We start from the raw sequence: 144179 nt of genomic DNA, 5'->3' as shown, positions 1-144179 counted from the left end.
CCTCCTGTAGCCATTTGAGAACTTACTTTCCTGTCCCTGGCCATGATTATTAGCTGGTTTTGAAGTACCTCTTGGAGCCCTTGAGTCTGGACTTTTTTTTACGTGTTCACTGTGTAATTACCACCTTGTGGTGTAGTCGCATGCCCTCTCAGGCCCTGGACTCTTCTTTTAAATGGCCCTCACTGTTCTCAAGCATTCAGCTTTGCCACCACAAGAGGTTTGGAGAGGAGGTGCGGTGCGCTTGACACTCGTTTACCTAAGGTTTTCAGAGCGTTTCTGTTAACAGTAGGGTTGTCTGTTTGGCTCTTCCATTCCCATTGCTTTTAAAACTTCATTGTAATCTGAACTAGCAACTGGTCTGTAAAAGTAGTATGTAGAGGTCTTGTTTGGTTAGATCTTTGCAAACAGAGACATCTCAGGTTGTAAAATCTTATTTTAGCACTTAATGCGAGTCTTTGAAGCCATCTTTTCCTAGTTTGTTTCAGGCACAGGTTTTTACAGCCTGAAGCCATGTTCTGTTAAGGACCAATGAAGAAAGCTTTTTTTGAAATTTTTAAAAAAAATTTTTTTTTTTGCATTTTTAGTTTGTCTCATGGTTTTTAAAGATGTTTTGAAATCATAGAATCCTTGAATTTAATTCTGAAAAGAATGTTAGCAAATTTTCTACAATGGAAAATACATGCATTTTCTTCTCCTGTGTTCACTAGTATTTTTCTATTTTGGCAGATTGAATACAAAGGCATTTTAGTGCTTGCCTTCATGGCTCTTTGCGGTTCCTCTAATAAGAGATACTCAAGGCTTTATTATCTGTACCTTCATCTCCCTAGTCTGTTGATTATTATAGTTCTAGTAGTTATAACTATAAATCACTTGCAGATCGAAGTTAGAAAAGACCATTTGCCATTCCATTAGCACAGTTTAGAGGGACCACTTGTTTGAATTTACTAGCTTCCTGAAGCCAGTAAAGGTGTTTATGGCACCAAGATTCCTATTAACGTATTTCAACACTGTAAGATAGTGAATGACACATGTTCAGCTATTACAGATGATGAGAAAGGTTAGCTCCCAGAAGAGATAGTCCAGTACTATAAATGGCACCAAATTGGAAAGTCAGTTGTCATAGTAAACAGCAGTCATGATCTGGTAGTTGGCAGGATTCTTAGTATGTCTGTTTAGCTACCAGCCAACAACAGTTAGCTTTCTTTTCCATAGGGAAGGCAGCAAGTGCCAGTCCACTGTAGGCTGGGAAGGCTTTATTGGCTAACATTCGTTGTGGAGAGACCTCTGGTCTGTTTATCGCCAATCTCTTGTCTATTTCACTGCATGTGCTATGCCATCATGGTACGCTGCAGAGAAAAGCAGTTATGTTCCTGTTCTTTGTCTTAACAGTACTTCACAATCTTAAAAATAGTGAACTTTGCCTTAAAGATTCTAAATTATCTCAGTTAAGGTTGTAATATAAACCAGAAAAATATTTACATGTTACATGCAGTGTAGCATTATTATTTTGAGTGTTTTCTTAATTAAACATCAGAGTCCATAAAATGATTATACCAATGAAAAGTAGTGAAAAGGGGGCATAAGAGATGCCTCAGGGTCAACTTGCAGCACCTGGAGGAAGGACCCATGCACACACCTGACAGCTCACAACTCTGTAGCTGTCCCAGAGGATGGGATGCCCTTTTCTAGCCACCTCAGGCACCAGGCATGCACATGGTGCACCGGCATACAGACAGACACAACACTCATACACATGACACAAACAAATCCATTAATTAGTTAACTTAAAAACGATAAACTATGCAACAGCTAAATGAGTAACTTGGAGTTTTGATTTCCAAAAATTAAGTAAGTTTAGTTCTTGTGGAAAACCTCAGTTCTCACAGAAGTTTTTATTTAAGTTTTTTTCTGATTATAAAAATCATATGTTTATAGAAATTCAGTAAATTTCATAGATACACAGAAAAAAAACAGAAGTAACTCATACTTTTCTTACTCAGATGATATTTTATTAAGATTTGATGTATATCTACTCACCTTCTTGATTCCCAATAAAATAACCGTTAAAATGGTTGCTTAGAGTTAAGGGCACGGACTTATAAAAATGGATACTATAGGGTGAGCATATTCTGTTAATCCTGCTGCCTCTCAGGCTGCCTGCCAGGCCTGACCTCCAAGTCCATGAGAGCAGCTTCTCCTCCAGGATGGAAAGGAAGTTGAATGACTCATTGGCCAGCTTTGGCTCACATGTAGTGTAGTGGCATGCTTTTCCTGCACACTGAAGACTATCTGCCTGCATCTTTATTGAAGCAACTCGGCCAGCCCTGAACCACCTACTGGTTGCAGAGGGAGACATTTGAAGTCATTCTTGGAGGGGCTTTTTGACAAAAGCCTCATCAATTCTTATCAGTTCCATGGAAGAATTCTTTAAATCAGCTCTCCTTCAAAAGAGTGCCTTAATATTCTGACATACAGTAACCTCCAGGTTATTTGTGCGAAGTTACAGCAAGCAGGAGTGTGCAGAGACTCCCAGGTAACTTCAGTTACTATGTAGACCTATACCCAGCTGACGTGGTAAGAGGAAAAGTTCTGAGAAGAGCTCAGAGTAGATTTCTTGTACTTACCCTCTCTTTTGCAAAATGAATGTCCAGATCTGCTCAGAACTGTTGAGGAGACAGGCTGAGCTCAGCACAGCAGGCTTTTCTCAGCCTGCTCATCTGCTTTGGTGCTGGAGAAGATTTGGGGAAGATAAAGCCAAGCAAAAAGGAGTGGCGGTGAGCAGCTGCCTGGCAATACAAGGTAGCTTGCCCTCCTGCCTTCCTTGGCTGGTAGTAAGAGGCTCCTCAGACCTGAGGAACTAGCAAAGGGAAGAGGCACATAGATTAAGCTCCCCAGACAGTGAGACAACTTCTTGGAGCTGTAGCCATAGAGTAGGGTCCTTATATAGGAGGTACAATACTGGTGGAGTTAGCCTGTGCTGGGAAAAGCTGTGCCGGAGCAGAAAAGAGCAGAAGGGCAAACACTCCTGCTGTCTCTTCTTCCCCCTTCCTTCTCCTTCTACTTCCTGTTGGCCAAGTACTCCTGTAGCTCGGCAGCAAGTAACCTAGGGTTAAACTGTAGAAGTCAGTCTCTTGCAGTGCAGAGAACGTCCAGAATGGTAAAAACTGGTCTGGGAGTACAAAGAGGATCAGACATAATCGCTAGGCACATATTCCCTTCTCAGTAATCATTTTCATCATTTTACCTCGTTAGCTTCCTTAAGGAAAAAGGCAAATGAACTTAGAGTATGTGACCTATTGATTATGACTCAATTCCATTTTTGAATATAAATAGTCCAAACTGCTTTTTAAAGTATTACATTTTAATTCTATTTATTTATTTATTTATGTATTTATTTAGAGTGTGTGTGTGTATGTAGTGTCACAGTATACATAGAGAGGTCAGAGAACTTCTGGGGACTGAATTCATGTGGTCGGGCTCAGCAGCAAGTGCCTTCACCTTACCAGCATAATTAGTCAACAAACAAATCTGAATAATTCTCAGAAGAATTGGAAAACCACTGAGAGACATTTGGGGGAATGCATTTTGTTCTTGCTAGAGTTAAACTAAAATTTTTCAAATATTTATATTTGCTAAAAGTGGTGCATACCTGGAGACAAAGGCAGAGGAATCTCTGTGAGCTCAAGGCCAACCTGGTGTAGGTAGTGAGTTTCAGGCCAGTCAGAGCTGCACCATAGTGAAATGCTGCCTCCAATAAATAACTCAATAAAAGAGACTCAATGTATTCACTGTACAAGTGATTTATGTTAAAATATGAAGTACAGAGTACAGAATTTTCATGACACATTGGTGAAGTTGTTTTGCTGTTGTTAAGGTTAAGATGTCAAAGTAGGACTTAAAAATCATTTCATATTATTCCTTCATATGGATTTGAAGTAGAATACATTTGCAAGAAAATTTTACTCTGTTTGTCTAGAAATATAAGAAAAGATTTTTAGCTTATCAAAAAAAGTGTTTTAATCTAAAATTTTGATGAACATTGGACTCTGAGAGATGGGAAGATATTTTTCCACTTTCTGTTCTCCAGAAATTGAAAGCAAATAGTGAGGTCCTTGCCCAGCTGTAAGAGAGATAGGTACTTGAATGAAGCATCAGCTGGGGGTTAGAAAGAAGGAAAACTGTTTTAGTCTTGTCTTCCCTAAAGATGCTCTAAGACAGCTCAAAAGTATTTCCCAGAAGTCTTCAGCTGCTGTGCTCCAGGATAGAAGTGATAAACTAGCATTAAATAGCCCTACAGCAGGTACCTGGGGTCATGAGGTCTTTCACTGTTTCCACTGTGGGCAGCCAGCCTTTTGGTGTCCTCCCCTTGTACTGGGGATGGATGGCATCCAGAGCCTGTCTCCTAGATTGATGTTCCCTGGCCCCTGCTTTCTACTTCATTGCATATCACGCTAAGTCTTTTCTCTTTAGGGTTCTTTTGCCTCATGCGCTTGTTGCTCCAAATCTCTAACAAAGCTTTTGCTTTGTGGTCCCACATTAAATGCAATCTCTTCATACAAGCCTTCCTAACAGACGCTAATGATCTTATTCCTTACTCTGAAACTCAGGTGTCTACAGGCACCCTGCCTGTCTCCTTTGAAGCCCCTTTTCAATGTATTTAAAGGTTTCACGACTGTCTTTTACTAGAGCAGCGGTTCTTAACCATCCTAATGCTGTGACCCCTTAATACAGTTCCTCATGTTGTGATGAGCTCCTTATTTTTGTTGCTACTTCATGACTGTAATTTCGCTACTGTTATGAATTGTAATGTAAGTATCTGTTTTCTGATGGTCTTAGGCAACCCCTGTGAAAGGGTCAGTCCACCCCCAAAGGGGTCATGACCCACAGGTTGAGAACCAGTGTACTAGAGTGTAAACAGCAGAAGAGCAGGATTCACGCCTCTCTGTTTGACATCTGTCTCCTCAGTGCCAACCGTTTGCATAGTGGAGAACTGCAGAGGAGAAAGGCTCCTCAACACTCACCAGTTCCTGCTCATATTTAACGGTTCATATTTAACTTTATGTATTCTGCAGACTGGGATACTGATGAGAGTGGCTGTCACTAATGGACTGCTTAGTATGTGCCAGACGCTGCTTTATTTGCATTATCTAATCAATTACTTGAAATGACTTGGCTTGAAGTCACATAGCTAATTCCAAAACCTGATTATCCTTAGTTATGCCTTTTTATAATTGTCTCAGGAGTAAGAGCTAAAGTAGAAAGTCTTTAAACTGCTATTTTATTTTATTATTTTATGTGTATTAGTGTATAAGACATACCTGCATGTGTGTCTGTGTAACACGTGCCTGCCTGGTGCCTGCAGAGGCTAGAGAGGGTGTTGGATCCCCTGGAACTGCAGTTAAATATGGTTGGGAATCACCACTTTGCTGTTGGGAATTGAACCCTGGTCCTTTATGCTCTTAACCACTGAGCCATCTCTCCCATCCTCCTAAGGGAGAAAGTATTTAAAACATAAGAATCCATGCTGGCTAGTGAGCAGGCTGTAGAGTTTTAGGGAATGGGGTTATGATATTAACTCCATCTGTGTGAAGAGCTAGGCTACCTCTGATTCTTGGGGAAGTTAGCTGGGACTCTGTCAGCATATTATAGTGCAGATGTTCATTGTAAAAGAGTATTCCACAGGACTGAGAGTTACCAGTTAGGGGCTAGCAGTTAGATGTCTTGCCGGCTAAGCTAGGGAGTTGTTCCTTCCCCTAATCTCTTTTAAGACATCCTGCTATTTCTGTCTACTGAAAACATTTTGAAAGCAAGAAGTCTCAAGTACCTTTCAGGACCTGAAGTATACCTAGTCCTGTGGCTTATGTGTCTAGCAACGACACATTTGCTTCAGTCTGCTTAGGCACACAGTGAAAAGGGCTCAGCGTTGGAGGTCAGTCATCAGTTACCTTAAGCTCTTTGTGGTAATTCTGCTCTTACTGTTTTTCTGTGAAAGTAGTTTGCCTGACCTGATGGTCAGCAGCCTTGCACTGGCTACATCTCTCTAGCTTTTCACCTGGAAATACTTACCTTTCAGCTTATGCCACACATAGAATGCCTCTTGCAGGATCAGCTTTCAGGTGGTGCTCATTGCTGCTGTCGGTTCTGGCTCACAGTTCTTAAATTAATTCACATTGTCTGCAGACAACTTGACTGAGGCATAGGAAATGACATTTTTTTTAAAAAGGTAATGTTTTAGGATATACAAAAAGAGTAAAATTGACCATGCAAAAAAGTCAGAGAGGCCTTAGAGGGGCAATATTAGCGTTACTAAGTATGAAATGACAGCATGAAGGTCCTCTGATATTGTATGGGAGGACTTCTTTCACACGTCCTCCCTAAGATGTTATCAGGCTGCTGTAGACCTGACATAAATCCACATGCTTCTCAGAAGCATTTTGTGTACACAGCTTTGTTAAAGGATTGACTTACTCACTCAGCAGCTCTGCTGGGAGAGAGAATGGGGATTAGCTGTTTTCTAGCTATTAGATTAATTGGCAGTATGAGGTCTAATGTGTCAATATATAGCAAAAGCTCAGTAAATGTTTGTTGAACATTAATTATATTCCAGTTAGGTAAGAAAAGGCAGAGAAAAGTGTTAAGGCTGGCCCCAGGCCATTTTCTATTTCAGAAATTAAAAGTGGTGGCATAGGCCGTTTACCACAGACAAGTGGCTGTAATCTGAGGCGAGGAGTTGCCCAGTGTCTGAGAGAAATGCTGATCTGGGCAATCTGCTCATCTCCAGCAATCTAGTTATCTCACACCAGGCCCCCAGAGTCTAAAAAGCTTCAGACTCGGACTTGGGGTGTGTTTGATTAGTTTATTCTCAATAAAGAAAAACCAGTGACATTAAAACATGCGAACCTCAATAGGAAAGTACGCATGTATTTCAAACTATATCTGGTAATATTTGTGTTTTTCTTTAGCTCAAGTCACTGCATGTTGCACAGAGGAATTATCACTTAATAGTAATAAGAAAAAGGACTCCTGCCAGCTCCGCACAGTAAACAGGTAGCGTTTCATGAGAGACTTCTCCTAACAACAGGAGCAGAGAAAGACAAACGACTCTGGAAGAGTTTAATTGTTGCCTTTCCAGTCATTTGAAATCTGAAAGGTGGCCAGTTAATCATAGTCCGGTTCCCAGCATCCACTTGTGGTATGCTCCAGAGAAAAGATGCTCAGAAGGCAATGGTGATTTTTGACTACAGAAGTAGTTTGTGTAAGTTTTACTCCTCTGGTGGTAGGTAACTCACATAGAAACATTTAAGGTCTGTTAAACTTAATGTTTAAATATCAATTTCTTTTTTATAATGGTAAATTACATGTGTGTACCCACTGCCTCCACACAGCCTCCACAGTCACTCATGGGTGTGTGAGAAGGACATAGTGCCAACTGAAAGAGCTCAGTGAATGAAGCTAGAGCTGGCTAGTTTGTTTATTTTGTGGTGCTAGAGAGTTGAATTCTAGGTATTGCTCATGTTGTGCAAGTGTTCTATCCCTGAGACAAAGTAAGCTGGAGCCAGTTGAGCAACTAAAAAACATACTATTTGATTATAACCTAAAATGTAAAACAAATACAAATAAATATATACTGTACATATAAAATAGACTAATATATGTAATAGAAATTTTATAAAGTAACACAAATACCCACAAGTCCATATTGATAGAAAAAAGTGTATGGATAAAGAAATGGGAAAGAATTGACAAATCTCTCTCTCTCTCTCTTAATCTCTCTCTCTAGTTTTAAAAACAGAGTATTTTACTGAGTGGTAATGGCACACACCATTAATCCCAGCATTTGGGAGGCAGAGATAGGCAGATCTCTGAGTTTGAGGCCAGCCTCAACTACAGAACGAGTTCCAGGACAGCCAGGGGTACATGGAGAACTCCTGTCTCAGATAGATAGATAGATAGATGGATAGATAGAAAGATGGAATACATTTTGTTAGTCATTTGACCATTTCATATATGTAAAACAGTGTTGTTTTACTATACACCTTCACCAGCCTCAGTCAATCCCAGTGGGCCGCCTTTCCTCCTTTATACCTTCTGTTTTTGTATTGGGAGCACAGCAAGTCTAATTCTTGCTGTCCATTGGAATGCTGACTGTTGGCTAGTTACAGGGAACCATAGCTGTTGTGAATTCATGATTACAGAGACAGTATGTCACAGTGTTTTGCTCCATCCTCTGCCTCTTTCATTCTTTCAACTCCCTCACTGTTCCTTGAGCCTGCGGTGGAAGGATTGAGATGGATGTCCCCTTAGGGCTAAGTACTCAGTAGTTACTTATTCCCTGCACTGTGACTGGTTATGTCTTCCTGCATTAGTTGCTGACGATTGAAGAAGTGTCTCTGGCCATTGCTGAGGACAACACTAAGCTATGTGTGTGTGTCTTAGGGTTTCTGTTGCTGTGAAGAGACACCATGACCACAGTAACTCTTATAAAGGAAAACATTAAGTGGGGAGGGGGGCTTACAGTTTCAGAGGTTTAGTCCATTATCTTCATGGTGGGATATGGTGGCATGCAGGCAGACATCGTACTGGAGAAAGAGCTGAGAGTCCTAAATCTTGATCCACAGGCAACAGGAAGTGAACTGTCCTCCTAGATTGAGCATTGGAGACCTCAAAGCCCACCCCCACAATGACACACTTCCTCCAACAAGACCACACCTACTTCAGCAAGGCTGCAGCCCCTAACAGTGCCACTCCCTATGAACTTACAGGGGCCAGTTACATTCAAACTACCACAGTGTATAAACATAAACTTTTAGAAGGCAGTTTGATTACATGTTCATTTAAAAAGACAAAAGTAGTAGGTTCCCCCTAGGGCCCATGGCCTTTCTAACCATGGGCTTTTAACCAGGCATGCAGTGATGCATGAATTCTCTCCTATGAGGAGGCCTTAACTCCAATCCAAAAGTGGCCAGCTACCTCTACATTCCCTGTTGCACCAATGGCACATCTTGCCTGGGAGGTTGGTATTGTCTTATGCAGGGTTTATGTCTGGGAAATACCATGATGGTTTCTTCCCCAGCAGTCTGCATAGCATGTTTCAGCACTGTGAAAGCTAGCCAGCAGCGGGGACCTCTTCAAGTCAGTTTCAGTTTGATTTCTTTATGTCCTGCCAGGAAAGTGTATAGTGTCTTTCCTTACCATCTAGTTCTGGTGGGCAACCAAGAACAATGGCAGTAGCTTGTGTTGATTTGGGGGTTCCCTGACTAATGACTAGAGGGAGGTATCCTACTCCTAAAACTGAAATTTCCATTTAATAACCCTTGTCTTCTGGAGGAATCATTGTCCACCTATAGAGGGTGCCTGTGTTCTAGCTCCTTTTAAACTTACAGTTTTTAAATAGCTTACAAAGGAGTGGGTTTCCCTGTCCTGTCACCCCCATATCTGCTTTTAAACCTTTAACCCCTAACATTCCTCCCCACTACCTTCATATCACCTCACCCCTTCAGACCCTCCTCCATTTTCTCATGGGCCCTTTCTGGCTTCCTAAACTGTGTAGATATTACAAATTAAACACACACATCTAAAAATCTAAAGCTAGGATCCATATATGAGAAAGAGCACACTGGACAAATCTTTCATATAAAAGGATTGCAAGAATTTCAAATGATTTATGCAAATCTCCCCTTGAGGAGGGAAACTATAACTACCTGTCCCTTAAGTGTGAGCTGTGTATAGTGACTTCCTTCCAAGGAGCTCAGGATGGAAATGGAGGGAAGACAGTTTTGATATTATCCTAAGCAGGGATTTCTTAAACTATGACTTCAAAAGTGCCCTGTAATAAAAGCAAAAAATAAACAGATGAGCTTGCATCAAAGTAAAATATTTTTTGTACAACTAAGGACACAATTGATAGTGAAGAGACAATCCAAGGAAGAGAAGAAAAACAAACCGAGTATTTGAAAAGGGACTGATAGCCAAAGTTTATAAGGAACTCATTTCAGTCGGAAGAGAACAAAATAGTCCAATTTTAAAAATAGGAAAGAGGCTGGATGTACATTCTCAAAAAAAGACATACAAATGGCTAAGAGGTGAAAAGTGCCCACTGTTGCTAATCAAATACAAATTCAAACTGCATACGTTATTCTTACACATCTGTGAGATGGCTCTCACCAGAAAGAGAAAAAGTAACAACTGTTGACAAGGATGGGGAAAGGAACTTTTTCACACTCTCACCAAGGATGTGAAGTTAGTGCAGCCATGAATGGAAAACAGTACGGAAATCCCCTAATTAAAAATAGTACTACTATACAGTCTGGTAATCTTACTACTGAGTATATAGCCAAAGGAACAACAACAAAAAGGAACATCATGGAATCATCTGCACTCCCATGTTCACTGAAACATTATTCAGAAGAGGTAAATTAGGAATCAACCTAAATATCCATCAGTGGATAAATGATTAAGAGAATGTTTGGTGTGTGTATACAATGGAATACTAGTCTGCCTTTAAAGGGACTCCTTCCCCTCCCAACAACATGGATAAACCTAGAGAATAGTATAATAGTGAAATAATTCAGTGAATGTAATTAATGAATACCACAAATGTAATTAATATCATGAGTGTAATTAAAATAAATAATTAATTGATTAAAAAAGATTGATACCATTCCTCGACTTTTACATTTATTGTTATTTATTTATACGAGGGAACAAATCCAGGACTTGAACCTGTAGGCAAGTGCACGGCCACTGAGCTTGCATCCCTGCCTCTCAGTTCAACAGGGCTATATTACCGAGAAAGAAAAACATGTTAGTATGTTTGAGAGACCGTCAGCTACTGATCACAGGATTCTGGCAATTGATACATATACATATTTTCATCAATTCCTTTAATAACTCACAGCACTATACATGAGATTCATGGTACATGCCATGAATAAAAGAAAACTTACAAAAAAGATGTAAAAGTTATGAGGTTGAGGGACATAAAAGCTTGTTTATCAAAGAAGTGTTTTAACATCAAGAAATGTTTTTAGATTGGTAATACAAGTTAAGATGGAAAATAATTTAGTTATAAAACTTTGAACTTTCCAAGATAGGATAGATAATACAGAAGTTTCTCCAAATTTGCCAAATACAAATGGACTGGACATTGTAAACGTAATCCTTACTTGACAATTGTTCTTTTTTTAAAATGTATTTTTATTTTATGTGCAAATAATAATAATCATAATAATTCAGGCATAGAAAGACAAGTATTATCTAATTTAATTTAATGTTGAATCTAAGAAAACTGGGCACACAGAAACTGTAACATGACAGTTGTCAGGTTCTGAGAGTGATGGAGAGGGAATGGGGAAACTGGTCCAAGCATCTGAAGAGTTCTGTTCTCACAAGTTTCTACTCTAATGGACATATTACGTCCTGAGGGGCTGTGGTTGAAAGGCACAGTGACTGCAATTAGTAACGTGTACGTGACATTACCAAGAAGTGGCGAACAGGGGAGGTGATGGCTATGTTCCTTAGTTCCATTTTAATCATAGCTCATGTACATGAAGTGGAACGTGATCACACGGTAAGTATGTATAGTTTTTATTTGTCACACAGGCCTTAAAAAGATGAAAGAAAATAAATAAAATTTAGCCTGTTGGTATTACATCATTAGCTATGACAAATGTACCACTTAGAGGAGTGGACAGTGAGATGGCTCAGTGGCATGGAGCATGAAGACCTGCCTCAAAATGTCCTCCAGTCGCCAAATGTGGTCCTGATGCTGGCCTCTCCCCAATAAAGAAAGAAAGAAATGTAAAAAAAAATTAGAAGAGAAGTTACCAGGAGAAATTGGATGTGGGGTTTATAAGAACATGCCATAGAATCTTTGTAACTTTTTTTTTTTTTTTTTTGTAAATTTAAAGTTCTAAAATTAAATTTAAAGAAATTTATGTCCAGGATAAGAGTTGATAATTCAAGTTTAATTTCATCTTGCTGAGAGCCTGAAGTAAATAAAATCACTTTGGGTTCTAGGCTGATTCTCATGGAAAGTGGGGCAGTTCTTCCTTGGCTGTTGTCTTATTAAGCCGTGACAGTGAGTTTGCAGAACCCAAGAATACAGCATTCCCAAATGTCCTCCTGTGGAATTTCCTACTGGCATGACTTTTCCCCTTCGCTTCTGCCCAGTAGCAGTCCCTTGAGTGGCATTTGCTGTCCTAGTTAATCAGAGGATAAGAGAAATAAAGAACTCTCTTTTTCCCCCTCCCACGGAGTCTCAATGGGCACTGGGAATGTAGGTCATGTTGCATCACAGTAGAGAGGAGCAAGCAGGAAGGTGCTTAGGAAGTGTTGTTAACCCTGCTTTTCACTTGGAGTCTTTAGGAACAGGGATTGAGCCTGGCTAGGGATGAGAGGCAAGAACCAGGGGTTATATTAGTGTTGTTGTCATAGAGCGTTGTGGTTCCTATCAGTTATAAATTCCAACAAATTTACGCCAAATTTGTTTAAATGGCATCAAACAGCTTCTGCAATAATCCTTGTCTCAATTTTTATTGTCACATTGTAGAAAATTTTTATTAATTTAGTCAGGTTTGAATTAGTGAAGCTATCCTCATGTCTACACAAAAATCATTATATGGTAATTATGTAAATCTAATAATATATCTTGAAAATGACATATAATCATAGGCTTAATGGCATCTTGAGTAGCACACAGAAACCACAAATATGTTCTTATTTTAAACTCATATTTAAAGTATGCTATTCATGGCTCTCTGTTTTTAATGGGAAGATCTTATATAGTTTAAAATACAAAAAAAATCTTTAAACTTTTTATTATTTTTTACACAATGTGTTGCTAGCTCCTTTGTGAGACATCCATATTGGCTGCCAAAGAGTTCTGGATTACTGACATTGTCACTAACAGTAAATCTGACAGCCAGAACCAGGCTTGTGTTCTGTTTCTACTTCTTTCTTATCTCTATCAAGATAATCAGTTCATTTAGGTTCAGAAAGTCAGATAACAAAATTTTTAAATAGGCTTGGGTATTATCTTTGTGTAGCACAGTCTAAAACCTAGAAATTGACAGTGACCTCCCTCTATGCAGTTTTGTGGTTTTATCACTTGAGTATTTTCAAGTAGTCACTTTGACAGTCTAGATGCAGATATTGCCTGTGCTGCCCCTTATGCCCTGCCTGCACCCATTCATTACCCATGCCCCCAAATGCCTGCCTGACACAGCTAATTTCCAACCTTGTCATTTTGTTGTTTTGATAATGTTGCATAACATTGTTTAAAATTGGCTTTTCTTTCAACATTTAAGAAGAATTTCATTTTTAAAAGACCATTTATGATTAACTTTTAAAAGGAAAATTTTAAAAGTTGTAACCCAGCATTTGATTTTTTTTTTTCTAGCTAGAGTACTCCAAACTCTGCAGTGCCACATTTGACCAGCATGTAAAGTCAAGTATGTGGGCCCATTGCAACCATAGCGTTAACTGTCTGGCTTGCTGTTAGAGATGACACCTAAAGTTAAGGGGAAAGGGACTCTAGGGAAAGTTTGCCCTGCTCACAGCGTGTATTAGGATTGACTGAGCAGGAATTAAAAGTCCAAAAGCATATTTAATTAGACATATAGTTTAATTATGTATATAATACATAGAGATAAAGTTTGGCCATTATGTTTTATTTCATCTTGGACAATCTTCAAAGGAGAGAATTTTGTTTATATAATGATACTTAAATGAATGGTGATAAAAATAGTTGCATTAATTGCTTAATGTAACTCTTGTGTCATGGAATTGCTCTGTGTAATTAATGTGAGTGTCACTATGAAATCATGTATGTAAAATTCTTTGAATGTGTTTGTGAATGAGACATGGAATCCCATGATTAGGTGAGCTCTGTGTTCAAACAGCCTCAGAAGGAACAAATCTCCCTCAGATGTCTCTCTGTTGTCTTACAAAATATAGGAAGTATTCTAGGATCTGTAGGAGGGCACATTAGTGTTTGGCTACAAATGATAAGACCATATGGCCAAACTGACATCAGATCTGTACAAGTAGATGGCAGGTCTCTAGAGCCAGCCTGTCTGCAGCTCATTGGCAGTGAAGGAGAGGCTGAGTACTGATTCATCTTGTCCAGAATTCATGATCCCAAAGGCGGTCAGCAATGATTCTTATGAATGGGAAAAACTCTGGCTTCTGACATTTCAGACAGCTTTCTTTCAAGACAGGAAACTACCTTTGTAATGAAGTCATCCTGTGCCCCCTGTTGTTTTCCCCAAGCAGCATGATGTCTGTATTTGAAGAGCTGTTGGATGGGGGAAGGAAACAAACACTTACTGACCATCAACTATATGCCAGTCACTGTGAAATGTTTATGTACATTCATACGTATGATTTTGTGGAAAATTACATTAATGACATTCACTAAGTGACAGATCAAAAATAAATAGCATACATAACAACTTTTTTAAATAATAAATAAGCCAATTTTCTTGGACAGATACTTAGAAGACCTGTTGCCTCCTAAGTGTGTGTAACTGCATATGTGTATATATGCACATATATGTATATGCAGATATATGTGTATATTCATGTATAGATGGAAATTTTAAAGAAAGCTGTGTATATTAAATAATGTATATATTTATGAGGCATGAGTGAATGATAGGGAACATTCAGTTGTAATAACTCATCTCTTTTCCTCTTAGCTTTTTATCAATGTAAGAGAAATTACCCATTTAACAAAAAAAATAACTTATTACATGTTTACCAATAAAAGAAATTACATACTTAAGAAAAAAAAAACCCTCATTTCACGAGTGAAAACTATTTTAACCTATCAGTACAACATGTATACTATGGTATTAAATAATTAATTCTTAAATCTTTCAAGTTATAAATACAACAGATGTTCTGAGGAGGAAAACAATATCTAGATGCTTGTTCTCATCACCTGTAAAGTGCAAATATGTGTGCAAGCCCAGGAGCTGTGTGCATGTGTGAAGATCAATTGGAAAATGGAGAGCAATTGAATTTCGTGTAGCTGTTTAGAAGCTGTCAGAAAATGAGACTCCTTCAATAACAAGTGATCATAATGCCTGTGATGCCAGTACTGGTGAGGACAAGGCAGGAAGATCTCTAAGTCATTCTAGCCTTGTCTGGGCTATAGTGTATGATCCTGTCTCAAAAGGCCTAAAGTCCAAACAAAGTGAGTCAAAATGTGGGTGGAGAAGGCCATAGAACAGACTACAGGAACTGAAACGAACCTGGGGCTAGACCAGAGCTGCTGGCATCCTCCCTTAGAGTTGGCTTTGGCACTCTTTACATGAGTCTGTTTCTACACTTAGTGGCCAGTGGAGTGATTAGAGAAGAGTCCTCAAGGCCCAGTCAGTAATTCATGCTCTCTGCTTGGCTTTTGAAGAGGGGAATCTTTAGGTTGTGCCAAGTATATGTCTCAGTTTTCAACTTTGGTCTTCCAAGAAATAATCCAGTTGGGGTGACAATAATTGCCACTGAAGTCAGAAGGAAGCAAGTTGGGCACTGTGTTAATTCCTAGTTATTGGGATGTACCTGCTTATGGATGTGCCTCAGCTGACATGTAGCCTAATCTTAAAGATGCTTAGAAAAAACATTGCAAGCCCTGGAGGTACAGATCATAGCTTCCTATAGGGAACAGGCTTAAGAAAGAAATGGGCATGACAGCCAGGTAGTGCTTTGCAAAGTGTGTGCCCATTGCACGAGGCAGCCCATGGTACAGTGTCAAGTCAGTTAACCCCTGGAGGAGGGCTGGCTTCTAGAGCCAGATGTTTAGACTTTCCAACATAAATTGTGTGCGAATCTTCCCAGTGTTTAAATGTTAGCAACAAATCTGTACTTTTTTCCCCTCAAGATCACCATGGAAGATACAAAAAAAAAAAAAACCCAAAACCCATCAACATCGACAATAAACCCTGTGGGCTGTGTGTTTGGAGGATCAAAGGGTAGAGAGAAAGTACAAACCTGGCCATTGGGGGGCACACTAGTGTGCCACAGAATACCGTGCTTTCACTAGGGACAGGCACTCTGTGCAGGACAGAGCACACCATCAGCACTTCTGCTTGAATGTGTAGGTCAATCTCAGAAAACCTCTTGGCTTCCACCTTTCCTGTGTGGAAGAGATTGGAGGCAGCTGCCAAGCTTTCACTCTTTCCAGCTCCAGTTTGTGAAAGGATCAGGTCGGAATCCCGGTTGAGCATCGGGGGCCACCTGTACAGCCTGTCTCTGCCACCTCCTTCATGCTTTGCGCGTCTCACTTTGACACTTGGGGCTTTGCTAAGAGGTCAAGAAGCTTTAAGAAACAGGAAGAAAGCTTGTGCTGTTAATGTTTCAAACCAGCACTGTCTTGGTATGGCTTGCTATTTCTTCCTTTGACAGTAGTTGTGTGATTTTTGACAGCCTGTATCACAAAAGGAGAAGTAATCCAGACTGTGTGAGTTAAGTTGCAACAACGCTCTCAGCATCTGGAAGAGGACACACCCATTGTAGTTCCAGAAAATGAGCCATTTTCCCTGTGAGAGTCAATGTAACACTGCCTAGGTAGCAGCATGGGCACTTCTTTCTGTTGAAAGTGAATGAGGGTGTATTTCTGAAGACTTGGGCATTCTGCGGTATCTGTTGGTTTGTAACGTGCTAGTTGTATCTGCCTTATTATTAGTATAAAATCTGTTGCTTTCTTGGGCAAGATTTTGTTGTTGCTGTTGTAGTTACCAAAAACCAAACGTACTTAGGGAGGGAGTCTTGCATGGTTGAGGTGGGAGTGTTGAGAGCTGTGGAATTGAAGGACTTGGGCACTATGCTGTGGACAGGAAAGCCTTACTGCCCCAGGCAGAGACCATATACCTGGCTATTGGGCCAGTGGCCTCTCAGACCAGATTCATTCTGGCCAGCATATTTATTCTTTTGTCCTCTCTTTACTGACCAGCCCCGTTCCTGTAGACTAGTGAGCACATGGGCTATCTCAGCCTAAACTAAACTAGACCCATTTTTCCCAGTTCCTGTTTCTAAGGAGAGTAGGTTGTGTTTCTGAGTTGAGGCCTATGTCTAGTTTGGCCTGTGACAAGGAATTTGGAACCCCGAAAACAAATATGATGGCTGATTAGAGAAGAGGGTCACTGGAGATGAGGAAGCACCATGGGAAGTAATAAATTGAAGCCTGTGTTTCTCAGGATTTTGGGGAAAAAACATGATGTCCATTTTTAGTAGTTTCTCCTCTCCTACGTCTAACAAACCTTTATATAAAATAATCTTTAAAAATTAAGCACTTACTACATAAGTAGGTATTGAGTAAATAAAGGTTTGAAGGTTTTGGTCCTAAGAAAATCTTTTTTAGCCCATTGTTTACACTGTTTCATTTTATTTTCATTTTATTTTGAGACAGGGTTTCACTGTTTAGCTCTGGGTGTCCTGGAACTCCTCTTGTAGACCAGGCTGGCCTCGAACTCACAGAGATCCACCTGCCTCTGCCTCCTGAGTGCTCGGATTAAAGGCATGCACTACCACTGCCTGGCTACACTGTATCTTTTTGCAGAACAAAATTAAGTTGATGCTAAGGCAGTTTGGTATGCTAGAATGGGAATGAACCAACACCCAAGGCCTGGATTTTAGTTCCAACTCTATACCATTGCTGTACTGAACAATCCTGAGCAAATGATGACCTGTCTCCATCTGCCTCCTCTCTAGTAAATGAGATCATAGTGCCAGCACTTTGAGCAGGGCTGTTGTGGGCCAGATGAGAGAACTCAGACAAGTAAAAATGTTTTTCCCACTAAAGATCCCTGACCCTTTTCTAAGCAGGAAGTTACTATTTTAAAATGATTATGTTAGTAAATACCACTACCATTTTTCTGTAAAGATAGGTTTCCTGTAAAACATTTTTAAAAGATACTGACTAATAAATGGTGAATTATTTTAAAGCCAAACTTAGAGAAGATTTCGTCACATCTAAGAGCTGGTGACTTCCTTGGATGCTTTGGAAATAGCTGGAGTATCATACTGGAAAATTGAGAAATGGCTTTGCCTAGTGACTTAAGGTCCTAGTGAGAGTGGATGTACCAACTCTAGTTTGTTCTGAAGGAGAGGAGAGGAGAAGGTCTGCTTCCAACTTAACACCTGTATTGACCATGTCTGTTGTAGTCCTTCGTAGATAACTGTGAGTAAAGATTTTGGCATACCTGTAAAATGCTTACAATGCAAAGAAAACAATTTTGACTCAAGACAGACGTTGAAGGAGGTAGAAGCTTTTACTAAAAGTAAGACAGAGTAGTAACAGTATCAGAAAAGTTTTAAAAGATAGAAGACTGGCAAAGAATTATAAATCTGGGGGAAAAAAATCTGGCCTATAAAGATAGGAAGGTCCTTCAACATTCCTATGTAGCATTTTGTGAGACCGAAGCTAAAGGGAGGGGAAAGGAATATAACTCAAGAATAATTTAAAAGCTATAAAGATAATTAGGAGTAAGTGATCAAAGTATGACATAGCATTTTAGTGATCAGCGTTCTGGGATAGTGTATTATATCTCAAGTCGTGGAAATGTGTAGGTTACCGTTTTGAAGCGTGTGGAAATAAAGCTGATCAAACAGTATTCTAACCACTGCCCTTGTATGTGGCCAGTGGAGGCTGTGGTAAGAGGAAGTGCGTTCATAGTGGATTTTCCGTGAGAAATCAACCTGCGTGTGTCTCACTGTGTAGCTCTGGCTTTCCTGAAACTCACTCTGTGGACCAGGCAGGCCTTCACCTCACAGAGAGTTGAGCCTCTGCCTCTCCAATGCTGGGATTAAAGGCATGCGCCACTATGCCTGGCCTGCCCGTGTTTACGCTAACAGTATGTGTCCCACAGCTGTGCCATTGCCTCTATTTGCTCCTTCTGTCTCCTGCTCTCTTAGGTTGAATACCATCTTAGTTTGTAACTTTAGTTTGTTAATCTTCAATCCTTTGATTCCTCACCTCACTGCTTTCCCCCAAATTAAATAGTACTCCCTCCATTCTTCCTGTAATACATACATACAGGAAGATAATGGAGGGCATAATTTCCTTGTGCCTATGCCTCCCCAAGACAGGGTTTCTCTGTGTATCCCTGGCTGTCCTAGAACTCTCTCTGTAGACGAGGCCGGCCTAGAACTCACAGAGAGTTCTGCCTCTCCTTCCACAGTGCTGGGATTAAAAGTGTGCACCACCATTGCCCAACCCTTGGGCTTTTTAGGAAAGTGAATTGAGTTTTTCTTTCTTGTTTAAAAGCTGCATTGCTCTTATATGCTGTGGAATTGTAAAGGGCAGAGTAAGCATTCCAGATATTTGGTGTGTATTCCTGTTAATTTTAAAGCTATGATTTGACAGGTTTCATAAGAACAGACTTTCAAATAGCAATTTTAAAAATTAAGTGGAAACTCATTAGTGGAAATTTCACACAATGATTTTTAAGCCCAAAGAGGTTTGTCTCTGTGGACATATTGAATAGTCATTTCTTCCTAGTTTACTGTAAATATAGTGAATTAAGTTCATAATAAAAATGAATTGCATTTTTTGATGAATTGATAAGGTGCCTTGAATTTTAGCAGTTTGATACTTCAAAACTAGAACTCGTGGCAACTAATAAGGTTATAGATTTCTGCTGGGCAGTGGTTGTGCACACCTTTAATCTCAGCACTTAGGAAGCAGAGGCAAGTGCATCTCTGTGAGTTTGAGGCTAGCCTGGTCTACAGTATGAGTTCCAGCACAGCCAGGACTACACACAGAGAAACTCTGTCTTAAAAAAGGGGGGGGGCAGTGTTGGGGATTTAGCTCAGTGTTAGAGCGCTTGCTAAGGCCCTGGGTTCGGTCCCTAGCTGCGGGGGGGGGGGGGGGGGGGGAAATATTACAAGAACAAAAAAAAAAGATTTATAGATTTCTGATTAGCTTTGTGTCTCTATTTCATTCCTTATATATTTTTAATTTTTTTAACAGAATTAAGAAGAAAGTACTTTCACAATCCCAGCAGATGAAGATTCACTGGTAAATCGATTAGGATTTTTGGCCTACGCTCCAAAGAAAAGGTAACTGACTATTTTGACATGGCATAGCCGAGTATATTACTTCCAGTTCTCATAGAATTTGAGTGTCACAGGGGGGTGCTGATTCTTATGACTGAAGTATCTGTGAGGGGTCTTTCACTTTAAGCGTAACTTTAAAGACATGAACTTGTTAGTGTTTAGTGACAATGACTAGAAGGAGTACAGTTCTGCTGGGTGTTTGCCTCTACTGCACAGGGCCTCCCCATACATTTGTTAAAGCTTCAGGAATTTGTTTGGTTTTTTGTTTTGAACAAAGTCTCTCAAAGTTTCTCTGGCTGTCCTGGAACCCACAGAGATCTGACTGTCTCTGCCTGCCTCCTGCTGGAATTATAGGCATGCACCACCCCCACCATGCCCTGCTTGTTTCAGGAATTCATTCTTTCTTTCTTTCTTTCTTTCTTTTCTTTCTTTCTTTCTTTCTTTCTTTCTTTCTTTCTTTCTTTCCTTCTTTCTTTCATTTTTTTTTGTTTTTGTTTTGTTTTTGTTTTTGTTTTTCAAGACAGGGTTTCTCTGTGTATCCCTGGTTGTCCTGAAACTCACTCTGTAGACCAGGCTGGCCTTGAACCTGGGGATCCTCCTGCCTTTGCCTCCCTAGTGCTGGGATTAAAGGCATGTGCCACCAACGCCCAGCCTATTTCAGGAATTCGTAGAGACAGGATTCCCAGCTCTCTCCTAAACAATGCCCACTCTTCCCACTCTTCCCATAGGATGTTGTCCAGTATGCTCTTGTGTTTTTTCCCCAATATCCAGCTCCTCCAGTTCATTCTCTCTCTCTCTCTCTCTCTCTCTCTCTCTCTCTCTCTCTCTCTCTCTCTCATCACACAATGTAGACCAGCTGCTGAGATAGGGAAAATCCTGAGCAAAACTGGTAAAGATAGAAGAGTTAGGCACACTTGGAGTGCCTGGTGCCTTTCCAGGCTGACAGGGAACTCTGGAATTCTTAAGCAGTCCTGTAGGCTTGCAGTAATAGTAGTCACAGTTAGAAGAGCTTTGTACTACATTGTGCAAATGTATTTAAGGAAAAGATGGCTAAGTTTCACAGAAGCTGAAAAAAGGTAAGAATTCCTGGAAGAGCTTGTAGTGGGTAAATTTTTTATTATATTTATTTATGGTATGTCTCTTTGCGTGTCTGTCTTGTGTGTGTGTGTGTACACATGGATGGACATGGAGGTCAGAGGACAGCCTGCAGGATTTCTCTTCTATCTTGTGGGTCTAGGAATCTAACGCAGGGCATCAGACTTCGTGGCAAATAACGTTACCTGGTGATTGATCTCTCTGGGACCCCTGGAAGAATTTAGATTAGTGATAAAATAGCACCTTTCCATCTACCCTTGAAGGAAATGGCCTGGGGAGGAGGGGGTTACAAGTTAAAAGTCAGTTTAAGATGAGTCATTGGAGAACAAAACTGAACAGAATTCAAACAGAAAGGTGCTGGGTTTTTTTTTTACTTTTGGGGGGCCCGCCACCCAGCTTCCAAATAAATCACACACAGAGAATTATTCTTAATTATAAGCCACCCAGCTTCCAAATAAATCACACACAGAGAATTATTCTTAATTATAAATGCCTGGCCTTAGCTTGGCTTGTTGCTAGCAAGCTTTTCTTAACTTTAAATTATCCCATCTAACTTTTGCCTCTGAACATTTTCCTTTTCTTACTTCTGTAATCTTACTGTCAATCTTACTCTTTGCCTGGCTGGGTGGCTGGGTCGCTGGGTGGCTCGACCCTAGTGTCCTCCTCCTTCTCTCTATCTAGTTCCTTGATCTTTTCTCCTCCCAGATTTCTTCCTCTATATATTCTCTCTGTCTGCCAGCCCTACCTATCCTTGCCATTGGCCAATCAGTTCTTTATTAGACCATCAGATATTTAAGACCAGCCCAGTAGCACAGCTTCCCAGAGTTAAACAAATGCAACATAAACAAAAGTAACACACCTTAAAGTAATATTCTACAACAGGAAGGACTAAAGAAATTTCAGCCTCAGAAATAGATCAGCATATACTTAGTCAACAAATGCGTGCTTTAATTAGGTCCTAAGCAACTATAGCAAAAATTGGGAACATTTTATACAACATGCACATTCATCTGCAAAGATAACACTTTCACTATTACCAAACTAGTGTGAGCTTCAGGAATGCTGCAGTTCTGTATTTAAAAGAACAAGGATCTTGTCAGTCGTGAAACTCATGCTTTATACAATACACCCTTTAATATGCTAGCTCTATGTTGAAGGAGCAGACATGAGTAGAATCATTCAGTGAGCATCATCAGAGCCATCACAATGTATGATATTCACTGTGAAATATTGGGCAGATACTAAAAAAAGGGGGGGGCAGGGGACAGGGTTTTTCCTGTATGGTGGCCGGCTACTTGGCAGTAGTGGGGTCGGAGATGAAAAAAACATTTGAAAAAATGCCAAAGAAGCTCCTAATGCAGAGATGTTTCCCAATTCTAATGTGTCAGAGAGATTATCTTTTGAGAACGAAGAGGAGGGTAGCAACTAATATCCATGGACTACACTCTGGAATGCTGTACTGATGGAAGCATTATATGACACTGTACCAGGAAATCACTAACGAGCGACAGGAAAGAAGAGTCACACACTCAGAAGTGTACTGAGCAAACAGAAAACAGAGCCACGTGGGCCAGTGGACCTGTGAGGACTGTCAAGTCCAAAGCCAGTCTGAAGTGTCATAACCCCAGTCCCTTTCTCTCGGGCAGTATTTACAGAGGGGCCAGTTGATGTGCTGTGCTCTCTGTCAGGCACTAGAGATGAGTTGATAATCCAAAAGAATACAAGGGCCTCTTAATTGAATTCACATTTTAACCAATAAATAAAAGTTACATGTATTTTTATACACTGTATATTGCTTTGAATTACATACAATGAAATGAGTAAATACATTTCAGGTATATATCAATTATAATCCTTACATTATAGAATCATTTTCTTGAACTTATTCTCATTTAGCCAAGATTTTATATTCTGTTATCTACATTACTACATACTCCTAACTTCAAGTGTCTGAAAATCACCATTGTTTGTTGAGTTCAGCATTCTTTAGGTTCCAGAAATAAGTGAGATATTTACAGTGACTTACTCCCTTCTATCCCCATGTTAATTCACTACATATGTGGTGGTTAACATTCTCATTTTGAGAGGATCCGGAATCAATGAGTAGATAAACCTCTGGGCATGGCTGTGAGGGAGACTCTGTATCTGGGTTAAATGAGTGTGAAGACCCATCCACAGTGTATGCAGCATCATCCCGAGGGCTGGGTCCTAGACTGAGCCTAAAGGAGCAAAGAAGCTAGCTGCAGAGATTCATCTCTCTCTGCTTCTTGGGCACGGATTCTGTGACCAGTGCTTCATGATTCTGCCGCCATCCCTTCCTGGTTGCAGTGGACTATATCCCTGAAACTAGAAGCTGGGAGACAAAACAAAACAAAACCCCGTCCTTTCATCATTCCTAAAATGATGTGGCAGAGATCAATGGGCCACTTTGGTGGAGCTTGGAATACCGGAATGCAGAGAGAAATGCAGACAGTGGCAGTACGGTTTGTGAGGTTTCAGAAAGGAATGAGGACCCGGGTGGATCTGAGTGAGAGACGTTCATTTTATATTATAGCAAAGAATCAGACTTCATTATGCTTGTGTTTTAAACACTTGTATGAGGCTGACTTGAAAAATAATGGAGTAATTTGTTTGACAGAGGAAATTTCAAGATAGGATGACATTCAGGCTGTGTTCAGTACTCAATCTAGATTTACAATGAGGGAGAGCAACAGGTGGAACAGAATGATGAAAACTCTGCAGTTTGGCAAGAAAAACAGTGGGGGCCAGTTTATAGTGAGTGGACCAGGCAGTTTGAAAAGAGTTGTAATCAGTAAAGAGAGTAGTACGATTAAAAACAATGCTGCACTGTAATAATAGGAAAGGTGCCTTGAGGGCAGGACTATTCAATGAAGGATCCATCTTGTGAAAATGCAAATTCATTTGAAGGAGACCGGACTGAGAATGCTGTAGAAAGGGTTTTCATTTGAAAACAACCCGCAGGGGAAGTGTCTTCCTAGGGTTAGCACATGAAAGCTGATGCAATTCTGGTTCAGTGTGGCCAGGCTCCGTCCTAAACTGGCAGCAGAACTTTGCAGCGTTACTCATGTGGTACTGGTTATGCAGGCATGAAAGAGACAAGATTTGAGAGGGTCATGGAGTCCCAGTATCATAGTTTCTGAGAGATGCTGAGGGCTGGCAATATGTGGCCCAATGGAATCTCTTGCAAGAAGACCCTGGGAGTCTACTGCATGAAGCTTTGAAGATAAAGACCACATTTCAGTGGAGACCCCAGGATGTTGGTGATGTCAGGACCATGGGCTGTCTGCTGAGGAAAGCTACAGGCATGGGATGGAGCTGCAGGGGAGGGCTACCCACCTGGTTCCATCACCCCAGATGCTGGGCAGGGAGTGCAAGCTTTGGTGTTTCCCTGCTGGGTTTTAGTCTTGCTGAGGAATGTGGTAATTTTGTTTTTAAATGTTTTTGAGGACCCTCTTATCTTGTTTCTATAATGGCCATACTATACTTTACCTTTCAGTGGAAGGGAAATGATAGCAAACAGCAAACACAAGTAAATACAGTATTTCTTGTATTAAATGATGGCTATTTAGAAAGAATAAAGAATACAGCAGGATTAGGAGGCTGTTGGGCGTTGTAAGAGGTGGGGCCTGACTTCAACTGCAGTGACACTTGCCATTAATGCTGAAAGGGTAAGCTGCTGAGCTCTCTGAGGGGATGATGCAGCTAATGAAGAATGAAGGCAGAAGATGCATAGACAGTGTAGGACGACAGAAGAGGCAGCTCCTCCGAGTGAGTGAGTGCTTGGGAGAGAGTGGGAGTGCAGGAAGGCAGGCAGGTAACAGAAAGAGTCATGCCCTTAGATGGGCTTCAGCTTTTATTCCAAGAGAAGTACAGGACAAATATCAGTTCTCTGTCAATAAAATCACTGGGGCTACTGCAGTATAGTAAGATAGGCTACAAACAGCAAGGTAAAAACAGTGACTCTGGTTATACAGAGGCTACTGTAGTGGCTTAGGTAAAGGACAATGGGGTTGCTAAACCTCCAAAATTGATAAGGGATAAAGTCTAGGCCATAAGGCATTCCTCAGTGATTTGTAAAACAGTAATGACTTATCTAAGAAAAGAAAATTATTGGAGTCAGACTAAATTATGTTGTGAAATTCTGCTGTGCACAATAGCTCGATACCTCAGTTGTAGAACTAGCAGGCAAACAGTATATACAATGTGGATCCATTGAATGAAGGGGTGATTCTCACCCTGGGCATGCTGTTGAGGGATAAGCGGGCATTTCACCACATCCCTCAGAATAGTACACAATTTAAAACTTGTAAGTTGTTTATTTCCATTTATTTTATTTATTTATTTATTTATTTATTTATTTATTTATTTATTTATTTGCAGGCAGAGGTTGTCCACTAGTAATTGAATCCATAGAAAGTGAAACTATGGACCAGAGGGAACTACTGTATTATTTAGTCCCAAGAGGGACAAAATACTGACACATACTCCAACACTGATAGCTTGAAAAGTTGTGCTAGATGAAGAAAGCCAGAACTACAAGCTGTATATTCTTACATGAGCTATCTTAATAGGCACATCGCAGAGACAGGGCAGGAAGCTTGGAGTGTCTTAATGGGCTCAGGGTTTCCTTGTGGGTGCTAAATATTGTGGAACATCATGATGTGGGTTGCACCACACAGTGATATAATACAATGCCTTAAATTATACATTTTAAATTTTTATTTATTTTTATTTTATTGGTGTTTTGCCTGTATGTATGTATGTCTGTGTGAGGGTGTTGGATCCTGGAGTTACAGTTTGGAGCTGCCACGTGGGTGCGGGGAATAGAACCTGAGTCCTCTGGAAGAGCAGTCAGTGCTCTTGACTGCTGAGACATCTCTCCAGCCCCTAAATTATACATTTTAAAATGGTTAAAATGGTGAGTTTTACCACAATCCTAAATAAATAAATAAAGGAACGAATGAATGAATGAATAAAAGATGATAGTAGGATTGGGGAGGTGGGCCAGTTGTAAAGCAAGGACCTCAGTTAGGATCCCCAGCAAACATGCAGAAAGCCAGGTAAAGCACTGTGTGCCTGCACTCTAGTGCTGGGGTATAGACAGGCAGATTCCAGGCTTTGCTGACTAGGAAGTCTTAGCTGAATGGTGAGTCCACGATTAGTGAGAAACCATATCTGAAAACACCAGAGTGGACAGTGATGGAATAAGACACCTAACATCAGCCAGTGGCCTTCAAGGCCACAGACCTGTGTACACCACACATACACATAAAGACACAGGAAAAAAACTAAAAATGTATAAAGAAATAAAAAGACAATGGTATTTACAAAATCTTTCATGGATGAATAGTTTATATCCTGGATATAGTTGGCCCCACTGAATAGAGTTTGTAAAAGGGAATGGGTAAGGAGGTGAGAAAGGCTGAGTTGTGTAGTGAAGGACACTGACCGCTGGGCCGCGGCCTTCAGCCAGTTCCACCGCTGGAAAGCATTGCGGCACAAGGGATGAGAAACTGAAGAAAAAAATGGTCTTTGGGAACAGTACAAGTTAAAAGCTGTGTTTCAGGGCAGAAAAAGGCTTCTCATTTTATGAAACCATGCTATTGCTGTTCCCTCGGCAGAGCTTTGTGGCCATCCCCCAAAGCCTCAAATTTAGTTTCTCCTTTTATAAAGTAGCTCTTGGAAGAGTCTGATTATAAATGTTTATTGTTTAAATATAAATACTATATGAAGTCCCTTTAAGTGTAAGTTTGTTACCCTGTTTCCTAAGTCTAGAGTCACCTGGACTGTTGTCTACACAGGCTGTCTTACTAAGTGCAGAGCTGAGGCTTGCCTCCCCGACCGACCGACCGACCGACCGCCTCCATGCCTAGAGACATCTCCACTGCTCTCTCTGCAAGCGTGTCCTCATTCACTCTCACCTGTGTGGGCAGGTGATATTCTGCACATTGCGTTAAAATTTTTGTCTTGGTTATCTTTTCACTTCTTTCTGTTGGACTTCAGTATCACATGCTGCCCTTTTATTTGTAAAATCAACAACAGAAAGTTGAAAAGTAAATGTTCCAGACCTCTGTTAGAAAGAGGACAAGGAGCTGGGTCATGATGGCCAATGCCTGTAATCCCAGCATGTGTGAAGTGGAAGCAGTGATATCAGAAATGCAAGAGCATTTGACAGCATAGTGAGTTTGAGGCCGCCCTGTGCTTCATGAGGTCCTGTTTGAAAAACAAAAACAAACAAAAAACAGTACGAGGTATCGTAAAAAAAAATCATAAAAATAATAAAATATAAAAATTTCCAACATTTGCTAAGCACTATGTTTCAGCACTTTTCTAAGCCTTTTTAAAAATTATTTTACTATTTTGTGTGTATGGGTGTTTTCCCTGCATGTATGTCTGTGTACCATGTGCATGTAGTACCTATGCAGGCCAGAAGAGGGCGTAAGATCCCTTGGAATTGAGTTACTGATGGTTGTGAAACTCTATGTAGTGCCTATTGAAGAGCAGAAGCCTCTTAATCTCTAAGCAGGAAGGAATTCCGGCCCTTTGTAAGCCTGTTCATGTAACAGGCTCCAGACAGCAATCAGCTGCTGTAGACCATTGCTTCTCAACCTGGGGGTCGAGATCCCTCTGGGGGTCGAACAAACCTATCACAGGGTCACCTAAAACCATTGGAAAACACAGATATTACATTATGATTCGTAACAGTAACACAATTACAGCTATGAAGTAGCAACAGAATAATTTTATGGTTGAGGTCACCTCAACATGAAGAACTGTGTTAAAGGATCATAGCAGCAGCATTAGGAAGGTTGAGAAGCACTGGTGTAGACACTATGTCCCTTCCTGCCCCTGAGGTAGGCAGTGTCAGAGATGAGCTCCAGGACAGGCACTCCCTCCAGCCCTTAGCTGTTGTGACAATTCTGCAGAACTATTTCAATCATATTTTTTTTGTGAAATTTTCCAAATTTAAATGTTGGCTAAAAAAAACCCAAAAACCAAAAACAAAAAAAACCTTGTGGGGTGCAGTTCAAACTATTGAATTCCCCATTTAAAATGCATAGTTCATGTTTTGTTTTGCTTTTTAGTCTAATCACATTCTTGTGCAGCCATCCACTATCTTTAGTTCCACAACACTGTGAGCCTCTCCAAAGGAGACATCTTCCATGTTAACTGTGACTCCTCACGTCCCTTCTTCAGGCCCCTGGAAGCCACTGGCTCTCCTTCTGTCTCCAGGGATTGGTTTGTTCTGAATAATTCACATATGAGTAAATGGAATCTTATAATAATAATGATTATGATTATGTTAGCATTCTGTCGCTGTGACAAATACTCAGAAAAATAACTTCAATGGAGGAAAGATTTTTTTTGGTTCATGATTTTGGAGGTGGTTTTAATTCCATGGCTTTATGGGTCCACGGTTTAGGAGCCTGTGCTGATACAGAACACTGTGTTGGCTGGATAACATTGTAGAGCAAAGTTGCTCCTGATACAGAATCCAGGAAGTGTGACAGAGACAGGTAAATGTTCCCAGAGTGCTACCCACCTCAGGAGCCGCTCACACCAGTTATAGTCTCCATCCTGTCCATTCAGCCATGAAGTGATGGGTGGGATTCGTGAGCTCTGAGGCACCGGAAGCCAAGTCTTTAGCACTTAAGATTCTGAAGGTTCCTACCCAGAACAAAACAGTAACTTTTAGTGTCTGGTGTTTTTCACTAGGTATAATGTTATATTTATTTTTTCTAATTTAAACTTAGAAAAGTACGTGTGTGTGTGTGTGTGTGTGTGTGTGTGTGTGTGTTTGTACAAGAGTACTTGCCATGACACATGTTGGAGATGACAGGGCAACTAGCAAGAGCTGGTGTCTGCTTTCACCACGCAGGGATCTAGGGGAACTAACTAGGCTGTCAGCTGTGTGTTGTGAACTGTATGGAGAGAATACAATTTGTTGAGCTGCTTATTAACCATTAAGGACAGCTTGGTTGTTCCCATATCTTGGCTATTACAAATAGTGCTGATAGTAAACATTGGGTTTTAAATGCCTGTTTGAGTCTGTGCTTTAAATTCTTTTGTTACACACCTGGAAGCAGAATTGCTGGGTCGTGGTAATTTTGTTTAGCCTTTTGAGTAACTTTCATATTATTTCCCAAAGTGTCTGTAAGATTTTATATTCCTACCCCCATGCATGGAATTCTTTTGTGAGTGGTTATCTTTTTTTCTTTAAGTATAGCTGTCCTAATGGGTACAGACTCTGTTTATATTTTTTTATTTTTTTAAATTGTGTGTGTGTGTGTATGTGTGTGGAGTGCAGGTGTATTTTAATTTTAAAATGTGTGTGTATTTGTGTATGTGTGTGGAGGCAGGTGTACTTTAATTTTAAAATGTGTGTGTATTTGTGTATGTGTGTGGAGGCAGGTGTACTTTAATTTTAAAATGTGTGTGTATTTGTGTATGTGTGTGGAGGCAGGTGTACTTTGATTTTAAATTGTGTGTGTGTGTGTGTGTATTTGTGTATGTGTGTGGAGGCAGGTGTACTTGCACCTCTGCCATTTTATAATTGTTACATATTTTAGATACAAGTCACTTAGCAGATAAACTATTGATAAAAAGAAAAACAAAAATAAAAAACACTGCTGGGCAGTGGTGGCACACATCTTTAATCTTAGCACTTGGAAGCAGAGGCAGGCAGATCTTTGAGTTCGAGGCCAGCCTGGTCTACAGAGTGAGATCCAGGACAGCCAGTGCTACACAGAGAAACCCTGTCTCAAAACCAAATAAATAAATAAATAAATAAAATAAAAAAATAAAAACCAACTGCACCACACCCAAGGATAAAAGTTCATTCTGTGGGCGCTTCATCTTTCACTTTCTTCAGGATGTATTTGAATCACAAGAACTTACTTTCAGTGGAATCCAGGGTATCTGGTTCTCTCCAAGAAACACTTGTGTCGGAATCTGGCACATTTATGATTGCTGCTCGGCTGCCAGTGTCACAGAAGCCGTTTGGAAAATGCTCATGTTTTGTGAGGAAGGCTTGTTCTCTGGAGAGAGGCAAGAAGTTTTGGAACTCATTGAAAGGCAGATTTTTCCTCAGGCTTTCAGTTCCCCTTTCTGCTCATAAAGTCCTTCATGTAGCGGTTAGGGTGTCAGGGGTGGGCGTTCAAAGAGTCAGTCTCCAGGTTCTTTTTCATCAGTCTTTGCTCTCAGCTATTGATGATAACACTTACAATTGAATGGCCTTAGGAGTGCAAAAATTCTGTATTTCTGGCAAGGAATGTTAGGGACAAGTAGTTCCTCTGGAAAGGCATTTGGATTATTGGTACTCTCATAAGATTTATTTTCTTCCTCTCCTCCCTTCCCTCCCCTCCTCTCTTCCCCAAACCCCTTCTCTTCTCCCCTCTCTTTCCTCTCCCCTCTCCAGGGTCTCATGATGTAGCCCTGGCTGTCTTGGAATTCACAGGAATCCATCTGCCTGTGCCTTCTGAGTGCTGGGATTAAAGGTGTGCTCTAACATATCTGGCCTATAGGCCTATGGCCTCACTTTTTATAGGAGAATTTGTGTGTGTGTGTGTGTGCGCGTGCGCACTTACCAGAAGGGAAAACCAGGGACCTGCAGTCATGCACAGGTCTTCTAACACACACTGCTGAAAAATAACCTAAAACTGCGCATCTGCAGTCCCTTACTACTGTGAAGGAGAAAAGGGAATGCAAGTTTTGTTTAACAGTTTGTTTCCTCAGAAGCAATACAAACCCAGAAAAGTTGCTGGATCAAGGTGCAAAGGAAAAATGGAAAGGCATAGTGCCTTGCTCTCTGCAGGCTGAATACCTGAGCTTTGTCAAGGAAAGAGGGAAGAAACATTTGTGCTATCCTGTCCATCTTGTACTAACACACCTGGACCATTTAGGAGTTCAGCTCCAACTGGCATGGGGATCAGTTTACATATTAGAGTTTGAGGAAGTAAGTTCCACGTTCAAGTGCCGGCCTTATTCGGAGCCACACTTTCCATCCCTGGAACACTGAAGTATTGATCTCATTGCTCCTGTGATTTCAGAGCATGTGCTGTTGACCCTGGCTATGAAGGTCTCTGATTTAGTGGTAGGGATGATTTCCCATGTGTGTAGAGGGAAGATCAGGGCAGATTTTCTTAAAGAAATGGAACTTCAGGATACACTTGATTGGCTGGTAGAGTTTTAGCTAGGGTGTGGGGGTGTGGATATTTTAGATGGGGTGACCTGTATGAACAGAGACAGGACCAGAAAGCTGGAACACACTAGAAGCTCTTGAGGTGTAGTCTTGGCGTGGGATCTAGAATTCTTGTGGGAAGGAACTGAATATACAGAAGTGGCGGAGTTGAAGCAGGGCAGCCTGGAGAAATCCATGAATGATAGAAGTATTTATTTATTTCTGTAGTCTTGGGGGGAGCCGCTCAGAGTGCAAGAGCAAGGACCGATGTTAAGTAAAGTACTTCAGCAAAACCACCTAAAAATACAAGGTCAGCCGGGCAGTGGTGGCACACACCTTTAATCCTAGCACTCAGGAGGCAAGGGAAGGCGGATCTCTGTGAGTTCAAGGTTAGCTTGGTCTACAGAGTGAGTTCCAGGACAGGCACCAGAACTACAAAGAGAAACCCTGTCTCGGAAAAAAAAAAAAAAAAAAAAAAAAAAAAACCAGAAAAGAAAAGTAAGCAAAGGCTTTGAACAGTAGTAAGCAATGCATTTCAGAGAATGAGTTTGTATACAGGTTAAGTCTTCAAAAAGATAATTATCTTTAGGTCTCTACTGTTGTAATTTTCCTTATTATTTCTAAGTTTCTACTTGATTATCAGCAGTTCTGGCTACTAAGCTGTGAGTTCAGTTTACTCACCATTCTTCCTCTACTAGATACTTAGGTATTCATGATAGAGAGACCACAGTGAAGGAAAGGCCTGAGACCCTCATAGAGAGCAGAGCCCAGACACTTTGGTGAAGACAGAAGGGAGAGAGTTTTGCTAGAGGAACAAGAAAAGGCCCTGCAAATTTTAGTGGAATTTTTAAAAAAAGTCAACACATTCCTAATTCAGCAAATCTGATTTGCTTGTTCCTCAAATAACTTGAATCCTTTGAAGTTGGTAATAGAGAATCTCTGTTACCAAACCTGTAATTCACACACATAAATATACTTAACTTACTAGTTTCCACGTTTATTAAAACGTTGTATTGGGACTAGTGGTTTTCCCTAAAATAAAAATGCTGTGTAGGCTCTTGGGTTTTGTGTAGCTAGAGTTTTCCTGCCTGGACCACGGTCAGGACAAATCTCTCTCACCCGCCAGTCCGGTAGCCGCTCAGACCCAACCAAGTAAACACAGAGACTTATATTGCTTACAAACTGTATGGCCGTGGCAGGCTTCTTGCTAACTGTTCTTATATCTTAAATCAACCCATTTCTATTAATCTATAAGTTGCCACATAGCTCGTGGCTTACCTGTACCTTAATGTGTTGCTTCTCATCATGGAGGCTGGCAGCGTCTCTCTGACTCAGCCTTCCTGTTCCCAGAATTCTCTTCTCTGCTTGTCCTGCTTATACTTCCTGCCTGGTTACTGGCCAATCAGCATTTTATTTATACAGAGCAATATCCACAGCACTTCTCCTTTTTTTTTTTTTTTTCAAAAAGGAATTTTTTAACTTTGACATAGTAAAATTACATATATCAAAACAATTATCAAGCAAGAATTACAGTTAAAATATCTAGTCTATTTATAATATCTAGTCTATTTGTATTTGGCAGAATTAAAGAAGATATCCTTTCTATCCTATATTTGTAAGTCTAAGGTTTTTTTTTTTTTTTTTTTTTTTTTTTTTTTTTTTTTTTGGTTTTTCGAGACAGGGTTTCCCTGTGTAGCTTTGCGCCTTTCCTGGAACTCACTTGGTAGCCCAGGCTGGCCTCGAACTCACAGAGATCCGCCTGGCTCTGCCTCCCGAGTGCTGGGATTAAAGGCGTGCGCCACCACCGCCCGGCTAAGTCTAAGGTTTTATATCTAACTTATCTTTTATCATAACTGAGGAAATTACAACTATCTAGTGTTCAGCTACATCAAAGACCTCAGAAGGATAAAATATTACCTGAGAAATGGGAGACGGACGCAAGCAACTTTCAGGAGTCTTGCGAGAGTAGACCGAGACAGCTGGCAGCCTGGACAGTCATCCAAAGTTCCTTTGTAAAGTTGGGGCATCTGTCTTCAGCCCACAAGCCTAGAGTCTCTCAGTCACTTCTCTCTGTGTCCTGTACAATGTCTGGCAGTTTTCTCTGTGAAGCAGGAACCTGAAGGACCATTTCACCAAGCAAAGTTCAGTGGTCACCTTCCTATGGGTCCTGCATGTCCAGTCGATACATTTTTTTCAAGCAGTCCAGACAAGAATAGTTTCTTGCCCAAATGGCTATTTTTGCCAAGGTGAATATAAACTCCATATGGAGTGTCTTCAATGCCCATCCTCCTCTCTGAAGTAAACTGGTGCTGCCAGGAGCAGACATGTCTCATTGTCCAGGAAGTCTAAATTTTTAAAACATTTTAAATGCCATATTCTATAGGTCTTTGAAGCGTTTGAAGATTATCTACCTAATTATATCTATGCATACCTAGAAAACAACATGACTATTAGTTTGACTATCATATAAGACTAATTATTAATCTGTATTTCTTAATTATCCATTACAATCTAAATGAGTTACATAAACATATTACCTCAAATGAGAATAGAAATATATATACAGTATAATAAAATTAAGTTTAAACTTGTACCAATAAACTAAAATCCATAGCAATGTAAAACATTTTAAACAAGTTGCTTTTTAAAAGTAGATTCAATAATCTATCCTTTCATCCTATCATATCTACATCATATCCCCTTTCCTTCTTTAGAAAGAGATCGCATTTATAATCAACCTGATTTAAATAAAAATATTGGTTTTTCTCTGTCCCATACCAGAGGGCTCTTCTGATATGGGACAAAAGAATTTCTCATCCTTTTTTTTTTTTTTAGCAATATATTTGGGTTTAGAGAAGGAGTGAGCCAATTCCATCTCCAAAGCCAGCTTAGTATATTTGGGAATTTGGGCGTAGCTTCTCTTACTACTTTCTGCTGGAGGGGAGCACTGTATCTTATGGGGACACAAAGAAAATTTTAGCATTATGGAGTAGTCCATGAAGGTGTATTGTCTGAGCCAGTTGCCTTGAAACTGTTCTGGATGTTGGATCATCTGGGCCATGGTGTCATCGGAGACTTTTCAGGGGGTCTTGCCTGGTCAAACCTGATGTATTTTAATCTGGAACAAATCCATAGCCTCTGGCTTTCTGTGGAAACAAAAGCAGAGCCTCCTTTCTAAAGAAACATATCCTGAGATCCAAATTTTGAAGTCAAGGTACCTTTAAAATATTCATATTGGCTTAACTCAACAGCGTTTATGAACAAGTGTTTTTCTGCAGTTAAAAATCCCAAAGACAACACAATCCAGATTCTCTGTGTAATATCCATCTTTATGTGGCTTATTTTTATACTACCTTTACTGTCTCTTTAAAGACTTTATTTTTAAAAACTATCTATTTCTTTATATAACTATATATATTCCTTTTTCTCTCTCTTCCAAGCCTATATACATTTTTACATACATTGTAAAGCATTCAAAGTCTTGTTTCATCTGAATCTGCCTTATTGTGTAACTATTGCTTTAAACTGCATCATTATTAGGGCTAAAATAGCAGCTTTGGCTGGTGGCTCCGTCCACCTCAGCTTCCCAACATGGTGGTGATACGTTTACCGCCAGCTAGCAAAGACTAAATCCACTAAGCAGCACAATGTGCCGCTTGTAGACACTTCATTCCCGCCATACTGCCGGTCAAGCTCGCACGCCAGGAACCCGCCATGGAGTAGCTCAAACCCACAGGCTGCCGCTAACTTGAGAGAGACAACTAGGAAGCTGTTTTTAGCTCCATTTTGGAATCTTCTTTCTCAGGTTTTAGGTGGAAACTCTTGCCAACCCACTGTGCGCCATTTGTAGCTAGAGTTTTCTTAACCAATCATAGCAACACATTTAACAGTTTTAGGATGTTCTGGCAGTCTCAGACTCTTTTTTACAATACACTATATATAAAAGGTGGGCAGATGAACTTCTGCTTCTGTTTTACTGTGCATTGTGACACCTTTAATGAATCATGTCCTGGGTAAATATACTGGGAAAAGGATCTTCTGGTAAAGAGACCTCATTAGCCCAGCACCTCCAGGGATGCCCCTCGTTTGGATAGTGAAGAGCCCGACTTTTTGTTCTTCATGCATCTTTGAAGAGATGAAATGGTAAGAATTGGGCATCATTTCTTTTTTTTTCCTTAAAGAAAAAAAGATATATTTTTACATATATACATATTTGAGCCTGGTGCCCACAGAAGCCAGAAGAGGGCATACGATCACCTGACCTTGAGCTTCCATGTGGGTGCTGGGAATTGAACCCAGGTCCTCTGTAAGAGTCTGTGCTTTCACTGCTGAGTCCCCTGTCCAGTCATTTTCTAAGCTGCATTCGTTCTGATGGGTATGGGCAGCTTTTAATATAGGCATTTTGATAAATGCTTGTTTATTTTTTCCTGTATCTATGAAATTACTGGGGTTTTTTTTTTTTTTTTTTGGTGTTTTTTTTTTTTTTTTTTTTTTTTTTTTTTTTTACCCTGATGCCTAGTAGAGTGCCTAACAGATAGTAAGCACCCAGGAACTGCTTGGAGAATTGTAGCCTCTTTATTCAAACCTTATTAAAATATGTATCATTTAAGGTATAGATAGGTACTGAAGTACTTGAAGTACTGATTTTGTATAAGACACACTAACATATCGTAACAATATATTAAATGTGTATAAGTTGTATGGGTCATTTTCTTTATAGTTTGGGAGTGGGTATGGAGGGTGCAATATTTAGAAACAAGGTCATCGTTTCTTTCCTGACAGGAAAAAGTATCTGGATTTCTATTGTATTGTTGTTCACAAACAATGTTCTTTGTATAAGGACTACTTTAAAAACCTTGCCAACATTTGAATAGCAGACACACTTTCTTACTCTCCAAACATTCCATTTTGCTTTCATTGGTGACTCCTTCAAACTAGTAATTAGGAGACCTAAAACAGCTGTGGAGAACACCTGACTCTTTAGAAAATATTGGGGCTTTTGATGGGTAGAAATGCCAGGAACTGCATGTCTCTCCATCCTCTTTCATTTGGTAGCAAATGTCATTTGATAAGGAGTCAACTGAATTGCTCAGTCTGATGCATGTCACTTACAGCATTTAAGCTTGATACCAAGTGCTTTCAAAGGATCTTTTCCTGTAGTCCTCAGAAGCCTGGCTTTATCTCCATTTTACAGACTAGAAAGCTGACATCCTGGGAAACTAGGTAACTTTCTCAAGGTTACATATTTGTGAGTGGAAGAGCTAATACCAATCCAGCACTAAGAAGACTGGCTTTGGAATCCTGCCTCTCTTTTCTTGTTAGTTTGGGTTTTTTGTTTTGTTTCATTTGTTCATTTTTTGAGAAGGTATCTCTATTATGTAGCTCTAGCTGTTCTGGAACTCACTGTGTAGATCAGACTGGCCTTGAGCTCACAGAGATCCACTTGCCTCTGTCTCTCCAGTGCTAGGGTCAAAGGTGTGTGCCACCACACTTAGCCTCTTTCTCAGTTATAAATAACACAACTTTGACCTATACAACTGTAAATGCACTAGAGACCCCATGGCATATCCCTTGTACCTTGTAGGTGTTCAAAGCTATTATAACGCTTCTTAATAACTAGCATGATACTGAAATTTAGTACTTACAATTTTAAGCTCTGTTCTGCTTTTGTATACCAGTTAACTTTGAAAACAAAAGAATTATCAAACAGAAATTAGAAGCTGAAGTCCTGTAAATTGCCATACTGATCTTCATTGGTTGGAAGTTACCATGGTGAAAGCAGAAGCATCAAGCAATGTCACCATTCTCCCTTTTATCTTCATTCTCACCCTGTACTTTCAGCAATCAGAGCATTTGTACTCAAGGTGTCAGCTCCTTGTGGTACCTGAGTGGTTTTTCTCTTAGTATCACATAGCTATGGTCTTGGTATTTAAATAATTGTGCTCCTAAGCTTTGCTTTATGTGAGCAGTTCCAAGGAATTCAAATTTTAATTTATCTTAAATGTGGAATTACAAAATTAAAGGTAATAAATTGTAGGTATTGTATCTTGGGAAACAATCATGCAAATGTTTCAGTGATTTAGGATTAGTGAAAACTTTGAGCATCTGCACTGGAGATACACAAGCTATGTTGAATTAGTAACGTAACATGTGTTTTTAACCTTGTGCTTCACTCATGGATACTTTTATATAGGAGGTTAAAACTTACAATTTTTTTAATTTAAAAATCTTCCAGTCATCTCAATCAGTTTTGGTTACAACTATGCCTTGGCATTAGGTTCCAGGATCACCACAGATACCCAAATTGACAAGCGCTCAAGTCCCTTCTATAAAAAGGCACCTAAACAACACACATCCTTCCACATAGATCAGATCATCTCTGGATTACTTAGAATACTCAATAAATTGTAGATTCTATTTAAACAGTTGTAACATTGTATTTAAGGAAATTTTTAAAAAACTGTATGTGTTCAGTATGGATACAATTTAAAAACTATCAAAACTGTCTTTTCAACCTGCAGCTAGTTGAGTCTGTAAGTGTAGAGCCTGAGCACTCATCAGATTCCTTTTGGGGTTTATGTGTGTGCAATCCAGGTAAAAAGTACTACATATAAATTTCTAAACACGTCTAACCAGAAATTGGGTTTATGCTTTATTTACTTAAGACAAGTGCTTACTGTGTTTCTCAGTCTTGTCTGGAACTACTATGCTGCAGTTACTCTGCCTCCCGAGAAACTGGGGACTCTGGGCACATACCACAACACACACTTCAAGTTTTTCAATTTGCATCTGAATCAAAACCTTTTCACTGAGTCTTGATTTTAATGTATTATGAAAACATTTCCGTACTCACTTTTTTATTGTTTTTTGTTTGTTTTGTTTTTCCAAGACAGGGTCTCCCTGTGTAGTCCTGGCTCTCCTGGAACTCACTCTGTAGACCAGAGGCTGGTCTCAAACTCAGAGATCCCCAGCCTTTGCCTCCTGAGGGCTGGGATTAAAGGCGTGCGCCACCAAGCCTGTCCTGTACTCACTTTTGCTTTCCTTTAAACATTTTAAAGGTTTTTGTAAGTTAGACACTTCTTCAACAGAGAAGTTGGACACCTCTCTTACTAGATATTTGCGATTAAAGAAAAACAAGTAGTAGTAACAGCAAATACAGGAAAGCTCACCTTCTCCTCACCTAGTCTTTGAAAACACCTGTAAGCAAGAGGCTTTGAACAGGTTAGAAGAGTGCTCCTTTACTGAGATGTGAAACATGATGATCACAGCAATAATAGCAACATTTACTATAGGCTCCTTGTGGTCCGCTGCTAAGAATGCTTTGGTTGTTTAATGATCCTCAGCCCATCACTTACGCAAAAGTTGTGTATGTGTATGTTGAGGGGAGGGTGTTAAATTTATGTGCTAGTGCCTAACTTAGTGATTAAAATCTGACCAAACACAGTTGTCTTTTGTATATTCCCTAAACCATGGGTTCTCATCTCATCCTAGGAAATACAACCATATATAGTGAGACTAACAACTCAAGTTAAAGTGAAACACCGATTTCGTGGGCCCCTTCTTGCTGGAGAAGAAATTTAAGTTCCCAGGACACACAGTGTGACCTTCAGTTGTGGGCACTGAGGTACACGTGGGCTGCTTCCCTTGCAGTAGGGGCTTGAGGCAGACACCTGGGCTGACACCTGGGTGGCATTTTTACACCTGCCGGTGGCTCCTTAGTTGCTGGGCGTCCGCACAGTGGCGGCTTCTCATTCATGCTCCAGCTACTGTGCAGCTGCCGGCGAGCTCAGAGCGAAGTCCCGGTGCCCGAGGCTCCGGAGGGAGGGCCTGGGCGACGCATTAGTCGCTGCGCCGGGGCCGATCGGCCGGCTCTTCCATAGGTGGCTGCGTTTCCGACTTCGCCCTGGCTCCACTCCGGGGGCTTGACGTGCAAACTTCGCCGGAGCGAGCAGAGAGGGAGGGACCGGCGAGGGGGAGGAGGCGACAGGAGGCGCCTCCGCTTAAGGGAGCCGGCCGGGCGCCGCCGCTCGGACGGACGCGCGGACGGAAGGAAGGAGCGGGGTTGCCGGCCGGGCCGGGATGCGAGCGGCCGCAGGGTGGGCAAACGCGGGCCGGGGCGCGGGCGGGCCTGAGGCTGTGGCAGGGTGGGTCGGGGCGCCGGCCTCCCGAGGCGGGCCGGGCCGGGCAGCCAGCGCCGCAGTGGCGGCCGCAGCCGGCGCCCGACGAGGGCCGCGGGAGGCGAAAGCGAAAGCCAGCTGCGCCGCGGACTTTGCGCCCGGGCGGCGGCGGCGGCGGGGGGCCCGGGGGCTGTCAGCAGCACCGGCCTGCGGGCCGCGCACGCCGCCGGAACTCCGCGGCGCCTCCTTAAAAGCGGCCCCCGCGCCACTCTTTTCCCCCTTTTTGTTACATTGTAGGAGCGGAAAGAATGTCGGAACGGGCCGCGGATGACGTCAGGGGGGAGCCGCGCCGCGCGGCGGGCGGAGCAGCGGCCGCCCGGCAGCAGCAGCAGCCACAGCCTCTGCAGCCCCAGCGGCAGCACCCGCCGCCGCGGCGCCCACGGCCGGAGGACGGCGGCTCCGGTGCCGCCAGCACCTCGGCCGCCGCCATGGCGACGGTGGGGGAGCGCAGGCCCCTGCCCAGTCCCGAAGCGATGCTGGGACAGTCGTGGAATCTGTGGGTGGAAGCTTCCAAACTTCCTGGGAAGGATGGTGAGTGTCCACGCCTCCCCGTTCCCCACGCCCCCCGCCTCCCCCTCTCCGGCCCTGCTCCCCTCCCCCGCGCCGTGTCCTGTGACCCGCCCCCCTCGGGGGTCAGAGATGCTATCTTTCGCTGGGTGTGGAACGCTGAGGTGCCCACACCTACCCTGTGCGTGCGTGAGCGTGCGTCACACTCCTGGCCACTGACCTGCCTCTCCCCTCCTCCTGTGTGTGTATATCTCCTAGGGACCGAATTGGATGAAAGTTTCAAGGAGTTTGGGAAAAACCGCGAAGTCATGGGGCTCTGTCGGGAAGGTGAGTCCAGTCCCCCTGGTGGAGTTTGTACCTACCTAACCCTGGGGAACTTTTCTTGCTGCTTCAGCCCACCTTTCCTGTTTGCCACATTGAGGATGCTGCTGAAGAGGAGGGAAGGGGGTGGACAGCATTTGGGAAAGTCTGGTTTCTAGGGGCACTCTGTAATGGGGAGCGAACTGGATCCCCCCGGAAACCTGGGTGCAGCCAGAACAGCAGTTCAAAGTGATGAACATAGGAAACCTGCAAGTTTAACCTAGATCCTTCAGTTCAGACCTTGTTACAGAAAACACCCCGGGAGGAAAGAGTTCTCAGTCTTGAAAAGTAGTTCCACACATATTTGAGAAGAAAACTTGACCAGCCCTGGGTTTCTTAAGGCAAAGAGAGGAATTTTGAGCATTATTATTATTATTTTATTTTGGTTTTCTTGAGATAGGGTTTCTCTGTGTGGCCTTGGCTATCCTGGAACGTGCTTTTTAGACCAGGCTGGCCTCGAACTCAGAGATCCGCCTGCCTCTGCCTCCCAGGTGCTGGGACTAAAGGCATGGGCCACCACGCCTGGGCATTTGAACTTGAAAAATAAAAGTATTTTAAAATCTCCCTGTTTTCTTGTTTGTGTGGGATTTAAAGCGAAAGTTTAGGATACTGCCAAAAGATCGTCACAATCAAGAATGCCCTCGGTAGGAATTGTGTGATTACTGCCTCTGCTAGGTAAGGGGACAGAAATCCGGAATTTTCTACTATCTTAAGCTGTTTGGTAGAAGGCTACTTTAGTGGGTAAAGGTGTGCTGCCAGTGAAAGTCAGGTTAGGTAGCTGGATTAAATCCGACCTTGAGAGTATCCTTTTTCTGTGAATCCTAATGCTTACCTGGGCACTGGATGGTGAGAAAGGTCATGGCCTTGAGTCAAGTTTGGGATATAGAGTACTGAGTTAACATATGCCCGTGCAATTTGATTTCTCACCTGTAACCGTTTATTTTGGCAGAGTTTTTGTTCAGTGCCCAAGAAGTAGAACTTTGGCAGCTGGATTTCTAAATGCAAAACTGGCTCACAGTTGCTGCAGGTTTTAGCTCTTACCTTTTCTCCTTTTTCCTGCTTCGGCTTTTTCAGCTGGCCAAATGGTCTGTCGGTGTTGCCAAGAAGAGTAACACTGGTGGGAGGCCGAGGAGTCCCTCCAGGTGGAAGGGGTTGTAGAATGAAGTGGCTGATTTTCAGTGAGGACTGCTGTTTGAGGTGGGGGAGAGGGAAAGCACAGGACAAGTTGGTGATGTTGCAATAGGAAAATCAGTTGTTAGTCCGGTTCTAGTGTCGACTTGGCAGTGTGCCTGGGCTTGAAAAATTAAAATCACTAGGTGGCAACTCTCGTAGGAAGCAGTGGAGTAGAGCTCTAAGGACCTATCACTCTTGCTCTGCTTTTCATTCCTGGTGTGAATGTATTTCCCTTAAATGCCTTCTAAGTCTCTAACATAGGATGCCGATTGTAGGTAATTCCCTTGAACATGACGGATGTGTTTCTCTGACTGCCTTGATCTCTGAGATGCAACAAAATTTAGTGGCTAAACCCATTTTTGTTCTATTTCACATCTTGTAATGGAAATATAGTCCTAAAGCTTTAAGATCTCATATCTACCTATAGAAGGCCAAAGGGGGTCATGAACCTGGTTGTATTATCAGTTTTTTAGAGGTTGGTTTGGGTGGTTTTTGTTGTTTGTTTTTTGGCAGGGTCCCCTATGAAACTCTGGCTGTTCTGTAACTCACTGTGTAGATCTCCAGCTGGCCTGAAACTTACATCTCCCAGCCTCTGCCTCCAGAGTTCCAGAGTGTTGGGATTAAAGGTGTGTACTAGTGTACTCAGTTTACACCTTTTAAAAGCTGCTCTCTCAATTTAAAAGATGCTTCAGCTGTCAGGTTGGCTGGAACTTAAGCTTGCATATTTTGAGTAAAGACTGAAGTTTTAATTCTGGCAGTTCTTCATTTGTGATTGAAAAGTCCAAACTTAATGAAAGATTGAGGCTCCCTTGACTTTCAAAAAAAGGCCAGGGAAATAATTGTGTTGGTAAAGTGCTCGCTGTGGAAGGCTGAGAGGACCTGAGTTTGATTCCTGGAATTTGCATTACCCACCACTCCTCACCAAAAGCTTGCCTGTTGGTGCATGCTTTTAATCCCACTACTGGATGGAGGAGGGAGGGAGAGGTGTATCCCTGGGGCTTCCTGTCCAGCCAGTCTGGTCCACTGGGTGCGCTCCAGGTTAGTGAGAAAGTATGTTTCAAAAAGACAAGGTGAGCTAGATGGTAGTGGCACAGGCCTTTAATCCCAGCACTTGGGAGGCAGAGGCAGGTGGATCTCTTGAGTTCAAGGCCAGCCTGATCTACTGAGTGAGTTCTAAAACAGCCAGGGCTACCCAGAGAAACCTTGTCTTGAAAAACCAAAAACAAACAAATGAAAAACCAAGGTGGATGACTCCAGGCGACTGACGTCTGAAGTTAACTTTTCCCTCACATACATGTATATATCCAAACACACCCAACACAACCCTTCAAAACAAGATAAAACAAAACAAAACATGAATAGACCTCTATATTCTCTTGATATTGTCAGGACTTTTACCATTGTCTTAAGATTATCTCCTACCAGTAAATGATGTTGTGGAATTAAATCTATATGAATTCCTTTTATCAATGAAGTTAAATTGAGGAGAAATATGTAGATAAATTGACCATATTAATGAAACACTTAAGAGTGAGAATCTCGCCATTATGGAAGATCTTTAGGATCTATACCTGATTCCTTAATTCTTTAGTTTGTGATTATGAGCCAGATAGTTGGCAAATAGCAAACATAGGGTATGAAAAGAGTTGTTCTTCTCTGAAAATAACTTTTCCTATTTGGGAAAGAGATGATAATGCCTCTTTCCCAAGGTTATTGTAGAGGGTGAAAATAAATTAGGTAGCATAAAATCACTTGTTGCACAGTGACTTCTTTTGATCCTTTCAACTCCTCATGTTAGAACTGACTCTGCAATTTGTCCTTTATCTAGGGCATCTTTTCATCTTAGGACCCTTGAATGGGCTTCCAAGGATCAAAGTTCTCATGAAAGTGTATGCAAAATAATGTGTGTTCCTATGGTCTAGGACAAGTGGCCATTGCCACTTCCTGGATTCTCAGTGCCAAAGTTCAGAACTGTAAAGTTAGATTCTCTTGTGTTTTTTCTCTTTTCCTTTGTAACTTGCTTTAGTCAGTTCGTGCTTGGCAGTAACTTGCCCAAAGACTGATGCTGTGGAGCAAGCTTGGAACGATGAAGCTAGGTGGAAATAGCGTTATTTCTGCTTTGACTAATATATTATGTTCCGTCTTCCTTGTAGCACAGTTGGCGAATGTTAGGATGATGTGTCGGTTACCTTTCAGAGATCAACCTGTGGCTCATTCTTTCTATAAGTTACAATATTAGTTGATGGAACAGTGGGTTTTGGTGAGCTAAGGTTTAAATGACTGAACTCAAAAGATATATTACCTTTTTCCCTTAAAGTTTTAAATTGAAATTCTTTTTTTGTTTTGTTTTGTTTTGTTTTAGTTTTATGAGATAGGTTTTTCTGTGTAGCCCTGGCTGTCCTAGAACTCACTCTGTGGACCAGGCTAGCCTCTAACTCATGGAGATCTGCCTGCCTCTGCCAACTGAGTGCTGGGATTACAGGTGTGCTCCACCACCGAAAGGCTTAAATTGAAATTCTACTTTAAAATTTTCACTTATAAAACTTAACAAAACTTATGTTTAGATGGCGTTAAAACGTGAATAACTGACTAAGAATTTGATATTAATGCCTACACCAATAGGGAAACTTAAAGGATAAAAATGTTAAATACTTGAATTTCATAGAAGACTTTCACAAATGGATGATGTCATGGTGGGAGTCCATAATGATGCTGGGACATTTTCTTTGCTTTGGGAAGTCATCTGCAGCTTCACTGAAGTCCACTTGTATGATACCAAGCCACTCTGAGCTTTTTTGTTGTTGTTGTTCTCTGTCACTCTTTGAAAATACGTATTATGTGATGGCTCTTCTTTATTGTGTGCATTCCTGGGAGCACATGAAGGCTTCTGTGCACTGTTGGGTTCAGTAAACATTTGCTAAAAAGTTAAATATATGGGACAAGTAGGAAGATTGGACTGAACCTCTGTAGAGTGCCTGGTTCAGATGACTGACTTTCCATTGTATTGCAGCTCTCTAAAGAGAAGATACCTATATTCCATATTCAGGCATGGGAGTGGGGGTATGTGTAGGACACTGTGATTTGGCTCCAGGGGAGACCAGAGGCTTTCAGTGCTTGAAGTTGCTTTGCCCTAAATTTAGTGCCCACTTACAGTTTCCAGAAAGGGTAAAATCATATGCTACTTCTTAGTTCTGATATTTAGGCATGGGAGAGTCTAACAATCCAGAATGATATCCTCACTTGTAATAGGGATGCTGTTGAGCAGAATGGAAAGAGGTCAGCAGGTACTCTGGGCAGTTAGGTGTGTTTTGAAGCTAGTGAGGTGGAGAGCTGTTGTTGGGGGTATTTTGGCTTTTTTCGGGGGCCTGTTACCCAGCTCCCACATAAATTCACACACAGAGGCTTATCCTTACTTATGAGTGCCTGGCCTTAGCTTGGCTTAGTTTCTAGCCAGCTTTTCTTAACTTTAAATTATCACCGTCTACCCTTTTGTCTCTGGGCTTTTTCCCCATTCTCTTACCTCTGTAAATCTTACTCTTACTCTGTGGCTGGCTGTGTAGCTGGGTGCCTGGCCGCTGGAGTCCTCCTCCTCTGGCTTCTTGATTTCTCCCTTCTCTTTTGTTCCTAAAGCTCCTCTCCTATTTATTCTCTCTACCTGCCAGCCCTGCCTGTCCTTTCTCCTGCCTTGCTGTTGGCTGTTCAGCTCTTTATTAGGCCATCAGGTGTTTTAGACAGGCACAGTAACACAGCTTCACAGAGGTAAATGCAACATAAGCAAAAGTAATGCACCTTAAAATAATAACAGTCCCCAACAGATAGTCTCAGCATAGACATGGTAACCCAGCAGTACCACCCTGTCCTAGCTAGGGTTACTATTGCTATGGTAGAACACCATGACCAAAGCAACTTGAGGAGGAAAGGGCTTATTTGGCTTACACTTCCACATCACAATTCATCAAAGGAAGTCAGGACAGGAACTCAAGCAGGACAGGAACCTGGAGGCAGGGCTGATACAGACAGAGGTCCTACTTGTTCCTCCTGGCTTGCTCAACTGTTTTTTGTTGTTTTTGTTTGGTTTGTTGTTTTTTTGTTTTTGTTTGGTTTTGTTTTGTTTTTTGTTTTGTTTTTTTGTTGTTGGTGGTTTTGGTTTTTCAAGACAGGGTTTCTCTGTCTTGGAACTCTGTACACCAGACTGGCCTGGAACGCAGAGATCCTCCTGCCTCTGCCTCCCGATTCCTGGGATTAAAGGCGTGAGCCAATACCAAGGCTACTCTGCCTTTTTATAGAACTTAGTACCGCCAATCCAGGGATGTCACTATTCACAATGGGCTGGACCCTCCCCCATGGATCACTAATTAAGAAAATGTTCTATAGGCTTGCCTACAGCCTGGTCATAAGGAGGCATTTCCTTAATTTAGGTTCCCTCCTCTCAGATCACTTTAGCTCATGTCAAGTTGACAAAAACTGTCCATCACACATCCTTTTCCTTTTCTAATAGGGAAAAATGGTTTGTGATTAGTTAACTGAAAACAGATAGGTGTTCATTTGCAGTACTCTTAAAGGTACTGAAAGGTTTACACAACAAGCCCCCACGGTCAGGCGTGTTCGCATATGCCTGGCGGACACTTCCGCCTAGCCAGGTCCGGGTCAGGATAGCCATTTCCGGGTCAGGGCATCTTGCGTGACCAAGATCCATGACGTTCCACTAGCCACGTAAGCGCGCAACGTGGCCATGTGATCTACGCGCTTGTGTGTAGTAGTGACGCTGATTTGTCCACGCCCAGCCTTTAAAATCTGGCGCCATGTTTTCGGTTCCTTCTTCTTCTCCACACACGTGCTTCCCGCAGGCCTGTTCACTCTCTGTCCCTTTACCTTTAATAAAACTCTTTGTTAGCGGATTCTGTCGTGTTTCGTGGCATTTCCTTGCAGGGTAAGAACACAACGCAGCCAAAAAACTAACAGGTACTACATTGTAGCCATAAAATCCTTTTCCTGAAATACTTCTGATTTTTCTTTAATGATTCTCATATCTGGTCTCCACACCCAAGCTTTTCTTCTGTATGATTTGAAACATAGAAAAACAGAAATTATTTTGTGAGCCTTCTTGTAGCCATCACGGCACTTGAGTGGCGAATGAGTCATGGCCCAGTCTTGCTTCATCTCTGCCCCACAGTGAATTATTTTGAAGCGTATCACCAGTCGTCATAGTGATCACTTCGCGTTTTTGTCTTATTGCTTAGGCTTCACCTTATATTCTATAGAATGGAGCTGTTCTGTACATTATGCTTTTGTTTTGAGGCATCCCCACCCCCACCCCCCAGTGGGGGGTCTCTGCAAGTGACAGTCCTTACAGTCTATTAGCATGTGAAGTGGGGATTTAAACCAAGCCTCTTAATGTATCATTGAAGTCCGCATTCTTTGCCTTTGAACATCTGGAGGCTTGTTGTATGCAGATGCCCTTTGGAGGAGTGCTTGGCCCTCTGTTGTGGAGTGTCTGTAGAGTTAGGCTCTGCAGTGACAGGTGAGAGCAGCTACCTTCCTGACTGGCAGCATCCAGACAGGCACCCCTTCAGCAGGCTTCCTTCGTGCCTCTAAGCTCTATAGATATTCTAACAAACTACAGTCTGAGGTCAGAGGCTAACCGTGGCTTTTTATGTTGCCAAACAATTGAAAAAAAAACAAAAACAAAAACAAAAAACTCAAAGATGGCATCATGATATGTGACAATTACATGAAATGTGTGTATCAGTGTCCTTAGGGAAAATTGTGTTGGGACATGGCCACAGGCATTCATTTACTTACATTCTGTGGCTGCTGTCTCCACACAGTGTTAAGAGGGAAGCAGTCAAGGCCATACAACTTAGGATCTCAGCTCTTTACTGTCTGGTCACCACAGGAGATGACTGATCTTGTCCTCTAAGTTCCCTGGTTGATGAAAAGGAAATACTTCCACTGAGCATGGTTGACATATTCCTTAGACATTCTGTGTTGAGGAAGAGAAGCCATGTTTCTGAGCCAAAAGCTTATTTACTGCTGGAGGAGTCTGAATTAGAAGGAAATATATTGAGAGGGAAAAGGCTGTGCTTTAGAAGGTTCCTTGTCTTATCTAGTATTTTAATTAGAAAAAAATTTTTTAAGGCAGAGTCTCTCCATACCCTTGACTGGCCCAGAAGGATATAAATCAGGATGTCCTTGAACTCAAAGAATCCTGCCTTTGCTTCCCAAGTGCTGGGATTAAAGGTGTGTGCCACCACGACCAGCCATGTCTTGTCTACTTGAAAATTATTTATTTTCAAATCACTTTATTCCGATTAGCTCACTAATAAAAATACCACACAAATGATTTAAGGAAGCCATCTGAACTCTCGCCCAGCCCGGACTCTTTGTCTACTTTTGCCATTGACCGTCACTTTCTGAGATAAATACTTTCCCAGATCAGTTCACATGGAGAGCAACAGAACTTTATTATTCTGGTTTCCAGGAATGGTAGCCGTGACACTGATGCTTGGATTCTGTTAAGTTGCTATGATAGCCCGTAAATATTCAGGAAAGGAGGCAAGAGGTTTTGTGAAACTTTTTCGCTTCATCTCTTTAGAACCTCTTCTGTCCTTGAGTTGATTTAGAGAAACCAGAGTTTTGTATGTTTGGGGAATTATTCAAAAGCAAAACTGTGTTTTGATTAAGAATGGTAGACTGCACTTGTAGATCCCACATCTCTGTGATTTTGTGTTTGCTAAAATGCATAGTCTGTGCTGAATTCCCAAGCTTTGGTGACTTGGTTCATGGAAACCATACATAGCTGCCTGCTGAGAGCTGCACTCCAGTTTTCACAGGTTCTTGTGAACTATCTCAAGAAGAAAGAATAAGGATGTACAAATCACTGTGGCATATGACCTACTTATGATGTAGGATCTTATTTTTGCTTTTCTACAATCACTATTTTCTTTGCTCTTTCCAATACATTTTTTTAAAGTTAGCATAGTAAATAATGGACCTCATTATGACGTTTTCATACATGCACATCATTGTACTTTGTTCATATTCACACGCCCCGCCCCCCCGCCCCCCCCCCTGCAACATTTCTTTTTCATAAGAATCGCCTTCCTGCGCATCTCACAATGTTCCCATGTACATGAGAACAGGTCAGGTTTAGTGAACATGTTTTGTTTTGTTTGTTTGTTTTTTCGAGACAGGGTTTCTCCGTGTAGTTTTGGTGCCTGTCCTGGATCTCACTCTATAGACCAGGCTAGCCTCAAACTCACAGAGATCCACCTGGCTCTGCCTCCCGAGTGCTGGGATTAAAGGAGTGTGCCACCCCCGCCCGGCTGTGAATATGTTTAATGACACAGTCATCCCAGTTAATGCGTCATCCACCACCGTTGTCTCCATTTTACAGATGAGAAGAGTTTCAGAACTATGAAGTAATTCACGAAGATCTCAAAGCATGTAGCCTTGAAACCTGGGTATGCCTGTCCCCCTAGCCTGTGTGCTTAGCCACCCTGCTGTGCTGAGCCCATTCCACATGCTTATCAGGAGCATGAACAGGTCACTGTAACTTTGTTTTCCTAATGTGGTTGAAAAATAGGAACTTTACTAAGAAGCCAAATGAACAAACAAAACCCAAAACAAAATAGAGCCACACAAGTCTTTCTGGGCCGCCAGAGCCATTTCCTCCGTGAGCTGAGGTGTGTGAACTGTGTGCTTTAGAAATGATCGGCTTTTAAGAGAGATTAAATGAAGGCTAAGGTTGTAGCAGATAGTAAATATAATCATCTGGGATTTGTACCATTAAAAAAAAAATCCTTTCTTTTAAAGGATTTTGGAGAAGTAAAATTTCACTCTTTAACAGCCGCTCAGTGCAAGATTGCTTTTAATCACATTGATATTCAAACTTTATGGCAGTAGTTTTAATAAATGTGCCCCTGTGCTTATTAAAGTATATTTTGATTGAAGTTCTCAGGAAAAAAAGAAGCTATTAGTAGACTTGACAGTTGGAGTTACTCTACTTTTGAGAGAAAGGCAGAAGGTTACATTTTTATTTATCTTGTGGAGCAAGTATTATAAGTGAGCAAAGGAAAGAAAAGAATGATTCAGGCACTAATAATGTGTAACTAGGTTCAACATTCTCACTCCTCTTTGTAATAAAGACTTTGGAAGCATGAAATGCTTTTTCTCTTGTGTATGGTAAGGAGATACTAATGATCATTACCAGGTAGAATAAAAGCCAAGTCAGCAACCATTTCTGACCTAGGCTTTATTGATTATTTTCTGTAATCCTGGGCTCTAGTGAAAACTGGAGGATTTTGTCTTGTTTTGTTTTGTTTGTACTTGAGTAGAAAAACTTAGGACTCTTGGGCTTTGTCTTTTAAACAAGAATGTTTCAGAGATGTGTGGAGAACCCCCGGCATAGTTAACATCATTCATGTATGGGCATCACCATCATATATGTATCACCATCATGAGATGAACATCATCACTTTGGGCTAAAGGATAGCCCTCTAATTTGGGAAATGCTTAGCTTTAGGAAACACTCAGAACTGTCTTGTCTTAATTTAGTTCATTTCCACATGGACTTCCCAGAGATCAGAATCTGTAATGTTTGAGAACCACGGTGCTGAATCCTTGTCTTCAAAATGTATTCAGGGAGTGTGTGCAGTTATGTACTGTAGATGAAAGACACACCGTATGGCATATTTACAAAAATTAGCTTTAAAGAGGCAGTATTGGGAACTTCCATTCCAGAGTTAAATCTGTGTTCAGATCTCAGCTCTAGCAGGGGAATGATTTGAAGAAAGTTGCATTGCATTACCTAGTCTCGGTTGACTACATGTAAATAGATATGATTATACCTGCTAGTTGGGAGCACTAAGTGACACTGTGCATCTTGTTAGTAAAGAAAACACTGCCTTCAGTTAAGTGTTCTGAGGTGTTATCAAGGAGCAACAGAAAGTGAAATGCCAGTTTTCACAGACAAGATGTAGGCAGTGTGAGGGAACCAGCAGTCTCAGGTTGCTGGCCAGAGTGCAGCAAGTGAGCGTAAGTTTTATGCTTCCTTGGATGATAGGAAACAAGAAGTGGGAGGTGATGTTTCTCCCACCTGTAGCAGTCTCTCTTCACTCTGACTGCAGAGGGAAACCCAGTGTAAGTGTTTATTTTTTTCTGTTTGTACAGATTTGCACATAATTTTGGGGGGGGAGCCTTTAGTTTGTACATATTTAGACTTCTTTCTGGAATGCTCTCCAAAATTTTCTGTGCAGAAAAAGATTAACTATAGGCAACAAAATAAGTCATCCACACTGCATTGGAAAATGGTCAGAGAGAGAAATGAGAACGCTATTTATGTGATTTTATATACGGAGAGATAATCTGGGGTTTTCTGCCTAATGAGGGAATTTAGAAAATTACCTTCTCAATTCTTGGAAATTTTCATTTTATTTCTAGTAGTTCTCCATTTAAGTTACCCTGTTCTTTTTAGAACTATATAAAAAGTCTTATCATAATGGATAAAAATATCACTATAATTATATAAAGTAACACATGGTCATTGCAGAGGTCTGTTCTTTGTGTGTAGGGCCTGAGTATCTGGAACTAGCTCTGTAGATAAGGCTGGCCTGGAGCGCATAGAGATCCACCTACCTCAGCCTCCTGGAATGCTGGGATTAAAGGTGTGCACCACCACCACCTGGCTCAGGTCTGTCTTAATTAGAACGTTTCTCCCCTCCCTCTCTTCCCTCCAAAACCTCCCTTATATTTCTCTTTCCTTTCTTTCAAATTTATGGCCTCTTTTTTCATTAATTTGTTATGCGTGCATATATGTATGTACATATATATTCCTAAATATAGCCTGCTCAGCCCATGTAATATTACTTGTATGTATGTTTTCAGGGCTAACAATTTGATATTGGATAACCAATTGGTGTGCTCTTCCCTAGGGAAGATATTTCTCCCCCTCCCAGCATTCCTCAGTTGCCTGTAGTTGTTCGTGTAAGGTTGAGGCCTCCTAGGCTTTTCCTCATCTCTTTTGGCATATCCATTGGTATCATCCTTGATCAGCTCATGTCTAGGCAGTCATGGTGGTAAGACTTTATGGCTGTAGCTTCTGACATTATTAGGAGGCACAAGCTCACAGTAAACTCCTTGCTCTTCTGGTTCTTAAAACCTTCCCCAACTCTGCCATCTCTGAGCCTTAGATGCAGGAGTGTTTTGTAGATATATTTATTGGAACTGGGCTCTACAACTCTGCGTTTTGATTGTGGTTTTCTTATGTAGTCTGTTGCAAAGAGACGTTTCCTTGATGAAGGATGAAGACTACCTTTATCGTAGGGTATGAAGACCTGTTTTTAGATTGTCGTTGGAGAGTATATTGATTTAGTAGTGGTTGCAGATTCTCCAGTATCCATGCTTCACTAGCACTGAGTAGTTAGCTAGGTCTCTAGTACTAGTCATGGTTTCCCTCCTGTTGAACAGGTTGTTGTTACAGCCACAGCATGTGTGACACTACTTTACCCTTAGCATTATTGTGTCATGCTGTTTGTTGATGTGGTTCATAGACGATAGACATCATGACTGGGTAGGATTGTTAGTTGCCTCTCTCCTTTGGAAACTTGGATGGCGCATCTAGGTACCATGACAGCTAGTCCTCAGGGAGGCTTTCAGGTCACTTCTGGCTCATGGTCTCCGGGTCCTGTTTCTGAAGTGCATGGTTTCTTCAGCAAAGAGACTTAACTTCCACTTTTGGAGGAACAAGGGCGATAGCAATAGGCTCTATGATTTAGGAGTCTCTTGGACAGCCCTGGCCAACACTTCCAAAGAGGATTTCTCATGTCTGGTAGTGAGGTTTTTGTTAGATGGTCTTTGGTTCTTGAAGGGACAATTGTTACTCAGATAAGTAAAGTTCATGAAAACATACAGAGTTAGATGTTACACATTTTTAGGTAAATAGTTAATGGGTTTTCAGACACCCCTCATTGTTATTCATCTCTTCTGTATTTTCCTCTCTCCTTCTCCTTGAAGGGCCCCTCTTTCTATATCTCCTGTCAGATCACTTGTATCCTGCTGTTCCTCTCTGCCCTCTCCAGCTCCTTGGGTATTACCTCCTTCTCCCCCACTGAAAAACAACCTCTTGCCCATATCCGTGATCAGATTACTTGTGTTTTGGTAGTCCCCTCTTTATTGCTCCCCAGAAGTCCTCTGGGGCAATGGTTCTGTTTTACTTTCCTGGTTTCTGCAGTTACTCCAGGCTGTGTATTCACATCTGAAGGGTGGGAGCTAGGTGCCTCTAATGAGAGATAACATGCAGCATTTCTCTTATTGGGTCTGGGTGACCTTACCAATATCATCTTTTCTAGTCCCATACATTTACCTTCATAAGTTCATGACGTCACTATCTTTAGAGCTGAGTAGTATTCCACAGTACATACAGGTCACATTTTCATTCTCTAATTGTTGCTTGTCAGACATTTGGGTTTTCGTTTCCTGGCTATTGTGAATAGAGCAGCAGTGAACATAGCTGAGCAAGTGTCTGTGGAGTAGGATGTTGAGTCCTTTGTGCATGTGCCAAGTGAGTGGTGTGGCTGGGTCATAGGGCAGATTGATTTTTAGCTTTTTGAGAATTCTCAAATTTGAGATTTCCTTACTCTGCACCAGTTAGAAATCATACGAACAGTCAGTGAGGGTACCCTTTTCCCTGCGTCCCTCTACCACTTGTCGGCTGTTCTGTTGTTCGTGGCATCAGACTGGTATAAGATGAAATCTCAAAGTTGTATCGATTTACGTTTCCCTAATTGTTAGGAATGCTGAACATTTTTTTGAGATGGCTCTTAGCCATTTTTTTTTTTTCTTTTTCTTTTGAGAACTCTCTATTCGTGCCCATTTTTGATTGGATCTTTTGTTTTTCACTCTTGGTTTTTTAGTTTATTATATATTCTGGATGTTCTCCATCAGATTTACAACTGACGGAGATTCTTTCTCATTCCTCTTCACATAGTTAATTGTTTCTTTAGCTGTGAAGAAGCTTTTTAGTTTTATGAAGCCCCACTGGTTAGGTGTTGGCCTTAGTTCTTGTGCAAATGGAGTTTTGTTCAGGAAGTCCTTTCCTACACTTACATCCTATAGGGTACTGCCTATGTTTTCTTCTAGTAGTTTCAGTGTTTCAGATTTAGGTCTTTGATCCATTTGGAGTTAGTTTTTGTGCAAGGTGTTAGAAGAGTATGTATAGCCATTGCTGAAGATGCTTTCTTTTCTCTAGCATATGTTTGGCGTCTTTGTCAGATGTTCAGTGTTTGGAGTCTTCAGTTTTGTTACATTGATGTACACGCCTGTCTTTGTGCCAGTGCCATGCTGTGTCTATCACTGTGGCTCTGCAGTGTGTGTTAAGGTCTGGGATTGTTGTCCCTCCAGCACTGTCCTTTTTGCCTGGGTTTTGACTATCCAGGTTCGGTTCTGTGAAGAATGGGATGAGAATTTGGATTATGACTCATTGAATCTGTGAATAGCTTTCAGTAGAATGGTCATTTTTCTTTTTTTTTTTTTCTTCTTTTTTTTTTTTTAAAGATTTATTTATGTATACACTGTTCTGCCTGCATGTCTGCCTACAGGCCAGAAGAGGGCACCAGATCTCATTACAGATGGTTGTGAGCCACCATGTGGTTGCTGGGAATTGAACTCAGGACCTTTGGGAGAGCAGCCAGTGCTCTTAACCTCTGATCCATCTCTCCAGCCCAGAATGGTCATTTTTCATGTTGATCCATGAGCACGGGATATCTTTCCACTCACCCCTCCCCATCCCTCCCCAACCCTACCCCTCCTCGAGCTGAGGACTGAACCCAGGGCCTTGCACTTGCTAGGCAAGCGCTCTACCATTGAGCTAAATCCCCAAACCCAAAATCTTTTTTTTTTTTTTTTTGGAGGGGGGGGGTGTTGAGACAGGGTTTCTCTGTGTGATAGTCCTGGTTTTCCTGCCCTAGAACTCGCTCTGTAGACCAGGCTGGCCTCGAACTCGCAGAGATCCGCCTGCCTTTGCCTCCCGAGCACTGGAATTAAAGGTGTGCGTCAGCACCCCTGGCTTACTTTGGGTTCTTATTGGTGGGCAGGCCACAGACTTGGTGTTAGATTCCTAACAGTGCCAATCTTTCTTCCAGGATGTTGTGGGTACTTGAGCAGTGTGAGGACTGTCTTGAGCATGTTCTTCCAGCTCTGCCTTATTTCATGCCTTTAGCTTTCATCCCTAAAACATTTGAAAAGCAAATCATCTGGGTCTTACATGGGCTAGAGGCTGAAGATAGAATGACAGACCCACTGTGAAGGCATAGTTGAAATTCCCAGGTTAGCTAAACCAATCAGCAGGTGTATATAGAGAGAGTTACAGACTGTAAGGGCCAGGTTTTCTGATAGGTGTAGGAGATTGGGTAAAGAATGCTCGCTCTCAGCAGGGCGGTGGTGGCGCACGCCTTTAATCCCAGCACTCAGGAGGCAGAGCCAGGCGGATCTCTGTGAGTTCAAGGCCAGCCTAGGCTACAGAGTGAGTTCCAGGAAAGGCGCAAAGCTACACAGAGAAACCCTGTCTCGGGGGAAAAAAATAGTACTTGCTCTCTAGAAACACAATAAATACACATTTTTACGGACTAAGTGCTTCACAATCATTTAAGTGGATCTGAGTTAATATGATGAAGGGAGACTTTCTTGGGGATTTAGTATTTGAGCTAGGGATAGTGATGAGAAAGAAAGGTTATGCAGGAGGAGGGTATCTCTGAATGGTCCTCGAGGAGGAGTCTGACAGAGAGGCTGGATCAGACCACAGAAGCCCCGGTAAGGAATTCAGGTGGATTATAGTTGTAATAGGAATCCACTTGTAGGCGAATGGACTGATCTAGTCTGTGCTGCGTGACAATCACGGTTAGATTGTTTGTGGGTTGTGGGGGTGGAGTGACTGCGTTATCAGATGTGATAGTGGCCTAAGGTTTGGTGATGGCAGTAGACATGCAGAGAGGTTCAAGATATAATTGGGACTTGGCATTCACATGAATCAATGAAGAATTGGTGGTGGGTAAGAGAGATAGTTAGGACTTGGCTTGAGCCATTGAAGGGCACAGTTAATGAGCTCAGATAGGGTGGAGCTCATGCTAGGATCTGAGTTGGAGATCTGATGGACTGACTACATTGTTTGATGCATTTATTGGGCATCCATGTAGAGCTATGAGTCAGCCCCTGAATGTACAGTTTGAAACTTGATGAAGTCCCATATAGCAGAACTCTTGGGGTCAAGTCTGCATCATCAATTGACAGACTATAAGCAAGCTAAGTTTGTCCCAGTAGGTATCTGTAGAGAATCAGTTAGGGCCAAGGATTGTGCTTCTGGTCATCCACTGAGATGATGGGGAAATCAGATGAGTGTGGTGATGTGAAAAGAAGAAAACATGTTGACTGTGGTGCCAGCAGGTACTGTGTAGAACAGAATTATGTTAGAGAAGTGATCTCTGGCTCTGGTGGTAGGTTGATAAATGACCTTCCTTAGAGTCAAGAAGGCACATACATACCTGGTCGTGAGGCTCTAAGAATTAAAGCAGAAGTGGAGAGGGAAGTGTAGATATCTCAGAATTTGCTTTGAAAAGGATGAAGAAATGAAACTCTAGCAGGAGACCCGGGTATAGTGCCTAAGGGAGTGAAGGGGAGAGTTACTTCATTTTAGTTTAACTTGGTTACTATCAGATATTTGGCTGCCAATGTGAATGATGCAGAAGTGAGAAATAGTTGAACCCATGAGAGAATTGATAACTATAAGGGTATCCTTGAGTTGTCAAGGGACATGAGTCTCAGAGGAGCCACAAGAAGGCAATGTTTGGACATAATCAAATTCCATCCTCATCCTTCCACCCACCCTTGTAATGGCAAGAAAAGTCAGTGAATTCAGTTGCAGGTAGCTGTATGCAATTGTAGAAGATGGTTTGGTGTCGCTTCTGTAGAAGGGAGAGGTTGGAATTGAGAGTGGGGAGGAGGAGAAATTTTGTTTGTCATTTGTTTTTCACAGTATCTGGACAGGGAGATACCCAGCTAAACAGGCTTCCACGTGTTCTTAGAAGGATTTCCCAGTAGTGAGAATGTGGGCCCAGAAAACCAGGAATCTCAGCATGTTGTGGTCAAATGCTGTTGGATTGCTTGAGTAGGGGAGCAGAATCCATCACAAAGTCATCCTAGAGGAGGCAGTGGGAGTTAGCCGCTCTGGGCTTGAGGCGTTTCTGGAGATACAGGAAGATGATGCTGGAGGGCAGGAGGTGGGTCTGAGTGGATGTGAGTGTGCTGGATGAGTGAGTTGGAAGAATGACTGGTCAGTGTGGAGATGAATTAGGAGTCTGAGGTAGAAAGCAGGTTGGAGGCATGTGGCCTAGCTCATGTGTAATGAGTGCCTGTGTTTCTAGGTATTGATAAGCTAAGGAAGTAAGACGATGAACTGTGTTCATAAAATCTAAAATGGATTGTATTCACCTGGCAAAATCATTGAATGATTTAAGCTTGTGTGTTTATTCATTCATTTTCTATATATTTTACTGTGCACCTGTTCTGGTTTTCAGGAAAATACCAGTTTTCAGGAAAGGTCTACTCTAATGACAGAGATAGGCAACAGTTAAAAACAAAGCAGAATGTATATGTTAGGGGATACATTTGGAAGGAGAAAGGTAAAGTGTGGGTGCTGCCTTTTAAAATGCTGAGAATGTTTTTTTTTTTCTTCTCACCCTTGTGTCAATGAAATTGAAGCTGTAATCAAAGTCTCCTCTCCAAGAAAAGCCCAAGACCAGACAGACTCACTACTGTTACAGCCACACAATAAAAGGAACACTACCAAATCAATTCAAAGCATGTGGTGGTATTGTGTTCCCCAAAATATTGTGCACCCTAATAAACTTATCTGGGCTCAGAGACAGAACAGCCACTAGATACAAAGGCTAGAAAATGGTGGTACTCACACCTTTAATCCTAGCATTCCAGAGGTAGAAATCCTCTGGATCTCTGTGAGTTCAAGGCCACATTGGAAACAGCCAGGCATGGTGACACACGCCTTTAATCCCAAGAAGTGAGCCTGTAATCCCAGGGAGTGGTGGTAGAAAGCAGAAAGGTATATAAGGTGTGAGGACCAGAAACTAGAAACTTTTAGCTGGTTAAGCATTTGGCTGGTTTAGCTTCAGGCTTTCGAGCAGCAGTTCAGCTGAGAGCCATTGAGATGAGGACACAGAAGCTTCCAGTCTGAGGAAACACGACCCGCTGAGAAGTTGGCCAGGTGAGGTTAGCTGTGGCTTGTTCTGCCTCTCTGATCTTCCAGCTTCACCCCAATACCCAGCTCCAGGTTTGCTCTTATTAATAAGAACTTTTAAGATTCGTGCTACAAAAGCAAGTGTTTTGATATCAAAAGCAGGTAAGGGCACAACAGAAAAAGAAACCAGAGTCCAATTTCTTTGACATACACGCAAAAATTCTCAACAAAATACTTGTAAACCAAATTGAGGAACATGTTAAGATCATACCTCATAATCAAGTGGGCTTCATCTCAGAAAGGTAAGGTAGATTTAACATGTGCAAATCAAGAAATGTAATACAGAATAAACAAACTTAAGAGAAACTACGTATCATGAGGGTGTAAGCCATGTGGATTTCAGAATCTCAAGTTAAAAGACTCTGGTGGGAGAGGGCCTGGTTGGTGGATTTGAAGTCCAGGCAGGGGGCTGGAGTGGGCCAGAGGGCCATAGAAGAGGGCAGGTATGGAAGAATTAGGAGACTATTGGAAAGCAGAGGGCAACTGTAGGCCATTGGAACTTAAGTATTTTTCCTAGCCCATGGCCTGCCTGGACTGGACCTGCCAATTTGTTTAACCTTATCACCTTCTACTCCTTCCTGAGACTTGTCAGCACAGTGGTGTCCTGGTTCCTCTCACACACCAGGACTCTTCCCACTTGAAGCCCTCACACAGTCTGTCCTTTCTGACGGGGCCGGTGCTTCTCCTGCTTCACATCCCACTTGTCTACAGACTGTTGTACTTAGGTGTCACCTCACTTTGTAATTCTAACCAAAAGTCATTACTGTCTCATGTCAATGTAAAACAGAATAGCTGATATGGACAGCTCTGCAGTGTAAACTCTGAAGTTTTTATGTAGGTCGTAGGTAAACTTGCAGAATTATCTGGAGCATAAAAACAGTGACCATCCCCCATTAACACCAGCCTTCCTGAAAGACATAGATGTCATCCAGTGGGGTAGCATTCTGTCCCCTTGTTGGCTATAGTTTGGAATATCTTTGTCTGTCTCTGTTCCAGTGTTCTAGCACCCTGTATTTTCGTTGAGTAGCAATATGCTGTGAAGAAAGAAAAATCGGGCAATGGTGGCACATGACTTTAGACCTTCACTGGGGAGGCAAAGGCAGACGAATCTCTGAGTTCAAGACAGACTGGTCTCCAGAACGAGTTCCAGGACAGCCAGGGCTACACAGAGAATCCCTGTCTCAAGCAAACAAAAAACATTTTTTTTTTATTTAGGGATAAATGATGTTTACTTATATAAATAAGTGACGAGTCTTCTATCACTAGAATTTTCTTTCCCAAAATAAACTTGTTTCTTCAGCCTCTGAATGGGTTATTTTCTGCCTTCACCATGAGTCCAGTCTCTTGGCTGTGTTCTCTCTGCTCTGATGAACTGCTGGAGCAGAGCTTGACTCAGAGCTGCTGTGGGTTTTCTAGGCCACCCCTTTTGTTCCCTTTATCTTGGTCTGTTAAGCTTTTCATTGTCAGCCGCCAGCTGCAGAAAACTGTTCTCCTAAAGATCTTGTGTTAGTAGATGGTTTCTTAGAAGCTGATGGCTGTTGCTGAAGATAATCTGTTAGTGAGTTTATAATGTGTTCATGAATCATGTTATTCTCATATAGTGACAGTTATGCCAGGGAAACCAATAAAACAAGGTTTAATTCATGTAAGTCTAGACATTTCACAAAGATCTTTTCTTCCTCCTTATAAATGTGAAAAGAACTTCTTAAATACAGGATTTTGATGGATGGCATTTAAGAATTATGAAAACATGACAAATCCTGATAGCCATACAGTACCCATTTAAAAATATTTTATTAAAATTTATTCTGTTGTGTGTATGAGTGAGGCAGGGAGGTGTATAAAGGCACCTAACTGGCAGTTAGAGGGCAATTTTCTCCCGCTACCTTGTGGGTCCCAGGGACATACTGATGCACTTCAGTTCATCAAGCTGGCAGCAAGTCCTTGGTGCTCTTAGGCATCTTGGGCCCTAATGCATCCATTTGAAGTGGAAAGATGCTTCAGTCAGTACCTGAGTAGCAAGTCATAGTAGTACTGATCCTCCCAGTGATCATTTGCACACTTAGTGTGAGGCACTGTATGAACAACTTCATGTGGATAGCCTCAGTCACAGCATGGCTCCTAGCAGGCACTTACCTTCATTTTAAAGAGAAGTTGAAACTCGGGTAAGATGACTTGTCAGTTGCAGTCTCTAAGAGGCAGAGTTCTAGTTCTGATGTGGCCGACTCAAAACTGTTGGCATTCACTTTTTGGTGAATGTCTCAGGCACCCTTTAGACAGCTGCTGAGTTGTTGGAGCAGCAGCAGTAGCCACATTGTAGTCTGGAGTTAGGGTTGTCTTCCACTTTTAAATGGAGCAGCAACCTGATTGTGTTGGACTGAGAATGATGCCATGAAAGATTGACTTAAGATCTGTTGTGCACTGTACAGTCCATGCCAGCAAAGTGTATACAGTGCGTTCATGATGGGTGTGGTCAGTGAATCTGCTTGTAAGCACTTCAAAGGTGATTAAGAGAGCCCACCTCTTCCCAAATCTGGTATTATTTTCTCTGTAGCCTTTGGTAGCAGTTAATGGTTTTGAAAAGGTAGTGACTAAATCAACCCCCACCCCTTTAAAAAAAAAAGAAAAGAGAAGTATGTCTTATAAATATGTTTCTCAAATAATGCTGATGATGTTGAGAAGAAAGTACTTGTTTCCCTTCTTTACTTTCTGTTTGTCTGGTCCCTCCTTCCCATTGTGTTTTGTTTTTCAGACAGGCTCCTGTTCAGCAGTCCAGGACGACCTAGATTCATATATGTGACCCAGACTGTCCTTGAACATGGAGAGTTCCTCTTGTCTTAGCCTTCCAATTGCTGGCTGGCTCTATGCTTAATTTCAAGAAAATTTAGCAGCCCACGTTAAGAAACAGTTTTACTTTCTATTTTATTTTATTATTATTTTTGTTGTTTTTTTCAAGACAGGGTTTCTGTATAGCTCTGGCTATCTTGGAACTTGCTCTGTAGACCAGGCTGGCCTTGAACTCACTGAGATCCTCCTGCTTCTGCCTCCAAGTGCTGGGATTAAAGGCGTGCGCCACCACCGCCTGGCCGCAGCTAACTTCTACTCTTAAGGCTGAAACCTGGTTGCTCAGAGTTGGAGCTTATCCAAACTCCTGTGTCTTAGACAGTAACTACAGGTGGGATCTGCTTACAGAGCGCCTGGCAGGAGCCCCTGGCATGGTGGAGGTCAATTATTTCTTGGTTGCAGAAATTCAAGCCGCAAGGCCTTGCTCTGAGCATCTGACTCAGTGTTCCTGTTCCTTATTTTTCCCCCACCCCTTTTTGGGAGATGTTTTTGAGACATCTTGCTGACCTCAAATTCCTGGTCCTCCTGCCTCAGCCTCCCCAGGGCTGAGATCACAAGCTGCTTCGCCATGTTGTTCCCCCTTTTCTTCTTTTCAGAGAGAAGACATCATCATAGTCTCCTTGCTTCTCAATGCTTTGCCTTCAGCTATTTCGACAGTATTTTTTGTTTCTTTTTCTGCCATCTCCTCTGTAGATTGCTCCACTGCCCTTTTAATTCCTCAGGAGTTTTAAGTTTCCTATATGTTAATGTCCTTTATGTCATATAGATGACCTAGGTGACAGGCATAAATTATGACTGTGATAAACCTGTGTCAAAGGGAAAAGCCTTAATCTTTCATATGGTGAAGAATAGTTGCTTTAAAATCAGAGTTTGTTTTTTTTTTGTTTTTTTTTTTCCTTGTTTTTCGAGACAGGCTTTCTCTGTGTAGCTTTGCGCCTTTCCTGGATCTCGCTCTGTAGACCAGGCTGGCCTCGAACTCACAAAGATCCACGTGCCTCTGCCTCCCGAGTGCTGGGATTAAAGGCGTGTGCCACCACCGCCCGGCTTAATCGGAGGTTTTCAAGCATGCTATTTAAATAATGGAGCAGTATAAAATATTATCTAAATTCAGCACTCAGGAGGCAGGCAGATCTCTGTGAGTTCGAGGCCAGCCTGGTCAACAGAGCAAGTTCCAGGACAGGCTCCAAAACTATACAGAGAAACCCTGTCCTGAAAAACCAAAAAAAAAAAAATTCTAAATTTGCATAGATACATTTTTATGTAGAAGGACTATGGTTCTGTGAGATTTTCAGAGCCCTTCATGACCTATTAGGGTATGCCACAGCATATAGAAATACAGCCTGTGTAAAAGGTAATTACCAGCCTCTATCATTTTATTGTAATAAAAGTGGCGTTTTTATTGTTGTCCATGTTCCCATGCTCAAGCTATCATTTTTAAACCTTACTTGGTTTATAATTTTGTTTTGTTTTGATTAACTGATGTTTTCAAAGCATTGTTTCCTGTCATTTTTCTCTACGTATGTGTGCAGTATTCTGGCTACAATCAAGGTTGTGGGGTGTAGAACACTTACACTGTATGAGGCTAGAGCTCTGATCCTTAGCATTGAGGGCCAGCCTGAGAAACTGACGTTTTAATGGGGGGAGGGGGCTGGTGGGGGAAGTCATAGTGGCATCACGTTAGGTATGTGCCATTCCAAATAAACAAGTTTAATTCTGCCTGCGATTTTGGAACTGAACTGTAAAATAATGGAAATAAGGAATAGACAGTAGGGTCTCAGCAATGGCCAAAGCAGTCTTGTAAAACATTAGTCTAATAGTCTTTTGTTCCTGCTTAAGGGATTCACTGATTGTTGTTCCCCTTGGGTGAGGCTAACAACACCTTTTGTGGCTGGTGGACAGTGTTTTATTTTCACAACCTCCTGTCATCTTAGCTTTTCTCTCTAGGGTGTGTTGTTCCCAGGCAGTCATTTCTCTTTCCTTAGACACATTCCCTTCTTCCTTCTCCTTTCTCTTGACTCTCTCCCAATGGTAAGAAAATTACCTGCTTCCTAGTTACAGTATGATCTTCCTCTGAGCTGTCAGTGTATCCTAGGATCTGTGCGCTGTAATCCGCATAGAGCCTAGGAAAGGCTTTCCCACCTTATCATTGACGCTCTTCTTGCACTCTGCAAGCCTCTGTGCTTTCACTCTCTCAAAGGCAGGTGTTTTGGTCTTCCTCAAGAAAGTCCTTGATGAGTGGACCTGAAAATGCTAACAAGCTTTGGTAACTGGTAGTGCCTGTTTCCCTTGTAGATGAAATGGTATTCTCTACCTGGAGTTGACATGAACCTGTTGAGACAGGAGAGGGTTGCAGGGTTTCTGGTGAGTGCACAGAAAGGTGATGGCTGCCTTGGAGAGCTCCTGTGGAGGGAGTGGCCAGGTCACTGGCTTCTCTTAGTTGATGTGGTATTTAAGGTGTGACACTGAGGTGATGTGTGTGTGTGTGTGTGTGTGTGTGTGTGTGTGTGTGTGTGTGTAGCAGATCAGAAGTTGCTGGCTATTAATTAATTTATTTATTTTTTATTTTTTTTTGCCTTTGAGGGACCACTGATGATGCTCATCCTTGTTTCAGAACCATCAGCTGTCTTAACTCCTTTACAAGGAATTGCCCACACTGTGTTTGCCTTGAAAGGCTGAAGACTAACTCCTTCAGGAATTGGGAAAGGGGGAAGTCTGAAAACTGTGTCTGTCCTTTTATACTTGTTGCCACTGGCAGCCTCTCCACCTGCCGCCACCTCTCCATTCTTGCTGCTGAGAGACTGATTTTGAATCTTGCCCCTTAACACCCAGCGTTCTGGTCTTTGCCACTTAGAGAAGAGGATGCTCTGAGGGACAGAATCACTTAGGTCTAGGATCCTGTAGGCAGAGGATGTTTTTGTTATGCTTATAGACTACTCTGAACATAGGATGCTACATCAGTTATCCAATTTATTACTCTTTTCAGAGATCAAAATTAGATTGAGAGGAGGAGTGTCCTTTCTAAGAGGCAGAAAGAAAAATTCTGGATATATACTGGCAGACAAAAAGCATATTTGTGGTGACTCAGGTTTTTACTTTTCTAGATTCCTGTGATCACCAAGAGTTCTGCAGGAAACCTGAGTTTGTTGCATTAGATTTCTAGACTGTAGAATGCATTCCTGTCCTTTGACCTTGGGGAACAGTTTCTTCAAACGTGTACGTGATTCCAATAGGGTCTCCTTCCTATGGAACGAGGAAACGAGGCATTTCTTGACCTTCGCGCTGTTGACTTTAGAGCCGTGACACTGGGGCATTGGGAGAATGTTGTGTATATTGTAGGGTGCTCAGTGCCCCTCTGCCCTCCACCACTTGATTCTGGTTGTGACAACTCACAATTACTAGTCCTCCCTGGAAGTAGGGATAAAATGACCTCAGCTTGAGAACCACAACTTTAATGTATGTAAAGCCCAAGTGTATAGAAGCGTTGGGCATGAGATAGTCAATGTTGGAATGCATGGGTAGGTGTCAGTTCTGTTGCTTAAAGAGGCCTAGGTCCTACCTAATTAGCAGCTCCATTCTGGGAAAGCTGGGGCCTCTGGTCTCTTGCAGCACAGAAACAGGATTCTTTTGGGTGGCTTCAGGAAAAGTCCATCTTCTTGGTCTCAGTTTCAGTGGTCATGGGTAGCAGCTCTGAATTGAGTGGTTGTTATCCAGGATGCCCAATTTTTCTCTATTATCAACTTGGAGTGCACTTTTAAGTTTTCTGAAGCTGATGTTTATACCTAATGGCAGCTTTGACATTAAAGAATATGTGATTTTTCAAAAATATTTGTCTTTTTGTGACTGGATTGAAGCTCTTTATGGGCAGAGGATGTCCTGCCTTTCCTTTCTGTTGGGAGTCAGCACAGTTTCTCACAGAAAGCCTCAGACCTGAACAGCCTGTATTGTCCTGTGCTCTGTGGTGATGCTCTTAGTTTTGTGTGCTTACTCACGTGGCTGAGGACAATTGAATTTACCAGGAGTGGTACCAGCATTGCCCTCAACCCCAGTAGTTACTGTTTTATACTTGAAGCAGCATATGGATATGGACATTTAACCACTTCAGTACTTTTGCTTACTCTGAGATGCATATACAATGCAAACTAGTAGTAGTCTTGATATTATTGATGAGATTTTCCAGGGTTTATACAGCAGGACTGTGCCGTAAGTGCTGGGAGCTTATGCAGGCTGTGCAGTGCTTCTCTTACTAGTCATTCTGTGCATATCATTTGAAATACACTTGGAATAAGAGTATGAGTCAACCAGAGTGAAGTTCTGTGAAGGGGGAGATTTTCTTACCACTGTTGCTTCGTGTTGAGTGTGTGCCTTGAATAGAATGCACAGTGCTATGGAGTACTGTTTGCTGTTCCTTTATTTTATGTTAGTTCCTATAAATTTTTCTTGAAGTATAAACATTTTTTGTCCTAGGATTCTAGTATTAATTATATGAAGTTTAGAAATTTTTTGTGCTTTGTTTTTCTTTTTATTCATACAATAAGGCCAATAAAACACAGCCATTATGTATATTTTATGCTTTTATGTTCATAGCCTTATTTCACTTCATGTGTTAGAAACAGTCATTTTTAATTTCAGCCTTGGTCTGAGAAGTTTTCAAGGTTTACTTTAAGGACTTGCCAACCAAACAATTGTGAATTGTGGGTTACACAGTTAAAATTAAGACAAGCATGCTAGGTATAGTAGCATGCACCTTTAATCCTAGCGCTCCAGGAGGCAGAGGCAGGTGGATCTCTCATAGTTTGAGGCCAGCCTCTTCTACAGAGCAAGTTCCAGAACATCTAAGGCTAAACAGAGAAACCCTGTCTTGAAAAACCAAAAAAGAGAGAGAGAGAGAGAGAGAGAGAGAGAGAGAGAGAGAGAGAGAGAGAGAGAGAGAGAGAGAAAAGGAAAAAACAAACAACAACAACAACAACAAAAAAACAAAATAAAGTAGACATGCAAATCATTAGTCACACAGAGAGTGCCATGAACCTCATTTGTTTGTTGTTAGGTGACTTACAGTGACTCCATTTGAAGTTCAGAGTGTAAATGAGAGATTTTTGTGATTTCAGATGGAAAATTCAGGCTCCCGGTAATCTCCTATGTGACTGTCACATTCAGTTTGATGTAGGCGCATAGAGATTGACAGTGGAGGTTCTAGGTCTTTGTTCTCAGATTATAGCACGATGGAAGTCTGTCCTGGACAGAGCTTGAGGTTCTTTGTATAAGCCTGGTTCTGCTCAGCCCAGATTCAGGGCTTCGTTAGTTTTTCTTTTTAGTTCAGTCATCAGCTCGTTAGAATGACCGTGGTCTGTGTTCTGTATAGCACATGGTAGGAAGTCTAAAAGAAATGTGCGGTGTCCTGCCCAGCTGATGTCATTATTTGTGCTCCTCACTTGCTTAGGCAGGCTGCCAGAGATGGGGTACACGTTAATTAACCAACGGTTTACAGAAATAGGGCCGCAGCATTACTGATAAGCTTGGGCATAAATAAGGCAGTGTAGGCTGCTTTTTGTTGTTTTATTTTTTTCCTGAAACAAGGGAGGACAGAAGTATGTTAATTAAAATAACAGATCAAAAGCTTAGTGGGAAATTAATTTGTTTTTGTTTTTATTAGCATGTATTATTATTTCTTCCCCTTCCTCTCCCCCTCCCTTTCTCTACCTCTTCTCCTCCCCTCTTCCTCCATCTCTTCTCCCCTCTTCTTCATCTCCTTCATCTCTCCTTCTCTGCTCCTTGTGTTTTAAATTTCACTTGGGAAAGTATATTATCATGTTAATTTTTCTTAAAATATTTGGCTGCTTTGCACCTTACTTGAAGATATATGGATCCCATTCCCTCTCTCTGCAAATACCGTTGAACACTTTTTTCTTTTTTTTCGATGCTAAGGATTAAACATGGGGTCTGGTATATAATACATACTCTACTTCTAAGCTATATCCTTAGCCCAATTAAATATAATTTTTATACAGTGTAATCTAAAGTGATTGGGGTAAATTAGTCCGTATTACATTTTAAGTAGTATTTTGTATAAAATAACAAATGAAATAGTTTTCTACAGACAACTGTCTTATCCAGTTTATAGCAAAAGCAGCTTTCCTTTCTGTAGGGACCAATCCTTAAACTTGCTGAGATCTGGTTCAGCCAAGTGTGACCTTTAAGACCAGCTTCACCCCATTCCTGATGTGTGATCATAAGCAAGTTCTTTACAGTGTCTATTTCCCCCATTTGTCCATTTGGGTCAAGTTGAGTGCCTGTACCACAGGGTTGCTGTGAGGATTTTGTAACATCATCAGTCTCACTGGCCCATTAAGTGCTTAATAGATGTTTGATACAAGGGCTACTGTTGTTATTGTACTTTAAATGTTTATCTGACCAGTTCCTTCAGATACAATCAAAATAAAACAAATTTGGGGAGAACTAGGCCTTTGAGTTGAGATGCCAGTCTTAACTTCCAAATAGCCACATTTATCAGCCAACCCATCTGTTTGCATTTGGCTGTGGCAAACGATCTTTGAGTACCTTGTTGAGGTATGTTGTTCAGTTGAAACTGCAGAGTATGAAGAGGTAAAACAGATACAACTGCTTCAGACTTTCTAAGGGGGGTATTTCCCATTAGTTCTGCTAGCCTGTGAAGCAGAAATGAGCAAGTGATTTAAACACAACAAAATTTGCAATTGAAGTGTTTCCTGTTGGTAACAGACAGCACATATTTATTTCAACAAAAAAAAAAAAAAAAAAGAAAGAAAAGAAAATGAAGTTTTGCAATGTTGCAATGGGAGTAAGGAGTATGGAAGGTAGGGAGAATGGAAGTAGAAATAATACCTAAGCCAGCAGCTTAAGGTCCCCTTTCCTTTCTTCGGTGTTCTATATAAGTCTCTTGCATCTAAGTTCCAGGCCAGACAGACATATGCATAAAGTGTGGACTAAAGAATATACTGAACTAAAAAGGTCTGAGAATATTCAAAGGAGTCAGTACTAGAACTAAAGAAGCCACGTTTTCCAGGGACCTAGAATTGCCCTATTTCCTGCAGTCAGCTCTGAGGTAGTGTTTATGGGAGATGGGGATGGGGAGTGTAAAGAATGATGTTTCCAGAGGCATCAAGAGAACATTAAATTAACATGTGTGTGAGTATAGCAGTCTTTCAGATTCAGGGATTTATTTTTATTCTTATTATGACTTCTCTTCCAATACAGCTGCCTCTGGGGGAAACTAGGTTACTCAAGTGTGATCATGGCTCAGGAGTTTGCGCACAGTCCCCAGTACTCGAGGGATCATAGTCTAATTCCTGGTTGACTTTAGATGATTGACAATTAACATACAGGCCTTTTACTCGTTTGCAGATAGAAGATGTAATTTTAAGACCAGACTTAAAAAGCATTTGCCTAAAGTTAGAGAAGAATCTCGAGATGATGATATCTTTGGTTTCTTCTGGGCTATGCCATGGTCTCTAGAACTCATTCTGAGTATATGCTCTTCATCCTCAGTCCTGGCATTCTTCCAGGTGGTGTTCTCTCTGTCTGTCTATCTCTGTCTCTCTCTCAGAAAGTAGACCTACTCTTCCATCCTGTTCTGCAGGAAGGGAAACCAGGCACCATTGACCTCACCACCCTTGTATCCAGGCCATTACCAAATCATGGCTGCAGTCCTCCTTAATATCTCTGAATCCCTTCTCAATGCTGTCCCCAGTCTAAGCTACCCTGGCTCTCTAGGTGCTGCTGCTGCAGACACTCCTGACCAGCCTTTCTATTGTTGATTTGCACTGGGAACACCTTCTTGGTACACTATGGTCTCAGCAGTATTGAAAATAATAACATCATGTGATGAAATTAGCCACTCTTAAAATACATCTATTGAGTGTTTCTGACTGGCAGAGGAAAGACCTCTAAAAATTTGTCCCTCTGTAAAAGCAATAATAATTCAATACTAGTTACAATCAGCATTTTCAAAAGCCTGAAAATTAATCTTGAAGTCTTGCAAGATCTGATAAATATTTGAGGGGAAAAAAAAAAACTGAATCTCTGTAAATACAGAAAACTGTATGCTGTTTGAACTCAGCTTCAGTTTTCCCACTATATAACTTTGAAAACCAATAGCTTTGAAAGTTGATAGTGACATTAACCGGAGTAACACCTGCCAGAGGGGACAGTTAGCTTGGAGACCCCAAAGCTGTTTCTTAGAGAGTTGTCACTTATGATTATCTCGTAGCTCCCCCCAAAGACTCCAACCCAAGACTTGTCTTTTTTTTTCTTCTTCTTCTTCTTCTTCTTCTTCTTCTTTTGCCTGGCTCAGAATTCATTCTGTGCTCTGTCCCAACAGCATTTGTTTAGAAAAACAAACAACCCCAACTATTATTTCCCATTACAGTGGCCTGAGCTAATAATACCAGCTGTAGCTAACAAGAACATGACTTGAGGTGGGGTGGGAGATGGTGAATAGGAAGCAAACCTTAAGAAATGGAATGTCACCTGGGGCTCTGAAGAGTACCTACACATTTTTTAAAAGAATCTTGAATACCTTAGGTTCATGTATGGCTGTATACTTCTAGGAAAGACCTGTGAAGGCCCTATCTCTTATCTGTATCTGACCTTGAGACTCTGCAAGACCAAAGTAAAGGTCAAGGAGAAGTCATAAACCACCTGCCCCTTTGCAAAAGCTGAGAGACTCATTTGGCAAAAGGTTTTAAGACCATCTCTGTGCTTGGCCTTCTTGGTTAGAATTAAGCTTGTACAAAGGTCATGTTCCAAGCTAGTCATGATGGCACACACTTGTAATACTCAGGAGAGGGAAGCAGAAGGATTTCTCATTTTAGGCCAGTTGGGGCTGCATAATGGAACTCTTCTAAATAAAGGGCTGGCTCAGCAGGTAAAGACAGTTGCCATACAAGCTTGGTGATCTGAGTGCAGTTCTTGGAACCCACAAGGAGATAAGTGGGCTCTGCAAATCCTCCGAACTGCGCACACATATACACAGTGGTGTGCCCAAATGCTCACACATACATGTGCACGTAGAGGTGATAAATAAAGGAACACTACACAGTCCCTGGGGCTCAGCATGAAATACCAGACTTGGACAGGGACTGACTGGAGAGCAGTTTGCAGCACACCCATCGCCATGCTCTAAGACAGTCCGGCTTCAATAAAAGGTAATGAAAAGCAGAGGAGTGACAGAGTGCAAAGCCACACTGTCACATTGGATACACTGGTGAAGTGGGTTGGTTTTTTTGTTTGTTTTTTAACTTTTAGGATATTGAATTGTTTTTCTGGATGAAATCTTTCAGGAATTCTTTTTAAACCCATTAAGTAGCCTGCCCCTCATTTTCCTTGTGCCCTGGTGTGTATGACCACTGTTCTCTCCAATTTCACATATGAGAAATTGGACATGTTTTCCTGTGCCTGGCAATTTTAACACAATGTCCTCCATTCCATACATGTCCCACAAAAGACAGAGTCTTGTTCATTTTTATGGATGGCTAATACTTCGTTTTGTACTTACACCAAGTTTTCTTTGTCCATTCCTAAATGGACACCTTAGTTGCACCTGTCTTGACTGTTGTGAACAATGCCATGATCTACATGGAGTACAGGTCCCTCTTTATATTAATGTCCTGTCCTTTCAGTGTGCACCCAGCAGTGAAATGGCTTGAACATCTAGTGCAGTGGTTCTCAACCTCGGGTCAAACAACCCTTTCAGTGGTCGCCTAAGACCATTGGACAACACAGATATTTACATTGCAGTTCATAATGGTAACAAAATCACAGTTATGAAGTAGCAACAAAAATAATTTTGTTTGAGAATCACCATAACATGAGGAACTGTATTAAAGGGTAAAGAGCTGAAGCATTAGGAAGGTTGAGAAACGCTGTTCTAAGTGGTTCTGTTCTCAGATTTTTTTAAGGAATTTCCATTCTGTATTTTTGTTTTTGTAATGGCCATACTAATTTGCATTCCCACATAGTGTATGATAGTTCCCCTTTCTCTGTATCCTTATCTGCATTTTTTTTGTTGTTGTTGCAATTTTTATTGTAGTCATTATATCTGGAGTGAGATGCTGTCTCCTGTGACTTTGCCTTGCATCTCTCAGATGAGTAGGGAATGTTGATATTCATATACTTGTGGACGTTTCACATGTCTACTTTTGAGACATGCCAGCTCTTTTGCCCACTTCTTTATTGCAGAGTTTGTTGAATATTTGAATTCTTGTGTGTTGTGGATACTAATCCCTTGTCATAGTGTAGTTTACAAATATGTCTCCCATTTGCTGGTTGTCTTTTCCTTTATTGCACAGAAGCTTCTGAAATTGCTATGATCATACTTGTTGAGCTTTGCTTTTGGAGTTTTAAAGTAAAAATCATTGTCTTTAAATTTTCTTCGCTTCTTGGATAAATTAAGATGACTTTCATTTAAATTAGTTTATTTGATGTTAAGACATTAGCTACAGTGACCAGAGAATAACATTAAGAAAAATTTATTTCTTCATTCTTAATGCTGGAAAAATTTCCATAAAAGATGGTATCGAAGAAGAGAGTACCCCATCAACAACAGATACAATGCACATAGGAAGCCAGTCACAAAATGGTAGGCAGGAATCCTAGCTCCCCAGAAATCATTCAGTATAAGTGGAGCAAACACTAATAAAAGACAACTTGGACAGTGGGTTTTAAACATAGAATGATACAATTGTGTGGTATGTGTAAGGGACACTTGGAAAGACAGAGAGCTGCACTTGGAGAATCAGTCCCAGAGGCACACTGACTCCAGACAAGACTGACTTCCTGTTGTAAACAACTGTAGAGATGCAACCAGGAATGGGTCTTTTCATGAGGAAAAAGTTAACTTTAAAGAAACAAGGTTTTAGCCATGCTGTGGTGGCGCATACCTTGAATCCCAGCACTTGGGAGGCCAAGGCAGGCAGATCTCTGAGTTTGGGGCCAACCTGGTCTACAGAGTAAGTTCTAGGACAGCCATGGCTACACAAAGAAATCCTGTCTCCAAAACTAAAACAAATAGAATAAAGATATAAGTCTTACAGCATAGCTCCAAGTACACAAAGCAAATACAAACAACAAAAACCGACCCCAGAAGAAGAAATAGACAATCTATCAGTCATAGTTGGAGACTTTAACCCTCTACCATAAAGAACAGATACAACTAGATAGAGAATGTGGAAGACTTGAGTAACATTATAACTAGACCCAAACAGCAACGCCAGAGTATACACCCTTAAGTTCATATGCATTGCTCTCCAGGGTCATGATAGGCTGCAGTCAAACACCCCTCGGTAAAGGACTGAAATTTATATATAGAGAGTGTATTCTATAACCATAGTGTAATTACAACAGACATTAATAAAAAGAAATAGGTAAAATGTGTAAGTATGTGGAAGTTAAACATATTTCTAAATGAGCACTGGGTCAGACAAGCAATTTGAAAAATTAGAAAATATTTTTTGAGAGTAACGAAATTAAAATACAACATGTAAAATAAAAATATAACTAAAATAGTGGGAAAATTTTATGGAAGCATATGCAACTTTATTAAACAAGGAAGCTCAGATCAACAACAGCATTTCACCACTAAACCTACAGCAAGCAGAAAGAAAAAGGTATGTAGATCAGAGTGGAAATAAATAAGTAAAATAGAGAAACAGTAGAAAAATCATTGAAGCCAAAAGTGGTACTTTGACAAGATCAGTAGAAGGGTGAGGCTTTGACTAGACTTGCCTGTGCTATTGTATACAGTCAGGAGTGGAAGGGCACTATGGCTGCTGCCTGTGCAGGAATGAAGAGCCTTCTTGAGGAGACAGTCTTGATGAGCAGGATGAACCTCGTGGAAGGGCTGCCAAACTCCCGCAGAGCCTGAAGACTGGCTAGGAGGTTTGGCTCAGTGACGGGATGTCTCAGGAGAAGACCAGGCCTGGGTAGCTTTCTTGGTGAAGTCTCTAAGTGTACAAAACAGTCAGCAGCAGTGCTACACAGGTTTTTATAAGTGCAAAAGGAGACAATACTTTCAGTTGACTCTATGAAGCCTTGGTAGAGCAAAACCTGCCAGACAGTGAAGAGCCAAGAGCTGGAGACCAATATCCCTTGAGAATACTAGCACAGAAATCTTTAGCAGTACACTAGCAAACTAAATGAGGCAAATAGATTGAAGGGATTACGTGCAGGAGGAGACACTGTCACCTAATGGGCCCTATCCCAAGAAGTGGTGTTTTGCCCTGATATACACATGGTGGATGGATAGATTGTGAAACACATAGAAGATCGTGATGTGAAGAATTTTCAATATTGTATTGCTCAGGTTTTATTCTAGATTGTTTGATGCTGTTTTTTTGTTTTGTTTTTGTATGTTTTTTGGCCTGTGCTGGCTTTGAACCTTGTGCCTTGTGGCCTGTGAGGCAAATGTTTGATGCCTAACCTGCTGTTCTGTGCTTTTCGAGTATGTATATAAATCATCAGGGAGTATTTTTCAAAGTTCAGTTTGGGGCCTGAGACTGTACAGATGATAAAATGGCCGTTGTCCATGAAATGCACCTGAGTCACAAGGCTTCATTCTGAAGTGAACGTAGGACCAGATGCACCTTAGTTCTCTTTGTGACTGTTAAGATAGAAAACACAGGTGTGTTTTCCTTCTGACGGAGGAGTGTGGACCCCAGTGCAAGGACTTTACTACATGTTGCATTGTCTGTGCTTCTTTTGGGTGGTTTCTGGTCCTTTTCTTAAGGGATTTTGCTAATATGAACTAATACCTTTAAAGTAGTTCAGTGTGTTTGTTACACTCAAGACACCTGAATGATATTCAGCTCTAACTCAACATGTTAACAATGTGGTAGTTCCCCACTGAATGGTAAAACAGTGTGCTTATTAACATGCTTGGCTAAGTGAAGGTTAGCCAACTAATTTCTACTTTCATATTGTCATTGCTGAACTATCAGAAGACAATTGACTAGCTCTGCTTCCTACCCCCAAAAGGTTCTCATTGTGTTGGACACAATGTAACATAAACAAAGTTACATAGTTTGAACCCAGATCTCAAAGCCTACTTCTTAGTGCTGAGATTTACAGGTGTGACAGTCATGCCTGGCTTGACTTTTTGTATGTTGATCTTTTTTTCCCCTGTGAATCCTGTTAAACTCTTAAGTTCTAGGACTTTTTTGAATTTTTTATTTTAAACATGGACCATTATATTACCTGCAAAAGGGGGCAAGTATATTTCTCCCTTTCTAGTATTCATTCTTGTTTATGTGGCTAAGAGTCTAACACTGATTTAGTAAAAGCCCTGAGTGGAGGGATGCTCCTTTGTATCTGATTTTAGGAGGATTTCATCTTTTCTCTACTAAGTAATATCCTAGCTGGATGCTTTTGGGATTCTTCTGCATCAAAATCAGGAAATTGTCTCTATTCTTAGTTACCCCTTTTCCAATTTTTTTTAATGAACAACTGTTGAATTTCGTCAAAAGATTTTTTTATATCAGTTGATAACAATCACAAAGTTTTGTAGTCTGGTAACACCACAAATTACATTGCTAGTTCTCAGTCACTCACTAGCTTTTCCTGCATTCCTAGACTAAACCCAGTTTTACTGATTTTGTAAACAACTAGCTTTTTATTTTATTGACTCTCCCTTTGAATTCTATTGATAACTACACTTAAATTGTTTCTGTGTACTTTCGATATAATTTGTTATTAAATTTTAAGATTTAAGCCAGGCATGGTGGTACAGGCTCAAAATCCCAGAACTCTAGTGACTAGTTGGAGGATTAGGAGTTCCAGGACAGCCTGGGCTACACGGTGAGACTCTAAACAAATAAACACAGCACTACAGAATAGGATGAAACAAAAGAAAAACATAAGCTTAGATTACTCATTCATAACTTTCTTGTTGTTCTGCATGAAAGCATGAGCTGGTTTGCTTGCCCCCTCCTAGCATCCCTGTTGTTGTGTCCATGAATTAAGTACTATGTTTTAATCTGCATTCATTTCAGATTTTTTGATTTTTTTTTTCTTGTGGCTTTCTGTTTGACTAATGGGTTATTTGAGATATCTTTTTTTTTTTGAGTAATTTTTATTTTTTTTGAAAGTTCATAGATCCTTTATTGATTTTTAGTTTAATTCCATTGTATCCAGATAATATATACAATATAGTTTTAGTTCTTTTAAGTATATGATGTATAGAAGGTTAGCCATACTAGATAAATGGCCAGTTCTACCCTATAGTGAGTACTCTTAGTTGTATGAGAGGCTGTGTTTTCTGGATCCCACATGGAAGAACTTTGGTAGGTGTGGTGATGCAATAATAATGGCTGCATGTGGTGATATTTTATTTGTGCTGAAATGTGATATTTTATTTGTATGTTAATAAATAAAGTTTGCCTGGAGATCAGAGGTCATAGTCAGCCATAAACAGAATCAGGTGGTGGTAGCACACACTCTTAATCCCATCACAAGGCAGGCAGAGTCTCTGTGTGGTCAAGAACACAGCCAAGCGTGGTGACACATGCCTTTAATCCCAGTACCAACCATAGAGACTCAAGAAGGAAATAATATTACCTAGTAAAACAGGAAGTGCAAACAAGCGGCTTCCAAAAAAATGTGAGTTGACAGAAACAGCCAGCTGCCTTGGTGTTAATTTGGTTGTTGGATGATCAGATCATGGTATCATCAGAGATCTTTCAGGGGGTCTTGGCTGATCAAACCTTATTAGCCTGGAAGCAGTCTACAGGTTTTCATCTTCTGTGGAAACAAAAGCAGAGCCTCTTTTCCAAAACAACGTGTCCTTAGACATAGATTTTGAAATCAAGATATCTTTAAAAATATACATATTGATTTAGCTCAGCAGCTTTTACAATCAAATGTCTTAATGCAGTTAAAAATCCCAAAGACAATACAATCCAGATTCTCTGTGTAATATCAATCGTTATGTGGCTTGTTTTTTATATTACCTTTACTGTCTCTTTAAAGACTTTTTTTTTAAACTATTTCTTTATATAACTGCATATATTCCTTTTTCTCTCTCTTCCAAGCCTACGTACATTTTTACACACATTGTAAACTATTTCATCTGAATCTGTCTTATTGTGAACCTATTGTTTTAAACTGCAGCATTACTAGGGCTAAAATGGCAACTGTGGCTGCTGGCTCCACCCACCTCAGCTTTCCAACATGGTGGAACTACGTTTACCGCCAGCTTTAGGGGAATCATGCTCACCGCCGGACTCCTGGGAGGCAGTGGGTCTATTCCTCTATCAGAGCAGCGTGTAGCCCAGAAATCAATCAATCAATCAATCTCTCTCTCTCTCTCTCTCTCTCTCTCTCTCTCTCTCTGGAATCTGCCATGCAGTAGGTCAAGCCCACACACTGCAAACCTGCCATAGAGTAGCTCAAGCCCACATGTTGCCACATCTCACTGCTAGCAGGAGACATGAAGCAGGAACCTGTTTTTGGCTCTGTTTAGAATTGCTTATTAAGTATTTCAGGTTTAAGGTGGAAACTTGAGCTGTTGTAGCCATTTGTAGCTAGAAGTTTTTCTGTGTCCCACCCAGTCCACAGCCACTCAGACTCAAGTGAACACACAGAGGCTTGAGCTTGACAAAATGTTATATATTGACTGGACATGCAGGACCCGTAGGAAGGTAACCACTAAATTTTGCAAGGCATGATGGTCCTTGGGCAAGAAACTGTTCTTGCCTGGACAGCTTGACAAAATGTTATATTGACTGGACATGCAGGACCCATAGGAAGGTGACCACTAAACTTTGCAAGGCAAAATGGTCCTTCAGGTTCCTGCTTCACATTAAAAACTGCCAGACATTATACAAGACACAGAGAAAAAAAATAACTGAGAGACTAGGCCTGTGGCCTGAAGATGGATGCCCCTATGCTGCAGAGGAACTTTGGATGACTGTCCAGACAGGCAGCTGTTTCTGTCATTTCCAGAGTTTTGAAAGTTGCTTACAATGCTCTTCCTGTTTACTTAGGTAATATATCCTTCTGAGGTCTTTGATGTAGTTGAAGACTAGATAGTTATAATTTTCCTTAGTTATGATAAAAGATAAGTTAGATATAAAAACTTAGACTCACAAATATAGGATAAATAGAAAATTTTCTTTAAATTTGACAAATATAAATAGACTAGATATTGTAACTAATTCTTGCTTGATAACTGTTTTGTTATATGTAATTTTTCTATGTTAAAGTTAAACCCTTCCTTTTTGATTAGACAGAAAAGGGAAGGCACTGTGGGATGTTCTGTATGCTGTGAATGTGTTGCTCTGATTGGCTGATAAATAAAATGCTGATTGTCCAGTAGCCAGGCAGGAAGTATAGGTGGGATAAACAGATAAGGAGAATTCTGGGAAGAAGAAGGCTGAGTCAGGAGATGCCAGCCCGCCGTCCAGGGAGCAGCATGTAGTGGCACACAGGTAAAGCCACAGAACATGTGGTGACATTATAGATTCAGAAATGGGCTGAGTTTAAATGTAAGAGCTAGTCAGTAGTTAGCCTGAGATAATGGCTGAGCCGTTTTAATTGATATAAGCCTCTGAGTGTTTACTTGGGTCTGAGTGGCTGTGGACCAGGTGGGACACAGAAAAACTTCTAGCTACAGCTGCCTTTTTAACAAGAGGAGAAATGGTGTTCTTACTTAATCATGACAGTAGAACTAACCACAGTGACAGTAATGATAACAATAAATGCCATTTTTATTGAGCTCTGATTTACTCCCTACCTACTATTTAGACAGGCAAGCATTTTATGTGAATTATTTTATTTAACAACTAAAGTACCTACTGTTATCATGATTTTTCACTTGCAGAAATAGTATGCCTTGAGGTTAAAGTTGGGCAGTTGATTCTTAGAACCCATATTCTGTGAGTTTAACATAGGATACTTTTAATGGTTATGATGCAAAGAATTCCATAAGGATTTTGGTGTCTGTATTCATAGTTGGGACACATGCTATTAAAAGCTTCATTTCTGATTTGTAGGGCATGACTTTGCTGGCAGTATTTTGAGGAAACATGTAAGAGATATGTGAGACAGCCGTGCATGTGGATTGTATTGGTAATTGTTACAGCCTTTCTGGACCCAAATCCCCAGGGTTTTCACACTTGTAGCTCTCCAGCTGCAGGTGTTGTGTCAGTTCAGTAGTGACAACAGAAGCACTTCAGACTTGTGGAGTGCCACTGGGATAAGATTTGCAGCTCAGCTTTCAGACCTCAATAGAGAAATTTCTTTGAGCAGAGGGTAGCAGTTGGCACAGAAACTTGTCGAAGTGCAGAGTGTCGGTGAAGTACTTAGCCCTAGATAGGACGAAAACATCCTTATCTACTCCGAGGCTCAGGGATGCTCAAGGAAGAGGAACGTGGAAAGACTGTTGAGGGCCAGAGGGAGGACTGGGATGAGCAATGTCTTCTGGACATGGCAGGACCACTGTACTCCTGAAAACTCACAGCAGCTGTGATCACCTGCACAGGATCAGGCCAGTGAGCATTCCAGCATGGGGGAGGGGATCATGAGCCCCCACCCTAACTGAGGAGCTACGGGCAGTTGATGGCTTCTGAGGAAGGGAGAGGCCGTTTAGTGTGCCCCTGGCAGAACCACCAAGGCTCAGGTGGATAGTCACATACCTGTGAGTGTATGGGCAGCACAACTTGGACTCCTTTGGCAGATAATTAAAAACAGAAAGAGGACACAGAGTTGTTAGAGGGAGTTGAGGGACAAGAGTTGGGGTCAAGATGGTCAAAATGCATTGTGTGTATGTATGAAATTCTTTTTTTGTTGTTGTTCATTTTGTTTTTTGAGACAGGGTTTCTCTGTGTAGTTTTGGTGCCTGTCCTAAATCTTGCTCTGTAGACCAGGCTGGCTTCGAACTCACAGAGATCCACTTGGCTCTGCCTCCTGAGTGCTAGGATTAAAGGTGTGCGCCACTACTGCCAGGCTAAATTCTTAAAAAACAAAAATATATCTTAAGATGTTTGCTGTTTATAGTTGATTAGTAAATATCACATAGGTGTGTTTTAAATAGATGATCTTACCTGGTTCTTTGAAAATTTCATAAACGTATATAAATGTATTTTGATCCTATCCATCCCCCACTTCCCCCTTCCTCCTCCTCCAGTGCTCTAATACCCCTCTTCCCAACTTCATGTCTTCTTTTTAATCCATTGAGTCCAGTTCCCGCTGCTCTTGTGCTTATGGGTATGGAGGCATTCACTGGAATAGAGACAACCTACCAGCCGCCAAACCCCCAAGGAAAAATGACTCTCCCTCACCCAGTAGCTCTCAGCTGACAGTAGCTCCTGAGCTAGTGGTGGGGCCTGTTTAGCCTCCCCTCTCTGTAGTCTGGAGTTTCAAGTGGACTGATCTTCTCTATATCATCATTGCTGCTGTGAGTTCATGAGTTACCAGGTCCAGAAGACAGTATGTCACAACACACGTCCCACACTCCTGCTCCTACATTATTTTGCCTCCTGTCTTTGATGTTCCTTGAGCCTTTGCAGGTGGGGTTGATATGGCTGTCCCACTTGGAGCTGAACCTACCATAGTTACCTATTCTCAGCATTGTGACCAGTGATGAGTCTTCATGAACCAGTGCGCACTGCAGAAAGTAGCTTCTCTGGCCGAGGTTGAGGGCAGCACCGATATGTGGGTACAAAAAACAACTATTTAGAAGGCAGTTGTACAACGTGATCATTTAACAGAGCCACAGGTTCTTTCTTCCTCCTGTCTATGACTCCCTGAGCCATGGACTTTTGACCAGATTTATAGTGTCAGACATGAATTCTCTCCTATGGAATAATCCTCAGATTTAATCAGTTAGTGGTTGATTATCCCCAGTAGTCATGGTACTATTATACCACCAATTGGCAGGTTAGTATCATAACAGCTCTTGGTAAGACCATCAGTGTCTTTTCTCAATCCACAGGCTCTCAAACAAAAGCAGAACCTCTTTTCCAAAGCAACATATCCTTAGACCCAAAGTTTGAACTAAAAATACCTTTAAAATATATGTTGGATTAACTTAGCAACCTTTACAGTCAAATGTCTTTCCGCATTTAGCTCATTAACAGTCAAAAAATTCAAAGAAAACACAATAATGTATATAATCCAGACTCTGTATTTTCCATCCTTATGTGGCTTAACTTTTATATTACTTTTACTGTTTCTTTAAAGACTTTATCTTTTAAAACTATTTCTTTATATAACTGCCTATACTTATTTTCCTTTCTCTTCCAAGCCTATGTACAATTTTACACACACTGTAAACCTTTTAGAGGTTAATTCCATCTGAATCTACCTTATTGTGTATCTATAATCCATTTCTGACCAGGAGAGATTTTAAACTGCTAAGTTGCACCCTGTTCAGCTTCCCACCATGGCAAAGGTACATTTACCGCCAGCTCTGGGAAGCAGCGGATCTGTGCCTCCATCCAGCAGGGTGCAGTCCAGAAACCCTTTTTTTTTGTCTGTACTAGCAAAAGCTAAACTCTCTACTCAGTGCACTGCACGGTTTAGAGAGGCCTCTGTGTATCATGGTGGGAATCCACAATGCTGTGCTCAAGCTCAAATGCCTCAGCGTCTCTGTGCCGCGGCCCCATGAGAGACACAGACTAGAGAGCTGCTCTTGGCTCCATTTTAGAACTCTTTTTGAAGCTTTCTCAGGTTTTAGGTGGAAATTCTTGCCCCACATTGGAACACCAGATGTAGCCAGAAGTTTTCCTGTGTCCTTCCAGGTCCTAGAGCCGCTTGGTCCCAAGAAAACGCACAGAGGCTTGTATTAATTACAAACTGTTTGGTCTGTGACTCAGGCTTCTTGCTAGCTAGCTCTTACAACTTAGCTCAACCCATTCCTATTAATCTGTTCTGCCACATGGCCTCTTGGCATTACCTGTTCTCTCACATCTTGCTGCTCCTGGCAGCGGCTCAGCAGTCTCCCCCAACTCCATCTTTCTTCTCTCCCTATCCCTTTTGGGTTATCTGCCTGGCTCCGTTCTGCCCTGCCACAGGCCAGCGCAGCTTTGTTAGTCAATGGGAATAACACATATATATTTACAGCATACAGAAAGACATCCCACAGCGTTTTCTCCCCGGTAGCCAGGATAGCACATCGCAGCACAATGAAAGCGAGCCGTCAGGGGTGAAGTGTCTTGGTTCCGGTTTGATGTCTCTGTGTCCTGCAACTTTAGTGCAGTGTCTTTAGCAATAGGTTTTACCATCTAGTTATGGTTGGCACAAGAGGAATGATGATAGCCTGAGTATTGTTGTTATTATTTTGCAGGGGGAAGGGCTGTCTCTGGGCTTCCTCGACCAGTAAAGTATTCATCATTCATAATACATATCTTCTGGGGAGATCATTGTCCATCATGGAGTGTTCTTTCTACAGTAGTGTGTTGTTATGTAAGCTTTTTGGTTCTATGGTGTTTTTTGTTGGTTGCTTTCTATGTGAAACATCTTTTTGCACATGCACACACACTAATTTTTTTAGACTGATCCTTAGACCAGACCATAATTAGTTTGGCAGGTTGCTCATTGGTCTTTCTGTCTGGTTGGTTCTTTGATTCAACTTTAACATTAGGTATAAACAGGTAGAGTTCCTTTTAATGGTCAGAGTAGGTGATATGAATTTGAGGCATGCTCAGAGATGTTCCTAATGGGTAAAAATAAAGTTCTGTTTTATGTTTTCCTGGTTAAGACTCCAGTGGTATTTAACAGCAATTAACAACTTTCTAAACATTACAGTTTTCTGATTGCCTTCTATTGAGAGTTACTGTTTGAAAGAAGAAAAGAGCTAGTGCTGAGTCTCGTCAAAACTTCAAGCTGTTATAAATGTGAGTCCTAGGAAACTTTGAACAGTGAGAGTGTATAATCCAGAAGGACCCACAGAACTTCCTGTTATATGGGAACACCTTGGATGACTTGAAGCTTGATAAAGAGCAGAAATCCCTTGGGAAAGATGAGACAACCTCAGGGAGCAGTAGAGACAGCATTTACTTTCAAATCTGAGCTCTCAGCTTGCTGGTTCTGTGACTAAAATCAGGCAACCCTTCTGTGTCATGCTTACGTTTTTCTGAAATGGGGGTGTCATTCCCAAGAAGTCAAATAATATTATTTAATATTTGACATTGTACTTGGTATGCAGGAAGTACTCAGTAATTACAAACTGATTACTTGTTATATATCAAAGCTCAGACAAACTTTTTGAGGTTCCTTTGCAAATAAATCCCCAGTACCCAGACAGTGCTTTAATGATAAATGATACATATAAATTCTTGCCATGATACGTAACTCAGTCTTTACTTAAAATGTGTTCCTAAGGGCTGGTGGCTTCAGGTAAACAGAGACTATGAGTATCAGTTGGTATATTCTACTCCCAATAAAAGCAGCAGTCAGGGTGGCACACCTGCACATGATCTGGACAGACAGTCGTGAGGCCTGTGTGGGGTGTGTGTGTGTGTGTGTGTGTGTGTGTGTGTACTGTCTTTTCTCTAAACTCCCCCTTACCGTCGTCTCCCTTTTCACAAGGTACCTTACGGCCCAAACTCACACTCCTTTTATGTGACATGGTTGAATTTGAACTTAGGCAAGCTAACTTCAGAGACTAGTTTCAGTTTTAAAGACCTCCTGTGTGTCAAGCATTGAGCTCTGACCTCCTAGTATTTCTATCTTAGACAAGGCAATAGCCCAAACACAAATAGCTAATGAATAACAGAGAGACTTGTCTGAAAAAAATAAGTGCTTACCTCAAGTAGGCGGTGAGGGAAGAGTTACCTAGTGAAGTTACCAACTGAGTTCTGGAGCTGTCCAGGCAAAGCATTCCATTTGGAGGAAACCACCTTAGCGAAGGCAGGCCCTGAAGTGCTTCTGGGAACCTCAGAACACCAGAATGCCAAAGGGGGAGGTAGGTGTGCCAGCCAAGGCTGCAGGCATTATAACACTTTCCGACGAGCCCTAGTTTCATAATGACTGCATTAGCGATCCAGTAGGAGGGTTAATTGGGCCAAGTGCTATTTATGATTTTAAGACCTCATTCTCGTTCCTGGGGAGAAGAATGGGCCCAGGTCAGCATAACCACTTAGCTCAAAGACCAAAGGACAGCCACGAGGAAGATGAAAAAACGTTCCAATCTTCTGTAGCACTTATTGTGTGGCAGGCAGTGTCCTGAGTGTTCTCTTCTCATGTCTTCTCATGACTGAGGTGGGTTCTGTTAGGTATAGGCTAGGAAAGTCATAGGGCTAGGATTTGAACACATCTAACTTGGCTGTAGAGGTTGTTGTGTCTTAGCCCTCAGTGTTCTGTTGTTATAATACACTCTAGTCTTCCCGTTCCTGTTACCAGTCTCGGCATCTAAAGTAGCTGCATGGAGGAAGGAGAGAACTGAGGAGCCGGCTCTGGATTCCTTCATCTGCCTCTGTCTTCTTGGTGACTACCCTCCCTCCTACCCTAGCTGATGCACACTCATGCTTGAGCTACCTTCTCTAGAATGTGGCTGCCCTGCTGAAAGTCTTAGGTCCTCTCTGAGTTGCAGTGTAGAGGAGCCTCCACAGATCTCCCCTGGTGTCCCCTGAATGGCCTCTAGGGCATGTGTGTGGTCTGGAATGGGATCTCTTGAACACTCTAGGGGTCAGCTCACATTGTAAATAGCCATTGCTCTTTGGTATGTATCAGTGTCCTGAGAGAGCTGGGGTGTGCCATTTCTAGTGGTTTTCGAGCTCAGCCCTCAGTGATCTCCATAGATTACTTTGTTTAATCCTCACAGTAAAATGAAATTCAGATTCTTTGGAGTCTGTTTTATATCAAGGACACTGAGGTTCATGGGGGTTAAATAAAGCTGGGTTTTTGTGGTAGAAGTCTCCCTGTGCTGCCCAGTTGATCTCAAACTTGTGATCCTCCTGCCTCAGCCTTCTGAGTAGCTGCAATTTACAGGTGTACAGAGGTTAAGTGCTTTAACTGTTCTCTGTTTCCAATAGAGAAACTGGAGATTTTAATCCAAATAGTTGGACTTTAGAGTTGCCCTTAGGTATCACTACACCTGAAAACTGGCAGAGAGGATTTCCTGTATGCAGATTTGAAAATCAGAAACTGCTTTTAGAGGGTGGGATTGTGTGTTCAAAGAGGTTTACCAAACCTGAATGTTTACTTACACCAGATGCTAAATAACATAAAGGCATAATTGTAACCATATAGCTTAAGATGGCATCACTGAGAATGGCTACTATTCAAATTGCTAAAGTCTTTATAGCTCTTGTTAAACATGTTACTAGGACAGAGGGAAAAACAGGTCAATTGTGTCTTCTGAGAGAAGACTAAAAGATGTATGGTAGATGGCTAGTTACATGTTAAGGGGGTGCTGGCGGTCTATGGCAAGGACCATGTAACAGGAATTTGCTTAAGACAAGTCTCCAGGGAAATGATGAGGCTAAGACTGGATAAAGTAAAGCAGGGGGAAACTAGTGTAGGGGTCCCAGCGCACCAGAAGGCTAAGGTTAAAAGGCCAGATCACAAGAGGCTGAGCCTGCTTATTTAGGGCCTTGGGGGTCAGTTCATGGATCTTAGTTTTTAGTTCTCAAAACAAGCTACAGAAATATTCCAGATGGCAGTCACTTCACCAAACACTCCAGAGCTCATTCTTGATTCTGGCAAGGACTGTAGACATCTTCATTCTTTATTGAGTGTGTGAGGCTCTAAGAGATGTGAACGGCACAAGTACAAACCTGACAAGTCATTGGAGTCATTTCCTTGTAGGAAAGAGAAGGGGGAGCCATTCTGATCCATAGATGGCATCATGGGGAAATAGGAAAGTTGATGGAATTCTGAATCCATCTCATAGAATGCGTTGACTCTTAAACCTGAATATGGAGTTCAACTACTCAGGAGCCTGAGTGTGTTTTCAAGTGAAGGAGCAGTGCAGGTGCTTCATAGGCTGGTGGCCTGGAGCAGGGGGAAGGGTGTGGTGGCAGCAAACCCTAACTGGGCCCAGGCACATATAGCTTGGGGGAGAAGGGGCTGATTGTGCAAGAGTACTGGAGTTGTGAGACTAGTAGGCCTGAGTTCAAATCCTGGGTCTGTCATCTCCTAGCTTGTGCTTTAGTTTCCTGACCACTTCAACAGTAGTGCGTGACTCTACCGCAGACAGGGAAAACACTGAGTGAGCACTTCAAGGGCCAGGTGTCCTTCAAGTGTTGCCTCTGTTCACTCTATTTGTGTGTCTACCTTGTGGATGTTCAGTGTAAAAGACACAGTGGTCATCAGTTCTTGACGAGTGAAGAGCTTCAAGGAAGTTAGAAATTGCCCACAGTCACATCTGTCTTTAGGAAACAAAGATTCAGAGTGATAGCAGCCCACGCTCTTAGGCACGTTGCTGAAGTCCCAGGCATTGAGTAGATTATTGGAAAAGGGGAGTCACCCTTTGAAGACGTGACACTGAAGCTGAGACTTCATGTGTGAGAAACTGCCAGGCATTTATAAGGAGCAAGTGCAGCACCAGCCCTGGACAGGATGTCGGTGTGCCTGAAGCAGAGGGAACCAAGCAGGACGGTAAGGGACTGGGGGCTAGGGGAGACAGAGGAAGAATGGGAAAGGGCCTCTAAGCATATCTCGGGAGCTATTATAAGGGCTCAGACTTGATTTGTAAATGCCACTGTGACCTAATGGAAGCTTTTAAAGGGCATTCTGGTAGCTACTTGGAAACTTCTTCAGAATCCAGGCAGGCAGGGAAAGGTGCTGCAATAGCCCTGCACCAGTGGCCTTGGAGAGCCATGACAAGGTTTTAGAACGGACCAGGAATCTACAGGTAGCCTAGGTGGGAGAATTCAAAGATGGTAGGTACCTGGGGTTTGTCATTGCTGTTGTTTTTGACCTACTGGGTGTTGAACCGAGGTCCTCACACATGCCGAGACTTAGCACCTCAGTTTTAAATTTCAGCCATTGAAGAATAAATAGTATTTACCCAGAATTGGGGAGATAATTGGAAGCAAAACTAGGGCTGAGTCAACAGTGGGTTTCTCTTGTGCCTGATTATTTTGTGTGAGATATATGTAGCTAGAAGATAGGATAGCATCTGGTACATGGTGGAAACAGAGTCTAGATCACGACTAGGTCACGACTTCTTGGGGCGGAGGTGGGGGGGTGTTGAATGACCCCCTTCACAGGGGTCACATATCAGATATCCTGCATATCAGATATTTACATTATGGTTCATAACAGTAGTAAAATTACAGTTATGAAGTAGCAATGAAATAATTTTATGGTTGGGGGGTCACCACAACATGAGGAACTATATTAAAGTGTCACAGCATTAGGAAGGTTGAGAACCACTGATTTAGACAGAGCTTGGGAGTAGTCTGGGCTGAAGATGGGAGCCATTGGTGTATAGAAGTTTGGGTTGTGTGCGAGAAGGGAGATACTCAGGATCCTGATAAGATTAAATTGTTTCTTTCAACACCTGAATTTCTGTTGTCAAAGTTCTCAAAGTGAAGGTGGCAACACCAAAGCTAACTCTGTACATTCTCTACAGCCGGAGGACTAGCCTCTTATACGGCCCTCATTCCCACGGTACCATCACCAAAGTGAACTCAATATATTCTCTACAGCTAGAGGACTAGCCTCTGACACAGCCTTCGTTCTCATGGAGACAGTGGGATTTCTACATGTGTACACTCATGGGCCCATGTGCTTATGCCTAGTCCTTATGCTGGTCTGGGGTCCCCAAAATAAGTGATAGCCTAGATAAAGGTGCTGGGCCATTCCTCATTTATTTAACCTAAATCCTGAGGAAAATTTAGGGCTTACAAGAACTGCATTTATTCATTTTAAATTAGTTCATAATTCATGAACTCAAGTACAATTTCAAAGCTTTTATTTTAAGTACCTAGTTGATGAATTAATGTATGTGTCCAAAATGTATTTTGTAAACTTTAAGCCAGTAGAAACTTCATTTTTATTAAATAATTTTTTCTGCTGTAAGTCAAACTTCTCCTTTTTGACAGAACCCATATGTTAGTTTGTAGGTGGTTTGATTGTGAAGTTTATGCTTTAAATATACTATAATATATATATATATTTATTTATGTTTATATTATATATTTATATTATATATATTTAAATATGTGCATGTTGTGTGTATATATACATACATACTGCCTCTCTCATAAATCACTTTGTTTCTTTTGGTTGCCACAACATTCTACACTCTGTTCCTGTTGCTAAGGACTCTGGAATGTCTTAGTACAGAAAATGGTTATAGAACCTATCCCAAAGACATTTTATTTAAATTATTTTGTGTTCGCTACCTTATATCCAGATGTGACTATCTGAAAGCAAATAATTTACAAAATTAAAACTAAAGTTGTTTAGATTTTGGAATAGGAACTGGGTTTCCCAGGGTGGTCTGAAGTGGGACTCAGTGTTTCACATGGTTTCCACTGTGCCAGTGTACGTATACACATGCTGCCCAGCTAGACAAGGTGTGACTGGAGGCTAAGGATGAGCTTACAACATGCAAACCTGAGACCTGCTGCCATGCTTTTTCGCTGGGTGGTACTAGACAGGTTCATTTCTCCTAAAGTCAAAAGAGGATTCTATTGTAGGATTCTTTTCAGATATAAATGGAATAGGGCAGTGGGAGGCAAGAGTGAGAGTCGGAAAGTGGATGGACGTGATTGATGCCTGTATGGAAACAGTAGAGTGAATCTTAATATATACAATTAATAAAGGTTATAATAAAATAGTCTCTGAACAAAAGAGAAGGAAACAAATGTGATAAGCCATATAAAAAGTGCTTGGCACAGGTCACAGCAAATAGTGTCAGTCACTAAAAAGTCAACTATGATTATGGCTCTCCTATTGTCATTTTAAATCTCAAGTGATCTTACATTTTTGAGGAAATTGAAATTTTAGCATAAATAGATTCCTTAATTCCTCTCTCCATTTCGCTGGTTTTGAAAGGGTGATGGAAGCCAGGTTAAAGACAACGACACTATGTTCTCCATAAAGGTCACTATGGCACTATCAGTCACTGTTACTTGCAAGGATCTATACATTTTCTCTCTTTAGTTCTTTCCTTTAACTAACTTCTTCCTTCCTTCCTTCTCCTAGCCCTGGGTATTGTTCTCAGAGCATCATGCATTTTAGGCAGGCACTCTACCACTGTACTACACTCTGCCCTAGTTTTTCAAATTGCCTTGGTTTTAAAGGGGTAGAGAATTAGCCACTAGAAGTATCTGAATGTATATGTAAACACATTTGATTTTGATTTTTGAGACAGCACTTTGTTAAGTAGCACTATTATGTTCCAAGCTGGCTTCAGATTCATCCACTGCTTCAGCCTCCCAAGTGCAGGGTTCCATCATTTACTGCTGTGCTTACCTGACGCGTATCACAGAACGTTGCCTATCACTGAGCACAGGGAGAAACGACAGACCAGCTCATCACAGGCTAAAAGGAAGTTGCAACCATTCTTAAATGCTGTTTAACATTTGTTTATTAAATAGGTTAACTGGCTTGTTTTCATTAATTAAACTATTAATTTGATATTTAAAGAAATTTTATACTTTGTAACACAGAACATGAAATTCATGCCACTCTAGTAATTGGAATTTTTCTCATTAGTATCCCTATTAGGATACTTATCACAGGGATGTAATGCAACTTCTATGTCAAACAATAGCCTTAGAAAAGTAGTATATTATAACTGGGCATGGTGGCACACACATTTAATCCCAACATTCAAGAGATAGAGGCAGGCGGATCTCTGTGAGTTTGAGGCCAGCTTGGACTACAAAGTGAGTTCCAGAATAGCCAGGGCTGTTACACAGAGAAACCCTGTCTTGAAAAAGAAAAATAGCATATTATATGTACATCATTCCATGAACTATAACTTTACCCTACTCGAATATGTACTGTGTTTACCCTAAAGTAGGCATGCTTTTAAAGAAAATAGTACCTTGTTTAGTTGTTACTTTTCATTTATTTAAGCTTAGTCATGGAAATAACAGTGTGCTGCAAGTTCCTTACATTTTCTACTCAGTTTGTATAATCAAAGGTGTTTGGCTCTGACATTCCAGGTTATTGATGTTAGAATCTAGAATGCCTAGAATCTAGAATTCTCTGGTCTTAAGAGACCAAGTTCAAACCAATGTATGTATTAGTATTGACTCCCTGTTATTGGCTGTTGATGAAGTATTCACCACTGCCTGACTCAGTCTCCTCTTTCTGGAGTAGTGACATAGTGGAACCTGTATAAGTAGCTGTCCAGATAAATGAAAAATCAGGACAAACTACTCAATGATGGTGCCTGCATCCCAGAATCATGATGTCCTCAGTTCGTTTCAGATTTATGGCTATTACATGCAATTCAGTATAATAGACACTGTCAAGAAAGTGCTAGCGATAGCCACTTGTGAAGACTAGATGACCAGTTTGATATCCTAGACATCATTTTCTGACATCTCTTACTGCTTTTTCTTTTCAAGCCAATACCATTCATTATGCACGGAAAGTGAAATTAAATCTATAGGAATGAAAAGAGGCTGTTTAGCTTCCCACTTACTTTTTTACTAGTTACTTATTTTGTGGGGCCTTACTCAGGCTAGGCAAGCATTCTACCACTGAGCTACATCCCCAGACTTCATTCTTTCCTGCCTTCTTTAGTTTGATCTGCTAAAATATTTGCCAAGTTAAAATGTGCTATCTATCCACTCATTGAAATACTTGCTTATAATTGGTAATTTTGAAGTATTTTAAAAGTTTAGCCGGGCGGAGGTGGAGCACGCCTTTAATCCCATCACTCAGGAGACAGAGCCAGCTGAATCACTTTGAGTTCGAGGCTAGCCTGGTCTACAGAGCTAGATGCAGGACAGGCACCAAAACCACACAGAGAAACCCTGTCTCGAAAAACAAAACAAAACAACAAAAAAGTTTAGATTCTGGATCTAAACTTTGAGCAGATTCCTAGACTGTTATTGACAATATCTAACGGTTAAAGCTTTTTATATTTAGCCACATTTACAGGAAATGAAATTATTTTGCATTTTCATGTATATGCACATAGTTTGGTTTTCATTGTTTAAAAAAAAAAAAAACGTGTCTGCCCTATTCTGAAAAAAATCAAACTACAATTAATGTGTTTGTACCCAAGTCAGTCTGGTGGAATCAGGATGTAAGAGGTTATTGGTCCCTAAAGACAAGTAGAAAAAATTTTTCTTCATATGGCATGGTGGAGAAATGGATAGTTTCACTCTCTGGTGGTGTCTCTACACCTTTCTTATTTACTCCATAGGACTTGGGATCAGCTGACTGGAATAGAGTGCATATTTAAGCAAATAAAAACATTGCTATAGTTTTGTGAATTACTAATCACAATCCATATTCTTGCGAATTGTTCCTCAATCATGGTAGAGTTCACCTTTAATCATTTTATTGTGTACATTTTAATAGCTCTATTTACACCTTGTAATAACTTTTAATGTATCATATTTCAGCCCTTTGTAAAGGCCTTAGCCTGGTTTGATTTCTTTCTCAGTTATGATAGGCTCCTACGTGATCCATGTACTCTTTACTGTAGTAAGGCGTTGCCTTTGGAAAGGAGAGCTCCGAGTGTTTCAGTGAGTGATGGCTGTTTCTTTGTTGCAGATATGCCAATATTTGGTCTCTGTCCGGCACATGATGATTTCTACTTGGTGGTGTGTAACGACTGCAACCAAGTTGTCAAACCGCAGGCATTTCAATCTCATTATGGTAAGTGCTGAATCATGAAAATCATCAGGAGGGAAAGGTGAAGCCGCATGCGTGACTGAAGGCCAGTGATTGTATGGGGAGGATATACGCACCTTTCTTTACAGGAAGTAGGCATTCCAATTCATAGACAGAGCTGAAAGCTATCGTGTTGGGTGTTTTCTGAATTTTATATTTTTATTTTCTGATCTACATTTTCTGGCTTTTCCTGAAATCTGAGGAGAAAGTATCTTGAAACTTTACATCAATATTGTCAAAGGTTTCTTTCTTGAGTCCTTGGTTGTGAATTTAGTAGGCGTTTTTGTTCATTGGGTTGGTGGTTAGTTTGCTTTTTGGTGTTTTAAGACAAGGATCTTTGTATCCCTGGCTGTCCTGGAACTTGCTTTGTAGACCAGGCTGGCCTTGAACTCATAGAGATCTGCCTGCCTCTGCCTCCCAAGTGCTGGGATTAAAGGTGTGCACTACCACACAGAAGACTAACATTGGAAAAGAAAGCCAGTCAGTTGCCCAATATTTGGACGTAGGCCTTTGAAGCCTGGACTACATTAGACTTCAGTTTAAACCTGTAAGAACAACAGGTTCTTTCTTTGCCTTGAGCAAATGACCCAGCCTTAGTTTGCTTTTTACAGTCCAGAAAGTAGTGGCAACCTCAGGCTCCTGCTGGGACTGCAGAGTGCCGCCAGCAGTGCTTAGTACACCACAGGTCCAAGGGCAGGGGTGGGGTCGGCAGAGTGGACAGAGGTCCAGCTCCAGACACAGGAAGGTCTGTGTCTAGAGCTAAAACAGCCTGGGGCCTTAAGAATAAGGCAGAACACATTGCCAGCCAGTATAGTGAAGAACTGAGAGTTTTCTTAGAGAAAATAGCCTTTGCATGAAGATGTGAAAAGGAAACTCCTTTGCTGTCTGTCTATAGGTTTAATAGTTTCCATTTTTAAGCATACTGTATAAGCCTGTTTTGGAAAGTGCAGACGGTAGTTTGTAATGACCTTTAAGCCCCTGAAACTGGCAGTTTGGATGAGACTAGACAAGGCACCCACAGGCAGCTGCACGGCTTATGTACTGAACAACCATATTTGGTGGGTCCAGGCTGGTTTCAGAGTGACATGAGGAAGCTCTGTGCCAAGAACATCCAGGCTGTCTGGAATGTGCTAGACAGTTCTCATTGGCCAGAACTGCTGTACCCATTTGTGGATGAGCCCTGTACAAAAGTAGGCTGGGAGTAACTCGCAGGCCTTTTCTGTGTGTTAGGGGAGACCTGTTGCAGATCCTCAGAACCAGAATATGACTTAGTGATGCTTCTGGGAACTGATGGGTAGACTGGATTAGAAGGAAGCACTAGGGAAACTGTAAACATGCTGTTTCCTGCAGGACTTTTTTAGGCTTAAAAGGGATTCTTGGTCATCTTCTAGGACTACTTTACCTAGCGTGTTTCCTATCTAGGGATGCAGGCTTAGTGTGGGGAACTGTCAGAGCACCAAGGAAGCAACATATAAGTATTTTTAAAGCCATTATTTTAATGCCAATATTATACACAGATTTAATCTTCCCGTGTCTACCTTTCTCTCTGTCAATCCCTAGTGCAGAGTGACAAGGAAGATCCTGAGCGGGAAGCTGAGGTCCCTCTAGTGGCCAGGGAAATGTTACAGGTTAGGAGAAGAGAGGTCCTGGCAGAGGAGTGTCCTGGAGGCCTTTCTCTGAGTCAGCAGTGGCAGAGTGTTGGTGGAGTGAGGAAAGCAGATGAAGCAGCACAGGGCAGGCATCAAGCATTGTGAAGTAGAGGAGGGATCCCATCGTGTTTGCCTGGATGGAAGGTGTTCCCAGGGTCCCTAGGGCCAAGGAGAACCACTCTCAGGGCTGCCCTGTCACTTCTTTTGTGTGCGGGAATTGTGGAAGGTAAACTATTTTTGCAAACCAGTGTTACCTCCTCCCTTCTCCCTTTCTTTTTTGATGAAATTCCAGGAGGAGTATTCTTGCATTCTTTTTCTATAATTAGTAACTACAAAATTTTTCAAAATCAGAATCTTGCCAAGTAGCCACTGTCTTTTTTTATTACAGTACTGATGCTCTTAACTAATGGTGGGACTACATACTAATAAGCCACTGTAAGTTGAAAATACTGGGTGTTAGAGATGTGTTTTAATCCTTCGAACAAACCTAGGTAAGCGATTTTGTCACCAAGAGCAACTTTTCCCTTGAGGTTGTGGCTGGCTGGGAGCTATAGGCTATTGCTGTCACTCAGCATCAGGCCTGGAAAATGGTCAGAATTCACAATTCAATCTACAGCTTCTACTGAATGTGTATTGTTTTCACATCCTTGTGTGGTCAAGGAAGTCATTAAAAGAATCTGACTTTACCCTGGCTGTAGGAAAGCAGCTTTGGCGTGAGCATTCCTGTGATCTCCCAGCTCTTCTCACTTGCAGTTGTGATGAATCTTACTTACTTGACTGTGTTGAGTGCTTTGGATTCCTGGAGATTTCAGTAATTTTCTGTGAATTCATGTGTTGCTGGTATTGCTGGTATTGACCTATGACTTTTAGGAACAAGCAGGCAGTTGCTGCAAAATCCTACAGGTAGTTCAGTGAAAACAGCCGATGCCAGGACAGGAAAGGACGCCATGGTGCCACTTACAAGTTACTTACATTGGTGATATGGGTGTTGAGGAGATTAGTGGGCAGCACATTGTTGCTTCGAGAAGTGGCCACATGTTTTTTGCCAGCATGTTGCATTTGGAGGAAATACTTAACTAGTGACAGTGACAGCTGGTGTCACTGTAGTGTTCCAGGCTCTCGTGGTATAACCTGTTTTCTTTCTTGAAACTGTATAGTAATGTATGTTTTCTTGATGTTGCTGTGATGTTTTGAAATACTCCAGCATTATTCATGTTTATCTTCAATTAGTTACTCAGTATTTTAAGTACAGGATGTTTCTTATGGTTAATATCAGATTTTAAAAATATAATTTGAGTAAGTGGATTCAAAGCACCTGTTCTGCATCTGAATCAAGAGAGCGTCTGACTAGACCACTTTCCAAAACCCACTTCAGACTTACACATTGGGATCTCCAGGAGCAGACCCCAGGAACTGGCAGTGCAGGGCTCCCTTGGCTGCTTGAGATTTGCACGTTGGCTAATGCTGCCTGCTTTCCCAGACACTATCCACTGGCACAGGGACTGGGGCACACCTACTCTGACTTGTTGACACAAGCAGTGCTGCTGAGGAAGGAGGCCCTGTTTTTAAAAACCTATTTGAAGTCTTTGTGTCGTGGCTGGTAGCATCACATTAATTGCTGCTGAAACTGTAAACATGAATAAGGACTAAGATGGTAACTTTCTCTAAAGCCAAAAGTGCCATTCTTTTGAAATGGGGATCTTAGTGAGTGAGTGAGGATTTGTTGGCCATGTGCTACTGGATAACTGTGGTCTTACCACATAACTTGTCTCTGGATCTGCACAGGTGGCGATAGAGGACTTGTAGCCTGCCTGCGATTGCATGCGTCCTTCCTAGCGACTCCACAGAGTCTCTGGGTAGGCCCCCTGCCCTGTGCTCTGCTGTTCACATTTTTGTTTAGGAAGAGGGCCTGGACTCGCCATCCCCCACACACACTACGACTTTTTACACAGACATAGGAGTGATCTTATGTAAAAGAAATAGATGAGAGATACTGATTCATCCTGGACAGGTACCTTATTTAGAATCTCTATAATTAATTGAAACCCTGATCAAATGTCAGCCTTTGGAGCATTTTGCATTAGATTGGTTAGGCTGATCCACTCATTAACCCTGTGGATCCGCTAGATTTTCTAGGGCATGGTAGTGACTTGTGACTAAGCCAGTCATTCTCAATATTAATCAGACTCTAGCTGATGAAATTTGGCTAATTTACTGACTTGATTTCACCTACTTCTTTTCTTTAAATCAGTTTTTATTCATAGAAACCACTTACAAACAAAACTCTAAGGGAAACATAGAAAAGGCTAGTGTTGTTTATCATAAAGGATGACAGTGTAAGGTAAAGAATATTTAGTTCTTTGTTGATGGTCTGCCAGTGTTGGCTCTGAACCTGAGACCTGCCCCTTTTGTTTGAAAGGACCTGAATGGCTAGGAGTAAAGCGGTTATGCACGTACGGTATGGTTTAGCCACAGAATTAGAAGAGGTTTGGAAAGTGTGTTTGCTTTACCTATGATTTAAGATTAATAATGTTAGGAGTGAAGTATAGTTCATGTTTTGGGAAACACCAGCTTAAGCTGTTGGATTTTATTTCCTTTGATTTGGGAGTGTACCGTGGGAAATAACAGACGTGGGAAGCAGGATTCTGGACTCTGTTGTTGCTGTGCGGAAGGCTCCCATCTGTTGCTCACACTGTAAGTGGCTGTGAGTCCACTGGTCAGGCCTTAGTGTGGAACTCAAGCCTGTGTCAGACCTCTGCTCACAAACAACAGCCACAAACTGGCCGTTTCCGGCTGCATGAGAGCAGCATTGATACGAGCACTGCTGTCACCTTACAGCTCCTTCCTCTTGATGATGAATCTTGCACTTCATGAATTGGGTGCTCTGTGTTCTGTGGGTGCCAGCATAAATTACATTCAACAAAATGTCATTTTCATCAGAGTATGGGTAACTTACTCAGGAGAAATCACTCTTGGTGGTTGTGCTAATTAATTGATTTCAAAGAATGTTACTGTAGAGTTAAATGATTCTTACTCTGATCTGTTGTACTACTAGACCTGGTTTCATTGTTGGTAAAATGGACAGGTGTTTGTGACCAGCATTTGCTGTCATGTGACTGGGTTACTTTGCATCACAAACAGAGGGTTTGCTATTGAATCTAGAACAGACCTTCTGATCTGATTGACTTAGACACAAGAAGTGATGACTGACTTGGGGTGTTTTTATTTTATTTGAATATTTTGGTGACTTTTTGAATGAGGAAAAAATGTTTTAAGTGTAGGAAAATTTTGCCAATGAATTATAATATTATAGTATGGTATTTTTTTTTACTTTGAAATTTTGTTGATAACTAATATTTATTAAGATTGGTATTAATTAAAACATCTAATTTCTACAGATTGCTGATTATTTTTAATAGTACTTGATGATTTCCAAAGCATTTTTGTACATATTATTCCATTTTCTGTTTTATTCCTGGTTTATAGATGAAAGTCCTAAATTGAGTTTCATTTGCACAGATAAAATGCATCAAGCTACCTATTTTTTTTTTTTTTTGCATGTAATATAGATGGATAGAGTTAAAAGAAAAACCCAAGAAGATAAAATGAATTCTACATGTACTGGACTATGTGATTAGTGACAGATGTTTAGTCTCAGGTAAATTTTCTAAGTTTGCTTAGAGTAGCTGGATCAGCATTGTAAACCTGTTATATCAGAGAGACCCTTTAGTACTTGAAAGATGTTGGATTCAGCGGTCACTGCGTTTCTCTTCTGGCTATTGCCTGCCTTTGTACTTAACCCAGAGTCATGGCAGTGAGCCAAAGCCAAGGTCCCTTCTTTATAGAAAAGGCTCTGTAGCTCTTGAGAGAACTTATTACTTTCTTTCTTTCTGCAGTGAATAGATAAACTGTTACCACTGCAGAGCAGAAGAAACATGTGCAAGGTCTTTCCCCAGCAGTCGGAGGGCCAAGGTACTAAGCAGAAAGGTACATCTTAGCAGGAGTGGCAACACGTAAACGCTTCCGTGTTCTACTTAATGTCTGTGGAAGTCAGTCAGAGAGGACAGTTCCTCCTACACTCTTTGCAGCTTAATTACATGTTGTAAAATAAATTCACATTTTTCTTTACCACAAGCCAAATAGTGCTAATTAAAACTTACAAGTTCAGTAGCATCAGAGAAAAGAATGTTCTTGTTCTAGATAACATCATTTTATCTTTTTTTCTTCGTTATATGATCAGAGAACTCCACACTGATGTTTCTGCTATTTGAAGGAGCATTTTCATTTCTAGTTAGAAAATAGATTGATTTTTTCCTCCTATCCATACCTGCTTTTATTAATATCTGTGTCTTTAGGATTTGTTTTAGAAGACATTAAATCATCCATGACATTTGTTTTCACAAATATTTGTTTTGTTCCAGTTAAATGCCAGGGGTTTCTATGTGCTGTTAGCAGAAGGGTAATTGATATCATGCAGTCTGTATTTGTTTAGGGGATGGAGAGATAAAGAGGACAACAAGGCAAAGCGAGAGTGTTTGCAGGAGTGTTTTATAGGAATCATGTGAGGAGGAATGGCTAGGCTCCTTTACTAGTGAGAGACAGCTTCTGTAAGGAGTTAAAGCCAGTCATTGGAGATCTGGAGGAAGAGGGTTTGATGCAGTGGAAACAGCAACTGTAAAAGGTTCAGGGGATTTAGCTCAGTGGTAGAGTGCTTGCTTAGCAAGCACAAGGCCCTGGGGTCGATCCTCAGCTCCAAAAAAAAAAAAAAAAAAAGGTTCGCCGGGCGGTGGTGGCGCACGCCTTTAATCCCAGCACTCGGGAGGCAGAGCCAGGCGGATCTCTGTGAGTTCGAGGCCAGCCTGGTCTCCAAAGCGAGTTCCAGGAAAGGCGCAAAGCTACACAGAGAAACCCTGTCTCAAAAAACCAAAAAAAAAAAAAAAAAAAAAAAAAAAAAAAAAAAAAAAAAGGTTCAGGATGGAAGTAGGCTTGGTAGGATGGCTCATGAGGAAACAGAAGAGTGTACCAAGAGGAAAGGTCTGGATTGAAGTTAGAAAAGGGAGACCAGGTCAGTTGATGTGGTGGTTCCTGTAAGGTATGGGAGCAATCCAATGGAACGGTGGTGCTCATGCATTGTCACTGGAGAACTGTTGAAAAGGGTCAGGCTCTAGTTTTGGTTACTTGGTGGACATAGGGGCCACCGAGGGAACCAGAGAAACCAGTTAGTATGTTGTTTTGCATGGCTAGGGTTAAAAGATGGATGAGAAAAACCATTTAGATTAGCATTAGCATTGTGGTAGCTGGAGCAGAGAGGTGTCCTTGTGGACAGAGTAGGAGCAATGTGGGAAGGAAGTGAGGGCAGTGTCGTGGGTATTTGTTTAAGTAGCTGGATGAGTTTTTATACTAGAAATTGTTAAACAGCCTTCTTTAAAGGTATTTTGCTGGGCGTATGAAATATATATACTCAACCGTGAGTGATGGTGTACACCTACAATCCCAGCACCCAGGAGGCAGATGCAGGAGGATTGTTTCACGTTGGAGGTCTGGGAAAGATAAGATACGTAATGAGTTCAAGGGCTGCCTGAGAGAGAGTGAAACCCTGTCTCAAAAAGAAATATGCACACATACGTGCACGTGTGTGTGTGTGTGTGTGTGTGTGTGTGTGAGAGAGAGAGCGAGCGAGCTAACTGCTGCTCGATGGCTTTATGAAAAGATGAGAGCTGTTAGGACTGTACTACCACAGAGAATACTAACCCCACTAGAGGGAGGTGATGGACTTATTGGCTGAGTTTCTACTTACTTTTCTAAAGCCTCACGCTGTTTCTTACACACACACACACACACACACACACACACACACACACTCTCACATGTTTAATTGTATTTTGAGATTGAAGAAAATTTCTCAACCCATATACTTTCTTCCTACTAGTGTAGTAGAATACCTCTTAAGTCTAGGTAATATTTAGTCATATAAGGCAAAGAAATACTTCAAAATGAGTGACTTTGAAATACTCAAACCAAAATAATTTTTCTGGCATCTGTGGGAAATTTCTGTTCATTCTATATGGCTTTTACCTTAGGGAAGAAAGTCCTCTCAGTTCAGGATTCTCCCCTGCAGAATGTGTAGTCTCTTAAGGATGGAGTGCTCGGCCGGATTAATGCAAGACCAAGGAAAATGTATTACCACTTTTCTGGGCTCACACCCTCTTTGCATTTGGTGTAATTGATTGTCTTTTAATAGTGTTCATGTTTGTCTATGAATTGATAAACAAAGCTTGGGGATCAGATGATGGTTCACACACATCTTTGGGAATCAGGCCATGAGAGTAATGTATAATGTCTGCCTTATATACATGAAGTATTGATTTAGCCCAGAAAGATCAGAAGACGTAATCCAGAGCAAAGCTACTCAGTAGGATCAGCCCCCGAGGTGAATTGTCTCATATAAACTTCATTTCCCAGCTCTTCTAATGAGTGCGGCATGATGGCATGGCTGCATTTCCTGGTGAAGCTAACCTGGTTCTAAGATAGCAGTCTTTCAGACCCTCAGCTGAATGAATTACTTGGTATTTCCAAGTTTGAAAATACTTTCTTCCCCTTTCAAGTGCTCCTTGGCAGCAGCTAAGGAATGTTAAAGCTGCTTTAAGTGCCAATTAAGGCCAATTATAACCGGCCTGGCCTGCTGAGACGGAGGAGTTAGTGGAGGGCTGTGTTCTTGTAAGATGAAGAACTGCCTATACCAGTGACCGGAACACAGTATTTCATAACTGCCAACAGCTTGTTTGGTGCCCTGCAGAACATAGGGTGGCACTTCTGGCTTTTAGGGGTGCTTTTTAGGAAATGTCAAGGTTTGAGAAGGATAGACTAATTTCTGTAGTACAAACTTGTATGTTACTCTAATCCTGTCTCTTCAAATGCTGTCCATCCTGTGTTTTCCCCTCGGTTGTAATCAGTAATAGATAAGACTCACTGGATGCCTCCTGTGTACTTGGTACTGCACTGGTTTACTCCCCACCTGGAGGCGGTGGTGGCCGGCAGCGTGATGCTGGTGAAGCCGGGATCCTCTCTCCCTAGGCCATACAGTTGGAAGTGCTCCGACTGGTCTCTGTGCCTTCTTCCCAAGCCAGCACTGCCCTCTGGCTGTTAGCTGTTCCAGATCACACTTCCACACCAGCAGGGCCACTTCATGACTCTTGGCCTCAGTAAAACGGTTATGTGCATACCATTAAAACTATGGCAGGTACAGGATTTTTGGTCTGTAAGGTAAGGGTGTTATTGATTCTTATTAAAATGATATTTTTGTCTTTTTAATAAGTTGCCTTAATTATTTTCATAGGAAAAAATAAGCCACAACCAAAAAAAAAAAAAAAAAGAAGAAAAAACTTTGTATATACTCTTGGGAAATTATTTAAACAAAATAATAATGTTTTCCAAGAAAAATAAAGCCAGGACCAGCTTAAACAAGATTTTCTTCAGAGCACTGAGTAATGTTTAATCTGAAATTTGATCTTTATTCTTAGTTTTTGTATTTATGTATACATTCTCAATGTACAAAATTACATTTTTCTTGGCCTTCACTATCACTCATACTTTCTCTAACATAGTTAAAAAGAACAAGTTCAAATTATTCCTCTTATCCACGAACATGCCTACATCACAGCTGCCCTATAGGCTGAAGTAGGAGGTCACAGGTTTCAGGGCCAGCCTTATCATTAGCAGGTCTGTCTCAGAATAAAGTAGACAGTGAGCAGGCTATAGAGACCTCCCCAGGCTGTGCACAGTACCCCAAGTTAGTCCCAGAACAGTTTTCAGGATTTTTTCTTACTAGCACTGTCCGTATTTACAGAAGGGAATATTAAAAAAGCACACAAGAAATAAACACAAGTGGACAGTGACTGTTCTTAAATTGTTCATTGTTTCTAGCCATTAGGGAAATGCAGATTAAAACTATTTTGAGATACCACCTCACCCCAGTCAGAATGGCTGTCATCAACAAATTTCAACAAAAGTGTTGAAAAAGATTTGGAGAGAAAGAAATCCTTATATACTGTTGGTGAGTGTGCAAATCAATATAGCCATTGTACCAGTCAGATTTCTCCAAAATAAAAACAACAACAAAACAAACCAAAAGCCCCTACCATATGACCCCACTATTTTACTCCTGAGCGTACACGCAGAGAACTTCATGTAGAGATAGTGCATCTCCATGTTTACTGCTGCTTTATTCACCACAGCAAGGAAATGGAGGAGCCAGCCTAGTCGTCCATCCACAGATGAGTGGATAATGAAAATGTGGTATGTTTATAAAATGGAATACTGCCAGGCGGTGGTGGCGCACGCCTTTAATCCCAGCACTCGGGAGGCAGAGGCAGGCGGATCTCTGTGAGTTCGAGGCCAGCCTGGGCTACCAAGTGAGTCCCAAGAAAGGCGCAAAGCTACACAGAGAAACCCTGTCTCGAAAAACTAAAAACAAAAAACAAAAACAACCAAAAAAATGGAATACTATTCAACTCTGAAGAAAAATGAAATCACAAAATTTGCTAGAAAATGGATAGACTTTAAACTTAGAATATTAAATGAGGTCTTAGAATCTTAGAAAGAAAAAGGCCCATATGGTCTCCCTTACAGTCTAATAAATAAAAGTGTTTATATGTAAACAAGTGTGTCTGTGGATATTATATAACAAGTAGAAAAAGAGCCAGAAAGACCAAATGTTAGGAATGTGGAGTGACTCTTGCTTTAAATGAAGATGGATATAAAGATAGTTGTCTTTCTAATTCTAACTCTCATAGCGTTTTCATTTTTGGTGGCAGTGCATAGGATATATTCAGAAGTGAATATATGGAACACAGTGTAAAGCTCCATAGCTTCTATCACAAGTGGCCACTGTAACTGTATAGAATTTCACTGAGTTGTGCAGTCTCTGGGTCTGATTAATTAGGGTATGTGATTTTTTTTGTAATAAAATTTAAAATAAATTGAAATAAAACAAGATAGACACTTGCACAAATGAGCACTGGAGGCTGATCCCATGGGTGCAGTGGAACTGTGGCTTAGCTTAAGAAAGGCCCCTCGTCTCAGAGACCCTTCAGCTGTCCCCTGAGGTGGGCAGGTGAGTCACTGTGGACCAAACTAAGAACTGTTGCATTTAGATCATAAATGATAGAATTTGCTTCTCTTCTAGTTTAAGAAATCTAACAGATTAGCCTGAAATCTTCACTGTTAACTATTATTACTAAATAGGGTCTCACTCAGTAGTCCACTTTTGCCTGAAACTCGCTATGTAGCCCAGGCTACCCTAGAGTCCCAGAGATACTTCTTCAGTCATCCAAGAACTGGGACTACTGGGTGTGAACCAAGATGCCCCCACTTGAAATCTTTGCTTATGCTAATTAATTTTAAAGGATTTCAGGAGTAATGTCCTTCCTTATCTTGTACTTAAAAGCCTGCTCTTCTCTAGTGCCTTCAGGGCTACTGTAGTTTTGAGTTTGTGATTATACCTGTGAGACATGGAGGGTAGATGGCCAGCAACACACTACTGAATGGGGATTGTAATTGCAAACTCTTTGGAATCTGAATGTTGCTGTAAATGTAAAGCAGTGTGGCAGTTCTCTTTTTGAGTTAATTGAGAACTTATTTCTGGTATTCCCTCATGGTAACGTCTCTCTGTCTCTGTCTCTCTCTGTCTCTGTCTCTGTCTCTCTGTCTCTCTCTCTCTCTCTCTCTCACACACACACACACACACACACACTCACACACACTCACACTCTCACTCACTCACTCATGCAGGGATCCTGTCATCACCCTTCCCTCCCTTTGTCCATTCTGACCCACCAAGTGTCTGAGCCATTATTCCCTAAAACTCATGTCAGCTGGCAGTTTTTTTCAGATCTGTTGAACTTGAGGTTTGTCTGTGACAGGAAGGGGTAGTTTGTGGAGATGGTCACAGTGCTGAGGTAGGGGACAGCCATGCCAGCATCACCTGCTGACAAGGAGCCATGGAGAGCAGTTGGATGAAGAGCAGAAGTTCTCTCCGCTTTGGCTTTCCAGGGCATGGATGCTTAACCACACAATAAGCATGTATGATATTGGGCAGATTGTGAAAATATGTATCAAAAACGAGTCCAGATTGTTGTTACTTGATTCAGGAAGGAAAAGCTGGCTTTAAAAAAAGTTTGCTTAATATTCTTGACCGTTAGTGAGTGTAGCTAGTGTAGGGAAATAAAACATGGAGAAAGACTACTAATGTTTGTAGAACTATCCTAATGACTCAGGTTTTAAATCAGTCCTCCACTTTTATTTTAGTAAACCCTACGGTAACATTGCTTATCTACAGATATTTAGAAAACAATTGGGGGTAATTCACGTTGTAGCAGGCAAATTTCTAAATTCCGTATTCAGTTCTGACAAACTGCCTGTCCTTTAATATAGAAGAGTGGGTCTCAACCTGTGGGTCACATAACCGATATCCCGCACATCAGATATTTACATTAGAATTCATAACAATAGCAAAATTACACTTATGAAGCAATGAAAATAATTTTATGGTTGGGGTTACCACAACATGAGGAGCTATATTAAAGGGTCACAGCATTAGGAAAGTTGAGAACCACTGATAATAGAGAAATTAATTTATACTAGCCCGGCATGCTTTGTATGACCATATTAGATGAAATTAGACTCCACCCCCTGTTTTTCTGTTGATCTGCCAGGACCTTTGTAATTCAAGTGCTTTTTACAGTAGTAGCAAATGTTACATAAGCTCAAACATGGAGCATATTTGGAGTTGGTGGGCAGACTCAATTCATGATGCAGGCTTGCAGTAACAAGTGTGCAATGAAGCACAGCCAGCTCTGAATGGAAGGTAGCAAGAAGCCTCTCGGGAGGAGCCCTTCCTCTGCACAGAAGCAGAGAGCTCCGCTGGGTGAGTTTTTCCTGGCAGTTTTCAGAAGCTGGGTTTGGCCTGGGGCCTGGTTCTGAATAAGCCTGTGGAAGGTAGGTTAGGACTTTGCTAACTAGCCTAGAGCCCAGCTGAGCCTGGAAGAGTTTATGAAGGCCTCTTTTCCTTCTGGCGTTTGTCCTGTCCTGCTAACAGGCCTGGAGGGGAGGGCTCTGCTGCTCAAGTGCTGGAGGGAGGGAGTTCTGCAGTGCTGGGGGGGTGGGGGGGGTGTCAGTGCTAATCTCAGCCAGAGGGATTAGCTGCTGCAAGCTGTCCACAGGAGCCATTCTGAAATGTCATTTGAGTGATCTGGCCAAAGTTCAGATGCAGGCAGGAGTTGAGTTTGCTATTAACTCTTAGAAAATGCTGAGGTTTGCATCAAACAGCTATGGCATTTCAGAACAGGGAGAAAGCGTGGAATACTCCCTAAAAATGGAAGAGCCTTATAACACCCTCTGACTGTTTTGTTTCGTTTTTTTTTAATCTTGCGGTGGGTGAGGTTTCATGACAGACAGCTCACAGTGTTTCCTGTAGAATGTGTTTGAAAGTTGTTTTTGTCCGATACTTTAAATCCACAGTCAAATTTTAAATAGAACACTGTGTGAAGAACAACAACTTCAAAATACAAGCAGCAACCTTGGGAAGTCACTCAGCAGCTGAAATTGTGTGTATTTCATTATGGTTTTCTACTCAAATTCTTGATTTTTTTTTTTTTTTTTTTTTTTTGGTTGTATTGTTGCAACACCAGCAGAACTAAACAAATTGTCTCATTCCTTCTGTCTTTGGGCCAGGAGTAAGATGACAACCAAGTTCTTTAGTTTTTACTGGGTTCAAATTTCATGCCTCCTTCGGTAATGTACTTGACTGGATGGTTTCAGTTCAGGTTAAAACAAACAGCTCCCCAGTTTTTGGATTTTAAATGGAAATAGATCTTTAATCAGAATGCTGTTGTTTGTGTTGGTTTTGTTTTTGTGGTCACTGGTGCTTTTCACTTGCAGGTAGAGCAGACACTTTTTCTCTGTAGAGAAGAGAGCTTGACAAACTGTCAACAAAGAGGCACCCTGCCTGCCTCACCCTGACTGACAGGTGCGTGGAGGCGGGGCCTGCTAGGCAGCGTCCTGACTGAGGCTTGCTGTCGCCGTGTTTTGGTTCATTAAGTTTGCTGTCCTCTGTCCAGAATAAGACGAAATAATAAGGGTGCAGAATTATGGTTCTGAGACAGACTGAGTACAGCACTCAGCAGGTGCTGCCCCGAGTCTGTTGCTTCTGGGAGTTGAGCCTCCTCCTTGACCTGGTAGATGAGACTGCTGGGGGTTCTACACAAGAGTTCCACCTTTCAAAAGCAGTGACAAAAACAAACCAAGTCTGTAATTGACCGTGTTGTTTTGAATGTTTTCTCGTCACTTGTAAATCTAAAGTTAATGCTGTAGTCCACACTGGCCTTGGACCTTGTGGTGCTTCTCTGGCCTCAGCTTCCCAAGTACAGGATGACAGGTGTGAATCACTACCTCTGGCTCATTATTTTCTTTAGTTTTATTTTTGTATTTCAATCATACCTATATAATAAGCTGACAGCTAAGATTTTAATGGCAAACTGGTGAATTTATAGGGTGATTTCCCCCTCAACAGATAGTTGTACCTAGAGATGGATGGATTGTGGAGTGTCACCTCTTTTATTTTGCTTTTCCCTTTTCTTGCCGTATATTGATCCTGAGAACTGGAGCATTGCAAGGGAGTAATGTGATAGGATATCCGAGACAATGGGAGGTCATACCTACTTCCGGCCCAGTGATTGGTGGCTGCACTCGGTCAGCATCCTTTGGATAATACCTAGTTTCCTGAGGACAGCAAAGAGAGGGAAGTCCCTATGACTGTTGGCAAAATAGAAGTGTCAGCCAACTTGGTACTCACGGATCGACAGTGGATGCAATCAGAAATAGTGACACCTAGATCACAGTGGTGACATGAACATTTTAACAGTTGGGTTTTGTTTAGAGCTCTAGCAGCTTTTTTCGACAAGGCACTTTCTCTGTAGTGTGTCTGAGATGATAGTAGCCCTCAAGTACAAGTCTGAGTCCGTGACAGGATTGCAGAACTATTCGTAGGATGCCTTGGGGAGCCCAGCTGGCCTTCCAGTGTTCATTCAGTTTTCCTTCCAAAATGGTGTCTCATGACAGCCCTGAGGAAGAAGAGGTGCTACTCCTAGTCTCAGTGATGAGGGCTGATAACATTCAGTACTCTGTCATTTCTGGTGATGTATTGGGTACCTTTTAAAAGTGATTTTACAAATGCTTTCAGAGCGCTACAAGTTAATCAGGCAAAGGAGAACTACCCCTAGATGTTCCATAAGGTTTTCATATTTCTCACATACTTGAGAGCACAGTTAAAGGACAGTCCTGGGAAGCATTCCTGGCAGGAGGATTATTTGAGGTTGCCCTATTCCTGCTCCTTTCTTAGCAACATTATTTACAGTCCATTCACGCTTGTCCCTTCCCCCACCAGTGGAGTCATTCTCCCTTGTAATCTGCCCTTTGTGATCTGTTCTCTTTCATGCGGCAGTGTGAATGGTGTGCTGCAGTGTGAGCCCTGCCAGATATGTGGAAATGCCAAGAGGCCCAGATTCTTTCCTGAGGCCTTTATTTCCGTCATAAAGCACTAACTTGAGGAGCTTGATAATTTGATTATAGACCTCTGGTGAAAAGTTGTTTCAAGTGGCCCAAGTGCTTTAAATGACTCTTTTCTGCACTTTGCACTTACGTTTTAATTTAAAAAGCACCTCTACAGTAGAAGACAGGAAAATGCTTTGGCAGAGTAGCAGTTGGAGACTAATTTGTTAGGGCAGCCAGTATTGAAATCATCCCTTTCAGTTAAATCTCTCTAGTGGAAATGATGCCAAGTGCTTTGTGGTAAAGAGTTTTCTTTCCCAGTGTTTTCCAGTGCCATTTGTAACCCACCTAAACACATGCTGTGAAGTGCCTCCCAGCCCCAGCCCTGGCTAGTTGTCCTTTGATGCACCGCATGCCAGAGATCAGCTCTGGATTCCCCAACTTAGAATTTGAATGTTCCAGGGACAGTCCCACCAGTGGCTTCCCTTTCAGCAATTAGACTGTGTCAGACTTTCTCTAGAGCATCTTGTCATGTGCCAGGAGAACCTAAAGAACGGAATCAAAGAGAAAGCAGCTCAAGAACCGAAATGAACCTGTGATAACAGTGGCTGGAATAGATAGAGCTGTGCTTGCTGGTCAAGTGCATGGGAGGAGTGCTTCTAAAAAGATGACAGTGACAGGAAAAGCTGGTACCTGTAAAGTGCTGTGACACCATTAAATAGAAATGTCCCTGAGTGGTCAGTCCATGCTGAGATTTATTCTTAAAATAAATATGAACTCCTACATTAAACCTAAGCCGTTGTTTGATAAGTATTGCTTAGAACAGTGCTGAAGCAGTCATTCTCTAGTCAGTTACTACATTTACTTAACACAGTAAATAATAAACCAAGTGTAGAGAGTTAGGAAAGCTGTGAAGCATGACTCGGATGTGAATGACAACTTTAGGGGAAACACTGGTGTAGTGCAGAGTCGATGTGTAGTAAGGACTGCTGGGAATGTAAGTCTCAATTTACCCCTCTTTGCAGGCCTTTATCTTGGATGTTCCTTAGGAGGTCATGATCGCAAGGAAGGACAGATGATACAATTGATGTTTTTGTTCTCTGCCTTTGGCAGGTTGAAAGTAGAGTCTGACAATTGGGGTTGAGGAAGAGCACCATTAGTAACGTGGCATTTTCAACCTGGACACAAGTGATTAGACTAAGTCAGTGAAGGCATCTTATGAATGAAAGAGAGATTCAACCGAGCTTTCAATAAAATGTATTGCTGCATGTTATGCCTGGCAGGAATCTCTGTGTGTTTTACATGTACTTTACATGTTATGACCACGTATAAGGCTGATTATTAAGTCTTTGCTTTAATGGAGAGTGATGTTGGAATGTTCTTGGAATGAGGCTTTCAGAGACTATATGAAAGTTTATATTGCTTGATGCCAAATGCATACTGTTTAGCCTTTTCTGGCAGTGTCTTGAAATGTGAGTTTCATTTAAAGGAAAGTTACAGGTTTGTTAATAAGCTGAGCGTGTACCATGATCACCTTCTGCTGTTCTACCTCCATTTTTTCCTGAGTTTCACTTGAGTCTTGTCAGTCATTTTAAAATTATAAAATGAAATTAGCTTAAATAAACATTTTGTTGTGAATTTATTTATTTTTGGATGAGTTCTAAGTTTCCCCTAAACTGCTGTCTGAAGAGACGTTAGCATGGTGGATCCTGCCCCCAAGTTGAGCAGAGGAGCTCCATAAAACCTACATTTGCTACAACCAAATGCAGAGTTCCCGTTTTGATCTCCCAGATTAGGGATGGCTGGTTTGTTACTGTCTGTGGATCCTGGGTAACAGGAGCCTGTAGTCCTCCTGTCAGCCGGGAGGTCGTGGGGGAACTGACTGTTAGTCTGGGGTATACTACAGTCTGCAGTACACTGTGGCAGTGCTATAGTATTCAAGAGATGCTAGTTTTAAAACTTTTTTCCACTACTGACCCTTTTCAGCCTGAGACATTTTACTACTGTGTGAGAAAATTGGTCAGGACTGAGACAGGCCCCGTTAATCCCACAGTGTGCTGGTGCTTGGCACAAATGCTGCTGCTGGTGGTGAGATATGTTCACCAGTCAGTTGCTTAGATTATAAAAGAATAATCAAACGTTTAATAAGAGATACAAGAAAAGAATCCCAAGTTAAGGGGGCTTTTCTAAGTACTTATCCTTTTTTGCATGATGTTCTTTGAGAAAAGGACAAATTAATAGAATGGTCATGAATGGTGGTATATACCTTGCTGTATTTTGGATGTATAAATTGAGACTAGGTCTCTTTCTCCCCCTCTCTTCTCTCCCTCTCCTCTCTCTCTGTGGGGGAGGAGGTTAGTATATGTATATGGTATGTATGTGTGTATGTGTTTGAGTGAGTGTGGAGCATCCATGTGCCATAGCAGAAGTGTGGAGGTCTGGTGTCCATCCTCGGTCCTCGCCTGTTTGCCACTGTGTAAAAGCCAGGCTACCTGCCTGTTGTAAGCTGAGATTCTTCTGTCATCCGGCCATCCTGCTGCTAGATTGCAGATGCATTGGGCTGCACCCAGTTCTATGTAGATTCTGGATGTCTGAAGTGGGGTCCTCATGTGGTGGTCACTGAACCCAGATTCATTTTGTAAAAAAATGTTATGTATTTAATAATCGTGTCTACTCTGTTCAGTATTAAAAAAAAAATCTCAAAATTTAAGGACTTGTAAACCACCTTAAAAAATACTTGGGGTATATATATATATATATATATATATATATATATATATATATATATATATATATATATATATTTGTTTTCAAAGCAGTATTTATAATATTAAAAGGTGTAATTATTTGCTTTACTCCTTTTGATTTATACCTGGGTGTTAAAACTTATAATTAGGGGGAAAAACAACTGAGCATGAATTCAGAATTATAAACTCAGTACTGGTTGCCTTCCATTTGGAAACTAGAGGAAGCACTCCCTCCCCCTCACCCTCCTGCTCTGACCCTCATGCCCCAGCTCCTGTCACACTTGTGTTGATAGAGCTGTTCTAATCTCTCCCTCCTCTCCCCTCCTCTCCCTTACTCCCACTCCCCTCTTACCCTCACTCTGTGTACCCCCACCCCATCCCACGTCTGTCTACAGTGTGTCCTTCTTTCCCTGTCTCTCCCGTGGCTACGGTGGGCACGGCTTTCTCTTGGTAGAGCTGTTCATAGTACCTCCAGGAACAAAGTGTGCTTTCTCTGGCCTGGAGATGGATGGTGGAAAGAGGAGTGCTTTGAAAACTTACCTTGGACCCCTCAGCAGAACACATGCTAGTTATGCTCAGCCCCCGCCACTGCTCTGTCTACCTAACCGACTCTACCCTAACCATGAGCATTTCTTACTTGATCTCTGAACAACTTTTTTAAAAACAAAACTATATGCTCAGCTTAAAATCTGATGAAAATAAGGAGACATTATGAAAGATTAGAGGAGTCTAATGCAAACCTAATTAAGTTTAGTTTCTCTTGAGGAGAAAGCCAGATGCTGTTCTTCAGAGTAAGGTGCCAGTTCCTCATGTGAAGAAACAGCTGAATTCGTATTTGAGCATAACATAACAAGTATTTGAGCTGGTATTTTCTGCCTTTATCTAAGTCATGCACAGTGACACAGTGTGTGTCTGTCTTTCTTTTCTTTTCTTTTCTTTTCTTTTCTTTTTTTTTTGAGACAGTATTTCTCTCTGTGTAGATCTGGCTGTCCTGGAACTCGCTCTGTAGCCCAGGCTGGCCCACAGACACAGAGCTCTGCCGCCTCTGCCTGCTGAGTGCTGGGACTAAAGATGTGCACTGCTACCACTGCCTGGCTCAGTTTTTTCAGTAAATTAAAATTTCATGTTTTTTTTTTTTTAATAAGAAAGAATTAGGATTGTTGAGAAATACATATCTGCAGACTTTTCGCATTGTAAATCTAGTTCTGGATAGAGTGATTGTTGACAGAGTAAGGTCCTGAGTTCAGATTCCAAGAACCTGCATAACTCTGGACACTGTAGATACGTCTGTAATCCTAAGAGGAAACACTGGAGCCTAGCAGGCTCGTCATCCTGGCATAGGCGATCACAGCAGCAAAGACGACTTTTCCCAGTGCTGCCCTTGGCTCTCCTCCAATGTCTGTGCATGGACCTGCCACGTTTGTACTCGCGGGAGCACACACACGTGATACAGACACAAATTACACATCCTGCACACCCTCCAAAGTAAACATTAGAAATCTTGGGTCTTGATTTTCTAATGCAGTGATTCTCAACCTGTAGGTCTAGACCACTCTGGGGGTCGAGCAACCCTTTCACAGGGGTCATCTAAGATGATTGGAAAACAGATATTTACATTACAGTTCATAACAATAGCAAAGTTATAGTTGTGGAGTAGCAACGAAATAATTTTATCCTTGGGGGTCACAACATAAGGAACTGTATGAAAGGGTCACAGCATTAAGGAGGTTGAGAACCACTGCTGTAATGCTTATTTAGAGTTAATAGGCAAGAAAAGATGTTAACTAAACAAGGAGAGTAGGAAGCTGAAAGAACAAGCCAAAAGTTATGCTCTAACCCGACATACATTATAAACATTACTGCATTGTATAAATCATGCAATAAAAGCTACATGAGGTTATAGCACAGCACACAGACCCTTCTAGGATGAGAAAAGATAGATAATGAAAATGGCATGGCAGCCTAGTTTGACGCCGAAACGACCTGGCATTTCCCTGTGGCATAGGTGTAGAAAAGGGTCACCATTTGTAAATTGCTGAGAAGTGGTAGAGGAGGTGATAAAGGTGGACAGAAAGATGTAATACCAGATATTGATGGTACAGTGCATGATACCCGTGGTGAGCTGAAGTGCATGTTGGGTATTGGAGATGTGTGCATTTAATGTATTTCGGTGTGGCTAGTTCAGCCATGTGTAGCTTTCTACACCCATCCCCCATTTCTTCTCTTAAAATATTTTTAATTTTTTAGAGTTTCATACGTGTATATAATTCACCCTAATTCCTCCTGGTAACGCTTCCCAGATCTACTTCTCCACTTCTTCCCAACTTTGTGTTCAACTCCCTTTTTATAATGGCCCGCTGGTTCCAGTTTGTGCTGTACTTACCCTGGTATGGGGCCATCCAGTAGCACTTTCATGGAGGACTTACCAGGGACCACACTCTTAAGAAGACCTGGCTCTTCCTCCTCCAGAAGCCATCAGCTATCAGTAGTGACTCAGCTCCTGCGCCTTCCCCTCCCCCTCCCCCTCATGCTAGAATGCTGGCTGGCTTGGTCTTGTGCATATCTTGTGTAGGCAACCACAGCTGATTCATGAATGCAGTGACACTGTTTTGGTCTGTTCCTCCCAACCTCTGTGTCTGATAGCCTCTCCACCTTCCTCAGCCTGGATGGTCCACGAGCCTTGAAAAGAAGTATGATATAGATGTTCTATTGTGGCCAGCGTTCTATAGACACTTAGTCTCTACAATTTTCTCAGCTGTGTCTGTGTCAACCTCTGTTCATGGCTAGAAGTTTCTCTGATGAGGCCTGAGAGCTACACTAGTTTGTGAGCATAGATATAGAGACCCACAGAGGTTTCCCAGTGAGAATTTACTCAGGGTCCCAGAATCTGAGCTTGCTTTACCCTGCAGGGCTGCATAAGGGGATGATTTGACCATGGACGTGGCTACACTCAGCTGTGTGGTGTGCTTTGATCTAGCAAGGGGAAGGTCTCCCCCCACCTCCCGCCCTTTGGCATTGTTATAAAAATCCCTTTTGAAGAGGCAGAAGGGGCCGTTGGGTTTTGATCCAGGTCCTCCCAAAGCTGTCCTGTGTTTCTGTCTTTCTCCTCTTTGCTATCTTTCTAAAAGTTTCTTATCCCTCTCTCCTCCTCAGAGGAACCTTTTTAAAATGTGGGAGCTGGCCTCTCACACATAGAGATGCTGATTTAGAGAGCACTTTGGTACAATGTCCACTTATCAAAATAAAAATAGTAGATCCTTCTTCCCTAACCCTCTGAGCTCCCCAACCGTAGGTTCTTACCCCAGACTTAACAGAACCAGGTGTGCATTTCCTCCTGTGGCGCTGGCCTTAAACCCAGTAGGAGGGTGATTGGTTACGCGCTATACCTTACTGTGCTGTAGCTGTAGCTGACAGGATTCATAGCTGGGTAAGACTGTTGATGACAAGTTTATCCCAGAAGCCTGCATAGCAACATCCAGAACTATGACTCCTCTTCAGTACCAAAACGATTTTTCCATGTCCTATAGTCAAAGTATGTGGTGTCTTCTGCAATGGATTTTACCATTGATTTCTGGTTGGCAACCAAGAGCAATGGCAATAGTGTATTGTTTGGGGGAGGTTGTGTTCTAGACACCTGACCAAAAACTTATCACCTCATATATATTACATATACAGCAAATGCAAAAATTTTTAAGGCCAAATTATTCCATAGTGTATTAATGGCTTTGGAAGAAATTTACATTCTCAAAACAAGCAATATGCTCGAAATGATTTTATTTAAGTGGATGGGTCATTTTATCTAATCATTTGATCTTCAGAGAAAGTACATTGCACATGCTAGCTAGCAGTCTTATTTTAAAAAGTAGAAAGATGAAATTTTAAGTCAAGAATACATTAAATATACCTAATATGAGTATTTTAGTTTAGAAACAGTGCACATTAAGAATTCAAGCACTGTGTTCCTGAGTGGATATCACTATAGCACCATAATGAAATTGTAAAGAAGAAGAAATAAAAAAATAAAGGCAAGTTGACTTAACTCAATTCGGGACCTGAATTGTATACATTTGCTATGAGACACCTGTTTGAAAATCTGATATTCAGCATATGAAAAAATTTCACAATTCTAGGGGGTTTTCTCTTCTGTACCACAGACCTGGTGTTATTCCTTCAGTGTGTTCATTAAACAGGTGGATAAGCATCTTGTCTTTGTGTGGTCTACAGTTAGAGCGTCAGCTGTCAAGTTGATAGACCTGGTACATTACTTTACTCTTGCTATGATAAAACACTATGAGCAGAGGCAACCTAAGAAAGAGCTTGTTTTGAGCTGGGTATGGTGGCGCACACCTTTAATCCCAGCACTCAAGAGGCAGAGGCAGATGGAGCTATTTGAGTTCGAGGCCGGCCTGGTCTACAGAGTGAGCTCCAGAACACCCAGGGCTACACAGAGAAACCCTGTCTTGAAACACAAAAGCAAACAGAGAGCTTATTTTTCACTTCTGGTTGGTTCCATATGGCTAAGAGTCCATGAGAGTGGGGTGGAGGCATGGCATCTGGGGCAGTAGCTAAGAGCTCACATCTTGAAGTGCAAGCACTAAGCAAAGAGGCAAAACTGCAAGCAGGGGTGAGGCCTTAAGCTCCCAAGACACCCCACCACCACCATTTACATACTTTCTTCAAGCTAGGACACACCCCTAAAACTCCCTCAAACAGCACCACCAACTGGGACCAAGTATTCAAATACTCCAGATGAGATGATGTTTCTCTTTCAAACTACCACACTTGGGAAGAGGGAACTTCATTTGACGAATTGGCCTCCATTTGATTGGCCTGTGGGCATGTCTGGGGGCATTTTCTTGATTGCTAGTTGATGTAGGGGGCCCAGCCCACTGTGAGCAGTGCCAACCCTGGGCAGATAAACCTGGGCTTTAGGAAAGTTGGCTGAGCAAGCCAAAAGAAGCGAGACAGTAATAAGCAGTGTTCTTCCTCCATGGTCTCTGTTTTAGTCTCTGCCTCCAGGTTCCTGTCTTGAATTCTTGTGTAGCTTCCCTTGATAGTCTGTGACCTGTAAACCAAGTGAACTCTTTCTTCACCACATTGTTTTCGGTCAGTGTTCTATCCCAGCAACAGAAAGCAAATGTAGACTGCCACAGGCAGCTGTTTTAATGTCACATATGACAAGCTCCTTCAAATTATTGCTTCGAGGACATATTGCTTTGGAAAGTAGCTGTCAGCTGAGAGTCATGCTACTTCACCCTGGAGGCCATTTGGAAATGATGAGGGTGGGAAAAGTTAAGTTGTTGACAGCAGATAGGCACTGCTGTGATTAAAAGAATGCTAAGTGTCCTGAAACACTTACGTACAGTCCTCGTAAGATACCAGCAGTACCCTCAGGAGCAGTTTGTTAAAGGGGGAGGAGAAGGTGGCAAGATTGAAATTAACTTACACAAAAATGTTGATTTTAAAAACACACAACAGAACAGGCTTGAGAGATGACTTGGTGGTTGAGAGCACTTTTGTTGCTCTTTCAGGGGACCCAGGTTCGTAACTCCAGTTCCAGGGGATCTGATACCCTCTTCTGACTTCCACTGGTACTGGGCGTGCATATGACACACATACACACATGTGGGCAGAACACTCATACATAAATCTAAATCCACAACAACAAAACCTGTATTTTATATGGCTTTGGTGAGAAGGATAAAAAGTTGCTTTTCATAGAAGTTTGGAAAACACTAAAGATTTGCCGTAGCAGTGAGCCCTATTTCATAAACCCTGTATAAGTGCCATATGGCATATATCCTTAGCCTGTGCAGATTTTAACTCATTTAGCCATGGTTAATGGTTTTTGAAGCTTTAGCCTAGTCTAGCACAGGCTGTCAGACTAGGCTGCACATATTATCACACAGGGAAGCTTGTGGAAGTCTGAGTGCCCTGGACATGCTTCAACCCAGATACATCACAATCTGAGAGAGAGCAGGTGTCTTTTTAGCTGGTGTTTAATTTTTTTTGAATAAACTTTTTAAAGTAGCATACAAAGAAGTTGATTTATTGTGATATTTTCATACTTACATCATTATACTTTGGGGGGTTTGTGCCCCCCCTCCCCCGTCTCTCCCCATACATCTTCATGGCACCAGGTTGTTTCTCCTCCTTCCCTAAAGTACTCTTCCCCTTCTGTTTTCATGATACATTCCATTACCTCTCTTGTTTCTCCTTCCTCATTCCTGTAGATTTTTCCCCCCCTCTCATGGTTCTTTCTACTTTGTGTGTGTGTGTGCATTTTGAGTCTACATTCTACCAATGAGAAGAAACACAGTGCACCATTTCCTGCAAACATCGCAATTTTAATTTTCATAGTTGAACAAAATTGAACTGTGTGTATGTACTGCATTTTCATTGTCCATTAATCAGTACTAGTTTTATATCTTGGCTGTTGTGAATAATTAAATAATAAACATAGATGTGTAGGCAGAGTTTTCCCATCCCAGCAGCTGCTTCCAAATTACCACACAGAGGCTTATATTAATTATAAATGCTCAGCCGATAGCTCAGGCTTATTGCTAGCTAACTCTTACACTTATCTCATTTCTTTTCTGTGCTTTGCCATGTGGATTGGTACCTTTTCTCAGTATGGCATGCACATCTTCCTCTCTCTGCCTCTACCCCTTTTCATCCCAGTATCCCCAGTTTGATTGTCCCACCTAACTTTATTCTGCCTTGCTATAGGCCAATCAGCTTCTTTATTAACTAATGAGAGTAATATTCACAGTGTACAGAGGAATATGGTAGGCTGACTTAGAACCCTTCATTCATATACCCTGGAGTCATCATAGCAGAGTCATGTGGTAGTTTTATTCTCAGTGATTTGAGAAACTTCCTGATTTCCATAGTGACTCTCACAGTTTATACTCTCTGTGTGTAAGGACTCCTTTTCTCCCATGTCCTTGTCAACATTTGTTGTCTTTTCATTTTATTTGTTTGAGTTAAAATCTCATGTATCCCAGGCTGGACTTGATCAACCTCTCCAGTGCTGGGATTATAGGTATTCTCCACTACACCCATTTCTTGAAGATTCTGGGTTTCCAATGCATGCGAGTCTTTGAGCTGCATCTCCTTTGTTTTCTTGGCAGCCATTCAGACTAGGGTAAAAAACTGAAGCTTAAAGCATTATAAATTGCATTTCCTTGAGGGCCCAAGATGTTGAGTGCTTTTCCAAGTATTTATCTACTAGTTGTATTTCATCATTGGAGAACTATGTGTGCAGTCCTTGGTCTTCATTGTTTATTGAATGATGAGCTGCTTCCATCGGTATCTAAATTTTGGAGTTCTTCATACATTTCTAGATGTTAATCCTCTCTGATATGTGATTGGCAAGTATTTCCCATTGTCTAGACAATCTCTTTACGTTGTGCTCCAGTGTTACACAGAAGTATTTAAGTCTTAGGCAATTCCATTACCAGTTCTCTGTTGCTTCCTTCCTGTGGGAATCCTGTCAGAAAGTCCTTGCCTATACCTTGCAGTGTTTTACCTACATTTTCTTGTAGCAGTTTTCGTAGTTTAAAATATTTCATTTAAGGTCTTTGATCCATTTTGAATTGATGTTTGTAAGAGGTAAGAGCTGTGATCTGATTTCATTGTTTCACGTGTGTCTATGCAGTTTTCATGCCTTTATTTTCCTAGTGGATGTTTTTGACACCTTTTTCAAAGGTTAGGTGGCTGTGGCTGTATGGTCATATTTCTATGTCCTCTTTTCTTTCTCATTGATCTGTACATCCATCTGTGCCAGTGCCATGCTGGTTTTGTTCCTGTAGCTCTCTAGTTAAACTTGAGTTCAGGTGTTGTGGTGATACCTCCAACATTGCTTTCTGCGTAGGATTCCTCTGTGGGATCATTTGTGCTTCTGTACGAATTTTAAGATTTTTTTTTTCCTAGTTCTGTGACATACCACACTTGTATTGAACATGGTGGATTCCCTCCTTTTACTACTCTCTTTCCATCAATTCCTCTAATAAAATTTATGTTTCTCCTGTTTCATTATTGACATTGCCCTTTTGTATGTACAGTATTCTTTTCAGTTATCTGTTGCATTGTTAGCTTGCTAGTCATGAGTTGCTTTAGCTTGTCTTGAAGTACATGTATTCCTCCCTCAGTTTCAAAGTTTAGCTGTATAGCAACTTCAATTGGCAGTACTCTTTTTCAAATTTGGAAATATATTACATAAGGGGCAAGAGAGATGGCTCAGCAGTTGAGTGCTCTTGCTGGTCTTCTAGAGGCCAAGTATCACCACAGCACCCATGTTGGGTAGTTCACAACCACATGTCACTCTGTAGGCATCTGCACACACGTGGCATACACATCCAAACGTAAATAAACATTTAAAACTACATCTTTGAAAAAGAAGCCTCTTGCCTCCTGCAGAGAGTTAGGGAGATGCTTATGAGAGGTAGGGTATTGTTTTGGTGTATTTGCCTTTGTTGGCATTTTCCCCTTAGTGCTGGTTGGTTGGTTGTTTGCTTTTGTGATTTTTAACATCTTGCATAATATGTTGTGGGAGAGTTTATTCTATGATCATGTCTATTTAGGCTCTAAATACTTTTGTATTTGGAAGTCGATGACTTCGTCTTTCATTTCTGTAGTGCTTTCATGGATTCTTGTTTATGTCCAGATGTTTTAGATGTGTGGTCAGCTCATCCTAATTGATGTCTAGTTTTTTCTTTATTGTTTAAATGTTATCTTTCTTTCCTAGTCAAGTCCATAGTGATTTTTCATTTCATTTCACTGTATTTTTCATTTCCAGCATTTCTTTTTTTAATTAATTAATTTCCCCCCACTTTATTTATTTATTTATTCTATTATCAGTTTGATACAGTATAAAAGCTTTTTTTTTTTTTTTAAGATTTATTTATTTACTATGTATACAGTGCTCTATCTGCATGTATACCTGCAGACCAGAAGAGGGCAACAGATCTCATTACAGATGATTGTGAGTCACCATGTGGTTTCTGAGAACTGAACTCAGGACCTCTGGAAGAACAAGCAGTGCTCTTAACTGCTGAGCCATCCCTCCAGCCCCTTAATACAGTATAAATTCTTATCCTAATAGTGAAATGTTTGATTGAGGCTTTCCCAGTAATTGAGTAAAACCAAAACTTAGTATAAGCCACAGTCATCCTAGTGTTCCCCCTGCTATATAGCCTCCCTGGTTCTGTGGGTTGCAGTCTGATTGTTCTTTGCTTTATATCTAGAATCCACTTATGAGTGAGTACATACCATGTTTGTTCTTCTGGGTTTGGATTACCTCACTCAGGATGATATTTTCTAGTTCCATCCATTTGCCTGCAAATTTCATGCTGTCATTGTTTTTCTCTGCTGAGCAGTACTCCATTGTGTATATATGCCACATTTTCTTTATCCATTCTTCGGTTGAGGGGCATCTGGGTTGTTTCCAGGTTCTGGCTATTACAAATAGTGCTGCTATGAACATAGTTGAGCATGTATCTTTGTGGTATGATTGAGCATTCCTTGGGTATATGCTCAAGAGTGGTATGGCTGGGTCTTGAGGTACATTTTCTGAGAAACTGCCGTAATGATTTCCACAGTGGTTGTACAAGTTTGCATTCCCACCTACAGTGGAGGAGAGTTCCCCTTTCTCCACATCCTCTCCAACATAGACTGTCATTAGTGTTTTTGATCATGGCCATTCTGACAGGTGTAAGGTGGTATATCAGAGTCGTTTTGATTTGCATTTCTCTGATGATTAAGGATGTTGAGCATTTCTTTAAATGTCTTTCAGCCATTTGTGATTCTTCTTTTGAGAATTGTGTTTAGCTCTCTAGCCCATTTTTTAATTGGATTGTTCAGTATTTTGATGTCTAGTTTCTTGAGTTCTTGATATACTTTGAACATCAGTCCTCTCTGTCAGATGTGGGGTTGGTGAAGGTCTTTTCCCATTCTGGAGGCTGTCTTTTTGTCTTATTGACTGTGTCTTTTGCCCTACAAAAGCTTCTTAGTTTCAAGAGGTCCCATTTATTAATTGTTGTTCTCAGTGTCTGTGCTGCTGGTGTTATATTTAGGAAGTGATCTCCTGTGCCAATGTGTTCAAGAGTACTTCCTACTTTCTCTTCTGTTAAGCTTAGTGTAACTGGATTTATGTTGAGGTCTTTGATCTACTTGGACTTGAGTTTTGTGCATGGTGACAGATATGAATCTATTTGTAATCTTTTACATATTGACATCCAGTTATGCCAGCAACATTTGTTGAAGATACTTTCTTTTTTCCATTGTATAGTTTTGGCTTCTTTGTCAAAAATCAGGTGTTCATAGGTGTGTGGATTAATGTCAGGGTCTCCAATTCAATTCCATTGGTCTGTATGTTGGTTTTTATACCAGTACCAAGCTGTTTTTTATTACCATAGCTCTATAGTAGAGCTTGATGTTAGGGATGGTGGTGCCCATTTCCAGCATTTTTATATTCTTCTTTCAATTGCAGTACCCTAATTACTTTTTCTTCTTCGTTTTCTTAATACACTTTTACATCTTGCAACATTGTGCCCATTTTAGTATTTTTTAAATTCAGTAGTTGATTGGTAGCAATCCTTTAGAGGAGTTTTGTTGACTTGCTTTTTTATGGGTGTGTGTGTGTGTGTGTGTGTGTGTGTGTATGTGTGTATGTGTATGTTGGGAATTGCACGTTTCTTGGTTTGGATAGCCATTATTCATAGATCTTCATCATGAGCGGCCTGTTCTTGAGGGCTCTCCCTTCTCAGTAATACTCAGAGAGGAGGAAAAAAAAATCAAACCAACTTAACACAGCAGCACCTTTTTTATCTTCACATCTTCTACCCTATCTTTGCATTCAGTCTTACCTAGCCTTGAACGTGAGGCCATCCTTCAGCTCTTGATCCTTCTGTGTCCACCTCTCCAAGTCTGTCTTACAGATACAGCTACCATGCTCAGACTCATGAGAGTTTTGAAAGCTCTTTGAATCGTTCTGGTATAGCCAAGGTTGAGAACCCCTGGGCAACTATAGTCTTATCCAAAGAAAAGCTGTACTAGTCTTAATAATGTTAACTGAAGACCTATTTTTTTGGAAATACGTGCTATCTCGGGCAGGTGGCAAAACTATTAATATATCTTTACACTTGTTGCTGAAAAATGCTGAAGCTTGGGTACATGCTCAGAGCATTTTGGAATAACAGAAGAGAAGGGCTAAATTTGACTGGTCTCTGACTTTTTAAAAATTAAATAGATTTGCAATGCTAGGAGTTGAACTGAGAACCCGAGCTGTGGCTGCAGCCGAACTGCAGTTCCTCATTTTTTAATGTGTGTATATGTGCATTGACATCTGTCTGTCTGTCTGAGTCTGTTTGTGGTGGGGCACTGTGCAGTTAGAACTGGTCTAGTCATCAGCCTAGGCTGGCTTTCAACCTTCCTCAGCCTTCTGTGTAGGGACCAAGCACCACCATTCCAAGCTCAGGAAACTAAATTCAGAACAAAACAGCCTAGGTACCAAAGAGGAGAAAGTATTAAACTGAGCTTACGTTCCTCCTTGCACACAAATTCCATGGGGCAGGAGTGGGGGTGAGGGCAGTTGGCTCTCGGTTTAGCCTCTTCACTCAGTTGTAGCCTCCATGGCATTGATCTGGAGAATTTGCATTTTTCTGTTGTTAGCATCATTTGTCTTGATGTGAACCTGGCCCTGAAGTACTTGATAAAAACTACAGAACTAGCCAGGCGGTGGTGGCACACGCCTTTAAGCCCAGCACTTGGAAGGCAGAGGCAGACAGAGCCTGTGTTCAAGGTAGAGAAACCCTGCCTCAAATAAAGAAAAAAAGACTACAGAGCCACTAGCCCTTCAGAAGTCCTAGGTTTACTGAGACAAGAAGATTTGGAAATTAGCTATTTAAATGATGCTTGTAGTCACTGATTCCAACACAGTGTTTTAAGTATCTATACGGCTTTCCATATTGTGATATTGATAGTTCGCATATCTTGTAAAAATCCTTAAGACACCGTGGTTTTAAATTCTGAGTTAAAGGCTACTACTAAACTACCACCACAGGGTCCTCAAACAGCATTATCAAATGACTGACTGTTTTCTTATGGTAGCATCTTCAGCAGCTCTTGATTTACAGTAGTTTCCATCTACTCTCAGAAAACCTTATATTCAGGTAGGTAGATTTATTTTCAGTTACACCTTTGTAGACTGCACTTACTCATAAATTACTTCCTGGTTTTAAAAGAAGAAAAAGAAACAGGCCTAGCTCTTTATGATATTTTTGTCTTTAGTCTTTGGCATCTTAGTGGTGTGAAGCAGAGTTATGCCATCTGTAGTCATGAGATTATTTTTAAAAAGGTGGGAGGGATTGAAAAGATTGACTGGAAAAGTTTAACAGATTCTTAGGGAGCGATAAGATGGTCCTAGAAACATTCTTGTTTGGTGTCATAGGTTGCTTGGTGGGTGAGTTTTTTTTACAGTTTCCTTTTCTGAGAATTAGAGGTATTGTGAGTGCTAGAAAGGATGAAGGCACACCAGTCAGTGTCAGTTAACAGAGCTTTGCAGATGAGCAGATAGTTTCCTATCGGTGTGAATTGCTGTGTCCGAGACCCACAAGGCGTTTTGCTCATGTTTAGAGTGATTGTTCGATTTCCAAAGGGGTTAACATGGTAAGCCTTTTATGTTAATATACATTGTAAACAGAGGGACTGTCCTAAGTAGGCTGTGGGACCTGCATAAGAAGAGCTTTCTTCAACTGATGATTTTGCCAGGTGGTGGTGGTGCCCTCCCAGCACTTGGGAGGCAGAGGCCAGGGATCTCTGAGTTCAAGACCAGCCTGGTCTATAGAGCGAGTTCCAGGACAGCCAGGGCTACAGAGAAACCCTGTCTTTAGGGGAAAAAAAAGAAAGAAACTGTCTTGAAAAACAAAACAAAACAAAAACCTCTGCTGGATTTAGCATGCTTTACTTGATGACTTATGTTTTGATATAAATGTGTTGATTTCGAAGAATTGGCTCAGCTCTCCATGTGAGGCTTACCTGAAACATGCTCTTTCTTTCTTTCTTTCTTTTTTTTTTTTTGTCTTTGGTTTCTGTTTCAGAAAGAAGACATAGCTCATCTAGCAAGCCTTCCTTGACTGTTCCTCACACTTCAGTATTTTCCCTCTTCCCTTCTCTGTCCAAAAGCAAAGGCAGCAGCACCAGTGGAAACAACCGGTCTTCCAGTGGAGGGGTCCTTTGCACAGCCTCGTCAAGCTCCAAGTTACTCAGATTGCCCAAAGAGAAACTGCAGCTCAGGGGGAACATCAGGCCCATGCAACAGACTAAAGTCCCTCCCCACGGTAGAGTGTAAGTACGGCTTGGCTGCTAGGATGAGTCCTGTGTAGGTGCCATCCAGGGGTGCCTGTGAGTCATTGTAAAGAGTTCACTTGGGGGAGGGGCAAGGACACTGTTAACTGATTCTGTTTCCCTACCTTGTGTTGGAAGCTATTCAAGTTAGTTATCACAGTAATAATATGGCTGGTAATATTTATTGATCTTTTCCTGTGTGAGTTGTATTTGTGATGTCATATATTGACTATAACGCCCCTGTGGAATTATGTATTGTTATCCCTTTTTTCACATGGGAAAAGGAAGCACAGGTTAAGATGCTCTATGTCAGAAGGCCTTTAAGTCATATAAGTCTGGGTTCAAATCCTAATTCTGTTCCTTCCTGGTGGAAGTGAGTCTATGGCGTCAGCCACTACGGGGTTGGAGGTATTTAGGATCTGCCAAGCACCTGACTTTTGTACATTTAGCGGTTGGGGACAGCAAATGAGTGGCCACTGACATTTCTGCTGCCTCTGGTGCTAATAGTAGAGGTAAAAAAAAAAAAAAATGAAGTACCTCCCAGTGGTCTTAAACAAAACAGTTCCCTGCCGGCTTGAGGAGGAAAGACTAGAAGTAGTTCTCACTTGCCTGCTGTGGCTTTGACAAGCTGAGTGGGTCTGGGCCTGGGAGCTTCCTTGAGGCCACTTGAAGGACCAGCAGTATACACTGACAGAAACATCTTGCTCTGTCATGATATCTCTCAGCCTGGTGGCAAGTAGCCTTTCCTTGGCCTGCTTTCCTTTGGGAGGGTATGCCATACATTCATTCCCAATATCTAATATGGTTATCTCTGAAAACAGTTCATTACCTGCTGTTATTCAAGAATCTTGCCAGCTGAGAGAGGCCAGGACAGTTGGCAATAGCTTTGTTGCTGCCAGGCTACTCCACATACAGCTCTTCACCGCTGTTTATCCTTGTGGCTGAGCCCCCAGCCGCAACTCATCGAGAATGAGCATGGGAAACTTGGCTTTCACTTCTATAGCTGTGTGAAAGCCAAAAAACAAACAAACAAACAAACAAACAAACAAATAGCAGGGCAGTGTTTAAGTCACTTGCCAGATTAACGGCTGTTAGAGTCCAGACTCCACCAGAGTTTGCCTGCATTTACCAAACCTCCATTGTCATGTGAAGGCTTAGAAGGGGGACCGTGTGAACCATTAGGGTTTTGTTGACATCATTTTTACCAAGAAACAAAGTGACAGTGTCACTTAGATCGTAAGAGAAATTGTTGTTAGTGGCACAGGTCTCCCTGTTCACCCACCAGTTGCCAGATGTGTCTATCCTAAGCTCATGTCCTAGGAGCCTGAGTTCAGGGACTGGGGAACCCGAATGGTAGCACCATGTGCTGATTCAGCACTCTTCCTTGTTGGCAGAAACAGAGTTGCTTCAGACTTGAGTGACATGTACTCAGTCGTGTTTGTTTTAATAATTCCCTTTGTTAAAGTGATAGTTCTTGTGAGGTATTCTCTTGGATTCTGTGGTGTCATCTTGGTCCTTTCTAGAACGCTCCATTCATGTTGTGCCTGCAGCATCTGCATTGACCAGCAGGTTAACTGAAAGCTGCAGTGCACAGTTGATTCAGAATCTGCATTGACTAGCAGGTTCACTGAAGGGCTGCGGTGCAGTTGATCCAGTTCTCCCCCAAGTGCATGCCATGTGTTCTGATGGACTGTATTCCCACTAATCAGTAAATGAACACTTGTTAAACCAAAACAAGAAAAAAAGAAAAGAAACTGCATTGACTCTTAGGTCTGAGTTCCCCATTGGTCGGTCCATGGGAAAATGTTTCTGAAAGGATAAAAATGGGTCAGTTTTATCCACTGGGCTTTTTGTCTGTCAGAAGAGCTATGAACTTCACCGTTCACCTTTCTTAGAGGTTCAAACAAAATGTACAAGGGCATTCCCAGACCTGTGCATACTCAGGTAGAGCTAAGCTCCGCTTCCATCCCTTTGGAGTGAACAGGACACTTGTTGATTGCGTTCTCACTTCCCCTACAACAGCATGACGCCGTCTGTGAAGGTGGAAAAGACACATCCGAAGATGGATGGCACACTACTGAAATCCACAGTGGGGCCAGCCTGTCCTGCTCCTGTGAGCTCTGCAGTCAAGCCTGGCCTTAACTGCCCCTCAATACCAAAGCCAACCTTGCCTTCACCTGGACAGATTCTGAATGGCAAAGGGCTTCCTGCAATGCCCACTCTGGAAAAGAAATCTGAAGACGGTTCTAATAACAGGAAGTTTTTAAATAAGAGATTATCAGGTAACATTACAGCTCTCTCTTAAGCTGTGTATAGAAAGTTGGGTGTGCACAGACTGTAAATGAAAGGCCTTCTTAAAGCTGGTCAGCTTGAGCCATGGGGAGAGAGTCCTTCAGGGTGGACCCATCTTTACTCTTAGTTTTAAAGAGCATGCTTGCTTGTGTGTGCACACACTTGTGTGGTATTATGAAAATTTGTTCCTCAAGATTTTTCTGAATATAAATATTCTTATGCAAAATAAGTAAATGTTTTTTCAGGCATCTGGTAGTAGTTGTAGCCTTTCAGGGAGGATAATAATGTCATTACAATGCTCACACCTCATCTGCAGTATATTCATTAATAACATGGCACTTACTACAGCTTTAGTTTGTCTGCCTTGAGATTTCCTCTTATTTAAACAATGAAGGATGGGTTTGGTACACCTACTGCAATAACGTTTGTGTGCTCCTGGCAGAAAGAGAGTTTGATCCTGACATCCACTGCGGGGTCATTGATCTGGATACCAAGAAGCCCTGCACCAGGTCTTTGACTTGCAAGGTAGGTGCTTTCTGTAGCTGAAGTCAAGGCTGGTGTATACAGGGCTGTTAGTACCATACCTTTCCCACTGCTCTCTCAACCACAGGGAGCCAGAGAACACTGGCTCCCTGGGTTGTATAAATTACTTGTGACCAAAAAAAAAAAAAAAAAAAAAAATGCCCAATTTAATAAAATGCTGTGTGAGTTACCATGGCTCGTACATGTGTGAGAGGCTTTGCTTTTATTTTTCTTAAACTTTTCATTTATTTTTTGTGTAGATTTTTGTGTGTGAGTACCACAGCATACACATGGAGGACCGAGTGCATTTGATAATGTGATGTTTTCTTGTAAGATGTGATCAAGAGTTGGTTTATATTAGTCACCTTTTTAAAGCCAGAACTGCCACATGCTCTGTGTGGCTGTCTCCTGTCTCTGAAATGGTGGCTACTGCGCTCTGTCTCCTGTCCACAGCTCTTTCCCTTTCTGCTTTGCGTTCTTCTCTTCCTCTCAAGTCTTTCTTGGTTGTTCAAGACTGTCTTTATGATTCTATGAGCCCCTCTCTCCATCCCTTATTTTGTTAGAGTAGAGAAAAGCAGCCGTGTTTAATTTTTGTCCTCAGTTACTCAAAAAATACATTTAATGAAGTCCTAAGAGCCTATGAGTTGCCTTAATGGCACAAACCATGAGTACCTGTCCTCTGGTAACACAGCTCCTCTCCTCAGGAGGCATAGCATGCCCAAGTTTGTACAGTTAAAAGCTAGAGTGTGTGATTCGAGCTTCTCTGAAAAGATTTCCGTTTAGTAAATGTGGAGACATCTCATCTTTGAAAGCTATAGCAAGCTTTTTTACAGGGATATGCTTGGGATATACAGCATATTAAACTTCTTATTAAAATTCCTCCGTTTCTGTGTTTGTTGTTTTTGTTTGCATGTGTCTGTTGTAGACACATTCCTTAACCCAGCGGAGAGCTGTTCAGGGTAGAAGAAAACGATTTGATGTGTTACTGGCCGAGCACAAAAACAAAACCAGGGAAAAGGAATTGATTCGCCATCCAGACTCTCAGCAACCACCACATCCTCTCAGGGACCCGCATCCCATCCCTCTTCGGACGCCACAGGAGCCACACCTTTCTTCAGAATCAAAGCCTTTCGTAGCTAGTAAACCGAAACCTCATACCCCTAGTCTTCCAAGGTAAGCCAAGCCTTCAGAGAACGGATGTCTAGACACCCTGTGTCCTATGTACCCCTCCATCTCCTGCACAGCTGTGCCATCAAGAAGTCTGCACCACTGTCACAGTGGGAGTTAGTATTTTTTAAATTGGGTTTCACTGTAAAAACTGTTGAAGTCTTCAGTAAATTTTGACAAGGGCTCCTAGGTCTAAATGCAAACACTAGTGTAAAGTTAGAAGTACCTGCCCTGCAGTGGTCCTGTGCCTGGTTTCTCTTGACACTGATAAGCAGAGCTGAGACTGGGTCTTGCCTTCAGGTTCCTAGTAGGAATGTTTCAGATGGCTTTGGCCGTTTATTTTTAGGTTTTCTTTGCAAATTAAAGTAGTGAGAAATCTTGTGGACAAACATTTAGCGTTAATAGCATCTGTTTATCAACATGGATTTTCATTCACTCATTTGGGACTTTGTCTTCAGCATAAAGTAGGCATTTTAGCAGCCTAGAAATCAGTGGGTTAGAGTGATTTAATAAGAATTTACTGTGTTCATAACTCAGACAGTGATGACGGTATGTATGTGTGCTTGTTTAACGAAGTTGAAGTACAAGACTTTGGACTCTTTTCCAGAGAAGGGGTGGGGGAGGGCTGAGAGGTGTGAGGATGCAGTGTGCGCTTTAGCAGTTGGCCACAGGGCTTCTGCTGGTGTGCCAGCCCCTGGCTGCTGCTGCTGCTGCTGAATTTTTTTCCCTCTTGTATTTGGTCCTTGGGATGACTCCGTTAAGGTAGACACATCTTCCTCTAGATAACCTAAGTGTACACTTGGCCATGTCAGAGCAGCCAAGCATGAGCCCTGGTTAGAAACAAGGTGTAGAGAAGTCAGTGGAGGATTCAAAGAATACAGTCAGACCTCAGACCAAAATTCCTTACGCATTCTTTCCTGAAGATTTTTCATCTGAAGTAAGATTTGCCTAGAAACCAGTAGGCTATCCAAGATGTAGGAAGAAATATCCTCACCCTTGAGTAATGATGTCCAGGCTGACCTTTGCGAAGCAGTAATGAGTCTTCATCTCCTTCTGTCCCTTTAGGTTATACGAGAGTACTTTGCCAATTACCATACAAATCAGATATTGTTAAAAATATTTTGAAAATGTGAAGAGTAGTCAGTGAAAGAATCCTCTTAGGTTTCACGTGTGTCCCTGTTCTTTAGGGAGAGTGGAAGAAGGGCTTGGACACCGGATGGCCCTAGGGGAAGAACACTTATAAGCTATATCTGCCAGACACTAACCTTAGAACTGAGATGCTAAGGAAAGCCCCACCCCACACAGAGTCAGCATGCTGCCTTAGGGCTGATGGACTTGCTTCACATGCCCACCCGCCCTCACCCCCTACCCCACCTCCACCCTCCCACCCCCACCCCCGGAGACACACACACACACACACACACACACACACACACACACACACAGCATGCTGCCTTAGGGCTGGTGAACTCGCTTCCTCTCCTCCATCCTCCGTGGTTTTAGACATGTGTCTGAGTTAAGATGCTGATGACTAGCTTTTGCTTCTGTTCTGAGCTATGCTGTGCTGTTCACTCATTCAGGCCTCCAGGCTGCCCCGCTCAGCAAAGCGGGAGTACCCCCATTGACCCTCCTCCAGGCCACGAGTCTCCACACCCTCCCTTGCCTGCCACTGAGCCAGTTTCTCGGTTGTCTAGTGAGGAGGGTGAAGGCGATGACAAAGAAGAGTCTGTTGAAAAACTGGACTGTCATTATTCAGGTCATCATCCTCAGCCAGCATCGGTAAGTTCTGCATCCACTGCAGTGGTCTCCCCAATGCAGCATAGACAGGATACTGAACGGTGGTGGCAGAGCCCTGGCCAGGGCTGTCCATGGAGCACCTTAGAGTGCTATGTACTTATCCTGGGTCCCTCATGTTTTCCTTCCTCAAAGTTTAGTGCTGGGCATTGTTGCTCTCCTGTTTCATAGCTTCTGGTACTCAAGGCATTTCAGCTGTCTTTTCTTTAGTGTCTTGTTCCTTTCTTAAATGTGAAAGACCCCTGGCCCCTGTGCTGGCAGCGGAGGTGACACACGGGGACACTCTGCTCTCTTTCAGTTTTGCACATTTGGGAGCCGGCAGATTGGAAGAGGTTACTACGTGTTTGACTCCAGGTGGAACCGGCTTCGCTGTGCCCTTAACCTCATGGTAGAGAAGCATTTGAATGCGCAGCTGTGGAGGTAAGTGTCTTGTGGTGGTGGTGGTGAGGTGACCTGTCCCAGGGCTGCATTTTCTTGGTGACCTCAGTTCTGTTTTAAGACTCTGCCATTAGCTAGCTGTAGGAAGAAAGTACTACTCTTTCATATATTCATTCACTCTCTTCAACCACATCTTGTTCTGGGCTCAAAGTAGAAGGACTCCCACATGTAAGGACCTCCTCATGTCGGTAGGGACACAAAAATGAGTCAACAGCAGTGGTTACAGCTTGTCAGAGAGATACTGGAAGAAACAGTCACCACTGCACCTACCGGGAGCTAGCTGTATGCTGGGGACTGTTAACTATTGAGTTTGTACAAGTCTTTGCTACATGATGATGATTATCCTTTTTTTCTCTCTTTTAGTTAATTAAGCAGATGTACAGGTTAGTGGTGGGACTGCTAGGTGGCAGTTTGTTTCCAAACAGAGCTTCTATGGGAAAATAATAGACTATGGGTCTGGAAGAGCTGTCTCTAGGGCGTGAGCTGGAAGGGCAGGGGACAGATGTCACCTAACGATATTTTACAGTTCCCCTATCTCCTACCTTCCTATTTCCACATATAGTACTCTTTTTATTATTTTCTTGTATACCTTTACCTAGCTCATTAGATATTTTAAAAGAGGAAGCAGTTACATTGTTCCAAGAGGTTCTATGGAAGAAATCTTTTTTTCTTGGGGGTTTGTTTTCAGGCAGCCAGTCTCTAAGTCCCAGCCTCACAAGCCACCGAGTGGCCATAGTCAGGTACTGCATCCAGTGAGCAACCTACACTCAAGAACTTGCCTGGGTACATTGTTCAGAGACAGATTCTGCTGAGGTTGTCTGGGCTGAGGCCTGGGAATTCACGTTTCTGGCAGATCTCTTAAGTAATATCAGTGAGTATCACAAGGATAGAGCCAGGCTTCTCACTGTGGGCTTCACCTTGGGCTCTGCTAAAGAGATTTGAGAACTGAGCTGGGCGGTGGTGGCGCACGCCTTTAATCCCAGCACTCGGGAGGCAGAGCCAGGCGGATCTCTGTGAGTTCAAGGCCAGCCTGGTCTACAGAGCGAGATCCAGGAAAGGCACAAAGCTACACAGAGAAACCCTGTCTCGAAAAACCAAAAAAAAAGAGAGATTTGAGAACTGGCTGATGTCTGTGTGCTCACGCTGAGATTTCCTGTGTGGTAAGTATGGTTGTGGCTTAAGCTCCATAAGTGCTTGTAATGGGCCGCTGAGTGGAGAAGCCCACGTGCAGTGTGGGATTTAGAAACACAGTCATTCATTCCTCATGCTAGCAGTGAAGTCACATGGCAGCATTTCAGGCCGCATCTGTCCCTTGACTGGAGGGGAGACTGGATCAGCCAGGGTCTCTGCATCCAGGCTAAGGTAGGATGGTCTGGACAGAATCTTTGCTGGCTCATTGTATTGTTTTTAATAGGTGCAGATCTCTTTTGACCAAAATGGCTTCATCCCTTGGTTCAAGCAGTTGTCATCTTCCAGCTTCCTCTCTTGTCGGGACCAGAGCCCTTGCCCCTATGTCCAGCTGTTACCACCTGAATTTTATTGCTGCTATCAGGCTCATTAGGTTTTCTTTTATGCTGTCACATTTTAAAAACTCAGCGCTAAAATAAAAGGGGGATGTCTTGTGTTTGACTCTCCAAATATATCTCTCATCCCCTACTCAGTACTTTGCCCGGATATTACAAACATAGTAATAGTTCTTTATACCACCCAAACAAAGTCTCCTGTGCAGTGTCTGGCCAGTAGTCACACCTGCCTATTGCTTAATTAACTCATCCTTGCTTGAATTTCTTCAGTGTTTGAATACTATATGGATAAAATGTTATATAAGCTGTGGGTTACAACATCTGCAAAAGAGTAAATGATTTGTAGTCACATGTTCAAGTCACCTCCAGTCTCACAAAGTCTATCACCAGGGGTCCTTGAGAGACCATAAGCAAGGCATGATGGTCAGGGCAGCCTTTTTTTTCCTTAATTTTACGTGCATTAGTGTTTTGCCTGCATTTATGTTTGTATGAAGGTGTCAGATAACTTGGAGCTGAATTACAGACAGTTGTGAGTTGCCATGTGGCTACTGGGAATTGAACTTGGGTCTTCTGGAAGAGCATCCAGTGTTCTTAACCACTGAGCCATCTCCCCAGCCCCCGGAGCAGACTTCTTAAAGTGTGATGAGTTGAAACTAAAGTGATGAGCAGAGACCAGAGCTAACTGCCTTGGCCCAGACAGAGGACATGCAGGAGTTCTTGCACTATGGCATGTGCTTGGGGTATAAGAAAGATCAGTAGTGGAGGCATGAAGCTAGAATTGTAACAGGAGTGAGGCATACACAGTGTGTTTCCAGAACTTCAGGAAGCATAAAGAATTGGAAGGAAAGATACATCAGGATTGGGTTTGTGTTTTGGATTGATCTTTGATAAGGGTATGTTTCTCAGTGCCAAAGATAATTGGGTGCCCATCTGTAACCATCCATGGCTAGCTTTGTTAATTATTACCCATGGTATCTCCTTTTTACAGGAAAATCCCACCAGTGCCCTGTAGCACATCACCTGTTTCTGCCCGTATTCCTCACCGGACAAATTCTGTGCCGACATCACAAGGTGGGATCAGCTATTTTGCAGCAACCACTGTCTCTACATCCCCAGTTCTGCTGTCATCCACCTGCATCTCCCCAAATAGCAAATCGGTACCAGCTCATGGAACCACTCTAAATGCACAGCCTGCTGTTTCTGGAGCAATGGATCCTGTGTGCAGTATGCAATCCAGACAAGTATCTGCTTCATCCTCATCTCCCTCCACACCCTCCAGCCTCTCTTCAGTCCCCTCCTCCCCTCTGTCCAGAAAACCTCAGAAATTGAAACCTAGCAAGTCTGTAAGGCCCAAGGAGTCTTCTCCTAACAGCAGTAACTGTCACAATGCCAGTAGCAGTACCAGTGGTGGCTCAGGAAAGAAACGCAAAAGCAATTCCCCACTGTTTGTTCATTCGTCATCCTCCTCCTCGTCCTCCTCCTCCTCTTCTCATTCCGTGGACTCTTTTAGGAAAAACTGTGTGGCTCACTCTGGGACTCCATACCTGTCTGCAGCAACATCGACCCACAGCATTGGCCTCAACTGTGTGACAAATAAAGCACTCTCGTTGAGCCTGCGGCACGAGCAGGCAGGACGGGGTCCCCCTGGTGTGAGCTCTGCAGAGTCCATCAAGAGGATGAGTGTGATGGTGAATAGCAGCGACTCCACTCTTTCCCTTGGCCCGTTCATTCATCAGTCCAGTGAACTGCCTGTCAGCTCACAGGGCAGTTTTTCACACTCGCACACTCCTCTAGACAAACTCACAGGAAAGAAAAGAAAATGCTCCCCGGGCTCTGGCAGCGTCGGCAACAGTGGCAGCAAACCTCCAAAGGTTGCCAAGTTGCCAGCCATGAACAACGTCCACATGAAACACACAGGCGCCATCCCAGGGGCCCAGGGACTGACGAACAATTCCCTTCTCCATCAGGTAGGACGTGGACTCTGACCTTCCGGAGGTGTCTGCTGCCTCTTTCTTGGGGTCTTTTGCAAGCTTTGAAAACTATGCTTGGGTTGGTTGGTTTGCCCATAATGGATGCCCAACTTTCGTGGTAACCTTTAACAAAGGAAAGTCTATGTCCATCTGAAGGGAAATATCTCTACAGAATGTCTAGTACCTTTCAAAGATGTTAGTGAATAGATAAAGCAAAAAAGCAAATGTGCCTTTAGGACCTGAGGAAAGTGTCAGGCATGACTGCAAAGGCACAGAGCTGGTGTCCTGATGCTGTTAGCAAAGGGAGCAGGGAGCATTTTCAATCTGTGCAGTGATTCTAATATGTTCCCATGAAAAAAGCCAGGCTGAAACCAACTGATTCTAGTAAGCAATTACTTTAAACCTTTAAAAAAAAAAAAAAGGAGCTTGAAATGTTTTTCATCTTGAGCAATTTCAGATAGTCTAGTTAAATTGCACCCATATTTTCTCCTCCCTGCTTTCAAGGGAGGTGGGAAATAAAGATTCAGGATTGGCACAGCTGAAGACTGAAACCTCTCCAGGTCAGACTTTCAGCGGACAGGTACTGTGCAGCCCATCAGTAGGAGGCGGCTCACTGGGTGCATAGTGGTCATGCCTTGCTTGTGCTGTGTCTTCTCTGTTCCCCAACCTTCTTGTTGGTTTCTTCTGACTGTCGCTCATGTAGTTCTTTCTTCCAGCTTCTTTTGCCCCAACTTCAGCTCATCTCTCATCTTATTTCATTCATCAGGATATCTTCTCTCCTTGCTTACGAACAGGAATTGCAGCAGCAGCACCCCAGAGCCCTGACTTAAAAAGTGAGGCTCTCTTTTATGTTATTTTCCCTTTTCCTCATCCTCAGAACTTAAGTACTTAGGGTTATTTCAGAAAATGCCAAGGCATTTCCTATTGTAATTTACTTTGCTCCAGTATTTGTGTGAATTGACAATGTCAAAATTAATGGGGGAGATATCTATTTAAATTCAAAGTAGCTGCTTAAGTTTGGCCTTTCGGAGTAGGAGTACTTGGGCAAAGGTGAACTTTGCTTTTGCTTATGTTGTGGTTATTCATATACTTCGTGTGGCAGAAGTACAAACTCAGCAAGAAAAAATATAGTCACCCCTCCAAACCCCCTCTGAGCGTGGATCCTGTGGGTTGGTATCTCTACAGGAGAGGTTGTAATATCAACTCCACGTTTGCAGCATAGAGCACAGTCTTCATTTAAACCGTTGGGCTTGTGTAGACCTTCCTCTTCCCCACAAGTAACAGATGGGAGAGGTAGAGGGAGAGGTGGGTGTTGGAGGCAGCAGGGACTTAACAACGCTTATGGGAGATCTGGGAGTGGAGTATGGACTCACCAACATGGGACCAGTTTAAAGAGAAATTGCAGAGCTAGGCTTGGGTGTGAAATTTGCTCCTCCACCCCCTTTTAATATCTGTTGGACAGTTTGGTTTATGATCTGCCAATTAATTTTCCCTCTGCCTTTTACTCCATATGGGGTTGGGGGTTGATTACTAGGAAGATCCAGACAGTTCAAGTTCTTAAATTGATTCTTAAAATCAATTGCAGCTCAAGTTTATGGTTTAAAGATTTTCTCTATTGAGGATGCTTTTGTCTTTTATTTTTAATTATACTTCACAAATTGTGGGGATCCTGTGGCTTGCAGTCAGAGGTAATATGTGAACCTTACATAGTGTTTTATCTGACTGGGAGGGATCTAAAGAGCTGCATAAAAATCTCAGAGGAACACATGGCTCAAAAGCACTTTAAAGGATGCTGTCTCTAGAAGTGGGCATGGTGACACGCATCTTAAATTGCAGCACTCGGGAGACAGAGGCAGGCAGTTCTCTGAGTTCAAGGCCAGCCTGTTCTACATACTAAGTTCTAGGACAGCCAGGGCTACACAGAGAGACTTTGTCTGAAAACAAACATTGTTTCTAGAAAAGTAGAAACCCCACCTTGTTGTTTCCTGAGGAGACGGCTTTTAAAATGGTGTTGCTTGGGCTGGCTGGTCTTTGAACACAGAGGGATATGGGAAGCCCAAGACATGGCAATGAGTAGTAGTGCCCTCTCCCCCTGTCTGTTCTTGGCCAATAGGCCTTATTTTACCCCATGGGAAGGGCAGAGTTTCTTCCCTGTGCTGTGGGCAGTGCCTTAGTGTAAACTGCCACACCTGTGTGTTAGCACATGTAGTTCTGTTCCAAATTAATATCCTAGAATGCCGTCAAGGGCACAAATTTCGAAACACTTAGACTAGAAGGTAAACATGAGAGCTGGAAACGCAGGCAGCCGCCTCTTGTTGCCGGTGTTCTGAAGTCTTTACAAAGCTTGAGGCTGGCCTTGTGCTGGCTCTCCCTGGCCCCAGCAGGTCAGCGGAACTTTAGTGTGAGGTATCTTTGTGTAGAATTGGGAGCACAGCATTTAGCCAATTACTTACATATTTCCTCACTCTCTCTTTTTTGAAAGCCAAAGGCACGTCCCTGACAGCTGACAGTACCACTGGAAGAAATAATCCAGACATTTTTGAAGACAAGTTACACCTCTACTCTGCACTCTGGACCCCACGATGCCTTTGAGTCTCTTTGTAAACTCGTGTGGGCTCCAGGGTAACCTGTGGCTGTTTGACAAGGATTTCCTGAAGCTGTGTCTGTAGCCGTGAGTACTCACAAAGGACACTGGATCAAGTTCAGCCACCGGATTGCTTCATCAGTGTTAAAGTGGTCTGGACTGCTTGCTACCAATCTGTGAGAAGTTTTTGTTTGTGTTTTGTTTTCCTTTTTGTTTTTAACTTACAGCATATCATGGAGCCACTCTTGAAGTAGATTGGCTGGGCAAAAGAATGTTTTGGCAAGAGCATTCTGTCTCTTCCTCCTTTCTCTGCCAGAATTGTTTTTGAACACATTCTCACCTGTAGGTCACTCTCCAGGAGGTAGGCACTTTAACTGGAGACTGGAGGCCTTCCAAAGAAAGGGGAGCGAGTTGCATCCTGACTAGCCTCCTAGAGGGTATCTGGCTTTAGATTTTTTTATAGCAGTGTTCAGGAATAGAATACTGATGTTGGTCAATGCATCATGACATAGTAGCCAAGCCCTTTCCAAGTAATGTGGGATAAGAAGCTTGTCAAGTTCTTCAAACTTAAGAACTGGTTTGAAGCTGCTCATAACCGGATATTAAGTTGAAAGTATCTCAGAAGCTTAGTTTTCATGGTACAAAAGCATGTGTGATAAAAGGAGAGAAATAAAGAACAATGAAGAAAAGGAAGACGGAGAGACAAGGAAAACTAGTTTTGGTGATGAAAAACCAGCTGGGACACCGGATTTGGGGAAGTGAAAAAAATCATGAAGTGGGGCAAACCTTACAGGATTTCCAAAGACACAGACTTCTCTTGTTAATGCATTCATGTTGAACAGTGTGTCAGAGTGGGCTGATTTGTCTTACTCAGTCTGCTTTTTAAGATTTGCCTTTTTAAAGTTATTATGATGTCCTTAAATATTTCCAAGGCATTACTCCCATTTCCTCTTTCAGAAATGTTTGGAGAAGTGTAGGTGTCGCTTTCAGGACTGCCGTCCTTGTGTGTGTCACAGCCCCCTTCAGGCCACTAGAGATTTGATGTGGATGCAAGTGGGCCAAGGAGCAGACACAAGGAAGGGTGGTCAGAGAGCCTTGGATGTGCCCGTGGAGGGGAGCAGCTTGTGAGGGTCAGCAGTGTTTACTCATGCACACCCTCCTTTCTCATGATAGTGACAGCCATCTTCCTTCAGTGAGATGTAAATTTTTTCAGTGCCCCACTCCCAAAGAATGTTTAACATTGCTTGAAAAGTTGTCTACCAGTGAATTTGGGGAGGATCTAGGGCCAGTACCACAGCTCCTGCACAGACAACCAAGTCCTCTGGCTTAGGAGAGTACAGTAGAGTGGCCAAAAGAGTACAGTCCCCAGGGCTCTTCTCCTTGTCCTGGCCAGTGTCTGGGCAGAGTCCAGTCAGTGCGTCCTTTCCCTACAGTTCTTAGGTAACAAACTTGAGTTTCAGGGAATTTCAGTCAGCAACAGGTAGAATGAATAAATACTTGGTTACCAGCCTCATAATGTGAATTGCTACACTTACTCTTATTCTGTAAGAACACAAAGAGTTTATGCAGATACTTTAACTATAAATTAATGTAAAATGTTGAATTTTTTAAGGGAGGGAAAACAGAATCTTATTCACTTATTATGCAATCAGTCAGTGAATGTTTTAAAGATGACGATAGAAGAAAGCTATAAGGAGAGAACATGGATGACCAGTGTGGTCAGGTTAGGAGGGACCGGTCTGTTGTTCATCCCAGTGGTGGGAAAGGAGGTAGGAGGGGATCAGTTACATAGTAATTACTTGGTGACAAGTGCAATGGGGTGTGGGTAGAATTTATTCTCAGAGCCAAGGGGACTTGATGGTTATAAATTAAGTTGCTTTTAATGATGGAATTTATAGACAGGTCATATTGTTCCGAAAGATGTGAATAGGAGCCACAATTGGAAGTTTATTCAGAATAAAGTAGAGACTTAGATTAGTGAGTGTTATCATTTGATTTCTTAGACTGGGGTTTTAATTGAACTTCATTATATCTCCAGGTAACACAGAGCCTTGGGATTAGAAAAAGCCATTTTGGATTCTGCCTGCCACAAACAGACATATTCTAAACAGTGCTACTAAAGTTTAGACTGTTCAGATATTTTATTTTCTCTGACAACTACTTTTTATGATGATGAACAGTTAAGACCATTTAAAATATGGGAGTACAAATATTTTTTGAATTAGATTAACTTGCAAAAACCAAATTTGCAGTACTTGGATTGTTTCTAGACAGACTTCGGTGTCAATTTAAAACTAAAATAATTTTTATATTCTTTCCAATAGAATTCATGACAGTTTCTGCAGTTTCTTAAACTTTAAAAAAAAAAAAGTGCTGCAATGATGAACAAAGAATTATTAAAAAAAAAAAACAACTACTTTTGTATCTTTATTTTGGAATTTCTTGTTCTATTATAAATATGGAAGTATCCCTATTTCAGAAGACATATTTTGTTAAAAATGAATTGTACATATTTAAATATGTATTTTTGCACAGGTCTTTTTTTCTGATATCCTGTTTTGGTACAATTGAGATCATCTAGTATTTATTTATTAATTAATAAAAATAAATACCTTTTTATAATTTGAAGTGGTTCACTGCCAAGCCAATAGTTTAGAACCCGCTTCCTTTACAGTTAAGGGATGCCTCTGTTCTGTGAAAGTCTGTGTCCTTTTTAGTGTCTCTGGAGTGGATTCATGCAGATGAATTGGGCGTAGCTTCTCTCAGTTGCCTGATTTCCAGATAGACTACATGGAACTAAGTGACACACTGCTTTTCTTTTAGTTGTGCGTGAGTGAGTGAGTGTGTGTGTGTGTGTGTGTGTGTGTGTGTGTGTGTGTAACACTCTGAGCACACTTGTGTTATTAGTATGTGATGTGGTTTAAACTAATGGGAAAACAAAACAAAACAAAACTGAAAGTGCCTGAACCTAGTTGAAGCTCAGACAGATTCTCTTTAAAGACTTGAATGCTGAGTTGAACTTCTGGAGTTTGCTTTTCCACCTAAATATTATTTCTAAAGTTTTAGGGGAGAAGTTAAAAGCCATCAAGGCTGGTAATTTTTTATAAGGGGTTTTAAAATTAAGACATTTTGGTTCACAGTCATCTACCTGGCAATGGACTGCCCAGTGCCACCAAGGGTTATAAACTGTTGTCAGCCAGCAGCTGTTTTGTTACTCATGAAATACAGAGTTTAAGATAGGATATTTAAAATATTTTGTATTAAAAAAAAATACAAGAAGTACCTCTGAGAACATTGACAAAATGTTTAATTTGAAAAACAATGTAACTTATAAAGGCAGCTGTCTCCTGTAAGAGTTCTGTTGCCAAGGGGTTTCTTAACGTCTGTCTCCATTCTGTCCCAGGCCGGGAAAAAGTTAGGCTTTGAAAAATGATTGTTAAAAGTTTCATTGTTTAAAAGAAAATAATCATTTTTACATCTTATTGTAAAACATTTTACCTTTTCAGATCACTGAAATGAGCACTACATATTGTCAGTGTGAATGCAGGGCCTTGAAAGAATTTTGCTTTTTTTTTTTTTTTTTTTTTTTAAGCTTGGTTATAAAAGCAATCCTCCTGTGTTAAAATGTGTGAATAGTTTGATAAATGTGTACACATAATCAAGAGCATCTCAGCTGGACTTTGTGTTGGCTGCTGTATAGAAATGAACAAACGTCAAGGGATAGAAAATTACTTTGGATATTTAAAAGAGAAGAAATATATAGTCTATTTGTTTTGTAACAAGTTTCTGTAAATAAAATAATTTATACTATTTATAAGAAAAAGTTGTGCTTTGCTTTATGAGAAATTAGTTTGTTGAACAAACATGTTATTAAATGGGCAATAAAATTAGGACTTCTCAATAAATAAGGTTGGCTGCATGAACTATTTTACATGTTTTTGCCTTGTTGTGGTACTAAGCCCTCTCACTTAGTACCTTTCCCATGAGCTTTACATCAGACATCTTTGCTTCAGCCCTCATACAGGACAGATGAATTCTCTAGAGACCACCCTCACACTGCTTTGCCTTGGATGAAGTTCATCCCTGTGTAAGCAGACAGTGTTGTACCCTGAAGGAGATGTGAAGAAGATGAAGACGTCAGTAGTGCAGAGACAACATTCTACTTAAACCTGCTCCATTGTGAATTTGATGCATGTACTTAAGTTTGTGTTAGATTTTTACCTGCTAGGGAGGTTTTTAATTTGGAGCTCACATAGTCTCTTCTTTGATATATTTTTTATGCCCTCCCCCATTATTAGCCATACAAATTCATTTTCGTTTTATTCAGAGTACAATATAATTGTATAGTCATTCTAAATTTTGTTATTGCTTAAAATAAAGGAAGCCACTCATTTAGAAAAATGCTTATATTGTACATGAACTAGCCAAACTGTACCAACCCTTCACCGCCTTGTCAGCTTTCCAGTTCCTTCTCTGGCTGGTTAGTGAGATGATGAGTGACAAATCTCCCTGTGGATAAATCCTCTCACTGAGGGTCTCTAGGCCATCAAAGAAGAGGCTCAACCACCCAATTACTTACCTTTGCTACTGCCTTTCTTTGAAGGTAACTTGACCCTGGATGGCAAAAAAAATCTCAAGTTTTGGGATCTTGGCATATGGGATTTGACAGGTGGAAATGCAGAAATGCATTCTGTGAAGGAGCTAACAGGACAAAGGTGTGAGAAAATGTGGGAGATTATTCATGCAACTTGCTGGACAGGAGGTGCTGCAGATGGAGCTGTCATTGTCGGCTGTCCTGAGCCTTTGTCCTCAGGAACATAAGGAGCAAGTCGACACTGATTTAGAGGTAACCACTAAAACCCAGAGACACTTCCTGGGTCTGTGCAGCTGGCCACTTAGGTCTTTAGGGCAGCCCGGAAGTCAAAGGCATGCTGGACTCTTACTTCCCTATTTACTGCAGTGTCAGCCTTTTTCACTCTTCCCAATTCCTAATCAGAAGGTGGTTCCTGGGGCAGCAAGGTGGCTCAGTGGGTACAGGCACTTGCTGCCAATCCTGAAGACCTGAGTTTGATCCCCATAATATACATTGTAAATTAAGACTTCTCCAAGCTATCTACTAACTATACATGCACCACAGCATGCATACATACACGTGTTCTTACAGAGAAATTAAAAAAAAAAAAACCTACTCTTCCTCCAATCTTTCTTCTAAGGTCTTGATGTTCTTGTTGCTGTAAGCAGTTTAAGATATTGATCTTATAAAGCTAGTTACTGGACCTTGTTATCCTCATTTAATATAGCCAAAGCTCATGGACCAAAGTGGATACTTCTAGAATCTTAGTGTCATGATTCCCCATCAGTCAAAGTAGAATTTTTCAGGAGGAGACTTAAACACTATTAATATTTTGCCTTAAAACTATCTCCATCACTTCTAGTTTCCTCCAGTAACTACTGGAGAGAAAATTGGGGTGGGAGGCACAGGGGCACACAGGACAGGACAGACTCCTAGGGCCAGTGTGAACTGCAAACCTGCTGCAGTGAGCCAGGTAAGTGCTGCTGGGTCTCTGAACTGCCAAGGGCAAGAGGAGAAATAATTTTGGAAATCTTTCAGAGACCTTGAGGTCTAGTTATACGTTCATCAGATTTCTAGATTGGCCAAACCTACCAGCTGATGAGCTTTAAGTGAAATGTGCAACCTGGGACAGAGAAGGAAGTGCACGAGAGAATGAAGCTGTGATAGGATTACTCAGGTGGCTGCTGTCTGAATGGAACTGTAAAACAGAAATGGAGTTGTCTTGTGTCATGGAAGTGGCTGACTGTACCTGGGAAAAATACGCAGTAGTAGTATATATGGTGTATTATTTTGTTCTTAAAACCATATTTTGATACGCCACATATTCAACATTCACCAGTAGTAAAAGAACTACATTGTTTTAGCTCTGCACCAGTTTACTATTTACTTATTTTTCCTTCTTTTCTATTCTGTAAAGGACCCTTAAGTAAGTTAGAAAAAGCAAACTCTATAAATTAAAGCTACCATAGGTGAGAGTTAAGAATTATTTGGCTAATTTTTCTGATAGAAGCTGCTGATTTGCAGCTTCATGGGTGCAGTATAGAGAAAACAAACTCATTTGCCAGAGGGGCCATTATTTTGCATCTAGAATCTGAGTATGAAGACCACATAGAACTGTGAGTTCAAGGTTAATGTGACTAGGTGTGGTTGCTTGAAAACTCTATTAGTGTTTAGATGGTGGCCATACTTTTTTTCTCTCCTTAGAATATAGGTAAAGGGCCCAGTGAAACTTACAGGTACAGTATACAACTTTGTGGCATCAGGAAGCCTCCCTTGCTTTCCGCTTTAGTTTTCCATGAGACACAGGGCCATGAGCGGGGAAATTCCATTAAGTGGCATGTTTTAAAATCAAAAGGCCAAGAGACAGAATATCAAAGCTGGAAATGACCAGTCTGTGTAATCTTAGTAACAGATTTACATTTGTTGCAAGCTTTTAAGTCAGTTTCATGACATTGGTCTAGATGACTTGGTTCAGTAATAATGCTAGTGTAACAGCGGCCTGTTAACATTCTTCACAGAAGCATGGTTCTATAAGTATCCAACTTTGAGGTTTGAGTGTAAAATAAACCTCAGGAGGAACATGATTATAGCCCACTTTCTATAGATGCCGAAATAGAATCACAGTGATTTCTCTGGGTATAGACAGTACACAGGGTGCTGTTTCTCCCACATCTTACAGCCATATTTCAGAGATGTTGGGAGCTAGAGATGGCTCCGTCAAGGATAACAGCATTTACTATTCTTCAGAGGACCCAAGTTTGGTTCCCAGAACTTACAACTTCCTATAACTCCAGTTCCAGGGGAATCCAACAGTTACTACTGGCCTCCTGAATACAACCCACATACACGTGGCATACATTTCACAGATGTACATACATCCATACACATATATAAAAATCTTTAAAGAAAAAATGTTGAATTCTCGTTTTATTTTCAGCTCTAAGCTGACACTTGGAGGGTTTACTTGGAATTTATAATCTTAAACTATATAATAAGGCCTCCAATTTTGTATATAAATGTTATATGCAGATTGTGAACATAAAATAATCAATGTTTTTATTATTTTGCAGAGAACTATTCCTACATTGTTCTATTCAGAAGATAATTTTAAAGTAGTTCTACTTTTTTTTTTTTTAATCATGGAGCCCAGATTGGCCTCAAACCTCCTGTGTAACTAACAATGTCCTTGAATTTTTTTTTTTTTTTAAGATTTATTTATTAAGTATACAGTGTTCTGCCTGCACGTATGCCCACATGCCAGAAGAGGGCATCAGATCTCATTATAGATGGTTGTGAGCCACCATGAGGGTGCTGGGAATTGAACTCAGAACCTCTGGAAGAGCAGCCTGTGCTCTTAACCTCTGAGCCATCTCTCCAGCCCAAGTAGTTCTACTTTTAAGTGCCTGGATTTCTTTCTCAATGAACATTTATTACTTTTTATGAAAAAAAGAAAAGCACTGATTTCTTCCCCTGAAGGTTGGATTATTTCTGTTGGCACTGGGTAAAAGTTAAAACTGAGCACATTTTAAGCAAGAACAATGTGGGCAGGGCATTCTCTGACCTTGAAAGCCAATTGTGACCACAACAGGCCAAGCTGATTTCAAGCGCAAGCTGGAAAACGTGATTAAAAAAAAAAACAAAACAAAACAAAACAAAAAACAGGTATTTCAGACTTACTTTGAGTCAATAAACCAAATTATACTACTTTTAAAAAAACCTGGTACGTTCTCTTTTTCCTTTTACTGGATATACATTTTTTTCTCTTCACCTAATACATCTTCATTAGGGTTTCCCCTACCTCTCCTCCCCTCCTCCCTGATCACTGCCTTTCTGTCTCTCATTAGAAAACAGGTTTCTAAGGGATAACAAAATGTAAGACAGAACAAAACACACACATCAGAATTGGACAAAACAACAGAAGAAAAAAAGCCCAAGAAGGCACAAGAATCAGAGACCCACTGCACGCTCATTCATTCCATAAAAACACTAAACTGGAAACCATAATGTATATGCAGAGGACGTGGTGCAGACCTGTGCAAGCCCTGAGCATGCTGTCTGAGTATCTGTGACTTCATGAGCTTTAATTGTGTTGATTCAGAGGGCCTTGTTTTCTTGGTGTCCTCCATCCCCTCTGGCTCATACACTGCCTGCTTTCCCAAGGAGTTCCCTGAGCAGGGAGGGAATTATTGGAGCCATCCCATTTAGGGCTGAGGAACAGGGTAAGTTCTTACAGAAACTGCACTCAGTGACTCAATTCTTTCATTACTAAACAGATTTTATACTTAATCTTGACAAAAAGGGTAATAAGCAATTTATCAAGGTTATCAAGATAAGCACTTTTAGAAATCCTTGACTTGGCCGGGCGGTGGTGGCACACGCCTTTAATCCCAGCACTCGGGAGGCAGAGCCAGGCGGATCTCTGTGAGTTCAAGGCCAGCCTGGGCTACCAAGTGAGTTCCAGGAAAGGCGCAAAGCTACACAGAGAAACCCTGTCTCGAAAAACCAAAAAAAAAAAAAAAAAGAAATCCTTGACTTGGTATTTTTAAATACTTTAGGCATATCCAACAAGCCTCCTTCCTGCCCACCACAGCACCTCCAAGAAACTCCTTTTAAGTACAACTCGGCCGTGTTACCCTTACTTCAAACCAGAAATGCTGAATTTTATTTTCAGTCAGGTGAGATGATGTATCTTCATTAATACATTAATAGATCATTCCTATGAATGAATGTGTTCTTAAAGCACCAGAAACCTCTTCTCGCCCTCTTCCTCCCTTGCCTTTTATGGTAAAACTCATAATTGGCCTCCATCAAGACTCTTTAGGGTGATACTCATCGTTAACTTAAGGGATCTCCTTTGGCCCATTTTCTTATACCCATCCCCTGCCTTACTCTAACTTTACTAATCTTGTTGCCTCTACCTGGTGAGCACTCCCAACTGAATGCAATGACAGAGCAAAACACTCAGTCCAACCTGGTCACCCTTTGTCCAGTGTCCCCATTGTTTCCCCACTCCCTTAGGCAGCAATTTGCATGTTCTTACACAAGTAACGCACAGAAGAGAGTTCCCTTCACAACCTGTATCCCCTTTATATGCTTTTCTATCTTAGAAGATAAGGCACAATTTTGATTACTTCATGCTCACTGTGCTCCTATTTAAAAAACAAAAAAGATTCATTTTGCTAATATTTCTACAAGACTTTATCTGTTCAGGTAAGTTATAATCTAGAATCTAGTTCGTGCCAGCTTCTTAGAGAGGGGCACTTTTTTAAAACAAGACTGTGCCAAGAGAAATTTCCATTTTATATTCTAAGTGGGAATCACTGGGGAGTTGTGGTTAAAAGTATCTAAAACCAAGAGATAATGGGCTTGTGTGACCTCCCTAATTTACTAATAAAGAAGGCAGAGTTGTAGCGAGTAAGTCTGACTATAGCCTTTCTAAAGGCAAAAAGTCTAAAAACACTTTTTATTAATAATTCAGATGGCATAAGTGGACCCAGTACTAAAGACATGTATGTTTAAGAAAACAAAAATTAAACAAAGAAACAATGGCATATTTATTTGATGCTGAAGTGGGCACACAGTGAAGAAATTTTTGAAAGCTTCAAGGAACATCTGTAAAGGAATACATTTTTAAATAGTTTTACATGTTAATTACTCTGGACAATTTCTGAACTCTGTTTAGCAGCAAGTCTCCTTTCTTGATGGTTTCTTGGTATTGCCAGTTCTTGCTATCAGGTCTATAAATAAAGTTAAGGGAAAAAATGAATTATTTAGCAGCCACATGACTCCATGACAAGAGCTAACCTACTTGTATACACAGGCACTTAAACTCCCCTATTCTCAGCAATAGGAAATGATGGATAATAAGAATACCTGTTGGTTTCTACTATTTCATTTACTTTATCGATTTTGCAGTGCAGTCTTCCAGCAGCAATAAACCTGGACAGTTCCCTGATTCAGAAAAAGAAAAACAATTCCCCATTAGTTTCCTAGAACAGTCAGAAGAACTGAACTCTGTCTTACAGGCAAGAT

The 144179-nt window shown here is 41.6% G+C and overlaps 2 protein-coding genes across 3 annotated transcripts in view; one reads left to right on the top strand and one right to left on the bottom strand.

Annotated features, from left to right (window-relative positions):
• The first annotated feature begins 39761 nt into the window (after nt 1-39761).
• Nucleotides 39762-134918, top strand: Atxn7 (ataxin 7). Of its 2 annotated transcripts, XM_059274201.1 has the most exons (12): nt 39762-40059; nt 40294-40362; nt 90377-90481; nt 121538-121784; nt 123807-124066; nt 124519-124601; nt 125524-125771; nt 127346-127544; nt 127858-127979; nt 130509-131487; nt 132257-132323; nt 133973-134918. In XM_059274201.1, the coding sequence occupies exons 1-12, from the start codon at nt 39777-39779 to the stop codon at nt 134080-134082; spliced, it is 2772 nt and encodes a 923-aa protein (XP_059130184.1). In that variant the 5' UTR covers nt 39762-39776; the 3' UTR covers nt 134083-134918. The 2 variants fall into 2 exon arrangements, with proteins under 2 accessions (XP_059130184.1, XP_059130185.1); XM_059274202.1 differs by lacking the exon at nt 132257-132323 and having other exon boundaries at nt 133973-134103.
• Nucleotides 134919-143677: 8759 nt separating this feature from the next.
• Nucleotides 143678-144179, bottom strand: part of Psmd6 (proteasome 26S subunit, non-ATPase 6) — a 9690-nt gene continuing 9188 nt past the window's right edge. Inside the window, exons 7-8 of the mRNA XM_059274200.1 lie at nt 144021-144098; nt 143678-143884 (exon numbers count right to left, since the gene is read on the bottom strand). Coding sequence (XP_059130183.1) covers nt 143788-143884; nt 144021-144098 — 175 coding nt within the window. The 3' untranslated portion in view covers nt 143678-143787. The remainder of the gene's footprint in view (nt 143885-144020; nt 144099-144179) is intronic.

Source organism: Peromyscus eremicus, chromosome 9, assembly GCF_949786415.1.
Source record: "Peromyscus eremicus chromosome 9, PerEre_H2_v1, whole genome shotgun sequence".
NCBI lineage: Eukaryota > Metazoa > Chordata > Mammalia > Rodentia > Cricetidae > Peromyscus > Peromyscus eremicus.
The sequence above is the reverse complement of the archived record's forward strand: the minus strand, read 5'-3'. Positions and strand labels throughout refer to the sequence as shown.

Bases quoted from the DNA above. Each gene is read 5' to 3' on its own strand.
- Atxn7 (XM_059274201.1), top strand. From the start codon at position 39,777: ATGTCGGAACGGGCCGCGGATGACGTCAGGGGGGAGCCGCGCCGCGCG. The intron at 124,067-124,518 runs GTAACATTACAG...TGCTCCTGGCAG, and splicing joins TTTAAATAAGAGATTATCAG to AAAGAGAGTTTGATCCTGAC. The intron at 127,980-130,508 runs GTAAGTGTCTTG...TCCTTTTTACAG, and splicing joins TTGAATGCGCAGCTGTGGAG to GAAAATCCCACCAGTGCCCT.